At 42.9% G+C, this 103,377-nt stretch overlaps 1 protein-coding gene across 3 annotated transcripts; it reads left to right on the forward strand.

Annotated features, from left to right (window-relative positions):
• Positions 1-11,312: 11,312 nt before the first annotated feature.
• Positions 11,313-89,336, forward strand: adcy1a (adenylate cyclase 1a). Of its 3 annotated transcripts, XM_076875863.1 has the most exons (21): positions 11,313-12,108; positions 13,712-13,861; positions 19,047-19,165; positions 24,443-24,554; positions 35,214-35,341; positions 37,078-37,236; positions 40,928-41,069; positions 43,163-43,318; positions 46,003-46,197; positions 47,861-47,958; positions 48,106-48,190; positions 48,924-49,013; positions 50,640-50,914; positions 51,319-51,445; positions 51,545-51,688; positions 51,804-51,920; positions 79,513-79,659; positions 80,912-81,010; positions 81,365-81,479; positions 83,846-83,970; positions 86,691-89,336. In XM_076875863.1, exons 1-21 carry the CDS (start codon positions 11,494-11,496, stop codon positions 87,018-87,020), a joined length of 3,528 nt encoding a protein of 1,175 aa, XP_076731978.1. In that variant the 5' UTR covers positions 11,313-11,493; the 3' UTR covers positions 87,021-89,336. The 3 variants fall into 3 exon arrangements, with proteins under 3 accessions (XP_076731978.1, XP_004571801.1, XP_076731979.1); XM_004571744.3 differs by lacking the exon at positions 51,545-51,688; XM_076875864.1 differs by lacking the exons at positions 81,365-81,479; positions 83,846-83,970; positions 86,691-89,336 and having other exon boundaries at positions 51,804-51,973; positions 80,912-81,000.
• Positions 89,337-103,377: the final 14,041 nt, after the last annotated feature.

Here is a 103,377-nt window from a genome sequence, read left to right on the forward strand (position 1 = left end):
TTCTCGTGCACAAACAAACTGATTTATGGATTGCAAGGATTCGCTGTGCTAATCTGTCAGTTTTGTTCCCCACACACAGAAAAGCAGCGGTGATGTAAACCAGTTATGTCATTTAATATGATGGAGCAGCCTCGTCCTCTGTGCATTTTACACTCAGCTGAGGCACGCTTCCACTTGTGTTTCTTGCCCAGTGTCAATAACGTAATCAGATGTGGTGCTCGCAGCTGCTCTACCTGTGAGGTTGTAAGTGTGTGTGTGTCTGTTCAGAGAACAGGCAAAAGGACATGATGCAGTATTTGGGCATGGAAATGGCTCTGTTAGCTCCAGTGCGATAGACTTGAGTGAAGCTGCTTTTCTGTGAAGACGTTGTGCTCACATTAGCTAAACTGTTTGAGAACTGCAGAGGTGAGGATATAATTTTGTCTTTGCAAGAGGTTTTAAATTAAATATTTTTATGTAGCGTTTTGTAAAACAGAGCGAGAAAACATAAATACAGCCAGCATGAAAAGCTAAAATAGATCTGCAGTTCCTTTAGTAGCCACTTTAGTCGACACCGGCTGCCAAAGTGAGTGAGTCCTTGCAGACTCACATATTAAAATGAAGTGGAAAGTCGTTTCAGTTACACGTGAAAATTTGTTTGTTGCTTGACCTAAACTGGTTCTCATGAGCATGTTTGTTTTGTTGGAAAGTTTTTAATGTGTTTGTCTGAAGAACAATATCAGAATAAGAATCATCTTTATTTGGCCAAGTTTCTGTAAACAAACAAGGAATTTCACCTTGTGCATGCAAAAAAAAACCAATCCAAAAAAAAAAAAGAAAATAAATAAAAGTAAGAAAAAATAAGTTACAGAAAGTCTTAAGATACTATTCAAACTTTAAGTGCAAAACTGAGTAGTCAATGTACATATGGGCATTTGACCTGAATGATAACAGTGGGTTGTTTTCATTTTGGTAGATGTGTGTGTCTGTGTGTTGCACCATTATCAACAAGCTTGCTAGTCTTAGCTGGTGTCCCCACATTCTTGTCCATATATGGTCACGTCTGACTCTAAAAACCAACACAGCGCCAACCAAAATGCAAACATTAAGGCTCAAAATTGAGTTCCAGAAGCAGTGCATGACATCATGAGGTCCATGTCCATCTTTTAAATACAGTCTTTGTAGAAAAACAGATTTTAAATAAGTCATGGACTGGCTGACTTCTAAGCTAACTCTTGTGGTCTGATGACCACAAATGTACTAATACATTGTACATAAATTAAATCTGGTGGTTGCAAGCCTAAAATGTGTCAGCACAGGTTAAATGTATTAAAGGTTAAATGTCTCAGCACCTCTTTACAGCAGCAGTGTATCCGAGGCTCCACAGTTCTACTCAGCTGCCTGTGTAGCACGCACTCATTAGTTCCTCCTCTGCCAGCTGAGAGCTCTGATCTGCAATCATTGATTGGAATCAATAATTCACACCGCCGCTTTAATATTTGATGTATGGAGCTATAATCTGCTGGGGATAAGTGTCAGCGTTAAGTGTGAAACACATAGCTCCTGGTGATAATGAGTATTTGTGATTATGTCCCTCGCTCTCTCTCCTCCAGTGCGAGTGGTTTCAGAGTGGCACCGAGGCACTGCTGAATATTTGATGTGTCAGGCTGATTGTGAAGTTGACCCCAGATCACGGTCAACGCGAGTTTCTCCAGCTCCTGCATTGATCCGACTGTCCACCCGCCACTCCCTCAACCAAAAAGACAATTAAACTGTTGAACTGCACTCTCTGAACAGTAACAGCAAAAAATACTTTCAACTCATGTAAAGATCAGGACTGTAAAATTTGAACTACTATTGCAGTCATTACAGCTTTATTAATTCTGAGCAGTTTTGGGGGAGAACTTTTCCACGTGCACCTCTGGATGTCAGGGTTCCTGGGTCGTTGACCCAGTGTTTTCAGTTTTGTCATGTTCGGTTTATTTCCCACATTCATGTTTTTCACTTCTTGTTTTCTGTGCGAGCCTATCGTCTGTGTATTGTGTTCCAGTTATTTCCATGTATCCTTAGTCAGACTAAGTTCAGCTGTGTACTCACCGGTTTCTAATCACTCATCATCCAGTGTGTATTTAAGTCCTCAGTTTCCATCAGTTCATTGTCGTGTCATTGATGTTGATGTTGTCTTTTTCGCATGTGTGTTCAGTCATCCAGTCAGTCGTTTCAGTTCATGTTCAGTTCATCCAGCCTACAGTAAAACACCATTATCCTGCACCGTGAGTCCAGCGTTTGGGTCATCTCTTCCTCGCCCGCACACAACAGCCTGACACTGGACAGCTTCCAGAACTTGTGGAAGATCAGTTTAGACCACCACTGGACTTCACCCTGGATATCGAACTTTTTCTGGGAGAAAACATCAACTTTGATGCAAACTGACCACAGCTTCATGTTGGACATCTTCACTGCTGATGAGAGCTGGGTTTGAACATAACACATAACAGTTTGGGTCATTTAGGAAATAACCTCAACTGAGATGTGTGATGTTGTACACTAAAAGTACGCTGAAAATATGTTTTGTTTTGTTTCGTTTTGTGGTTTGTAGTTATAGAAATAAATAGAATATTTGCTTTAGCTCTGTGTGACTTTGTGTTCTTCTCTAAAATTTAATTCAAATCAAATTTCATAGGGTGGCCCTGAGGTCCCCTTCAAGACCTTCAAGGTCATGACATGGTAAATGGACTGGTTCTTATATACTGTAGCACTTTTCTACTCGAGCACTTTATACAACATGCCTTATACTCACCCAAGCACTTCTTTCTCTAAATGTTTTCTATCTAACATTCACATTCCAATGAATTCATTTTGAGCAACTTGGGGTTCAGCATTTGCCAAAGTTACTTTGACAGCTGGGGATCAAACCACCAACCTTGTTCTTAGTAGATGACCTGCTCTACCTGAGCCAAAGACACTGCATCTTGCCTTTTATTCCTTTTTAAGTATTAAACCCCCCCCAGCTGACTAAAAGATTGGACATAAGGACATAATATTTTCTGTTATTTCTACATGTTAAGATTTCCCCAAATTAATTTTAAAACCAGAGGCGACCACACTTTTGAGCTCCTAAATGTTGGAACAGCCTTCCACAGCTAGTCAGGCTGACTGAGCTTGTGATTTATTTTGAACGACTGCTGAAAAAATATTTCTATTGGAGGTTGGCTTTTCTATAATATTTCTTGCATAGTTTTTGTCTGCATGCTAGAACATGTATACTTACCTTCAGTGTGTAGTTTTTATTCAAACTGTGAAGCACTTTGTAACTGTGTATTGTAAGTGGTACTATACAAATAAAGCATTAGTTTAGTTTATATTAACATCCTTCAAGTTCTCCTTACACTGCAACAAAAGTAGTTGCTTAGGTTTCTGTTGTAAATCTGCAAATATTAAGTCATTAAGAGCCACTGGGACAAAGAGGATAATAATCTGAACGGCTGAAATCAGATTCCAGAAACATACTTCACCTTCCTCCGAGCGGTCTCTGTTTGTTGTTCTGTCTGTATACAGGAGATTCTGACCCATACAGCTCCTATAGTCCACAGAAAATGACAATTAACTTGTCTAATGTCTTACTGATACCACCATGGGTAAATTTGTGTCAGTTTGCCTCTTCGCATAGATTTTGCAATAATGCTGCATGAAAACTTTGCTTTGTATTTGGTGCGAAAACACTGTACAGTAATACAGCATGATTTATTAATCTGCTTCTTCTTTATGCTTCTGTTTTTGTTTGTATTAGGAGGAAGAAATCATTACTTGGTAACAGGCTAAACACTCAACGAGTCAACGTGTTTGAAAGGAGAGAACCTACAGCGAGCTCTTGGTGACATGCCTGCTTCAACTGTTGTTTCTGTTCGTATTTTCCCATGTCTCCTCTCTGGGATTCATCCTAAGCATTCAGCTCTGATACAGTGGGCTTCTGCATTAACAAACAGCAGAAAATGCCCTCATACATGGCGAGTATTGGGGATTTTATGCAGATTTTGGAATGCAGATACTGTGTTACAAGTCTGGATAGTCAAATAGAACAGGATGTCTTTCCTGCTAAGGGAGAGGGGGAGCCACATGAAGTGAGTATGCATCCTGCTGTGCTCTGTGTGATTGAGACAATTGTGCTGTTTCACAAGCTTCACTGAAAATAGGAGTGTGAGCAAAATCCATTTACCTTCTACTTGAGAGAAATCCTGCAGCGTATTCCACCAGGATGACCTTAATCCTACTTTGGAGTCCGCTGCGGTTTCACATGCACCTAAAAGCAATAGCATGGAAGAAAGTCATTAGGCCGCTGACGGCTACTCCACAGGGAATTATTATTGCCATCATCTGCCATATGGTGAAGCATTATTTAGTCACCGGGCCTCGGAGGTGTCAGGACAACTGAAAACCTTACTTGTCTTTCTAAACAGCAGTTGTTGATTTCTTTTTATGGGTGGCGAGGAACAGTTAGTCTGTTTAATCTTTTAACACCTTCAGTATCAGATTGAAGTGGGTTTGTGTGTGTGTGTGTGTGTGTGTGTGTGTGTGTGTGTGTGTAGCTTGACAGGGAGATTTTAGCATTCACTTGGATTCACGAGGAGATGTATCCATCCGGGATCACATTCATGTTTTAATCTTGTTCATGTAAAAATTCCCTCACAAGCACTTGGAGGGGAAATTCAGAAAAAACCCCACTGACACTCTGGCAGGCTTTTTTTAAACTTTCAAAAACGCAACTGGTGCCATATGAAAGACTTCTGAAACTGTATGTGTTTGCACTAGTGTGTGTGTGTGTGTGTGCGTGCGTGTGCAGGAGTGTGTGTATTTAAATGATAGTTGCATTGGAAATGTTTTTCTGCTTCCCTCCGACGTCTCTTGCTGAGGGAGATGAGAGGAGCTGACACACAGAATTAAAAATATCTCTCAATAACACTCCCACACACACACTGTAGCCCAAGAGACCACACACGCACACACACACACACTTTTACAATCGTACACACACACATACACTCTCTAACACACAGCCTACTGCTGAAGACTCTTTTTTGTGTCTCTCTCATCTATTTCATTTCCTCTCTTGTGCATATGGATGCATACGTACAATCTGCTGGCTTGAAAAAGACATTAAAGCAACAAGATTGAAGTGTCAATGAGATCTTTAGATGCTTTTTTATTACAATTTAAGTAGGTTCCTATTATGTAAAGATGGAAGAATAAAATCACTTAGGATTGCAGGGAGATTATGCGGATGATGGTGCTCACAAGGTCCTTCATTGGTTGTATAAATGCCAGCATTTATGTATGAGAGCAGGCTTCTGTGTTCGTCTATTTCTGTCTAGCACATGAGAAGCACGGAGTTAATTGTATTTGTATGAATGGCAGCTAGCAGGTTTTTATTCATGAATGCAAACAATGCTGAAGCAGCAGCAGCACCCACCTCAGCCCTGGTGAAGAGCTCCTATTCATGAATTTACTTAAGAGACGCTTTATCTGTCCCTGTGTCTCCCTGCCAACTGGCTCCAATCGCACACACACAGACAGACACCGGGGCCCCACGACCAGGAAGTCACCTGGCTGTGATTACCAGAGCAGCAGGCAGCAATCTCTGCCTCACCTGGTTTGAGGCGACGCTGGGTTTGCTCTGACATTTTCAAAGTTAATATCAAATTTATGGATTTACCTTTAGAAGCATAGCTTCCCCTGCATGCCTACATCTTCCAACACCACCTGTGTGCTTTTGTGTTTCCTTTTTCTTTTTTTTTGCGGCGGTCAGCCTCAAGTTTTGAGTAGTTCGGTCACTACCGAAGCTTCCTTCTCACCGCACGTACTTCATGTCACATCCTCAATTTCGAGAAATGTCAACAAGCACAATGAGCCAGCAGGGCAGGGCACTGTGGCACCCCTGTGCAGATGGATACGGACACAAACACATCGGCTGCACTCATCAGCTCAAACTGCCTGAAAGAACATCAGACAGGAAAAGAGGAGGGGGGGGGGGGGGGGGAGAGACAGCAACACACGGGAGGCAAAAGAATTGGGAGAGGGAGCCAGGGTGTCAGATTGGGAAACACCTCAGCAGCATATCAGTCACAACTGCTAGCCTCACTGCCTCTGTTGCCATGACAACAGAGGACTGTCAGGCATCCTGGAGGGAGGGATGGTCCAAAAAATCTGCAGCTGTCACTTACTTCAGGAGAGAGGAGAAATGGAGCCAGTGTATGTGCTGCCTGACTGCGGTATCACTTCATTTCAACGGAGGAGATGCTAAACAGGAAAGATGAGACACTTTCAATGAGCCAGTTGAGATGTGACGATAGAAAATAATTCTGCATTTTCTGCTCCAAAACAACTTAAAACAGATCCAAAGCTTGGACTGGTTAAATAATATAACACAACATAGAAAGGGGGTGTATCTCAGAGTGTTTTATTGCAGAGTAGGCTACATAAAGAATGAATGTGGCCACAGTGACATCACTTATTGCTTTTAGGGTCTGTCTTTAGAAGCGTTGGCTTTAGCATTGTAGTCGCTGCTATGTTGATTTCTTGGAGACAGAAGTCACCATAATGGCAGATGGTGGAGTGCTAAGCTAACAGCTAATGCTACCAAGCTTGGTTAGCTAGCTACAACCACAGGATGTACCAGCTAAGGGGGGGGGGACAAAATCACTTTTTGCACTTATCTGGAGTCATGTTGAACATTTTAACATGAGCTTCTATAGGGACTGACTTGCTTTTTGTTCTACTTCTGATTCTGTTCTGCATAGGCCTGAACCCCCTCAGCCAGACCATTAACAACACTGTCTATGATAACCAACTACAGAATGTAGCAAACATCAGAACTAAGGGGACTGCACTACAACAAGGTTGCAGACATTAAGGATCCCTACAAGTAACCTGGAATCCCACAGGCAAATGGAAACATGAAGAGGCTGGTAGGAGAGCCGCAACCACCAAATAGCTGCAGAGTGACAGGAATGTCCTGAGGAGTCAGCAGAACAAGATCCGGGCACGGCAGGGTCATCAGATACCCTGCTGGGATAATCAGTTGTCCAAAGGAGGAGACAGAAGCCACTGACATCAAGACAAGAGAAACAGGAAAGCTCCCGATAAACGGTTTCACCTCAAGTCCAAAACCCTGAGAACAGAAGGAAGGACGCAAAAGAGTAGAGGACTATGGCCATCGGGACTATGGCAGAGCCATTGCAGGGGGGGCGCGGTATGAAAAGAAAAAAAAAAGAATGCTTGGACACTGATAGCATAGTGGACAAGTTTTTGACGGGGCTCCCAGCAAAGCAGGAGATGAAGCATCGCCAAATATGTTTCCAAACCAACTTCCTTCCAAGCCAAAGACTAGAAAATTTGGTGACGCATATTTTCCCTTTGGCTTCACCTGCACAAATGCCAAGGTAGGTCTCCCCTGCAGAATTGGTTTTCCCTGCGTCGGGAGTATGTGCTGGGCTCTCCAAATCACAGGGAACATTTTTCTTGTAAAACAAAGAGGGGCCTAGCAAAAAAAAAGTTTGTGAACCACTGGTATACAGGAACATCTTTGCCGAGTATGGAAGCCCTGAGATCAAAATAGGATATGCCCCACGGGGTGGTTAAGAATGAACAAGATAAAGACTGCCAGCAGGACACGTTGGGAATTCTATTTCATGCAATGATGGCATAGGGAGGACAACATTGTTTTTATCAATAACTGGGAACTGTTTGCCCACCCCCAGTAATTTTCCCTTAGTTTTTATGATTAGGAATTCTGACTCTTACTGTCAATCACTTTGTGAATAAATAAACATGAATAAACAAACAAACAATACACTCAATAGAAAAGAATAAAGTGGGTTTCAGACACTTGAGCTGTGAGTAAAATAGCTTCGCTATCTGTAGGTTATCTGCAATATTTAGTGTCCCTGGTCAAGATCCACCTTTATACTGTTTTTCTAAAAGCACCTGTCATGACTGATTTCCCATATGTTGCAACTCATTCCCTCATCTTGAGGTTGTTGAGAGCAGAAAAGGACGTCAGCTATATTGCATCCTAGCAGGGACTGAAGAATCAAGAGCAGTGTGTTTTCACTCTGTTGGCTGGCCCACTAGACATAATCTTCCTATTCTCGCCTTAGAATACAGTCAGATTGTCACTATTGATCTCAACACCGCAGTCTATTGATTACAGGCATGCTGGACGATAGTGGATATTGACCATGTAGTAATTGACTGTGTGCATGTAGAGACTTTTTGTTAAGGGAGCCCAAAGTGCTTCACATTGACTTCTTCATTGATGAGCCAGTTGGCTGACTTCTCCAGAGATCTTAGCAATCTAAAGCACACGTTCAACAGCAAACAAGGTCATCAGTGAGGGCACCAAAACACCTGCATTTGTCCTCCGAAGATATGTATGTGCACTCAACAGCAGCTTTTTTTAGATTTTAAAAGCTTGTTATTTTTGGCTTTGTCTGATCTCACAGTTGCTGAGAAGATGCTTCACACTGCTGAGGAGGTTTATGTATTATTCCAGGGCAGCCACATACAGAGTTATGTTTCTTTTGCTTAGGCTATTTCTGAAGGACGAATGTAACCCTGATATGATATAGCCTCTAGCCCAGCTTTTACCAGTGTTTCATTTGGAAATGTATGCACATAAGATTAGTTAGAAGATTGTATGATAACAGCCTCAAGGCCTGATTCACTATTATACTAAAAGGAAGGTGCGAACCGAGAAAAAATTAAATGTGAGAATTGAAACTGTATATATATATATATAATTTTATTTTTTTTAATTATTTTTTGGGGGTTTTTATATATTTTGGGGGTTTTTGGGGTTGTTTTTTTTTATTCTTGCATGTGGTAAACCCCCATCTTTACTCACAACCGTAACATTAAAAGAAGGAATGGCGTGGAATGACATCACTGGTGCTGTCTTGTGGTGTCTGGCACTGGAACTTTGGTGGTGGATCATTTAGATCCTGTGGATTGTCAGGTGGAACCTTTATTGATCAAGCTTGTTCTGGCACATACATGAATGCTCAGTGGGAACGTGCTCCAAAAGGAATCATTAACTTTAACATTCTTCTGAAGATCAGGTCAGTGACTCAAATTAGTGGATGTGCAGCCTAGCAGAAGACTACAAGCCACATGTCAGTCAACAAGGTCATGAACCTATTCCGTCTTAACAGGATCCAGATGGCTCACCTGTTGTTTTAAAGTAAAAAATGTTTATGAGGGTCACTGCTCTTTCCAGACTTTCACATTGTCTCTGTTGTGCATGTGTATTAACGTGACACATATAATATACACATCACCAACACGCGCGCACATGTTTATGTTTCATAGCAAACCTTCGCCAAAGACTCCTGCTGAGCCATCTGCATATTTCACACCAAATTCAAATATTTCTCCCCTTTGATATGTAATTTCCAGCCCCTGCATGGCTTCATTTTTCCTGCTGTTAATCTTTGAGTTTTATATATTTACATATTCTTTTTTTAGCTGCATTACTTTCACTAATTCAGGCCATTATTTTTTTCAAAATGGATCTGACAGCATGGAAACTAACAACAAGAACAGCTCAAAGCATATAAAATCTTTATATTTGATCTCTGTTTGGATATATGGACATTTTTAGGTGTCATAGAGATCTGGGTTCTTATATTTTTATACATTTACATGTATTTTTTATATTTTTAAGCAAAATATGTCCTGTCAGAGTGTTTCCGATTCAGCAGATGCTGCCACTTTTCAGGCCTTTTAGCCTTTTACTCCATTTTATCATAAATTAATACACAGTTATTCCACAGTAAATGGCGTTTTACTTCAGAGCTGTGCCTTCTGACTTGGAGGGAAAGCCCCCTTACAAGCTGTCCTGTCTGTACAAGTCTTGAAAAAACATTTACTTAAGCACTAATTGCACATTCCACCCCATTACAACTTGGCAGGATACTTTATGACATAGTCCACCGCCTATTAGTGTGTAATGACAACGTAAGAAGTAGCGATTTTGATACTCTATAATACAGCCCACATTCTTATTAGTAATGTACAATTATATTGTCAGAAGAAGAGGTCAGGGAACTTTAAGAATACTGCGTAATTACATAGTAATTATACACGAAAGCCATCATTGCTTAACAAAATACTTACACTATGGCCTGTGTTTCTTTTCTTTTCAAATCCACGCTACTTCTTACTTCAAACAAACAAACAAACAAACAAACAAACAAACAAACAAACAAACAAACAAACAAACAAACAAACAAACAAACAAACAAAACAAACATAAAATACAGACGTTAGAATTTGTTTTTCCTTTCCTTTAAAACTGCCCATTACTCTCCTAGTTCTACTTTAACTTCATTCTAAGCATTAACATGAACCAGAAAGGTACATTTAGAATAATTCCGCGTTAAATGTTGGCGAGCTGTACAATAACTGTATTGAGTGATGAGTGTTATGAAGCGCTACCTGTTGTTTTTGCATTGTGTTTGTTTAGCGATAATGATACGCTTGTTGTACCACGATCCCACCTATTATTGTGGACAAGAGCTTCGAAACTTGAAGTGCAAACTCAGACTCAAATTAAATTACCTACAGCGCAATGCACTAAGATGCGAATAAATATTTACGTTTCTGCAAAAATGCGCCACATTTAGATTTTAATTCGGGCTATTATCACTCTGCGGAATTACCACCTTGTCTGCCTAAGCATCATTTTCTGTTAATTATCTGTGTAAAACTGGCGCTTGACTGCAATAAAACACACGAGGTGTGGAGCTGCGGGAAAGACCAAATTGTTGCTATATTGGAACATCCACGGGTGCAGCTGATCTATTTATAGCTGGGAACTACATCAGCTATGACTGCAGACACTGCGAGGGGAAATCACCAGCGCTGTTTCTGCCGCTGTCTTCTCACTCAGCCGCTGACATTTCACCGAAGTGAATGAAAAGCAGGAGAAGATCGCGGTGCAGAATGTAATGTTTACTCCGTGTCTCACATGGGGAAAGTGCACGCGGGGGAAAAGGATGATTAAATTGTTTTGTTTTGTTTTGTGCGTGTGTGCGTGCGTGTGTGTGTATTGAATGATGCCCACTGAACCTCGTGGTAATGTGTTTTGATTATCACCACGAGCGTGACCCAACCGCTGAGCCCCGCTGAAGCGCAGGATTGCTGGTTACCCTGTGTGAAACGAGGCAGGTGGTCTGAGAGAGAGAGAGCGCGACAGAGTGAGAGAGAGAGAGAGAGAGAGAGAGAGAGAGGGGGGGGGGGGGGGGGGGGGGGCGTGCGGCACACACTAGTCGGGCTACTCGGCAGATCAACAATCGTCAACCTGTGGATAGAGCGCACTGCGCCCTGCTGTATCCTCCACTGCCACCCTCTTCCTTGTGGCGCCGACCCCGAACCTCGGACATCCGGGACGCACGAACCGGGAGATGGTGCCGGTTCGATTCCCTAAAAGTTGAGCGGCTCGTGCGCCATCCCCGCTTCATGAATGGCCGGAACATGGAGGATATGCCATTCGAAAGAGTCAAGACGCGGCGGAGGAAGGGTCACTGTCCGGCCGGTGCACCCTTGGGTGCCATCGCCTGCGAGGACGAGTTCAACAGCCAGGAGCTGGAGGCTCTCTTCCAGAACTACAACCTGAAACTGGAGCAGACCGCCACCCTCAAAGCGCTGGCTGTGCTCATCGTGGCCGCGTCGTCGCTGTCCCTCGTAGAGCTGCTGTCCAGCCCGCGTCTCACCTTGTCCAAGGGCTCCAGCCCGGTGCACTGCGTGGTGTTCCTGTCGCTGTTCATCGTCACCAATGTCAAGTACCTGCAGGTGACGCAGCTGCAGCAGATAGCGAAGCTGGCCCTGCTGTTCAGCTTCACCTTCGCGCTGCTCTGTTGCCCGTTCCCGCTGGCTTTGGGCACGTCGGAGCTGGTGAATGCCGCTGCCCCTGAGCAAGGCGTGTGGCAGCTCATGCTAGTCACTCTCGTGGCTTACGTGCTGCTGCCGGTGCGGACCCTGCTGGCCGTGCTGTTCGGGGTGATGCTGGCGGCATCCCACTTCATCGTCATTGCCACGTCGGTGACGGGGAGGAAGCAGAGGCTATGGAGACCAGTAAGTGCTGCATCCGCACCCCGATCAGTCACCCATCCAAGTCGGTTGCTTAACAGTGTCTTCACTTAAGCAATGGCCGTATGCAGGTGGCGAGTTTGAGTTCCAACAACTTCTGTCCAAGTGTGCTTAAGCAGCTCGCTCCTGTGCTGCGTGGGAAGCTCCTAGTTGGACTGCGAAGTAACCGCATGAATGTAGACTGGTGCCGGGAGGCGGCATGCTTACTCAACATTCCCAGGAGGAGAAAAGGTTAAAAACATTGTCAGTGATCGATTTTAGCTGCGAGGCACTGTAGTTGTAAAGCTGGAAACGAGCACTTTCACTTTTGCGCACCAGCAGTAATGAAGTAGAGGGGGAGCTGTTCAACCGCCAATGCTGAAACACTGATCCTACAGGGTCCAACATACAGCTCAGCACTAGGACAAGGAATTAGATTGTAGATAAAAGTAAGAACAAACAAACAAACAAACAAACAAACAAACAAACAAACAAACAAACAAACAAACAAACAAACAAACCAAAAACACATCCTTAAGCCTTAAATATATATAAGGGTATTTATTAATATGGTTCCATGAAAAATTATCTTTTGTGAAGCTGTGTTTGCTGTTTGTCCAGTTCACAGCACAACAACACTGCTAAATCTTTGTGTGGAGGACGCAGTGTTCACCAAACAATAAGCGTGGAGTAGAACAAAGGTCCTGACCTATCAGAAGTAACACACTCAGGAAAAGAATGTTACTGCACCTTTAGATGTATAAACAGCTCATCACTGAGGAGGTACCCACTAAGATGACATACTTGTAGTCTTTGCGGGGTATTCTTGTGGTTTATACCACACCGGACACCGGGGACCAGTCTCTAACCACAACTTTTGAGTACTTTTCCCTGTATATTAATGCATCAGCATAACAACGAGATGAAGGTGCAGAATAAGTACAGGATTCCCCTTTATTTAAATAGGAAACCTGTTTGGAAAAATACATTTACCTTTATAGAAGTTTTTCCTAACCTTTCCAGCTCATGGCCTTTGCAATGTCTAATGAACTTGTTCATGACTTGTTCAACCAAAGAGCAATCTTTTTTTTTTCTGTTTTCATATTAGAGATCCGAGGGTGTAAAATCACCCGCTAATCTGGGAAAATTGAATTTCCTGTTAATCATTCCTCACACATCAAATTTAAAGCTGTTTGGTTATAACCGGACTAAAGCAGTTTTTGTTTAAGAGGTTGTAATTTGCTGGTCACAGAACAGAGAATGTATCACTCGTGCAGCTGTGCTGGGTTACACATGTCTGAGCTTTCACCTCTGACCCTATCGAGAATCAAAGACATGGACTGACTATAGGGTTCAATCTCCAAATTAGGTGTCGGATGGGATCGATAACCTCTATCAATAATGCACTTTGTCTGCCAGCCATTCCTCTGTAGAGCTTTTGATGCTTACCTGACATTAATTTTTTAATCCTGTGTTGACCTTCATGTCTGCCATTGAATCTGTCCCATGATCTAATCTAGCAGTATGCACAGCAGACACACACGTCGTCTTCAAAACAGCATCTGGATGCTGCCAGCTTTGTTTGGCATGTCTGTTCTTGTCTGTGCAGCTGGTGGCCAACGCCGTGCTCTTTACCAGTGTCAACTTGTCAGGGGTGTTTGTGAGGATTTTCACTGAACGCACCCAGAGGAAAGTTTTCCTGCAGGCCCGCGACTGCATCGAGGAGCGACTGAGGCTGGAGGATGAAAACGAGAAGCAGGTGAGGCGGCACACACGGACGCACCGGTGTTCAGAAAACAGCGGCCACACGTTTTAGCTCATCTTGCAGCGCGTATGTTCATAAAAACCTTTGCAGTCTTTGAAGAGTTTTTTGTTGTTGTTTTTTTTCCTTTCTTTTTTTTCATGAAGGTTTCAGGTGCCAATGTATTCTCACAGCCTGCCCACGGGCACGCAGTAACTATGACAGCAGCTATTTAAGGAAAGAACAATTACTGTGGCACATGCACCAGCGCCACCATCCACCCCCTCTGCATACACCTACATGGATTTAACTGTGGAACCATCAGGCAACTTTAACACACCAGAAACACTCTCTTTTGCACAGCACCCTCCCCACCCACCATGGGCACGAAACCCACTGATTTATAGAGTATTGATTGTCTCGTGTACAGTACAAAATATGCCCGAATATGAATCTCACCTTTGCTATAGCAAACATTTGCAAGTGCACGTGCACACTTAGCACCTGTGCTTTGTAGATTAGATGATGATATGCTGTGTTTTCCTCAGCAGTAACAGCCTCCCTTCTGACAGGTAATTACACAAGCAGATTGCTTTCATGGCCTTCCTACTCCAATAAAGGTCACATTTTATCTGACTGAGAGAAAGATGTGCAGAACCCTGATTTGGATCTATCAACAGACAGCAACCAGGCTTCTGCTGATGTGCTCATGAGCAAAACATCTCAGGCTTGAATATCTCCCATCACGTGGGTCAAATGAGCGTTTGCTTTCAGGTGGTTCTACGAGTTGCACTGACTCTTGAACATGTGTGGACTACACACTGCACTTCTTGTGCGGTGAATTGATTTCCCCGTTCAATAGTGAAGCTTCCTCTTCCTTCCCACAAGCCGGGAGAGGCAGAATATTTAATTTGCCAGTGACTGCAACAAAGCAGTCCTGACACAAGGTCCACTCGTGAGAATTGTCTGAAGCTTTCTGCTCTATCCCGCAGCCTTCATCAATCTTCATGAGTGGGCTCAGTTGTCAAGGAGATGGATCTGTTGTAGGAACCCAATATCTGTTATGGCTTCATCCATTGAGCACTGAAAAGCATTGGAGTTCATTTTTGACTTTGGAAATTGTCAGGTAATGACAGATTAGACCATCATCATTATTATTATATTTACTGTACACTCCATGATATCAGTGAAAGTGTGAGACATTGATGGGCCATGAAAAAACAAAACAAAAACAAAACAAGCAAACAAAAAAAAAAAGTAATTTGAGTTGGGATGAGCACCAACCTCGAGTGTGAGAAAGTGAGAAACTGCAGTTCCTGGCATGACCACTTGGGGCTGATTCTAAAAGGAGGTCAATCACAATAGATTCCCATTTTAAAACTGCTGGAAACTACAGAATTTAAAAGCATTCATAATAACTGTACAGAGGCTTTCTTTGTCCATCCGGATTCTGGTAAGAATTATTGGTGTGGCTGCTTTAATTGACAGGTAAACTGCAAACCATAGCTGTCTGTTAGGCTTCATCACTGCTAATCCACTCCGTGAAGTGGACCTCTGTGCTGTGTTTGTGATGCTCCTGCTTTTAGGAGCATTTTAAATCGAAGTGTCTGATAAATAATATTGACTTTCATGTCATACAGAAAATAGAAAAAGTGTTTGCTTCAGTTTTGAATGACATTTAAGGATTTTATGTTATTTAGCACTAATTAAAAGATATAGAATGTGTGTCTGAGCATTGCACGTCTACAGTCTATGAATGCAGCTTTCTAACAAGGCTTGCTAGCATGAGCTGATGGCTTACTGTAGCAAGTCATGTCAACATCAAGTCTTGAAACTGCAGAGTGACGAATGCCTATTAATGAACACCATCCCAATAGCTTTTTCTAATCTGAAGACTTTGAAATATTTGGTTCAGTGTTTTTGGTGTCAAAAATATTTTATTTTTTTAAACCCAGAAGTGATCCTAATACACAAGTGTCGAACTTCAGGCCTCGAGGGCCGGTGTCCTGCAGGATTTAGATGTGTCCTTGATCCAAAACAGCTGATTTAAATGTCTAAATTACCTCCTCAACATGTCTTGCAGTTCAACAGAGGCCTGGTAATGAACTAATCATTTGATTCAGGTGTGTTGACCCAGGGTGATATCAAAAACCTGCCCTCGAGGCCCGGAGTTCGACACCCCTGTCCTAATGTGATGATAAGGTAGATTTCTTGAATTATCAGGTAATGCTGAAAAAACTTGGTTAGATAGGTGGTGACATACTACACCTGTTAATTATTGTTAAGAAACACAAAAATATCACACTGTAAATTCACTCAAAACACAGCAAGCAGACCTTGATGTAGCTGAGATGGCACCCTGGCAGTCAGCAGCCAGCTTTCGATCAAAGCCATCTCACAACAAACAATATGAGGTTTTTAGCCTTAATTGAACTTGAATGGTTTTTAAAAATGTTTTAAAAAAGAAAAAAAGAAAACGCACAGTTGTCATGAAAGTAAAAATCAGATACAGACTACAAAAGTTTCTTGTACATTCTTTATTGATATTTTCACTTTCACCTTTTCTTTTTAAAGCTCTGGAAGTTTATGCATGCTAGATTCTGGTTTGAGAAAAAAAAGCCCAGAAAAGTTAACTTTGTTTTTGAGCAATGTAAAAGTAAAATTTGCATTGAAATATTTCTAATAAGCCAATAACGGTTGTACTTCTTTCTGGCATTTCAAGAGTCAACTCCATCATTGCATCCACTTTGGAATCTAACAGGTGTCTTCCAGATAAGTGGAAGACATTAATAAATTATTATTTATTTAATCAATCAAATCAATTATTGTCTTACACATAAGTCAAATACATTAACAAAGCACGGAACAAAAAACGATTCAGACTGTTGTCATCATGATTTGCGCACCTTGCACACATGTAGAACAGGAAAGATGCGTGCACACACAAACACAGTGACAGACTCACACTCAGACTCCATAATGGAGAATGATGGCTGTTTTAAAAGCTGCTCTCCAGTATCTCTTTGTGTTATTCTCAGGTGAGGAGCAGTGATGTGAATGGAAGTATTATGTGAAAAAGAGTTGGAGGGAGACACGGGAGAGCCCTGGCTGCTTTTATAACCCTGCCACTCAACAGCTATTCACCATAGCTGCCTGATGATTCATTGTGCATTTACAACCGCTTGACATCCTGCTAGAGTTTCAAGCATACTTCATGCCGCTGCAACTGAGACTATTCACACAAACAAAAACAAATCTACTTCTAGGTGTAAATGCCACTTTATGCCTGTGCTGAAAGGATGTTGTTGATGAAGTCATTAAATTAGCTTTCAAATGTTCTCTGGGCTGCATTCTAGACATACATGGGCATGCATATCTAGAAAGTATTGTACAATGGGAGAATTAGACAGAGAATTGGATGAAACTACCATACCATACTCAGATCTTTTTCAACCATGAATGAATTCATAGAAGAATGCTGGAAAAATAGTCATCCATAATAACCAAAAAATATTTCATTTGTGAAAGTCAGAAAATGAAACACGTAATAAGCAATGTTTGGGATTCTAACGGTATTGCAGCAAGCGCTGTTGCAAAGACACTACTTCACCAAACCAGGAAGGAAGGTTTTGTTACTTCCTTTGTTATGTTTATTACCAGTTGGGTGTCTGTTTTAAAGCCCCTTGAATCTCAAAGTGTTCTCTGCTGTGTAAATGCTTTTTCTATATTAAGACTTGCTTATTTTTTATTTTTTTTTCTGTTCAAGCCTTGCCATAATGGTCCATTTGATTCACCTTTTATTGTTTATTTTATTTTCACTTGCTGAATACGGGACAGACTTGACTGGGGAAAGAAGGGGAGAAAGAAAGAGGGAAAGAGAAACAGCTGAGAAGAGGGACGGGGGAGAAGGGCAAAAAACAAAAACCAACAGAATGGGCAGAAAAAAAGAAAAGAAAATGCATATATCAATCACCTGGATCACCTGTTGAGAAAGAAAAAAGAAAACAAGCAGAAGAGAACAAGAGTAATAGAATAAACAACATCACAATGATATATGGGAATATGACAGTAAATACTAAATATTAAACATTATTGTGCAGCACATAAGATCAACAGAACACAGTGTGCTTTGAGGTAGGAGCCAAAAAGGGTGTAGTTTGTGGGTGTGATCACCCGTGTGTACACCTGTGAGCATGGACGCGCTTGTTTTTTTAAAAAGGTTCCTTCATGTAATGATCTGCTAGAGGGTGTGTGTGTGTGTGTGGGGGGGGGGCATGAAGCAGGTATGGAGGAGATCAAAACTCCAGACATCCAGAGGCCCCCAGAACACAAGAGACCAAGGAAGACCAACAGAGGGGCAGCCGCGCCACTGTCCCAGAAAGAGCTGAGGAGAGTCCCAGATGAGGGCTCACTCAGCAGCCGCGGAGCAGAAGCCAGGGGGAGTTGCAGTGACGCGCCCGTGAGCTCCGCCGGCAGCCAGCCGTGCCTGAGAAACTGCTACTATCTGCCACGACAAACAACTACTTTAGCTTAGGTGGATAAGCTAGCCACTAGGCTAACATCTATGATTTTTAAACCCCTTAGCCTTAGCTGTGGGCTAATTAAGTGGCTAAGTGACTAGCTTACTAACCTACACTCAGCCACCATTCCAGGTTTGGCTGCACTGTAAAAGTAGCCTGTCAGCAAGGCTACTTTTTGGACATACATTAAATCTGATATGTGCATGGGAAAATTTGAGTCTGGTGAAATACTGGTGGCAGTACTCAAAGAAAGATTTATTAAGATTTTTCAGTCACATGACCACTAAACACGTGATGATAACTTGTCTGCCATTTTGCACATGTGACAATGTGGAGTCAAGTGAATTAGGCACACAGAAAAGTCTGTAACCACCTGGTAACTACTGGTAATGAGGGAAAAACCTTTAGCAAAAAAAAGTTTTTGCTAAAGGTTGATGGAAGCTGGTGTGTAACTGTTTGCTAAACTGCCATTCATGCAAGCCTAGAGATTGGTCGCTGATCCTTTGGCAGCTGCTGCATTCTTGGGATAATGTGTATTCCCTGATTGGTTGCCAAAAAGCCTCCTTGTGATTGTTTTTTTTGCTCGCAGATATCTGCAACTGCAATACAAAATGACTTATTATGCTTGAATACAAAAATACACTTTATATCCTTCTCTCCTCTTTTAACCCTTTCTTCTTCAGGAGCGTCTACTAATGAGCCTACTGCCCAGGAATGTTGCCATGGAGATGAAGGAGGACTTCCTGAAGCCGCCTGAGAGGATCTTTCATAAGATCTACATCCAACGTCATGACAATGTCAGGTATGGGGGTGTCATGACAACTGTGGACCACAGACGTGTGCGGAGCGACTGGAGTGTTTTGATCCAGGTGTCACTGGTTGTGACGTCAAGGTCAAGAATAGAAGCAGAGCAATTAATATTAGCCATTAACGCAGATGCAATCAGGCAGCATAAAGGTTACAGGGGGCAATGCAGAGTGCTGTTGCCACCATAAACAGATTAAAAATAATTGTCTTTCCTGCCTCACATACATATTGCAGATGCAAAAAATTTGCTTTAAAAACAGATATTTTCGATACTTTAAACATTAAGTGTAACAGATTAAAACCTGAGCTTTTTTTTATTAGAAGCCCTGGTGAGATCATTTTGATGAGGGCACATACTGGAACATCTTTATGACTCTAAATCAAAAGTTCCTTTAACAGTTAGACACAAGTTTATTTACAGTCATGTAAAAAAGGACGTTTTCACAGGATTTTTATACAGTCCTATAAAAAACTAAGCACACCCCATGTGCTTAGCTTGTACAACCATCTTTAGCAGCAATAAATTGAATGACTTGATCTTTTACTGTATGACTTCATCAATCTCTCACATTGTTTTGTAGGACTTTTGGCCCACTGTTCCTCACAACATTATTTCAGCTCACAGAGGTTTAGAGGCATTTGTTTATGCGCATCTCTTCTAATGTCCAGCTACAGAATTTCAGTCAGGTTGACGTCTGGACTTTGACTGAGCCATTGCAAAACCTTGATTATTTTCTTTTTCAGTCTTTTGTTGCATTAGTCAATTTTAGCCAGGCTTTAGCTGTCAGACAGATGGCTTGTCTTGGTCCTGTAGTTTCAAAAAAGGCCAAATCATCACCTCTCCTCACCACCATGTTTTAAAATTGGTACTTTGGTCTTATTTTGGCCTCTTGTTCTCCTACAACATTAAATATGCTAAATGAGCGTGTAGAGTCGGACATATAGTCCTTGCATTTTTTGCATTTTCTCTAAACTATGCAAAGTCTGATGATGAATTTGCTGGTATTTCCACTTCTGTTTGTGGCATTGTATTTATACCCACCTGAATGCTCCAGCAAATGAACAAACCCCCTGGTTTTATAGACGTGGCACACAACACTTGACTGCTACTTACCCTCTTAATTCCTGGCAGTAAAAATGCACTCAGTTTTTCACAGGTCTGGTTAGAATCCTGTGGAAATGTCCTTTTCACATGACTGTGGCTTGTTAAATTGCAATTTCAACACAGAAAAGTTTGAGAAAGCAGACTTGGTCAAACTTAACATTAAGTGATCAAACAGAGTATCTCCAGCTCCCATCGCATTTTTGTTGCTTATTTGTAGCTCATTTTCGAGCTGTTTAGTTTCACACTCACTGGTTTCATGGGATCATTTTCAGCATCAGCAAGCAGCTGTTTCATTTGTAAAGGAGCCCTAAAATCTACTGTTTCAATGGGAAAATACTGTTAGCAGCTATCTGTCGAACACAGCGGTCCCATCGAGCAACTAAAAGAGCTAGATGCTAGAGTGAGGTAATGATTAAGTTTGCACCCTATCGCACCAAAGGAGACAAAATGACAGATGAAATACTTCAGTTTCAAAACTCACTAACAAAAGGTGTTGCAATTAAGAGGCAGTAGATCTCCAGTGCAAGAATGTTTCTTATACAAACAGTGTTAAAACTCAAGCAAGATAATAACGGGCATGACTGTAAAATGGATAAAGAACAAAACAGACGAAGTTAAACATAATGGTGAGTGTGCATCAGTATAGAAGTTTTCTATTGAGTTATTTGTCGCTATGCAGTCATGTTGTAAATCCATTATATGAAAAGTACAACCAATAGCTGGACTCAAGTATAGTGAAATATGATCAACGATTTCTCTTGCCTATCTCCAAACCTTTTCATCTCTATAAAAGTGGAGTTGAAGCATACGATTGCGGGTCCCCTCGAATGCCATCAGTGAACTTGTCGTCCATTTCTAATTGTAAGTGGCATCTATCGGAGACTCCCATTTGACAGCCTTTTGCAAAGGACTGCAAGCTAACTGAAGTTCAAATATTTTTAACTTGTGTCAATGTGAATTTAACAGGAATGAATGTCCACAACATCATGACAAATCCCCAGCATCCTAGGCCTATTACAGCATGACTTAGGGCGTTTTCATACCTGCGGTGTTTAGTCCGTTGAAATCGAACTTTGATTCGTTTTCCTACTTAGTGTGGTTCACTTGTCCAGGTGTGAACACAGTAATCACACTTGGATTTGGACCAAAACAACTGCGTCGAGACCCTTTGGAAAAGGTGGTCCAGACAAACTCGAGAGCAGTTTATTTGTCTGACTAACAGGTGTACCTTGCAAGCTTGAGCTAAAAAACGTCCAGTAACCACGTATGCTTTGTGTTCTTAATGCAGGCAAGTACCATAGACATGGGCTAGCAACTAGCTGTGCCAGTTGTAATTGTCCATGTTCTACAAGTCCAGAACATAATACTTTCTTCCTGTATTTACTTTTGTTGCTTCTGCCCAATGAGCAGACTTAACACTCTCACGTGGTTTGTAGGGAATCATTTTCATTTGCTTGGAGTTCAGTTGGATTTTTCTCTGTGTGAAAACAAATAAACTGATCAATTGATCTGGATTAAAGCAATTGAAGTATAGGTGTGAAAATGCCCTGAGGAATGGTTCAGCTTCACCTGATCCAGTCCAAACTATAAGTTTCAAACATCTGGATTTTTTTTTTTTTAACTTTATCTGAGACATATAGTAAGTTAATTAAACATCTTTTGGGCTCATTGACTGTTGGCTGTGCAGAAAAAACAATAATCTGAGCAGAGTTTGATTTGAACATTTTATGATTTTTTTTACATTTTGTAATTTACATCATTAATAAGTAATCTACTCATCAAGCAGCTAATATTTACAGGTGAATTTTTAAAGCTATTGGATGGGCCAGCTCTAATGCGCTTGTAATGAAAAATGTGTGTGAGAACTTGGCTTGACTTTGAGCTGATTACATTCCAACGAGGCAGTAAAAACAATAGGAGAGCTGTATTAGTGCTGCTGAGGGTAGGAGTCGAGGACTAGGTAGCATATCAACAGCACTCCTGTCAAGAGACAATCCTCCCCACTCTCTTCTTGCTCATACTGTCTGCCTGTCTGTCTGCTCGGCTCCCACACTCACTCACATCTCAGGAACATCGCCGCCTGTTCACCAGCCTCTACTGGCACTCAGCCAAACATCATGGGGCTGTGCTCAGCGAGCATGCTCCCGCTCGTCTCTGGGGAGCTGCTGGAAACACATACACACATAAACACATGGCAGTAAAAAAAGAAAAAGAAAAAAAAAACACCTCCATGTTCCAGAGCAGAGACATACAGCCCCCCAGATTTGGTCCGCCTTTTGATGTGACCCTGAGAACGTTTGATCATACACCTATTTAGCTCCGGCACCACTGCCACCTTCTCCTCTCTACCCCACTGCCCCCAACACACATCAGCACGATCTGCAGCACAGCACCATTCAAAGATAAATGGCACAACGGAGCGCTTCTGTCGAGCGGCAGTCGTGATCCGAGCTTTGCATACATCAGACTCCTCAAGAACTATAGTGTACTGCCAAAAAAAGAGTGCAGCTACTCAGTCACGATGCAGAAAATAGGCCTTCCTCATGCTATCGAGCTTTCACTCATTTTAGTGACTGAGGGGAATGTGTGTGCGCCTGTGTAACAAAAAACATTTTGTCATCGTGTAATTGGTCTGGTGTGTAGTCTTATTTGTTCTGTGACTGTTTTTGTAGCCGTTTAACAACATTTGAGAAAACACAGAAACTAGAGCACTGGTCATTTGTTTATATAAAATGGATAATCTGTGGTCCATTTTATCCCTAGTGGTCAGGTTTGGTGTTCCTCTTCACTGAACCTCCCCTCCCTCATCCAGAACATTGCTTAGCAACTACAGTCTGTCAAGGTTTACCCACAGGTTGAACAGGAATGCCCAAGATTACTAACATGAATGGCCTGGTTCTTCCAGAGATCTCTTCCTGTTTAAACCGAGTTCTTTTTCCCTACTATTGCCAAGCGCCTGCTCATTAGGGTTTTCTCTCTAATATTGCATTTTTCACTGATGATGACATGGTTTACACTAAGATTATTGACTCTGCTTTATTTATTTCATCTGGGAAGGTTTGATTTCCAGCAAATCTAGCAAAAAGTAATGAGACAGATGCAATGATGTAGTGCTGAAAACAAATTAGTTCTGACTAGGAAAAACTGTGAAAATTGTCAACTTGAATTTGCTGTACCAGGGATTAGTGCTGTCACTGACATTATACAGAGCCAGGAGTGGAAACAGGGGACCTCGTTATTTGAAGTTTGACATGTTTCATATGACGATGCAGGAACAGTAAATGTATGATAGAAATTAAGACTAATCTTACAGGTCTCCTTAGAAATTAGTCAACAGAAGCATTTGAAAAAGAAAAAAACTATTTTAATCAACTCTTGCAGCTAAAATTAGCTCAGTCTGCTAAATGATATGCAAGCAGCTGTTGTTTGACTGTAAACTAGAAGCCTGATTATGCCTACCTCTGTCTTAAATCAAACTACAATCTGCCACTGTAAAAGGTATCACAAAAGAATAGAAGGCCTAACACATGTAGCATAATATCCTTATTACTACTTAAAAACCTCACAGGCTGGAGGTTATGGGGAAAACATGTGTCATTATTTCTCAAGCGGTATCTATAAAAGTAAACCTAGGCCATTATGATCAGCTCCACACAGCACAAGCCGGCTCTGATCCCTATACTCCACCGAGAGCAGTGATTTTCCACTGAGTCAATAAGATCCATAACACCTTGTTTTGCTGCCATCTGGCCTGCCTCTGAGCAAATGAATGAGGGGCTAAGTAGCTTTCAACACCTTCCTCCACCCCACTTCAGCAGCTAGCCAGAAGCAGGCAATTTAGCTCCGTAATTGATTTAGTGTTTGGCCTAAAAGATGCTTTCACTTATCAGAGATTGGATTATAGTATTTGCTGTTTGCTCACTATTAGTCAATTTGTCGCTCCTGTGTGATCTGTTGGTATTGTTTTGTTAAAGAAAAACATTGCTCTGTACAGTTAACATATCCCATCCTTGCTTGTTGAGTGTATTTTTTTTACTGAATTGAGAACCACAACATGTTTGGTTGATGGTGAACAGGAGGGAGAGCAGGAGGAATCAAAATCAGCTGTCATCGTGAACTGAGCGCTTCACTTTAGATTAAAATCTCTTTTTCATTCTGTCTCGACAGCATCCTGTTTGCAGACATTGTGGGTTTCACCAGCTTGGCTTCTCAGTGTACAGCTCAGGAACTGGTCAAGCTGCTCAATGAACTCTTTGGGAAGTTTGATGAACTGGCTACAGTAAGTCCTCTCCCTTTCCTCTCTGGCTACTATCTATACTTAATTAATAGCAAAGACCATGAAAATCACATTAAGCCTGTGTAAAGGATGGAATTGTGATTTAACACAGGTGTTATTCTAGAAGGGAAACACTCCTCAAAAATGGACGGAGCAGTGGAGCAGCCAAGGGAATGCACTGAATTAAAAACTGTGTCACTAAAATATAATTTATTATACAAAACAGTTAAAAATGCAAAAGCAATTAAAACAACCCTGGCCAGGGAAAACTCACAATAAAAATCAATAAAACAAAAACATTAAAAGTCCAGTGGCGTCCGCCACGGTGTAAAAGTCACTAAAAGTTAAAAATCCAGCCAATCGGAGAAGAAGGGAAAACCCGGCGGCGTCCTCGCCGTCCTATCAGTGTTTCCGCTCCGGGGTTTTGGAAGAGAGGGGCAGCGACAGTCACTATTCTTATTAATGGCTACGGTTATTGTAGTTGGATAAGTCGTGAGACTTACCCCAGATGGGCAGAGCTCTTAACTCTGCCCGCCGCTTTCCTGTAGCACGCCAACCGGCACCAGCCCATCTCGCCGTGGGAGTTAGGGCGCTGTCCCTCTGGCCACTGATTCCCCACCGTGATCTGGCCTCCAGTTATTCCAGCAGCAGAACAGCTCCCTCCGCTTCTCTGCTCGCTGGCGTCGTCTTGCTCTCCCACGTCCTGCACGCCAACCTTTACCAGCCCCGTCTGGGCTTGTTGCCGCCGCCGCCTGATACAGTTCACTCCACCATTTTTGCCTCCTCGTCTCCCATCCCTCTTATTGGGCTCCTCCAATGAATACCATAAAAACATGCAATAAAATCCATAAAAATAAAACACTGTACAATATTAAAATATTAAAAAAGTAAAACACAGCAAAACATGCACAATAAAAAACCCTAGGTAACTTGTCTCTTTCCACCCCGTGACACCTGTTCTCAGGATACAAGAGCAGTTGATTGAGATTAAATACCAATTGCTGGCTGTAAATTCTTCCATTCTCAGAATTCCACTTTGTCAGATTCAAATGTCCGAGTTTCACTAATATGGTAGCCACTTGTTGATATTGGTGTGTCACCGAAGATACATCATCAAATAGTCATCTATTTACACAGCTAGCAAAAGAGGTGCTAGAAATGCATTTGATCTTATTAACTGAAAACTGTAACTCAGTTACCCTGAGCACTTACACATTATGCAGTAAATTACAATTTACAATTGTCATTACAATACCTAGCAGTGAAAGCAACAGCAGTTTAACAAGCAGCAAGGAGCACAATTGGAAGGGATTTATGGATAACTATTTTATCCTTTCATGTGCACTCAGCATTATAGAAAACCCAACCCCTAAAAGCACCAAGATGAAAAATCCCCCACAAAAAATAAATTAAAGCTTTACTCAAAAAGCTAAAGGAAAAAATTGGGGGAAAAAACACATGCTGGATATCTAACCCATGTGGACTGCGTAATGTGTTAGGTTTAAAAGGATGGAAATAATAATTGAATAATTCATCATCTTGATTATCAATCTGCAGAGAGCTGAATTCAAAGACACCAGTGATGGACCAAAACATAATGTCCCAGAGATTGGTGCAGGTTTCATTGCCATGCACCATGAGGAACCCAGGACCCACTGCAGCAGTGTGGGGTCTGAAACCGGGTCCAAGTTATCATCCTGATACCTAATGGCAGTCAGGGTGCTGTTACCTAGCCTGTTTGAGGTCTGTTGTTAGTCTTCTCAGCCCATCACTGACCCACCACCATAGCGGTCATACTGAATGATGATACAGACAGCTTAATGTTTTCCATGGCTTCTCCAGACTCCTTCACATCTGTCCATATGTGCTCAGGGTGAACCGATCTTCCTGTCTTTAGCCCCAAACATTTGCAGTAGATGAGCCTGTTTCTGCTGGAGGGTCCCTTCTGTTAAAAGCAAGTTTTTCCTTCCCACAGTTGCCAAGTGGGTCGTCTGATTGTTGAGGTTTTCTCTCTGTTATTGTAGGGTCTTTACCTTACAATATTAAGCACCTTTAGGCGACTGTTGTTTTTATTTCGTGCTATGCAAATGTAAATTTGAATTGAATGGAACTGAATTGAACCCTTGAAAAGCACACGGCATAAATGCTAACTGTGCCGGGCTGTGAGCACAGGGCCCACTAGAGGATGTCAGGCCCTCAGGCCACCCTCAAAAGTCTATTTCTGATTGAAACCTTCACATTCAGGTAATAGCATGTATTGATGTGGTATCCTGGTGAAATTGGACTACCTGTCCAACAATAAATTAATACCAAAGCAGCCGAAACCGATTAACAACCTCTCTGCTACTTCACTGACCTGATCGATATCCCTGAGGTTTAACTGAATTGATGCTATACTCTGATTAAAGAGTGTCCGTTTGATATTTTTTGAGCAGTATATTAATGTATTTTTGAAGTTAGTGAAATTTACTAATTTTTGTGGCCTTTTTCTTTTTCAACATGGTTACAAGAATTGCTGTAGGTAGAAACCAACTACGGATTTTGTTGGGTGAGAACAGTCTGAAAGGTACTATAAACTGCTCCACAGTGGGACCAAATCTCAGGCCAGACTGTCTCCACAGCACAGAGAGTAAACTTATGTCAAGCTTCTGTTTAGCTTCCAGTGATAGGGAGCTAGCCAAGCCCATGTAACATGTATTACTGGAACTAGTAACAATAATTTATTAATGGATGTAAGCTTGGGAGGTAGTTGAAGAAGGAAACTCTAGTTGGACACACATACTATGCTCCAGTCTCCTCATGTCACTTAGAAAATACATCCTTCCACTTTTGGTGGCCTATTTAAGCTGTAGGATTCCCCATCTCTCCTTCTGACATGCAAACACTGCTGCACTCTTAAGTGCTGTTCGTCAACATCATCCACCTGCAGGCTCCGGGAGAGATATTTTACTCATTACTCCCTAATTTAATATATAGCATATTTGGAGGAGTGATGATCTCAGAGCCTGGAAGCAAAGTGCTGACTGTAATCTGCTGCTTTAATACTTTATTCATTTCGATCACGAGTTGTTTGCATTAACACACAGTTGGTGACAGTGATGAGACTTACAAATAAACTAAAAATAGACCAAAAATGATGATATGAAAGGCATTAGTGGTTTTATTATTTGTATATGTGGCAGAAACAGCATTCACATTCTCCCCACTTCAGATATTCATGTTGTTAGCCATTCATATCCTCGACAGCTTGCTGTCAAACTCTTCCACAAGAGTGCGTCATCTCCCATTTGGCTGTTTGCAGTCTTCAGTGCAGAGAGAGCCAGTTGGTTAATTGGTGAAAAAATAATTAGGTGAATGATTGGCCTGACTTCTTGCGCTGGCTCATTCAGTCAGTATATACAGGGTGATGCTGGGATGTGTAGGTAATGCTGTTTTCTTATTGGTTATTCAGCGACATCAGCAACTCATTAAGGAGGATAACAAAAAAAAAGAGAAAAAAAAGTTTTGAAGGCATTTTTTTAGTCCATCACACAACTAAATGACACTTTGTAGCTAAGTGAGAGTTTGAGCATTGCACAGCCATTCATTCAATTGTTCTGATATTCGAGTGTGCACTGACAATCAAGCTGAGCTGCACTCCTGGCAGCGATCTTGGTGGTTCACTGTATACAGGGCACACCTGTTAAATTGCTTTGATCTTCCCACAGTTGCTGTACATATTTTAATGCCGGATCCACTTCAACTGCTGTTGTATACAGGATGGGCCATTTATATGGCTACACCGTAATAACATGGGAATGGTTGGTGATATTAAAGTCCTTTTTGTGGCACATTAGTATATATGAGGGGGCAAACTCTTCCAGATGGGTGGTGACCATGGTGGCCATTTAGAAGTCGGCCATCTTGGATACAACTTTTGTTTTATCAGTAGGAAGAGTGCCATGTGACACATCAGACATATTGGTAATGTCACAAGAAAAACAATGGTGTGCTTGGTTTCAACGTAACTTTATTCTTTCATGAGTTATTTACAAGTTTGCCTTTGTTTACAGCCATTGACATGTTGAAGAGGTTAACACGTGAGGAGCAGATCGAAATTGTGTTGATATCTGGTATATACCATTCCTCCCACAGTCCAAAGACATATAATTAGTGGGATTAAGTTACCTGATGAGTCCAAATTAGCCATAGGTGTGAATGTAAGTGCGAATGGTTGTCTGTCTCTCTGTGTTAGCCTTGCCACAGACTGGGTGACCCTGGACAGGTCAGGCTCCAGCCTCCCCGTGACCCTGATAAGGATGAGCCGAAGAGGACGGATAGATGGATTTCTACTATAATCTGCTTATTTAATTTTTTTTTGGAAATAGTCGGAAAATGGGAAAGCGGTTTACAACTTTTGAGTAATGGAGACGTGAACATTACGTAGACTTTACTCCATGGAAAAGGACAAGAATGTACAAACTTCAGCCCAAACCAGCAACAGCTATCCACCGCTGGTAACATGACATCAGCTCTTTCCAAGCACCTGCAAAGAAAACATGTTAACAAAAATGCTGTTAGTATATACAGTCAGGCTTGTAGCCTTCATTTCTATCTGTGTATTTTTCTGCAGTGTTTTTTGTGTCAAGCGCTCTTTCACCAGCTTTGGTGTCATCTTATCGTTAACACTTAAGCACTGACAGCAGTCTTGGTCAAGTTCTTTGAAAATAGTAATTAGTTACTAATTACTGATTACTTCTCCAAGAAAGTAATCCTGTTACTTTATTGATTACTTATTTTCAAAAGTAATTAATTACTTTATTACTTAGCTACTTTTTAAAAACATGATACACAACCTGAATACGTAAAGCAATAGACCTTTGCCAATTCTATTTTTTCTGCATAGCCATCATATAAAATTGAATCAAATGAAAAAGTCTCTTTTAAAAACTTGTTTTATTAGTTTTAATCTTTTAACTTCATGCACATTGCATCAAGCAAAATTAAATTATATGCAACAGTCTTTGACTGGAAGAAATTTGTTTAACATTTAAACCTATTTTCTGTATATTCCAGCATATAAAATAAAATAATGTTTTGTGTTTACACTCACTCTTTCAAATAGATGCAAGTAAAACACAGAAAAAAAAAAATCAACGACTCAGCAGCACTGAGTCCTGTCGCTCTTAAATCTATTTTCACCTGTTTAGCAGGAGTAGGGCGGGTGGAGGTTTGCCTGGTGCCACAGTGATCATGTCAGTGGGGGCATCCGTGGGTTTCCCTGTGAATTTCACATTCCTGTGGCAGCGTGCTGGTGCTTGCTCAGATTTGAAGGTTAATGTTTCGCTGTAGAAAGAAGTTTTCTTCCCATGCAGAATGTACAGCGGATGATAATGTTTTTGTCACTTTTTATGGACTAAAACTTTGAGTAATTTAAGTACATCCAAGCTTTAAACGCTGCATGGTCGTACTCTCTGCTGCACTTCATATTATTCATTAATGATCTATACATGTCTGTTGCTGCCATGGACGTCGCACGTGCTTACATCATTGTCATGAGACACTGACAAACAAAATCACATTTTAGTAATGCAATAATGCAGCGTGCTTACAGGAAAGTAATAGTAATCTAATTACTTTTTGCAATAGTAATCCCTTACTTTACTCACTACTTAAAAAAAATTTAATGGATTACAGTAACACGTTACTTTTAACGTGTTACTGCCCATCTCTGACTGACAGAAAACTCTTGTGTACAATCATTAGGACAAGGACGTGTGTAGCCTAAACTTCATATTGTTAAGTAGTGTTAATTATCTTAGGCCATGTTCAATTCAATTCAATTCAATTTTATTTATACAGTCGCTTCAAGGCACTTTATATTGTAAGATGGACCCTACAATAATAGGGCCATGTAATAATGCACTTTCTACTTGAAGTAATTCAGTGATATAATGCTATAAATTTTTGTATTTTAAATAGTAAATAACAATGTGTAATAGGCAGTTTTTTAAACAATGACCTCAATGCTACAATTAATCAGTGTAAAAGCTTATGGCCACACCACCCTGATCACGCAGCCCTCACCTGATCTCGGAGCTGTGCGATTACAAATCAGGACCGCATAAATGATACTAGGTGTTGTGACCAGAGATGGGCAGTAACACGTTACAAGTAACGCGTTACTGCCCATCTCTACAAGTAACGCGTTACTGTAATCTGATTACTTTTTTCAGGTAACGAGTAAAGTAAGGGATTACTATTGCAAAAACGGTGATTAGATTACCGTTGCTTTCCCGTAGGAACGCTGCGTTACTGCGTTACTAAAACCGTGATTTTTTTGCGAGAATGTCTCATGACAGTGAAGTAAGCAAGTGCGACGTTCGTGACAACAGCTGTGTGCAGATCAACAGTGGATCACATATCGAGTGCGGGAGAGAGTATGAGCGTGCAGCGTTTAAAGCGTGGAAGTACTGACCTTATTTTGAGTTTGATTCCATAAAAAAGAGACAAAAACATTAGCGTCCGTTGTGCGTGGGAAGAAAACTTCTTTTTAAAGCGAAAAAAACCCCCTAAACTTCCAAGCGAGCACCGAGTGCGCTACGACGTAATGGGAAACTCACAGAGAAACTCGCGGATTCTTTCACTGAGCGCTGCGGCACACCTGCACCAGGGCAAACCTCTGCCTACGCCACTCCTGTTTTACAGGTGAAAATAGAGCAACAGGACCGCTGAGTCTTTGACTTTATTTATTTTCTGCTGTGTTTTACTTGCATCTATTTGAAAGACTGAGTGTAAACACACACAAAAAAAAATTATGTGCTGGAATGTGCAGAAAATAAGTTTAAATGTTAAACAAATTTCTTCCAGTCAGAGACTGTTGCATATAATTAAATTTTTGCTTCATGCATAAAGTTAAAAGGTTAAAACTAATAAAACAAGTTTTAAAAAGAGACTTTTCCATTTGATTACATTTTGTATGATGGATTATGCAGAAAAAGTAGAATTGGGCTGAAAGATCTATCGCTTTATCACCTCTTCAGGTTGTAAATGGTGTTTTTAAAAAGTAACTAAGTAACTAAGTAATTAATTACTTTTGAAAATAAGTAATCAGTAAAGTAACGGGATTACTCTTTTGGGAAGTAATCAGTAATTAGTTACTGATTACTTTTCAAGTAACTTGACCACTACTGGTTGTGACCGTAGTAGTCCATTTACCATATCTGTCGTCAGTGATGCCGTCTCACTGTACCATTAATTTTCTATATTACTAAAACTGAAATTGTAAAATATGTAAAACAATTTAATGGGAAACCTACAATTTCCTTATTAACTACGTCAGCTGTAACAAACTGAGGCCTCTCATATGAACAGTCCTTTTTTAGAATATTAATGCAGCATTACGTTTTACTTTGTCATAGAAAAACAGAAAATTCACTTCTTACAGCATGTGCAAAAGTTCATTCTGCAGAGGTGGATTTGTCTCTTTAAAAATCAATAAAATGAGGAATCTGCATACAAATGTTGTGTTTGTAAGTCTATGTGGTTTTAGTTGCAGTGAGGCAAGTATATGGGATGGTGAAACTTGCAAAACAAAGTAGCTTTAAAAAAAAGAAAGAAGTAATGTCACTGAGCCATCACACTCACAGCCTACAGTGAGGGAGGAAGGCTGGCTGCAGCGAGTCCAAACAGTTGGTGAGCTCCTTTTTTCAGCACGTTGTTCCGAAGAAGCCTCCAAGAAAACAAAATGTATTATTTAGTCCTGGAGCTCATTTATTATGCCAAGTCATGTATTGATCCAAAAAGTGAAAGTAAAGCTGGAGAGGTTAACTGACATGTAGGAGGAGGAGGAGGGAGTCAAGAAAGAGAAGGAATTGGGAGGCTGAGAGAGGAAGAGATGACAGTATCGATTTCTAGACAGAGGGGAGATGAGCAGGGCTGAGGAGGTGGAGTGTTAATGTGTGTGTGAGAAGAAGATTCCTTCCCAACAATGTGAGAAACTTATAAAGTCATGAAGTAAATGATTACTTCAAGTTACTGCCTCAAAACATGGTTCTACAAGCTACTCAATCAGAGGGTGTACTTAGCTTTTTCAGAGGACTGCACAGAATCCTGTAAGAACTTTCTTTGTCACATGATTGTATATAGTCATTATAAACATGCAGAGTTAACATTGTGAATGGATGTATTTGATCTATGATCTTTTCATTATACTAAACAAGGTGCTTTGGTCACTGCTCCTGTAACATTTGTTGCTAATATTCAGCACTTCTCTGGCCTCTGGTAGGTACAAAGAGGCTGTGGCCTTGAGAAAACAGACTGTACCATTAGAAGTCAGTCCTGTCCAAGATATTGCACTCACACTCAACTCTTTACCACATGCTTGACCTCTTCCATGAGGCCAAGAGACAGTTTACTCCTGCTTTCTACATGCAGACACGCACACAAGTCACATGATGGGCAGGATTATCCGTCATGAGCTCATTCTGTATCTCAGCAATCAGTCGTGGCTTAACATAGAGAGAGCGATAGACCGAGGGTGAAAAGAGCAAGATACGAGTTATGTGTCTTGCTAGTAGCGCTTTGAAACTCAGCAAGCCATTATATAGAAACCTTGTGATGAGGATATATTGGGTGCATGTGTGTGAGCATTTGTGGGTAGCTGCAGCTGCAACCTAATTGAGATTTATACCCCGTCGTGTTAGCCAGGGAGAAATTCTCTTTCAAACCAGCTCTGTCACAGCTGCTGAGCCTGTCTGGCTGCTGTATGCTACACAACACATTAGTTCCCTGCGGGCTCAACTTAAACTTAACCACAACAGACACATGCCTAACACTAACCTTCACCTAACCATAGCGAAGACAGCATCAAGCAAAACAGAGGCACAAAGTCTGCACTTGAATCAGGTAGCTTTATTCCTAAATGTGTCTCCCAAAGCAAACAGAGATACTTTTCTCTTGTGACATGGTTTGCTGTGAGCAGATTATTTCTGTTCACAGACATGGACGCACACACAGGCACATGCACACTTCTCTCTCTTCCGAGTGCCGGGATAATCATGCACGTTCTGAATTCTCATATCCTCCCACGCCAGAATCTTTCTGCTCCCGTGAGCAGAAAACCAGAGCACCCCATCTTCTCTCTTCTCATCTCTGCCTCTTACCCCGCAATTGTCATGAATCTTCTGTATATATGAATGTGTGTGTTTGTGTGTGTGCACATGTGTGCTTGTCAGTCAGAGGTTGCCTGCAGGCCAAGCTTTGTAGGGTCTTCCATTGCAATTTTCTGATGACTCTGTGTGATACAGTGCCAAAAGGAAACCCTGCGTGTGTCACTAAATCGTGTGCAGTACAGTATGTGTGCAAGTTACCATGCAGCTGTTTTTTTGCATTTTTTTTGCAGGTATGTGTCTGAGTGGGGATTTGTGTGTCTGTAAAGGTGTCTGTGTGCATTGGTGAGTGTGTGTGTGGCACCATTGCTGAGTTTGTGCACAATGTGCACTGTGACAAATAGCGGATCTGTCTGGAAATGTGGGGGCGGGATTCTACTTCAAGAGCATGTCGGAGCAATTAGAGTTGGCCTCAACTACAAATACACAAACAGTAGCACAAGCACACACATCTGATTAAAATGAATCGAAATGCAGCTGCAGCTTCCATACAGTTTCTGCAGAAGAAAGGGTTTAAAATAGCAATGGTTCCTGTCATAATTAGCTATTTATGGGGCGTTAAACTTTACAAAATCTGCGATCCAGATGGAAATAAAAGTTAGTCACACCAGCTCACGTCACAGAAAAATTTGACCATGCTATCTAAGAACAATTAGGAGTCATGCTCCGTGTAGAGTAATAATGATAGAGCCATCAAATAAGATGGCTACAGGTAAATGTATATCAGGGCAAGTACCAGTAGTTTACAAAATCAGGGACGTGCTAGGATTAAGCTGACCCCCCACAAGGGTTATCTACTGGTGGTTTTCAATTGAGTTAAATTAAGAATTTCATTAGCTTCTAGCTAATGTTAACTGCTTTGACATTTAAAAAGAGAAAAAATGAAAACACAAGTAAGTAAAACAGGATTAGAGAATAAGTTAAATAAAAGGAAAAGCTACTTTTAGCTACTCCTTTAGTAATCCCGGTATTATGAGTGAATAAAGGGATCACTCATTGTGGTGATCCCTTTATTCACAAGGGATCACCACAATGAGTAGCTCTGCATGTTTGATTGGGCAGCAGGATCTTTTGATAGTTAGGCAAATGTGTAAGCCACTACACTATGGAGGACCTGTTAGACAATAAGTTAAATATTTTGACTAACTAGTGCTTTACCAATTTAGACTACCTTGCTAACCTAGCAAGGTAGTCTAAACAGTTCAGTCCTATGTGTAAAACAATTGTTTTCTGTGCTCTTCTGCTGGTATTTTACTTTCTCCTCATGCTGGAAAAGGGTCAATAAACCCTCTGATACCTGTCTCTATCCCCCTCATATCTTTTCCAGTGTACAGAGCTGTAAAAACACAGCTACGTTAATCATTATGTGCCACCACACAATTAAAGATTCGTTTAATGACATTAAACCTGACAAAGATACATTTAAAGATATGTGTAGTATACACTCAAAATAACTAAATTTTTCTAATCTCACTGACATTGCTCATCTTTCTTTTTCTCTTTGTGTCTGTAGGAGAATCACTGCAGGCGCATAAAGATACTGGGGGACTGTTACTACTGCGTGTCAGGACTGACCCAACCCAAGGCGGACCATGCCCACTGCTGTGTAGAAATGGGCCTGGATATGATTGATACCATTGCGTATGTCACACACTGACATGCAGGCAAAAATGTCTTTGTTATGATTGTTTTGGGGAAGGACCAGAAGTCAACAGTTACTCTACAATGTGTGATCATCCGAATTGTTTCTTAAGAAGAAAACAATTTTATCCTTTTAAGTTGCTTTCGGTGCATTGCTTCTATGACAACAGTTTCTAGGAAATCCGAGAAAACTGAGGCACTTCTTACCTGCTTCAACAGTAATATACATCGATCAGGGATAACATTAGGACCACTTGTCTAGTATTGCGTCGGTCCCCCTTTTGCTGCCAAAACACCTGTCACAAAGGTAACCTAGAAAGCTGACCTTTGTAACATGTGATTGATATTGAGTGTGTATATATTCCAATCCAAACAATTTCTAACCACATAGATTTGGTTGACTTCCAAATCTATTCCCTTTACTTCTTTTTCGTTCATTTGGAACCTAAAAGACACTTGCTTGCACGTAGCCCTGGTTTCCGCCCCTCTCCCTAAAAGCATGTAGACACCACGTACACGGAGAACCTTTGCCTCACTTTCCTGTGTGAACCTGCGCCTGTCATGTTCTTTGCCCCACCGCTCTGTCTGGGAGGATGGATGCCGGAGTGGGAGCCCTTTATCTCAAAGGACAGGTGCTGCCATGCACACGCATTCCTCAGTATGCGTGTGAGTGTAAGATGTCCCTTCTTCAACCTTATGGGCAAACCACATTTTCTTTTCTGCCATCCTGTAAACAGACACACCCACCCCACACACACGCAAATACACACTTTGTGAACCCTTTGCCATTCTCAATTTCCTTCCTCATCTGTGACTGTCTCACATCTGAAGTGGGTGACCTCCCACAGGTTACTAGGTGATTTACCAGGGAGGAGAGGCTCTGGAAAAGTCCTGCTTTTTCGTCACTGCCCCACAGTACGACTCAGGGAAGGTGATCCACACATGCGCATTCATATTGTAAACACATACATGTGAACATAAACTTTTTTGAAGGCGCATTGAGTAGTTTGTGCTTTTTTTGGAACAAAGTTGAAATGTGTTGGAAGCGTATGATTACAGATGCGCCTCTCTACATCAAAGATTTTGTACTCGTGTAGCAACCCTGAATCAGTTTTGCTACACAATTCAGAACTTTAAGATTCAAGATTAATTCCATTATCATAATCTAACACGAGGCTGTAAAACAATATCCACAAAAATAGCAATTTTAAAAAAGGGCTCTTGTGCTCAAATGTGGTTGCGCTACAGCAGATGTTTCTGGTTGGCTTGCCACATGGCAGGAAGGTAAACAGGTTGTGGCAGGGGGTGGAATTGTCTTTTAATATATTTTGGGTTCTGCACCAACATTTAACCTCATTGTACAGCTATCACTGATGCTTGGTAGATGGTTGCCTGATTTCTTCCAACACATCCCATACCAGTTAGTGGTGTTTCCTGCTGGGAAACAGCTATACTTCTTTGCAGATGTTAATAAGACCTTGTTGTGAGAATTTATCCTCTTTAAGTTTGAGCTAAAGGTCACTGTAGTCTAACCTAGTGTTGTTAACACTCAGTAATCTGGAGAAATTTGCTGGGCATCTTTTACTACCCAGCATTATCATTGCTTCAGCCACACTGCTTCCTATATGGCAACAAAAAGAAAAGAAAACAACAACAATAAAAGAAAAATGCTTTAAATGTTAAATTGTCCTGGTTTTTGTTCAAGTAGTTCTAAATCATTCTTTCCCCCCCTGCAGGTCGGTGGTGGAGGCCACAGAGGTGGATCTGAACATGCGCGTAGGCCTGCACACAGGACGGGTGCTGTGTGGCGTGCTGGGCCTGAGGAAATGGCAGTATGATGTCTGGTCAAATGATGTCACACTGGCGAATGTGATGGAGGCTGGAGGGCTGCCAGGGTCAGTACTGACTGTTACACCCACTGAAAATCAGACGAACGCAGCACACACACTCATGCAAAGACACAGAATACAGTATGTCAGCTACAGTAATATGACACAGTGCTATGACAGACTTTTTGTATCTGTATGTACACTACTATGTTCATAGACTTCTCAAATGGTTATCATAATTCACAGGGTCATTTACATAGAAATGTAAAATTACCGTATTTTCGGACCATAAGGCGCACTGAATTATATGGCGCATTAAGTGAAACAAAACAGTCTGATAAGTCAGACTTAACTCATTCTTCTTGCTTCCTCCACTTCCGTACCATTAATTCATTAATGTTGAATTCTCTCACAGCTGCTCTATTCCCATGTTGTTTCAGTATATTAATGACTAAGCTGTTCTCCTGACTGAAGTTTGGTCCTTTTACCTGCCATGCAATTGCATTTGTCCATAACCATCAGGAACCCTCACGTTGCCATTTAGAGTGAAAAAAAGTTAGCGTTCATCTTCCAGTTTCACTGTGTTTATGTTATGCTAACATAGCTGTGTTGCTAGTGATCAGGTAGCACATCATTATATACCAGCTAGTCCAACTTCAGTAACCCTACAAATGTCACTGCTGTTTAGTTTTCTGTCTTCATTTATGTTGGAAGTGATAGCAGAGCTGTACATTTTAAGTTTTTCAGAAATCTCTCAGTCAGAATATGCTATATCATGTTTAGGTGGTAACTAGCAAGCTAACTTCCTGCTAACTTCTAACTCCGTTAAATTTAATAAATTCTGTTTTCATGGATGCCCGGATGTTAAACTTAATTGTTACACCTGGTAAAGCTGCAAAATGATCATTTTATTAAAGATGAAACAATTTGGACCATGTTTAACTCTCAGTAATGCCGCAGTGTTCGTTTGACTTTGGAACCTGAAGGGACAGAGTTTTGGACCCAGATTACTCCGTGAGGCTCCTGACTACGGTAGCCATAACGCTCCGACAATCCATCAAGCAGTGCGGTTTTGTAGCTTACGAAGTCGTACTAAAGCATTTTTTGACAGATTTCTGAGCCCGTGTACCACATAAAATCGGTTTGAGGTCAGTAAGCACAACCAGAATTCATACATAAGGCGCACCGAATTATAAGGCACACTGACGATTTTTGAGAAAATTTAAGGATTTTAAGTGCGCCTTATAGTGTGGAAAATATGGTACCTTTAAAAAAAACAAAAACAGACAAACAATGAATTTAGCAAGCTATTGCTTACCTAAGTATTTTTCAAAATGTATAAAAATTGTGAAAATGCACTTGATCAGTCACCCATTTTCCATCCATTAACTGAAGATCAGTGAAAAAGTGTATAAAATAGTGTTTGAGCATGAGCTGACATTGTTACCAGATATGAAAGAAAGCTTTCGCAAGACTCTAAGCAGTCCCATGGAAAACTGTATCATTAGCTTGTTGGACAAACTTTAAAAAGCTAGAAGCTGAAGTACTGATTTTCTGTAGGTCTCTATCAGTTTTTCACATTATTATGAAAGTTTGGCCCCTGTGTTTGAGGCAATTGTCCTGTTGCATGATTCAATTTTGGTCCAGCTTTACCATTTAGGCAGATGCCCTCACATTTGACTCTAGAAAATGTACAGGTCCTGTGCCTGAATCATCACCTCTCCAACACTGTGCTTGACAGCTGGTAGGATGTGTTTGTGCTGATATGCTGTCTTTGTTTTCTTCCAAACATGTTGCATCATGGCCAAACATCTTTACATTGATTTCACCTGTCCAAAGGACATCGGTCCATTCTCATGGATTCTTTAGCTACAGCTTTGCAAACCTAAGCCATGCTACCATGTTCATTTTAGAGAGAAGAGGCTTTCTCCTAGCAACCCTTCCAATCAAGCCATAGTTCTTCAGTCTTTTTCTAATAGTACTGTTCTGAGCTTACCATTTTACTTGCTAACTGAGGCCTGTAGAGTGCATGGTTTGCATGGTTTGACTTGGTGGGATGTCCACCCCTGAGAAGACTGTTGTGGTGTGTTAACACATACCTGGATTCTCCAGACTAGCAAACTGCAGTATTATAAAATATAAACAAGATATAAATTCACTAGCTGTGTCCATGTCCTCATTTTAGGCTTGACAGCGTTTTAGTAGATAATGCGCCCTGCCACAAAGCAAAAATGGTACAAGAATGGTTTGAGGAGCACAACACAGAGTTTGAGGTGTTGACTTTGCCTCTAAATTTGCCAGATCTCAATCCAGTCGAGCATCTTCGATCCATGGAGGCCCCACTTTGCAACTGGCAGGACTTAAAAGATCTGTTGCTAAAAGCTTGGTGCCAAATACCGCAGCACATGTTCATATTAAGCAGCGGGTCATAATGTTATACCTGATTGGTGTATACGTATATGCAGCCATCAGATTATGTTTTGGACAGCACCACATTTTTTGACATCAGAAGAGATCATATTGGAAAAGAAATACTAGAATTTCACTCACCGCACTCAAGCACAAATTTATTGGACTTTACTACATATAATTAGTGTAATAATCTCATACTATAACTTATACTAAGCTATGGTTTACAGTTTTTGTACTTTTTCCAATAAACAGAAAAGATATTACAGGTCCGATTGAATAAGCTGCTGCTTACAACTGTTGTAAGATACATCCTTAAACTTGTCATGTCGATCTGACCTAGAAAAAGCAAAACAAAATATCAAAGCAATGTAAACATAAAACAGCATCCCTGAGTAGGCACACCAACATCTGCTCAACAAGTAACTGAGAGATCACAACCTGTGTTAGTTTACAGAGTTGTACCAAAATAAACCACACGGTTCATCCTGATATTTTAAGTGTTTTTAACTGTTTCCATACAACATCTGGATTGACTTGGCTTACTGTAATCATTTGTGGAATCATTTCGTTGGTGTTCATGCTAATTGTTGATGAAATAGTAAATAAAATGATCTTTTAAGAGGTCAACTTTTCCCACATTCTGCCCTGAAAAACCATTGCAAGAAAATAATTCAGATTTAATGTAGTTGCACAAATGTGCTAACTAGGACATAAACAGCAGCTAAAAATAAAACTGACCACCATGATTAAATTAATGTCACTTCATTAAACTGGCTGCAGAAATGATCAGACCTACACAGTGTATACGGACGTGGCTGGGTTTCTTTATTTTGTTTACTAGTTCTTTTCAGGTTACGGCACAACTCGAGCCAGGAGTCAGCTCTTCTCGAGGCTTCCTCCACTGCACACTCTCCCCGTCAGTCTCCTCCGTTACTATATACAAGGAGAGAGTGATTAGTCTCTGCACAAACACCTGTCCCCTCTGCCACCCCGACGCCGCCCCAAGAGCTAGCTGCGCCACCCGTCCCACGGCAGCAGGCCAGAGACCACACCCCTGCCACATTGGCATACAGTAACAAGCAGATTTGCATTTTAAACAGCACTGAAATGAGATCGCCTGTTTGGCTAAATTTGGTTCTGTTTCAAGTGAGGTAATAAGATTTTAGGACTCGTTACCAGATTAGATGATTTACCAGGATGAAAATTTCTATGAAGTGACGAGTTTTGAGCAAGCCGAGGGGCTATTAAGCTGATAAAAATAATGAGGGGATAATGATTTGAGACCTTAGTGTTGGACTTTTTATCACCAACTGCTTTTTGTCCTCTGCTTTGCTTGTGCTCCCAGCAAGGTGCACATCACAAGGACCACCCTGGAGTGTTTGAACGGAGACTACGAGGTGGAACCGGGCTTTGGCCACGAGAGACATGCCTTCCTACAGAAGCATCACATAGAAACGTTTTTCATCGTGCCGTCACACAGACGGAAAGTACGACAGAATGATTTCTTTTCTGCAGATTCTCTTACAACCGTATAACTTGAGAGGTGACACAGCTGTCAGTGTTGTAACAGTTAATCCTCTGATGGAGGGAGAGGGAGGCAAGCCATGTGCTAAGCTGGCATACACATGACTAGTATCAATATCTCACACCAACTGCACATGTGCATCGGAGCTGGCTGTTCGTGTCAGAAAAAATGTTTTAAATCCCTCGTAAAGTGCACATGCACAACGCTGGCACCGGCATGCACACGCAGATAAACACTTGATCCAGGTTTTGTAATATCCCACATTCACAGTTTACTGTAAAAATCCCACTCAAGCCTACTTGATTTCCATGAATGAGACAATTCTCCACATTTAATTTCATGCCATGTCCTTTTAACCGCTTCATTAATGGAGAATATAAATTTTGAATTTGAACATTTTTGAATTAAAAGATTTTTATGGATAATTAAATGGAGGGAAGATGCAATCAGAAACACTGATGTTAAATTGTTTAAGTTGTGGAGGGTTCCAAAATAATAATAATAATTATGATGAATTGGCAAGAAATAATATTACTTGGTTGTACAAGTAATCAATGGTGCATTCGTCCCTAAAACAGAATATATGTTGCTTTTATTTCCACACATGACACTGAAGTAAATCTCTTTCGATTTTTAAATCAAATGAAATCAAGACCTGATGTCTTCTCTGTCCCATCTAGCCTAAAATGAAGCATAACAATAGTGAATTTAGGATTTTTACATTTGTTTGCTTTTTTAAATTTAGATGCATTTTACTACTTATTATGAGAGCTGTGCTATTTTTGGAGCTACATATTTGTTATTGTCATTTTACATTTACTCATATTTAGTCATATGACTAAATGTAAAAAGAGCGTGCCTGCTTGTATTGTGCTTGTTCAGATCTACTGCGCATTATCATAATACATTTTCTTTATTTGTAATATATGTAGAGTGATACGTCTGTCCTAAGGGCCAATGGCAATACATAGCTCTGATTAATGAGGACTTAAAGGCAGCCACTGGCGCAGTGTGGCATGACACACATTTTGTGTTGCTACTGTGTTGTTGATAACAGCTGGCTAGTGGCGACTTTTTATTGACCCTGTAGAATACAAAGAAATGAGCAGCACATTATTTTTGGTAATATATGAAACTGATTTAAAAAAACAAAACAAAACAAAAACATTTATTGTTTTTTCAGCCCGTATAAAAAAACCCTTAAAACCATAATAGCTTTAACAAATTTACAAACATAAGAAATTTAATAAGACTTACAATTTCCTTGATCTTAATGAAAGCTTTATAATGACCCACAACGGTCAGGGTGACTTGAACTAACTAGTCTTTAAGCACCCTTAAAACAATGAGAACAAAATAATCACATTCACATGTCCAACTATTTAGTTAAAAGATTAAGTACCTTTAAAATACATGGCCCAAATCAATAATTGTATTAATTATAAAAGCAATAGTAATGTAAATGTTCCAGCCTATTTAACCTTTTCTATCTCAACCATATTTAACGTAGTACAACAGCAACAGTAATACAAAAATCCTAACAATGTATGCCACAAAGCTAAATTTATAAGTCTGATACAGCACATGATAAATGGTAAAATTCTAATGTTATGGCAAATATCCATATTCAAATACGAGACTGCGTAATGCTAATGATAATTACTTTGACTTTGGCATGTTTCAGTTTCATATATTTCACATTTTCACTTCGCAAGCAAGAAAAAATAACATAAAAAATGAAAGACGGATTGAATTTATAGATGTATTAGTTGCGAGTTTTTGTGTTTACTGTTTGTACTGTCAATTATTCTATCAAAGCTGTGCTTAATTGTGCTATATACACTAGGCTAAATGTTAGCTTTTTCATCCTGAAAAATATTAACAAGATAAGAGACTTAATGCTTCACTTGATTTATGTGATGTTTTCTTTTTCTTCTTTTTTTTTTTTCAAAAAAGCCTATTATAGTATATCATATCAAGCCTTAAATGTGTTTAGTATGTTGAGTTCTTTATCAAATGTTCTATTTATTGTTTTATTTTTATCTTTATTTCCAGATCTTTCCTGGTATTATCCTATCAGACATCAAACCAGCCAAGAGGATGAAGTTCAAGACAGTGTGCTACTTGCTTGTGCAGCTCATGCACTGTAGGAAGATGTTCAAGGCCGAGATCCCCTTCTCCAATGTCATGACCTGTGAGGATGATGACAAGGTATGTGTAAAAAGCACTAATGAAAGCATCTCTTTGGTTTCAAATTACAAAAGTAATTTGCTATGCTTGCATATGAGTGCACAGAATATGAATTACTAGTTCACATAGTCAAATGAAAATCATTTTATTAGACTTGCCTATAGGTGTTTTTTGGGTGGATTGAAATCCTGCTTGGATCCATAATCTGCATGTCAAACAATCACACAAGAAAACATTAATATGTATTTAATGTTTGCTTGTATTGTATTAATGAATTAATATGTACATTTCACATCTTCAGAAGTACCACAGTACTCCTGCTTTATGACAGTCTCTTAAAAAGTAAGCCACTGGGACTGATACAACCACTGACATTGACTTTATATATGCCAGATTGCAATTTCATGTCCATATGAGCATCACCTTGTTCTTGTTGATGTGTTTCTTAGCTCTGTGTGTGACGAGGCAGTGAGTCAGTCATGGAGTCGTCGAGTGTTTGGGCGATTGGTGTTGTGTCACAGTGTCTGGCTGTCAGAAATAGCCTGCTAGCTCTAATCCGCCCAACTCTGTGAGCCGGTCCAGGCATTAGCACTTCATGATTTTGATGAGGTTGCATTACAACTGCTGGTAATCACCCACTGCCTGGTATCATCTCTCATAATAGCATTAGACACATTGTTATATGATTATCCAAGTAGCTAAAATCCTTCCTTTGTGACACATAGCAAATCTATAATAGAATTATGACTGGGAATTGTTTGGTGCTATTTACAAGATCTAATCTTGCTATACATGACAAATTAAAAATGGTGACTCTTGCTTCACTGTCACCTGTCAAGGGGCGGAATACATTAGGCAGCAAGTGAATATTCAGTTCTTGATACAGATGTGTTGGAAGTAGGAAAAATGGCCGAGCATCAGAATCAGAGAGACTTTGCTAAGCCAAACTTTGATGGCTAGGACACTGACTGTTCCAGGAGGAGTTTTCTAGTTAGTACATACTAAAAGTGGTCCAAAGAACCGTTTTGAATGACAACAAAGTTATCACCATGTTCATCTGGGAAAGTTTGTGTTTTGAAGCGTTACTTTGATGGGTTCGCAAACATAAAAATGTTCAAGCTTTAGACGTGATTTCAAATATCTCAGTGTGACTGAGCATCTGTGGAATATTCTAAAAAAACAAGTCAAACTGAGGGAGCCTTCACCTGGCAACTTTGCTGCTTACATCTTTTTGCTACAGGACATCGTCAGAAATCTTGTGGAGTCTCGATTCCCCAACAAGCAAAAGCTGATTTTATGACTAAAGGGGGTCTTTAAAGCATGTATGCAGGATGTGGCATGTACTGTGCTTTGAAACACATTATCTTGATTAGCTTGCACCCACTTTGGGGGCACTGTGGTCAACATTAGGAATAACTTTGATTGCTGCATGCTGTGAAAGGAGAAGGGGGGTATCCAGCTGGCAGCACAGAAAGCTGTGTGTGTCAACAGTTGTGGAGCTCGGTTTTGGTCAGTAACACATGTAAAGAGCTTGGATTTGTTATTCGTTCTTCCAAATAGGTCCATAAATCTGTTATACCTTCAGACATAATAAGGAACAGGAGTTGAAAAAGCAGATCTTAAAGAAAAATGTCTTCATCTAATATTATACTGTAGCCAATGAGCAGTAACTTCTGCAGTTAACATACCATTCTATAGTTTGTTATCATAATTTTCAAATTGGGCATTATTTTATTCATTATCGTATTTGACAACTGAGTTCCATCTCCCTGGATAATTCCACCCACAGGACCAATAAAAAACCGCCACACAGAAAAAGCAATTAAAACACACCAATGTGTACTTTGTCTACCTACTTATTTTCTGATTAACTGCTACCTGAAACTTCAGTGTGATGTGACATTAGTGCCTCGGTTGTATTACCAGCAGCAAATAAGTATTTATAACCTTATCATCAGATTGTATATTAGACCTTTTCCCTTTGCCACCATCAGATCAAAAGCACAATGTCAGTACAATGCCCATTTTAATGAGCTATACTTCATATCTATATATACTTTAATTTACATTATAAAATGTTATCACATCTTAATCTGCTACATGGAACTTGTAGTAAGTTGACATGTGAACAAGAAACAAAAGAACCCCCCCCCCCCCAAAAGGCTATTAATGGGTGGTGGAGCAAAGAAAAACTGCTTCTTGTCTTTTTTTTTTTACCAAGGTCTTTTAATGATAAGAGCCTTGTGCCGAAATTTGTGCCTGAGCTCTAACTTCACAGTGGTTAAACAATATTCAAGGCCCTGTGGTTTTGATCGATTAGATTTAAAGCCTTTTGCATGTTAATTTCTTAATCTGTTTAAAAAAAAAATTCAGTCACCTAACTTCTAATTTCAGCCTTCTCTGCATTTATGAATTTGTGCACGCATAACATGCGTGTGTGCATCTCTGTGAGCTGCTATTGGTAGTTTGATGGTAAGTAATGAGTATTATATCCTCAGATATTCAGACAAGCATGTCTGCAAACTTTTTTATCGTCTTTATAGAGTTATATCAAATTCTCCTGTGCTCAGGAGCTGTGTAAGTGCTGAGCTCACAAAACTCTTCATTTGTATGCCTCACCGCATCAGCTGACAAGCAGTCAGCCTTAACGCACGAGGCAGGTCTCTGCAGAGACTGATTGTGTTGTCTTTTTCGCTGTATGACAGCGGCGAGCTTTGCGGACTGCATCGGAGAAGCTGAGGAATCGGACGTCTTTCTCAGCCACTGCCGTGCAGCACTTGCCAGGAACGCGAGTCAACCGCTACATTGGGCGGCTCATCGAAGCGCGTCAGACCGAGTCTGAGACATCAGACCTCAACTACATCACCCTGTTCTACAGGAGCAGAGACAGGGAGCGCAGGGTGAGGACACACGAGACCTGAACATCTGATCGAGAAACACGTAACTTTTCAACAGATATACAAATGTATTGATATATACTTTGCTCAAGATACAACATGCTTCGTGACTGCCCCCCCTTCTGTCTTACACTCGCACATACACACCCTACACGAGCTCTAATTCTCTTTCTCCCTCTCTCCCACGCCTGTTGTCTATGTGTGTGTGCGTGCAAGAGGAATCCACCCACCCTCTCAAGAGGGGGTGCAGATAATGATTTGGGAACGTCTGAGCAGCACACGTGATATCTTTCTGCAATGTGTGCGTGGGTAGCCATAAAGAAGAAGCAGAACAGAGATGGGTTCATGCGTCGACGTGTGCGCGCGTGTCAGCGTCTGCATTTAAAGTTGTTTCAGAAGAAATAAAACCTGTGCAAAGTAAAAACATAATTAATTGCCTCTCATGTTTAACTTGTTTTAGCCTTGCTATCTTTTAGGAGAAGCGCAATAAATAAAGAAGACACAAATGAGCATAATGGGTTTTTAAAAATATATTCCTGCACTACACGATTTATTTCAAAACAAATTTACAAATTTAGACATCCCCTTTCCTTTCTTTTGCAAGAGATAAGTGAAGTTTTTTATTAGTACAAACATGAGCCAAAAAGCCTCTTTTCCAGTTAAATAAAAACAATTGTGGTATTCTGTATTCTGGGTAAAAACTATTTTTCTTGTTCGAGTAAAAACAGCTGTGATAAGTAAATGGCTTATGGCTGTCACTTTTTGTGGTCATAAACAAGTGAGGATCCAATTGGAAACACCGTAGGAGACGGAAAAATCAAATCCTGTATTTTCAAAGGGTAAACAGAAGGCTCTGCAGATATGAGGCAGGAAGTCTAAAATGTGTCCTAAAAGTCTAGGTAGGGTAGAAGGAAAACAAACTAGATTCAGGATCGGATTCAGGAATAACAGAGAGTTGTGATAATGACAAATACTGAGGTAGGACATGGAGAATAAATGAGCACAACAGGGAAAGGGATAATAAACCACATGTGAACTAAATCAGGACAGCAACCAGGGCAGACAAATGAACGAAAGGTGGACAGGAACTATTCTTCGAAATAAAGCAGAGAATATTAAAAGAAGTAAAAAGAATGAACTGTAAGATAAAGACAGGTGGAACAATGTAAAAAAGATGGGTGTACCTTCCAGGTCTGTGGCAGTGTCTTAAACCTGCATTCTTTCTAATGACCAGCAGGGAGAGAATCTGCTGGTTTCAAAAACACAGTCTGAATGTATAGAAGTCAGCCCTCTGCCTCTCTGATCCATTACCTCAGTAAAGACTTTTCTAGTGAAATTAAGTGCTCACTCACTAGTTTCAAGTCACACTGAAACTATCGAGATGTAAAAACCAACAATAGCACCTTTAAACTTCATTAGTATCATACCATGTTAACATTTGTAGCTGGTCAGTTTCTAATAAAACTGAAATGACCATGTAGTTGTCTTCAAACAATCTTATGTACTTATCTCTAGGATGATGTAAAAGCAATGCCAGGATTCCCCATGATAAAGGATTTCCAACACAGTGCTCTGAATCGACCTACACTGTTTTTGCAATGGATGGATGGATTCTTTGTGTTTCCTCTTCTATTTACATTTTAACTCTTGTTTCCTCTTTTCTTAGTATCATCAGGTATATGATGACCAGTTCATCAGTGCTGTGGTTCTTTCTCTGATCCTTGCTGCCCTGTTCGGCCTTATCTACCTACTAATGATCCCACAGTATGTAGACACACACATTCACGCACAAAATGTCCAATCATATTACGCAAAAAAGTTTGTGGGCCAGTTAGAAAAGGAGCTGTTTTTCACGGCATTTAGTGAAAACTGGGAAAGCCCTGCTCACGCTCTTGTCTCTTTGTCTCTCAGAGGGATGCTGGTGCTGCTGCTGTTGGTGCTGTGTGTGTGTTTCCACGTGGCCTGTGTCATGTACCTTCATCTCACCAGTGTTCAGGTAAGACTTCCAGACCTCTTCCAGCAGCCTCACACGTGTAAAGATCACACTCTTAATACACTCTTTGTCAGTGGTTTTAGTCACTTTGTTGTTGCTTTGGGCCTCTTAATGACTATTTTGTGTCTTTTTGTTGTCTAATTCTTTAGGAAGTTACTTCATATGGCTTTAAAATAATTTTGAGTCTCTGTAATTGCTTTGCTTATGTTGGGGGGTATTTTGTATTTCTTTAAGGTAATTTTATATATATGTTCATTGTGGGTTTTTTTTTATTTTAGAGTTGTTTTTTCATAATCTGACATTTCTTAGATAAATCAGTGTTTCACTATCACTACTATAACTTCATAGTTTTATTTATTTATTTTTATTTAGCCTCCTTTAGCATACACTTAGTGATCTCACAAACCTTTTAGCATTTTAGCAGTCTTTGATTAATTATATTTTTGTGTGTGAAAAAAAAGCCTTCATATCGGAGCACCATAATTATTTTTGCATAGTGAGCGCATAATCTCCATATGACACTGTGGCATCATGCTACATTGAACTATCATCATACCCTTTAAGTGTCTCCTCTAATAGACCTGAACATAATGAGCCACACCACAAAATGCACTCATTTTATTTCCAGTCCTGGTTAATGATTTGTCCAAAATGCATTTAAAGTAGATAAACTGGTGCTTCATTTACTCCTTCTATTTTCCGCCTCCCTGCCAACCTCCCTTTCCTCTGGCTTTAGTGCCAACCGGGCTGCCTCACCATCCAGATCCGAACAGTGCTGTGTGTCTTCCTCGTTTTGCTCACCTACTCTGTTACCCAGGCCTGTGTGGTAAGTGTATATGATTTATATAAATGATATCATGGTCTGTGTTCAAAATCAGTTACTATTCACTATATGTAGTTTGGCATATTACCTATTCATGGTTGATATACCACAGTTATGTTGAGTGAAAGGAGTTGTCAGAGTTTCATCATTTCAGTTCTGGTCTAAGGAGCTCGGAAAGAATGCGATTGGACTTCTTTAAATTTTGTCACCTCTCATTCGAGAAGCGTCTTCAGTTCAAGTAGGGATTGTCCCTTAATAGGGTCGTTGGTTACGGGTCAAACCACTGTGAGATCTTGCCTCACTCTACCTTGTGACCTCTATAGGTCACCTGACACAAGATGTGAGTAGGGGTTGAGGCCCCTGGGAGGGATATCAAAACTGCACTGGAGGTGGCCTCTTTCACTCCTCTTTCAAACCATCTGTCTTCTCTGTCCTAAATGTGAACATTGGCATCCTCGAAAGAGTGTCCTTTATCCTTAAGATGCAGATGTACAGCTCAGTCTTGTCCTGTCAAGGTGGCTCTTCTATGTTGTGCCATGCGTTTATGGAGTGGCTGTTTGGTTTATTCAATGAAGAAGTCAGAGCACTCCGTGCTGCGCTGCACAGCATATACTGTGCTGTTCTTCTTGTATTTGGGAGTTTTTTGTCTGAGGGTGTGGCTGGGTATGAGGTGCACTGGGGTGTCATGATTAGAGATAATTCTCCTGATTTTCTCTGACAAAACTTCATTGTTGGTCACGATTACAAATACCAAATCTGATTTGACTGCAACTTTATCAGAGAAGCGCTTGTGTCAGCACACCACTATTTTATTTGGATATTTTTTTCTTCTTTTGTTATTTTTCAAGGGAAATGCCCATATGATTTTTGTTTTAATAGTTAAAAAGTTGGCACCACTATAATCAGGATATAGGTAGCTTAGGATAGCAGAAGAAGAAAAAGTTACTTTAAGCTGATGTCACCCCAAAGGAATTTGCACCTTCTCCTGGGGATCTTTTTCCTGATAGTCAAATATATGAACTACTACATTATGAATGTACTAGTTTAGCAACGCAAAGAAACACAAATACTGGTAAAAACGGGCAGAACCCCTTTAACAACCTAATATGCAGACCAGTGTCTTAAGAAGACGGACGTCACATAGCCAGGCTTGCATTATTTCAGCTTGTCGTAGACCATTGAATTTGAACATTCAGCTTGATCAGTAAACAGTTTATGGCCTCTCCAGTCATCAAATTGCACATGGGTGTACTCTAAAGATAAATGCGTGCATGCAGAATCTGTCTGTCTCCTTCTGCAAGGCAAATACGACCTGAGTGCACCAGCAGGTTGGTCTTACTGTTTATATTACACGGGAAGATAAGGTTCGGAAACAGAATCCAAAGGCATGGATTATCACACTGTACTTACGCTTTATTCAAATGTTCGTGGTGCTCTGTACCCAGACGTGATGTAGCAAAATAATTAGTCGAGGATCTCTTGGAAAGGAACAAATCAGGCACATAGATTGTTAAATTGTCTATTCAGGTTTCTAACCTTAATGCCATTAGATCAATGAGAAATTTATTATTTGATATTAAATGTTTTAGGATTTTTTTAAGATAAATTATCAAAGTAATTGTCTTTCAGGTGGGTTGTGTTCCCTGGGGTAAAGTTGGGACAAACTCCAACCGCTCTGTGGAGAACATCCCCGCAGACACTCTCATGGTTAGATCTGCTAACACCACAGCAACGGACCGGGCTTGTCCCAACATGGCCTATGCCTTACTCTCCTGTGTGGCGGGGACCCTCACCGTGATCCCTTACATTCGTGTCTCCTCGCTCCCCAAGATCCTCCTCCTCTTTCTACTCTCCATCACATATGCAGTTGTCATGGAGACCAGTGGTTACCGTCAAGCTGTGGGGTAAGCTGTGCTGTTAAGATTTGTATATGTAATATATGTAAGGTTTATGGTTATAGTCAGGTTTGGCTAAGTGTGCTAAGTACAAAAAAGTTGCTGTTATCCACAAGAACACAAGAAAGTACAAGACAAAAGTTCAAAATCCTATCAAATTATTATCAAAATATTAAAACAGTAGGAGAGGAATTGCAGCAAAATCTGACATATTTCCCTCATCAAAATACTCAGTGTAAAGTTCTGCTTTACATTGTATTTGCATTTGAAGCATGTATTTCTATGCATATTTTCCCACTTTATTCTTCCACTCCAACACATTTCAGGGCATTGTTTTGTATTGTCATGAGTTCTTCCCTACATAACAAAAATAATAAACATTATAAAAATGTTTTTATGTCTCCATCTTCCAGTGGTGGCTTTCTGCACACACGGGGCTATGACCCTGTTTTGGCAGTGTTGCTTTTTTCTGGAGCCCTGGCTCTGCATTCAAGACAACTGGACCTTAAATTGCGACTTGACTATCTCTGGGCAACTCAGGTGTGTGGCTGCTGGTACATTCAACATCCTGTTCTTGCTTCTAGGGTTCAGTTTTAGTAAGGATTTGATCATTGTAATACAGATTTGTGTTTTCTTTAGTGCCTATGCTCAGTCTTGGGTTGTCTCAGTGGATCATCAAAGCCTGGATGTTTCTATTTTGGGAAGATGCTGCATGTTTGTCTTGTCTGCAAATCATTATCTCCCTCTAGTGATAAGGACGGGCAATTACATCTCCTCTTTGCTGTAAGCTAGAGTACGCCATCATAGTGCTTAAAACTTAAAATGTCAAGATCAGTGCCACTTTTTAAAGGATCTGCTATGTGTGTGTGTGTGTCGCGTGATTGCTGATGTCATGCAGGCGGAGGAGGAGAGAGACGACATGGAAAAAGTGAAGCTGGACAACAAGAGGATCCTGTTCAACCTGCTGCCAGCTCATGTGGCTCAACACTTCCTGATGTCAAATCCCAGGAACATGGTGAGCATCTGCGGGCATGTCCAGGCTCATCCAACAGGGATCGTCAGTCTAAAGTGCGTAAGCACCTTTGAAATCAGAAAGCACACCCTGACACAGTAGGTGCTTTAGGAAGCTCTGAGGTTTAGGTTTGCTGACTTACAGGTCAGAAGGTGTCTAGATTTTTAGGTGACAAGTCAAGATTCACACCTGTTTGGTTTTTTTTTCAACTATTTTGCCTTTTAATGTAAATGTCTCAGTACAGTGCATGTATGTGGGTTTTGAGAAGTTTAGTTTCTGGTTTTGCATTTTCAGGAGCTTATATCTGAGGAATTTGAAGGTCGAAGGTGGAGGGAAAAATCTAAAAAGCATACATTTCTAAATTTTGTTATATCTTATCAATAGTTTTGTTCTGTTACAGTAATTCCAGAATTGCTGTTACTCAATCTGTTCTTTGAATTAGGAAGTAATTTCAAATTCAGTTTTTCACATTTTGGTTATCATCTTATGTCTTAAGTATTATGTCTACAAGAGATATGGTTAAATAATAATCTTGTTAGATTAATGAATAATAAAAAGACATACCAGTAAATCATATCATCTGTATGGCCCTTACAGGTCATACAGATTTGTAGACCCTTTGCAGGGACCATAGACTCCCATTGTTGGGAAATTATCTCAGCTGTTTAGGACAATGACACTGCTATCCTAACCATTTGTTTTGAAGCACTTAATTTTAGCATTTCAGTGACAACATGATGTCGTGCTAAAATAATTTTCTGATCATTATATAAGAGATAAGATAAGATAAGATAAGACTTTATTGATCCCACAACGGGGAAATTTTTGCGTCACCTCAGCTCAGGTACAGATACCAGAAGGAAATACAAAAATACAATTAAGTACAATCAATGAAAAAAGTAAGATAATACACTATATACAGTGGGGCAAAAAAGTATTTAGTCAGCCACCGATTGTGCAAGTTCCCCCACCTAAAATGATGACAGAGGTCAGTAATTTGCACCAGAGGTACACTTCAACTGTGAGAGACAGAATGTGAAAAAAAAATCCATGAATCCACATGGTAGGATTTGTAAAGAATTTATTCGTAAATCAGGGTGGAAAATAAGTATTTGGTCAATAACAAAAATACAACTCAATACTTTGTAACATAACCTTTGTTGGCAATAACAGAGGTCAAACGTTTACTATAGGTCTTTACCAGGTTTGCACACACAGTAGCTGGTATTTTGGCCCATTCCTCCATGCAGATCTTCTCGAGAGCAGTGATGTTTTGGGGCTGTCGCCGAGCAACACGGACTTTCAACTCCCGCCACAGATTTTCTATGGGGTTGAGGTCTGGAGACTGGCTAGGCCACTCCAGGACTTTCAAATGCTTCTTACGGAGCCACTCCTTTGTTGCCCGGGCGGTGTGTTTTGGATCATTGTCATGTTGGAAGACCCAGCCTCGTTTCATCTTCAAAGTTCTCACTGATGGAAGGAGGTTTCGGCTCAAAATCTCACGATACATGGCCCCATTCATTCTGTCCTTAACACGGATCAGTCGTCCTGTCCCCTTGGCAGAAAAACAGCCCCATAGCATGATGTTTCCACCCCCATGCTTCACAGTAGGTATGGTGTTCTTGGGATGCAACTCAGTATTCGTCTTCCTCCAAACATGACGAGTTGAGTTTATACCAAAAAGTTCTACTTTGGTTTCATCTGACCACATGACATTCTCCCAATCCTCTGCTGTATCATCCATGTGCTCTCTGGCAAACTTCAGACGGACCTGGACATGCACTGGCTTCAGCAGCGGAACACGTCTGGCACTGCGGGATTTGATTCCCTGCCGTTGTAGTGTGTTACTGATGGTGACCTTTGTTACTTTGGTCCCAGCTCTCTGCAGGTCATTCACCAGGTCCCCCCGTGTGGTTCTGGGATCTTTGCTCACCGTTCTCATGATCATTTTGACCCCACGGGATGAGATCTTGCGTGGAGCCCCAGATCGAGAGAGATTATCAGTGGTCTTGTATGTCTTCCATTTTCTGATGATTGCTCCCACAGTTGATTTTTTCACACCAAGCTGCTTGCCTATTGTAGATTCACTCTTCCCAGTCTGGTGCAGGTCTACAATACTTTTCCTGGTGTCCTTCGAAAGCTCTTTGGTCTTGGCCATGGCGGAGTTTGGAGTCTGACTGTTTGAGGCTGTGGACAGGTGTCTTTTATACAGATGATGAGTTCAAACAGGTGCCATTCATACAGGTAACGAGTGGGGGACAGAAAAGCTTCTTACAGAAGACGTTACAGGTCTGTGAGAGCCAGAGATTTTCCTTGTTTGAGGTGACCAAATACTTATTTTCCACCCTAATTTACGAATAAATTCTTTACAAATCCTACCATGTGGATTCATGGATTTTTTTTTTCACATTCTGTCTCTCACAGTTGAAGTGTACCTCTGGTGCAAATTACTGACCTCTGTCATCATTTTAGGTGGGGGAACTTGCACAATCGGTGGCTGACTAAATACTTTTTTGCCCCACTGTACAATGGTAGCATACACAGTATGTGATTATGGATATAGTTGGAAATATGGAAGACATAAACTATATAGCTTGGAAGGTCATGGAAGGTCCATTATGCATGAAGTGGTGACCGTGGATGTTCACAGTGTCCAGTGACTTATGACATCGTGATTGAGGAGTTATAGAGTCTAACTGCTGTTGGGATGAATGATCTGCGAAAGCGCTCCTTCCTGCAGCGAGGGAAGGAGTATAATCCAGTAACTCAGAATAAGAAGGAGAAATGAATTTAAACTGCAACTTGACGTGTTTGCAGAGACACACAACTGTGGGGATATGTGTTATGCTCGTTCCCACTGTAATAAAGTAGCGTTGCTAGATTAAAATGTCCTCATTTATTTCATACTGGGCCTTGGTGCAACCCCTTAGTTCTCTCTCAATCCCAAACCTTGCTCTTTAGCCTCATTCCCCTCAAGCCAGCTTAATATCATTGGCTGTGTACCTCAGATGACTAAAATAAAGGTACCTGTTCTCGGTGACATCATGCAGAACCAAGTGCAGATAAATATGCATGAAAGTGCAAGCAGAGAAGCCTGAGCTTTAGGCTTTTACATATGGCTTCATCATTTCAAACTTTATGCATATGACGGTAAATGTGAAAGCATGTGATAGGTTCCCTTTCATCTTCAATACCATTTTGAACAATAGAGGAGTTTTATGGCTACTGTGAGAGTACTGGAGGCTGGAATTTGTTAATAATAATAAAAAGATAAAATAGTTCCTTCAACAATCGGTGGGGCTATACATGAGACGATGTAGGATGGTCTGAGGCTGAGACTCGTAAACACAGGGGGGAGGAAGTCAGGAAGTATGTTTCCAGCACATTGGTGACCCCACAGAGTTACGGTGTATAGAAAGGCTTCCTCTCTTTCCTCTGGGCTAAAGTTCACTCATATACTGTATTCATAACACAGCACAGTGGGACTCCACTGCCTGGAAGTTGTGCAGCTCCAGCATAATAATTTAACCAAAATTTTCCATGCACATGAAACTGCAGCTTTGACCTGCAGGCATGCTGATCTCATCTCATAAACGATCGTTGCATCATTTATGTAGCTCTAATGTATAGACGGTATTGTGATTCACGGCAGTTGATCTGCTTCACATTCGTCTTTATTTTCTAGCTCTATTACTTGTTTTAGTTTTGTCCCCTTTGCAATATGTCTTTCCTGAGGATTGTTGTATTGTTATTTCTTAAGGGGGCAGTTAAACCAAACGACACAAAACAATATGTTTTTAAATAGACTATAAAAATATTTTTAGTCATGTCACTGCAAGAATTCCCAGCACTTAGATACTCTCAGATTTAGTGAAAATCATTGCACAGATATCTGCTAAACAAGTCAAGATAAACTGATATTACTATTATTACTTCTTATTTTAACTTTAATGTATTAATGTAGCAAATATGCCCTTCACATTGTTTTAACATATGTAACAGTAATAGTACAAATCAGTGGTTGTTACCTTAACATTTGATCTGGGTCACTGGGATGAGCAAGTGACCGGTATGCTGAAAAGCTACTGCAGGGGTCCATGTTTAAGTCAACCCTGCACCATTTCCTGCTTGTTGTTCCCTCCTCTCTCTCCTGCCTACTTTGCTGTTGTTTCAACAATAAAGTCTAAAGGGACTAAAATCCCTGACTGCTCATTTTGGTTACAGCTTAGAGCGAACTTAGACAGCAAACTGTGTCAAAGGTCTTCCAAACTTGGGGCTTCTTAAGGACATTGGGGCTGTTTTTGCTTTCTTTTCATTTGAATTAAAAGGTCTGGATCTGTTCTTAAACTCTTCCACAGACTTTGCTGTATATGTTAAATTAACATATATTTATTAGGAAAGGGTGCTTTTGATGTGTATTAAAAATGCTTTGGTTCAATGTGTTTACACCTGCTGCATCTGATTGATTATGCATCAGTATTTTACAGATATAATGACATTAAGGTTGTCTTAAATCTTGTTTTCCTTGCAGTAAGAGAATATGCAAATATCAAAATCAGGATGTTCAACTGAAGAGCTCCCCTAAGCTTGACTTCAGCTGGTAGTTTCCAGTGAGTGCATATAGTACAGTTCTGTTAGGAGGATTGTATTTAAATCAGCATCCCATCAACTGTAGTATGTATTTGGTGATTTGGCTTTAGTCTGGGACGTTCCTGCCCTTCAGTGAGCATTCACAGAAAGCCAAAAGACAGTGAAACCATCTACAAGACCCAACACAGTTTAGAGCAGGCATCACTTACAGAGAACTAATAGTAATACTATTACATGGAGAATCCAAGGTGAAAGTACGTTACAAAGTGTTTGTCAGAGGGGAGCAGAAAATGAAGCGGCCAAAATAACTAACATGTCATTTACCAATCAGGCATCAGCTGATGTCTGCTGTCAGTGATATTAGTTGATCCACCAGGGTTGCTAGCTAAACTTATATGTAGTCATCTAAGTATGCTTTGAAAAAACTAATGCCCATAATAGAGGGAAAACAGGGACTTTTTTGTGAGTGAAGGAAAATGAAATGTAACTTCAGTGGTTAGTGGTACACAATGAGAAATTATAGTGACAATTTCAGGAGAAATGCCCCAGGGATAGTAGTATATTGCTAAGAGTATGAAAGCAGGGGGAAAAGAATCCTTCAACAGTTGTCTTTCAACTTGTCACACTCTCCCCCACTCAAAAAATGTCACCCCGACATTATACCAACAAATTGCTTTTCAGTCTATATTCTCTTGTAGTCAGGACATCAACAGTAGAGTGAACCAATGTAATAATGTGGGTTTAACACCTGGGTTTAACACCTGTTTCACCACAGTCCATCACTGGTGACTGCAGACAAAGTCTATAACCAGTCCATATGTGAGTCTTCACAAAGTCTATTGTCTATGGTTATAATCCACAGATGGGGAAAAGTTAATGTCTTTTTCTTGATGACAGTCTGTAAGTACAGTTCTCAAGTCATCAGTGAAAAAGTGTCAACTTACATTTGCTGGAGTCCATACAAACCAATGGGCTGGGTGCAGTATGACTGCACAGCTGGAAACCATGGAACAAGGCCCGGGTACACAGGAAGCAGTTGCGGTACTGGCTAAACACTGTAGCAAGATGGGGTGCCCAGTTGGTCATACGTCATCCGTCTTGGCGGGTGTCTCTCTCGCTGTGGCCACTGAGGCGTCTCCTCCTCAAGTCTCTCGAGTACAACAGGTGGAGGAGGGGCAGATATGTCACCTGCAGTGGGCTCTGCCTCCTCACAAGTTGTCTCCATGACAGCTGGGTAAGGCGCCTCCAGATGGTCTCCAGCAAGAGGCTCTGGTGTTGGTGCAAGAGCAGGGACCGAAGCTGCGGGCTGAGATGTTGCTGTGAGAAGTTCTTGTTCTGATGGCTGGGACACAGGTTGACGTGGTGCGTAATGACAGCGGTATTCATCAACATTGCCCTCACCATCAGAGTCTGGCACAACAGCGACGGGGGGCGATCGTGGCTCAAGAGTTGGGAGTTCGCCTTGTAATCGGAAGGTTGCCGGTTCGAGCCCCGGCTCGGACAGTCTCGGTCATTGTGTCCTTGGGCAAGACACTTCACCTACCGCCTACTGGTGTTGGCCAGAAGGGCCGATGGCGCGATATGGCAGCCTCGCTTCTGTCAGTCTGCTGTGGCTACAACTGTAGCTTGCCTCCACCAGTGGGTGGATGACTGGGTGTGTAAAGCGCCTTGGGGTCCCTAGGGGGGACTAGTAAAAGCGCTATACAAATACAGGCCATTTATCAGTCTTTTTCTGTTCATGTCTTGTACGATTATCTTTTTTCAAAAGGTAAGTGGTCACATGACATAAGCAAGTTTCTGTGAAGCACCTCTCTCCGGTCTTACCTCATAGATAGGGAGGTCAGGCCCCATTTGTCTGACTACTGTGTGAACAGTGTCCTCCCAATAGTCTCTCAGTTTCCCTGGGCCTCCTCTACGTGTCAGGTTTTTGACCAGAACTCTCTCACCAGGTTGTAACACAGAACTCCTTACTTTTGTGTCGTAGTGTCTTTTGCCCTTTTCAGCAGCTTTCTTTGAATTCTCATTTGCTATAGAGTATGCTTGTTCCATGCCCTTTCTCCATTTTTCAACATAGTCTCTGTGGTCACTAAAATCTGTTTCTGAGTATAGTCCAAAGTGTCATGGTCCTGCGACCATGACTCAGTGACTTTATGTTTATGTACTTATTGTTATTACTTTCATTATTATTCATGGCTGTTTTGGGATGGTTTGTGTTTGGGATTTTAGACACTGGGTTCTGGGTTTGTGCTCCCTCTGTTGGTCCCTGGTGTTAGTGTTCCCCTGTCTCGTCAGGTTAATCAGGTCCAGCTGTTTCCCCCATCTGTGTGTGATTTCCCAGTGTCTCTTTGTGTATTTATAGCGTGTGATTTCCTCTGCTCCTCGTCACGTCGTCTGTGTTCCTACCTGTGTTCATCCTCTGTGTTACCCTGCGTACTCTGCATCTACCCTGTGAATTCCTCTGCGTGCTCTCCCTGCTGTTCTCCCTTCGTGTTCAGGTTTGCCACTCCTTTGTGTAGTTTCACCCAGTTTAGTTCATCCGTAGTTCTGTTTTGCCATCTCCTCTTTATGTTTGTTATTATCAATAAATCACCCTCACACCTGAATAAGTGCTGCGCTTTGAGTCCTCCTTCCACTCTCCACACGGCCGCTGCCCCGGACCGTGACAGTACGACGCGACCACAAGATGGACCCAGCAGCGCTTAACCCGTCCAAGGAGCTACGGGAGAATCTAATCGATGCCACACAGGAGCTGATCGACCTGTGGCTGGAAAGCCCGGGTGGCACGTCCCAGCGCGCTATAGAGAGGCGGCTACAGCGTCTGGTGACCGGTCTCCCATGGCTTCTGGGCTCGCTTTGTTCGTGGGAGCGGGAGTTCCTCCTTTTGGACCTCGGACTTCACCCCCCGTCTGCTTTTACTTTCGAGCAGCCCGAGGCGGTGAGCGAGCGACATGTTCTGGCTTCCCCAGTTTCCGGGACTTTGTTTTCTGGGGCTATTCAGAGCGGGATGGGAGACTGTATGGATCGCTTACCCACCTTCGTGGTGACTGATCCTTCCCAAGTGGGCGTGTACAGACCCTCTGCAAGACTAACAGACTGTGTCTCTGCCACCCCTTCTGAGCCAGGACTTTATCGCCATTCTCCGGCTCAGTTCAGTGCTCGGCCACAAGCTCCCCAGTCAGTAGCTCAGCCGTTAGCCTCCCTGGGGGCGCAATTGCCTGTTCTGCCGCCGCTCCAGTTAGCCACTCAGCCACCACCATCACCGCTAGCATCGCTACAACCCACGGTTCCGGTAATAGCTGAATCACAGTTTTCACACTGTTTTTCCACCGCTGTTTCTAGGCAGGGAGATGAACTGTTACATTACGGACCTGTTCCTCAACAGCTGGCAACATTAGTGACTGTTACTCACTCCGGGGCTTCCCCAGAGGCGGGGTTACTACCCTCAGCTTACTCTGGACCCCTGGTGGCCAAGATGCCAGCTGTGAACTGCACCGGGCTGTCACTGCCTGAGCAGGGTCAGTGCTCTGCGCAGCTGCAGCCCTCCTTATGTGTGCCAGAGGCCCACGTGCCTACTGGTTTTGTTTCACATGTGCCAGAGGCCCACGTGCCTACTGGTTTTGTTTCAAATGTGCCAGAGGCCCACGTGCCTACTGGTTTTGTTTCACATGTGCCAGAGGCCCGCGTGCCTACTGGTTTTGTTTCATGTGTGCCGGAGGCCCGCGTGCCTACTGGTCTTGTTTCGTGTGTGCCGGGGGCTGCGGTGCCCACTGGTTCTGCGGCTGTTTTCGCTGGGGGGCCCGAGGAGCCTGTCCAGCCTCCTGCTTCACTAGCTGGGGGGCCCAAGGAGCCCGTCCAGCCTCCTGCTTCGCCTGCTGGGGGGCCCGAGGAGCTCGTCCAGCCTCCTGCTTCACTAGCTGGGGGGCCCAAGGAGCCCGTCCAGCCTCCTGCTTCGCCTGCTGGGGGGCCCGAGGAGCCCGTCCAGCCTCCTGCTTTGCCTGCTGGGGGGCCCGAGGAGCCCGTCCAGCCTCATGCCACACTGACTGCCACGTCGGCTGGGGGGCCCGAGGATCCCGTCCGGCCACCTGTGGCTGCTTCTCCACCTGCGGCTGCTTCTCCACCTGTGGCTGCAGCGCCGCCTCCTGCAGTACCATCACCTGCAGCGCTACCACCTGCTACTGCCACGCCTCAGCCTGAAGCTTCAGCCTCGCCTGGTTCTGGTCCAGCTTCATCCTCACCTGGCCCAGCTTCAGCTTCAGCGTCTGCTTCGCCTAGCCCAGCTTCAGCTACAGCTTCATCCACGCCTGGCCCGGCTTCATCCACGCCTGGTCCAGCTTCATCCACGCCTGGTCCAGTTTCATCCACGCCTGGCCCGGCTTCATCCTCGCCTGATTCTGGTCCAGCTTCATCCTCACCTGGCCCAGCTTCAGCTACAGCGTCAGCTTCGCCTGGCCCAGCTTCAGCTGCAGCTTCTTCATCGCCTGGCCCGTTTTCATCCACGCCTGGCCCGTTTTCATCCACGCCTGGCCCGGTTTCATCCTCGCCTGGCCCGGTTTCATCTTCGTCTTCGCCTGGCCCGGTTTCATCTTCGTCTGGTCCGGCTTCATCTTCATCTTCGTCTGGTCCGGCTTCAGCTTCATCTTCGTCTGGTCCAGCCTCCGTGTCTCCATCCTCGTCTGGTCCAGCCTTCGTGTCTGCATCCTCGTCTGGTCCAGCCTTCGTGTCTGCATCCTCGTCTGGTCCAGCCTTTGTGTCTGCATCATCATCTCCGCCTGCTGCGGTCCCGGCTTCCGTGCCCTCAGCCTCGCCTGGCCCAGCCTCGTTTGGGTCTGGAGCTAAACGGCCGTTTTCTGGACCGCTGGCTAGGCTACTGGCCGAGCGCCGTCACCTGACTGGCCGCCATTGCCTTCCGCACGGCTGGCCCCCGGACCGCCATCGCCTGAGTGGCCGCCGTTGCCTTCCGCACGGCCGGCCCCCGGACCGCCATCGCCTGTGTGGCCGCCGCTGCCTTCCGCACGGCCGGCCTCCTGAACTCTTTACGCGCCGCCGTTGCCGTCCGCACGGCTGGCCTCCTGAACTCTTTACGCGCCGCCGTTGCCTTCCGCACGGCCGGCCTCCTGAACTCTTTACGCGCCGCCGTTGCCTTCCGCACGGCCGGCCTCCTGAACTCTTTACGCGCCGCCGCTGCCTTCTTCGTGGACGGCCTCCTGAACTGTGCTTTGGACTCTGCTCCCCTGTGGGTTTTGTGTTCATCTTTGTTTTGGGACTCTGGGGCCTCCGTCCATGGTCGTGGTCCGGTCCCTCCGTCCTGGGCCCCCTGCCGCCCGCCCGGATCTGGTGGTGTGTTTCTGTGGCTGTCGGGGGCCAGCCCTTGAGGGGGGGGGTACTGTCATGGTCCTGCGACCATGACTCAGTGACTTTATGTTTATGTACTTATTGTTATTACTTTCATTATTATTCATGGCTGTTTTGGGATGGTTTGTGTTTGGGATTTTAGACACTGGGTTCTGGGTTTGTGCTCCCTCTGTTGGTCCCTGGTGTTAGTGTTCCCCTGTCTCGTCAGGTTAATCAGGTCCAGCTGTTTCCCCCATCTGTGTGTGATTTCCCAGTGTCTCTTTGTGTATTTATAGCGTGTGATTTCCTCTGCTCCTCGTCACGTCGTCTGTGTTCCTACCTGTGTTCATCCTCTGTGTTACCCTGCGTACTCTGCATCTACCCTGTGAATTCCTCTGCGTGCTCTCCCTGCTGTTCTCCCTTCGTGTTCAGGTTTGCCACTCCTTTGTGTAGTTTCACCCAGTTTAGTTCATCCGTAGTTCTGTTTTGCCATCTCCTCTTTATGTTTGTTATTATCAATAAATCACCCTCACACCTGAATAAGTGCTGCGCTTTGAGTCCTCCTTCCACTCTCCACACGGCCGCTGCCCCGGACCGTGACAGTACGACGCGACCACAAGATGGACCCAGCAGCGCTTAACCCGTCCAAGGAGCTACGGGAGAATCTAATCGATGCCACACAGGAGCTGATCGACCTGTGGCTGGAAAGCCCGGGTGGCACGTCCCAGCGCGCTATAGAGAGGCGGCTACAGCGTCTGGTGACCGGTCTCCCATGGCTTCTGGGCTCGCTTTGTTCGTGGGAGCGGGAGTTCCTCCTTTTGGACCTCGGACTTCACCCCCCGTCTGCTTTTACTTTCGAGCAGCCCGAGGCGGTGAGCGAGCGACATGTTCTGGCTTCCCCAGTTTCCGGGACTTTGTTTTCTGGGGCTATTCAGAGCGGGATGGGAGACTGTATGGATCGCTTACCCACCTTCGTGGTGACTGATCCTTCCCAAGTGGGCGTGTACAGACCCTCTGCAAGACTAACAGACTGTGTCTCTGCCACCCCTTCTGAGCCAGGACTTTATCGCCATTCTCCGGCTCAGTTCAGTGCTCGGCCACAAGCTCCCCAGTCAGTAGCTCAGCCGTTAGCCTCCCTGGGGGCGCAATTGCCTGTTCTGCCGCCGCTCCAGTTAGCCACTCAGCCACCACCATCACCGCTAGCATCGCTACAACCCACGGTTCCGGTAATAGCTGAATCACAGTTTTCACACTGTTTTTCCACCGCTGTTTCTAGGCAGGGAGATGAACTGTTACATTACGGACCTGTTCCTCAACAGCTGGCAACATTAGTGACTGTTACTCACTCCGGGGCTTCCCCAGAGGCGGGGTTACTACCCTCAGCTTACTCTGGACCCCTGGTGGCCAAGATGCCAGCTGTGAACTGCACCGGGCTGTCACTGCCTGAGCAGGGTCAGTGCTCTGCGCAGCTGCAGCCCTCCTTATGTGTGCCAGAGGCCCACGTGCCTACTGGTTTTGTTTCACATGTGCCAGAGGCCCACGTGCCTACTGGTTTTGTTTCAAATGTGCCAGAGGCCCACGTGCCTACTGGTTTTGTTTCACATGTGCCAGAGGCCCGCGTGCCTACTGGTTTTGTTTCATGTGTGCCGGAGGCCCGCGTGCCTACTGGTCTTGTTTCGTGTGTGCCGGGGGCTGCGGTGCCCACTGGTTCTGCGGCTGTTTTCGCTGGGGGGCCCGAGGAGCCTGTCCAGCCTCCTGCTTCACTAGCTGGGGGGCCCAAGGAGCCCGTCCAGCCTCCTGCTTCGCCTGCTGGGGGGCCCGAGGAGCTCGTCCAGCCTCCTGCTTCACTAGCTGGGGGGCCCAAGGAGCCCGTCCAGCCTCCTGCTTCGCCTGCTGGGGGGCCCGAGGAGCCCGTCCAGCCTCCTGCTTTGCCTGCTGGGGGGCCCGAGGAGCCCGTCCAGCCTCATGCCACACTGACTGCCACGTCGGCTGGGGGGCCCGAGGATCCCGTCCGGCCACCTGTGGCTGCTTCTCCACCTGCGGCTGCTTCTCCACCTGTGGCTGCAGCGCCGCCTCCTGCAGTACCATCACCTGCAGCGCTACCACCTGCTACTGCCACGCCTCAGCCTGAAGCTTCAGCCTCGCCTGGTTCTGGTCCAGCTTCATCCTCACCTGGCCCAGCTTCAGCTTCAGCGTCTGCTTCGCCTAGCCCAGCTTCAGCTACAGCTTCATCCACGCCTGGCCCGGCTTCATCCACGCCTGGTCCAGCTTCATCCACGCCTGGTCCAGTTTCATCCACGCCTGGCCCGGCTTCATCCTCGCCTGATTCTGGTCCAGCTTCATCCTCACCTGGCCCAGCTTCAGCTACAGCGTCAGCTTCGCCTGGCCCAGCTTCAGCTGCAGCTTCTTCATCGCCTGGCCCGTTTTCATCCACGCCTGGCCCGTTTTCATCCACGCCTGGCCCGGTTTCATCCTCGCCTGGCCCGGTTTCATCTTCGTCTTCGCCTGGCCCGGTTTCATCTTCGTCTGGTCCGGCTTCATCTTCATCTTCGTCTGGTCCGGCTTCAGCTTCATCTTCGTCTGGTCCAGCCTCCGTGTCTCCATCCTCGTCTGGTCCAGCCTTCGTGTCTGCATCCTCGTCTGGTCCAGCCTTTGTGTCTGCATCATCATCTCCGCCTGCTGCGGTCCCGGCTTCCGTGCCCTCAGCCTCGCCTGGCCCAGCCTCGTTTGGGTCTGGAGCTAAACGGCCGTTTTCTGGACCGCTGGCTAGGCTACTGGCCGAGCGCCGTCACCTGACTGGCCGCCATTGCCTTCCGCACGGCTGGCCCCCGGACCGCCATCGCCTGAGTGGCCGCCGTTGCCTTCCGCACGGCCGGCCCCCGGACCGCCATCGCCTGTGTGGCCGCCGCTGCCTTCCGCACGGCCGGCCTCCTGAACTCTTTACGCGCCGCCGTTGCCGTCCGCACGGCTGGCCTCCTGAACTCTTTACGCGCCGCCGTTGCCTTCCGCACGGCCGGCCTCCTGAACTCTTTACGCGCCGCCGTTGCCTTCCGCACGGCCGGCCTCCTGAACTCTTTACGCGCCGCCGCTGCCTTCTTCGTGGACGGCCTCCTGAACTGTGCTTTGGACTCTGCTCCCCTGTGGGTTTTGTGTTCATCTTTGTTTTGGGACTCTGGGGCCTCCGTCCATGGTCGTGGTCCGGTCCCTCCGTCCTGGGCCCCCTGCCGCCCGCCCGGATCTGGTGGTGTGTTTCTGTGGCTGTCGGGGGCCAGCCCTTGAGGGGGGGGGTACTGTCATGGTCCTGCGACCATGACTCAGTGACTTTATGTTTATGTACTTATTGTTATTACTTTCATTATTATTCATGGCTGTTTTGGGATGGTTTGTGTTTGGGATTTTAGACACTGGGTTCTGGGTTTGTGCTCCCTCTGTTGGTCCCTGGTGTTAGTGTTCCCCTGTCTCGTCAGGTTAATCAGGTCCAGCTGTTTCCCCCATCTGTGTGTGATTTCCCAGTGTCTCTTTGTGTATTTATAGCGTGTGATTTCCTCTGCTCCTCGTCACGTCGTCTGTGTTCCTACCTGTGTTCATCCTCTGTGTTACCCTGCGTACTCTGCATCTACCCTGTGAATTCCTCTGCGTGCTCTCCCTGCTGTTCTCCCTTCGTGTTCAGGTTTGCCACTCCTTTGTGTAGTTTCACCCAGTTTAGTTCATCCGTAGTTCTGTTTTGCCATCTCCTCTTTATGTTTGTTATTATCAATAAATCACCCTCACACCTGAATAAGTGCTGCGCTTTGAGTCCTCCTTCCACTCTCCACACGGCCGCTGCCCCGGACCGTGACAGTACGACGCGACCACAAGATGGACCCAGCAGCGCTTAACCCGTCCAAGGAGCTACGGGAGAATCTAATCGATGCCACACAGGAGCTGATCGACCTGTGGCTGGAAAGCCCGGGTGGCACGTCCCAGCGCGCTATAGAGAGGCGGCTACAGCGTCTGGTGACCGGTCTCCCATGGCTTCTGGGCTCGCTTTGTTCGTGGGAGCGGGAGTTCCTCCTTTTGGACCTCGGACTTCACCCCCCGTCTGCTTTTACTTTCGAGCAGCCCGAGGCGGTGAGCGAGCGACATGTTCTGGCTTCCCCAGTTTCCGGGACTTTGTTTTCTGGGGCTATTCAGAGCGGGATGGGAGACTGTATGGATCGCTTACCCACCTTCGTGGTGACTGATCCTTCCCAAGTGGGCGTGTACAGACCCTCTGCAAGACTAACAGACTGTGTCTCTGCCACCCCTTCTGAGCCAGGACTTTATCGCCATTCTCCGGCTCAGTTCAGTGCTCGGCCACAAGCTCCCCAGTCAGTAGCTCAGCCGTTAGCCTCCCTGGGGGCGCAATTGCCTGTTCTGCCGCCGCTCCAGTTAGCCACTCAGCCACCACCATCACCGCTAGCATCGCTACAACCCACGGTTCCGGTAATAGCTGAATCACAGTTTTCACACTGTTTTTCCACCGCTGTTTCTAGGCAGGGAGATGAACTGTTACATTACGGACCTGTTCCTCAACAGCTGGCAACATTAGTGACTGTTACTCACTCCGGGGCTTCCCCAGAGGCGGGGTTACTACCCTCAGCTTACTCTGGACCCCTGGTGGCCAAGATGCCAGCTGTGAACTGCACCGGGCTGTCACTGCCTGAGCAGGGTCAGTGCTCTGCGCAGCTGCAGCCCTCCTTATGTGTGCCAGAGGCCCACGTGCCTACTGGTTTTGTTTCACATGTGCCAGAGGCCCACGTGCCTACTGGTTTTGTTTCAAATGTGCCAGAGGCCCACGTGCCTACTGGTTTTGTTTCACATGTGCCAGAGGCCCGCGTGCCTACTGGTTTTGTTTCATGTGTGCCGGAGGCCCGCGTGCCTACTGGTCTTGTTTCGTGTGTGCCGGGGGCTGCGGTGCCCACTGGTTCTGCGGCTGTTTTCGCTGGGGGGCCCGAGGAGCCTGTCCAGCCTCCTGCTTCACTAGCTGGGGGGCCCAAGGAGCCCGTCCAGCCTCCTGCTTCGCCTGCTGGGGGGCCCGAGGAGCTCGTCCAGCCTCCTGCTTCACTAGCTGGGGGGCCCAAGGAGCCCGTCCAGCCTCCTGCTTCGCCTGCTGGGGGGCCCGAGGAGCCCGTCCAGCCTCCTGCTTTGCCTGCTGGGGGGCCCGAGGAGCCCGTCCAGCCTCATGCCACACTGACTGCCACGTCGGCTGGGGGGCCCGAGGATCCCGTCCGGCCACCTGTGGCTGCTTCTCCACCTGCGGCTGCTTCTCCACCTGTGGCTGCAGCGCCGCCTCCTGCAGTACCATCACCTGCAGCGCTACCACCTGCTACTGCCACGCCTCAGCCTGAAGCTTCAGCCTCGCCTGGTTCTGGTCCAGCTTCATCCTCACCTGGCCCAGCTTCAGCTTCAGCGTCTGCTTCGCCTAGCCCAGCTTCAGCTACAGCTTCATCCACGCCTGGCCCGGCTTCATCCACGCCTGGTCCAGCTTCATCCACGCCTGGTCCAGTTTCATCCACGCCTGGCCCGGCTTCATCCTCGCCTGATTCTGGTCCAGCTTCATCCTCACCTGGCCCAGCTTCAGCTACAGCGTCAGCTTCGCCTGGCCCAGCTTCAGCTGCAGCTTCTTCATCGCCTGGCCCGTTTTCATCCACGCCTGGCCCGTTTTCATCCACGCCTGGCCCGGTTTCATCCTCGCCTGGCCCGGTTTCATCTTCGTCTTCGCCTGGCCCGGTTTCATCTTCGTCTTCGCCTGGCCCGGTTTCATCTTCGTCTGGTCCGGCTTCATCTTCATCTTCGTCTGGTCCGGCTTCAGCTTCATCTTCGTCTGGTCCAGCCTCCGTGTCTCCATCCTCGTCTGGTCCAGCCTTCGTGTCTGCATCCTCGTCTGGTCCAGCCTTCGTGTCTGCATCCTCGTCTGGTCCAGCCTTTGTGTCTGCATCATCATCTCCGCCTGCTGCGGTCCCGGCTTCCGTGCCCTCAGCCTCGCCTGGCCCAGCCTCGTTTGGGTCTGGAGCTAAACGGCCGTTTTCTGGACCGCTGGCTAGGCTACTGGCCGAGCGCCGTCACCTGACTGGCCGCCATTGCCTTCCGCACGGCTGGCCCCCGGACCGCCATCGCCTGAGTGGCCGCCGTTGCCTTCCGCACGGCCGGCCCCCGGACCGCCATCGCCTGTGTGGCCGCCGCTGCCTTCCGCACGGCCGGCCTCCTGAACTCTTTACGCGCCGCCGTTGCCGTCCGCACGGCTGGCCTCCTGAACTCTTTACGCGCCGCCGTTGCCTTCCGCACGGCCGGCCTCCTGAACTCTTTACGCGCCGCCGTTGCCTTCCGCACGGCCGGCCTCCTGAACTCTTTACGCGCCGCCGCTGCCTTCTTCGTGGACGGCCTCCTGAACTGTGCTTTGGACTCTGCTCCCCTGTGGGTTTTGTGTTCATCTTTGTTTTGGGACTCTGGGGCCTCCGTCCATGGTCGTGGTCCGGTCCCTCCGTCCTGGGCCCCCTGCCGCCCGCCCGGATCTGGTGGTGTGTTTCTGTGGCTGTCGGGGGCCAGCCCTTGAGGGGGGGGGTACTGTCATGGTCCTGCGACCATGACTCAGTGACTTTATGTTTATGTACTTATTGTTATTACTTTCATTATTATTCATGGCTGTTTTGGGATGGTTTGTGTTTGGGATTTTAGACACTGGGTTCTGGGTTTGTGCTCCCTCTGTTGGTCCCTGGTGTTAGTGTTCCCCTGTCTCGTCAGGTTAATCAGGTCCAGCTGTTTCCCCCATCTGTGTGTGATTTCCCAGTGTCTCTTTGTGTATTTATAGCGTGTGATTTCCTCTGCTCCTCGTCGCGTCGTCTGTGTTCCTACCTGTGTTCATCCTCTGTGTTACCCTGCGTACTCTGCATCTACCCTGTGAATTCCTCTGCGTGCTCTCCCTGCTGTTCTCCCTTCGTGTTCAGGTTTGCCACTCCTTTGTGTAGTTTCACCCAGTTTAGTTCATCCGTAGTTCTGTTTTGCCATCTCCTCTTTATGTTTGTTATTATCAATAAATCACCCTCACACCTGAATAAGTGCTGCGCTTTGAGTCCTCCTTCCACTCTCCACACGGCCGCTGCCCCGGACCGTGACACAAAGAGCATATCTACTGGTAGCCTGGGTGACCGTCCAAACAGTAGGTAAAATGGGGAATAGCCAGTGACTTCACAACGTGTGCAATTATATGCGTACATTAACTTGTTGATAGATTCCTTCCAGTTTGACTTTTGTGTTTCAGTTAGCGTTCTAAGCATTTGCAACAATGTCCTGTTCACACTCTCATTACACATACATATAGGATCTTGGGGGTGGGCACAATCACGGAGTCCAAATCACCATCAGGGTGTATACCTCACCCCTGACGTCGTTGCCCACCTCTCAATTTTAAATACACTTAGTCATTGAGGGCTAGCAGGAGGGACCATGCGCTTACCTGCTGCTCCTTGGCAGGTAGCTCCATGCCCTCCTGGGTTTTAATTGCACCTTAGAACACATATGCATCAACACTACAATGAGCGGGTGGAGGGAGGTTTGGAGTCTTCTCCCACCCCCATTCTCTGCGGCCTGCTGGAGCGGGGGGGCTAGTAGGAGGAGTTGGCCGTCCGACTGCGGTCTGGGGTGTGGGGCCTCCCTGCTGCTGCGGAGTCGGGGTGGTCTGCCTCTCCCCACCGCAGGGAAAAGGGTAACACCACCTGGGTCTGGGTGCAATTCCCCCCTCCAGGGGCAAGGGTACCTAGACCCGGTTTGTAGAGTACGCTTGGGGAGTGTGATTGTGTGTACAGCGTCTCTTTATGTCTGTCTCCACGTTGGTTGAGTGTGGAGTGAGTGCATATGAGAGCATGAGGGTGGGAATGGATGTTTGTGTCTGTGTGTGCCTGTATGTCTGTGTCTATATGTCAGGTTGGGTATCAGACGCCACCTCTCTGGGGACACCTCAGGCCCTCCAAGGTTTGGAGGCCTATCTCCACCCACCACCACTTCCCCTGCCGGTGGCGGACTCCCTCAGGTGTCGGTGTGTTGGTGGTTCTTTGTGTCTGGGGGTGGGCGTCCGGGTACACACCGGCTCACTCCTTGGCGGCCGCTTGTCGGGGCCTGGGGCCTGGGGCTCGCTCGGGCCCCTTTGGAGGTGGGGTGCCCCCGGCCTCTCGGCCTAGGGCTCGGTCACTCAGGCGCAGCTGGGGGCCGGCGGAGCTCACGGGCGCGTCACTGCAACCCCCCCTGGCTTCTGCTCCGCGGCTGCTGAGTGAGCCCTCATCTGGGACTCTCCTCAGCTCTTACTGGAACAGTGGCGCGGCTGCCCCTCTGTTGGTCTTCCATGGTCTCTTGTGTTCTGGGGTCCTCTGGATGTCTGGAGTTTTGATCTCCTCCATACCCGCTTCACACCCTGGAGGACGGGGCTGTGGCCCCCCCACACTCCCTAGCAGATCATTACATGGAGAAACCTTTGGAATGCAAGCATGCTGATCCACACAGGTATGCACACATGGGTATTCACAGACGCGGACTAAAGCTTTCTTGGCTGCTGCCTCAAAGCACACTGTGCGCTGTCTATCTTGCGTGCTGCACAATATCGTTTATTACTTAGTAAATACTGATATCTATGACTAGCTAGTTTATTGTGATGGTGCTTTGTTTTCTCTATTATTATGTTGCTCTTTGTTGTTTGCTGTCTCCTCTGTTTGTTTGTTTGTTTGTTTTTTCTCCATACAGGTGACCCAGGAGTTTTTTTTTTTTTTTTGTCTCTCTTCCCCCCCCTTCTCACCGTCTCTTCTCCCCTTGGGTTTTCTTTCTTTCTCTCCCCCTCTCTCTCTCATTCATTCCCCCTGTCCTATTTATTAAAAAAAAAAAAAAAAAAAAAAAAATGACAAAGGATGAACTGAAGCTCTGCCATCACGTAATGTCGCATACTGCTGTTTCTGATGTCATTTAAAAAAAAAAAAAAAAAAAAAAAAAAAAAAAAAAAAAAAAAAAAAAACAAAACAAAAAAACAATGTCCTGTTCATACTTTCAACTTGACCGTTCCCCATTGGGTGATAGGGTGTTGTCCTAGAACCGGCCATGCCACACAGTTTCTTGAGCTGACTGAATAGCTGATTTTCAAATTCACCTCCTTGGTCATGGTGAATGCAACAGGGGAAGCCAAACTTTAGGGCATAGTCATTGAATATCAGGTTTGCAGCAGTTTTGCCTGACTTTGAGGTGGGTGGTGGCATAGGCTTGCGCAAAATGTGTGAAGTGGTCAGTTATCACTAGAATATATTCATAACCACTTTTGCATTTTTCAAGATGGAGAAAGTCTATACACACCAGCTCAAAGGGCTGCGTAGTTACAATGTTTGTTAAAGAAGCTCTTGTTTCATGGCTGGGCTTTTTCTGCTTTACACAGGAACAAACGTTGGTCACAAAATGCTCGATGTCTGCCTGCATGTGTGGCCAAAAGAAGCGTTCACGTATCAAAGACACTGTGCGATCAACACCTTGATGGCTAGGGATGGGTACTGATAAGATTTTCACGATTCCGATTCCATTTTCGATTCTGTTTAAGGATTCGATTCTTTATCGATTCTCTTATCAATTCTTTTTTTTAAAAAGGAGAACACTAAGGTCGATCAGCTTAGAACTTTGTTTTATATCTTCTCTTTGAACAAGATAGAAATTTAGGAGTAACATGGCTTTACAAACCCAACAGTGAGATCTTAAGAGATCCAGCCTATGGCTCTTCAATGGGGTGTCACAGGATCCCCAGGAAAAAAAATTGTAAATGTAAAATAATAAAATAAATATTCTTCTGTAGCAATAACAAAGTATAACATAAATTATTCTGTAGCAATTACACAAGAATATCCAGTAATGTCCCTGCCTACAATTAAACACATTCACTTACCAAAAATTGGGGGCATCTGCTGTGGCAAATGGGTGCAAGCCTTTTACCACAAACTTAGTCACTGCTCGGTGACATTCGTCTATCCTGGCCTGAAAGGAGACGCTACCGGTAGACTGCAGGGAGAACTGCCAGCATCTGAGCCAGCCAGACTCTGTCTGTCTCTCTCATCATGGTCACCTACATGCACAGTAATGGCAGGTTTTGTAATAAGGCAGATCGCGCTAACATAAATATGCACTCTTAGTTGATTATTCACCTGCCGCATTAACGGGAGAGGACGTGCAAACGTTACCGCTGCTGCTGGGTTGAAATTCACGAGTCCGGAGCGGAATTAAAAACACGACATTCATTTAAGGTTATCGTGTGTTTTGTGAGCAAATGCTTTTGCATATTCGTAGTGTTTCCTCCCTTAAATGAAATATCTACTTTGCAAGTATTGCAAGTTGCCCTGTTGTCTTCCGTTCTCGTAAAGTGTAATCAAACTTTTGAGCTTTTCAGCCACCATGTTTCCTGCCAGGTAAATGACGCTCCGCAACGTGGTGACGTGATTCGGGGCGACTGGAATCGATAAGGGAATTGTTTGCAAAAATGGGAAACAATTCCAAGGAATTGAAACAGTAGGAACCGGTTCTCAACAAGAACCGGTTTTCGATACCCATCCCTATTGACGGCCCATATTATTGTGCAGCTCTTCAATTACAGTCTTTTTGAACTGATCTGGCAGGACTAGCTGTTTCTGGGCAGAAGTGAGTCTGTACAAGATGCCATTGTTATCTAGTCTTAACTTGCCCCACTCTCTGAACAAGCATTTTGTCTTAGGGTCAAATGTTCTTAGCTCTTTGGGCAGTGGTTTTGAATCGGTCTGTTTACACTGTAATACAGGGCTTATAACAGGATCAGACTTTTGCGCTTCATTAACCCTTTAAAGCCGGTCAGAGCGGACACGCTCTGTTTTGCGTAACTATTTTTAAATCCCGGTAGCTCTGCAACCACGTAATCTAGCGCAATAATTTTTTTTGCATATGAAACCGGAGGAGTTGTACTTTCATCTTATGCCATCAGCTTGTCCTAGGTCACAGTTTCCTTCCACATATAGCTTTGCAAAAACTGCATAAAAAACACTTGCGGCAACAAAAACATAATATTCCAGAAACACGCTTTGCCGATCCGATCAGCTGTTTGTAACACTTCCTACGTCAATCAGCGTGAACTATCACAGCGTGAACATCGCATGACCTGCCCGAAACCGGAAGTGACGTCATTTTGCGGAAATGTAGTTTTTTACCATCGTGGCCTTATGAGCCTACACTTGTGTTTTTAAAAGTTGTATTTGACTTTATGACTTTCTGTGTCGTTTCTGGGATGCTTAGGACTCATATTGCACTGCTGGAAATATTTTATTTTGATGCATATGCTGTTATTTTGCAAATTTGCACTATAATATATTTTTTCGTTTTTCCTGCAGTATATGAAAATTGGTGTATCTCAAAAATAAAACTATGAAGACACTTAAAATAAATTTCCTTTGGTGGGAAACTATTTTGTGCAACTTTTTTGTATTTACAGTTTTGAGGGATAAGCCTCTTAAATTTCTCTAACTAGAAATATATGTTAAAAAATCAAAAACGATTTTAAATTTTTTTGTAGTTTATTGCACTTTTTTGCAATTTATGTAATTACTATGCGGTTAATGCAGACATATTATTAAAATGTGGGCTATAATGGTTGTATTGATGTATAGCAACTTGAAATGCTCCAAAAAATGGCTCCACAGCATGTAAAAATATACTATAAGCTCTGGCGGACTTGGTTCTATGGTAGGTCTTAAAGGGTTAAGCTGTTCTTTTGGTATGGGTGTGAATGTTGCTTCTGCTGGCTCACCTTCTGCTGTGACTGACATTGCTGCAGCTGAGAGTGTCCATGTGGCAGGTGTGTTTTTCTGTGCCTCAATGGCCTGGATAGCAGTTGTGATAGTGTCCGGTGGCACTTCCTCAGAGCAGTCTCTCATTAAGGTTTCTACATCAAGTGGCATTCTTGATAAAGCATCTGCGTCACCGTTTCCCTTCCTTAATGGTGAAGTGAAAATCAGCGAGCTCAGCGACCCATCTTGATGTGGTGGCATTCAGTTTGGCTGTTGACAAAATGTACGTTAGCGGGTTGTTATCGCTATAGACAGTAAATGTTGGGGCATAGTACAAATAGTCTCTGAATTTGTCAGTGATAGCTCACTTCAATGCTAAAAATTCTAGTTTTCCTGCATGGAAGTGGTAGTTTTTTTCAGCCGCTGTTAGAGTACGGGAGCCATAAGCAATAACTCGCAGCTTACCATCTTGTCTCTGGTACAAAACGGCGCCTAGCCCTTTGTGTGAGGCGTCTGTGTGTACGATGAACGGCTGTGTGAAATCTGGGAACCCCAGCACTGGTGGGTGGAGCAAACAGTCTATTAGTTCCTCAAGCGCACGTTGATGCTGGTCAGTCCACACGATTTGTTTTGAGGAGGGCACAACTTGACTGGCTCTCTTTGGTCTTGCCCTTGGCCCTTTTGTGGTGTCTGAGTTCTCTGGGGTTTTGACAGCTTTTAACAGTTCATACAAACGACCTGCTTTTCTGGAGAAGTCTTTTATGTATTGTCTGTAGTAGGAGAGAAGGCCTAACATTTTTCTGAGCTGACCAACATTTTGTGGTTTTATACCTTTGAGTGCTTTGACTGCTTCAAAGTCTGCAGGATCCACTTTACTGCCCTCTGCAGACACTATTCTGCCCAAATAGCGCACCTCAGACTTAAACATGTCACACTTACTTGGCTTAAGCTTTATACCAAAGCCTCTCAATCTCTGGAGCACTTTTCTCACATCCTCCAAGTGATCTTTGAACGTTTTGCTGTAAACTAATGTGTCATCCAGATAAGGGATGCAGATGTTGTCGCGCAGCCCATCCAGGCACTCTTCCATACAGCGCTGAAATGCTGCAGGGGCATTCATAAGTCCAAAGGGGATGCGAATCCACTTATATAATCCCCAGGGGGTCACAAAAGCAGTGAGTGGACGACTTTCTTCTGACATGAACCCCTGGTGGTACGCTTTCCCCTGACCTAAAAGCGAAAACCAGGAGTTTCCACCCAAACTGTCCATAATGTCCGATTCAGGTCTCTGTAGTCTATGCACAGTCTTAAAGTACCATCTTCTTTTCTAACACAAACGACTGGTGAGGAATATGACGAGTCTGACTTTCAGACCCAGCCTTGTGCTATTAAATCATGCAGGTAACTTTTCATCTCTTGGTAGAGCGGCCGTGGCACAGATAGGTATGTGCGTTTGACTGGTTCGTTGTCTTTGAGTGAGATGGTCATTTTCAGTTTTTCAATACAGCCTATATCAGCGGTCCCCAACCCCCGGGCCTCGGACCGGTACCGGTCCATGAGTCGTTTGGTACCGAGCCGCGAGAGTTGAGGCTCAGGTGTGAAATATATGATTTTCAGGGTTTTTATCAGTTTTCAGCGTTATTTTGTTATCGTTTTTATTGTTAACTCGGTTTTCCTTGGTCTTTTCATGTGTGTTGTGAATAAAACTTCTTTTTTTCGGTACCGCTACTAGTTTTATTTTGTTGTATTTATCCGCGACACCTTAAAGGCCGGTCCGTGAAAATATTGTCGGGTATAAACCAGTCAGTGGCGCAAAAAAGGTTGGGGACCGCTGGCCTGTATCATTGTCTGTTTTAGAGAAAGAATGGCATTCCTCTCTGAGCATCTGTTTCGCTAATACTCTCTGCTCTTCACCCAGGTGGCTAAGATCTACAGGTGGGTCCCACTCTTCAGTAGAGCTACACTGGGCTTGTATATTTGTCTGGTTAACAGTAGCTACAGATGCGGCTTTTTCATACACCTGGGCAGGTAAAACAGCTGTAATAGTCTGAACCGAGCCAACTAATGTACGGCCTGGAATGACAATTTCATGGTCAGTGGGGTTAGAGACACCTAGTGTTATGACAGGTAAAGTACCCTTCTTAACTTTAACCAAAGTGTCAAAAAACTCAAGATCGTCTGGCCACTGAGGATTTAAGTCTGGCTCAAATATCATGACCATGTCTTGTTTAAATGGTCCTGCTGCTATATGACCCTCAACATGCATGTGGCTTTGTTTAGGTACAGTAATACAGTCTTTCTTTGTCATCACTTTGTACTCGTCAACTGTATCTGCACTAACAGCCTGTATAAAAGCTTTCACCTTGTGTCTTTTGAGGCTGTGAAATGCTTTTCTCTGTGCTGTACAGTTTAGCTTGGTCAGTCTTATTCACAATGTATTCAATGATATTGTAACCTATAATAGGGCATCTGAGCTGAAAACCTTTCATTACCAACATGGGGATGGTCAATTTCTCACTTTGTTCAGTTCCGGAAACAAGTTGGAAGGTTGTCTCAACCCACCCAAGATATGGCATGTCGGTCCCATTTCCTGTGGTCGGGGTGAGTTCAGATGTGTCCATAATATCGGCTACATCTCTTAATTCTGTTTGTGGCAAATAGTCCTTTCTCCATTTCTCATCGATGATCGACACCTGTGAGCCTGAATCCCATAGAGCTTGAAGCCTGTGGCCGTCCAGGAGACACTCAACCAGACATTGCCTACCCACCAGAGATGTGACTTTGTGAGGGGTGTTTACATGAGCTGGCGGCAGTGGTACCTGAACAGTCTCATTGTCTTTGTTAGTCTTTAAGCCAGTGCATTGTCTCTTATGTTGTCTCCAGTGTTGCTTCTGGCATGCTTTTGAACAATAAAGTGCGTTTTTACATGCTGAACACTGTCTCATGCCTGACTTTTCTTGTTTACAGTTGGAGCAATGTTGGGACTTGTGGATGATGGGCATGGTTAACACTCGTCCCTCGGTGGTAACCATTGCTGGTTTAAATGTTTCTCTTTATATGGTCTCATACCTCTGCTTCTACATCCAGCCTGAAAGTGTTCTCTACTCCCATAGAGGTAGCAGTGTGTGCAGCATTCGTTTCTTGTTCTTCTTGTCTTTCCTTTCTGCCTCATTGGCACAAGCCATATTTAACCTCTCTAACAGGAGTTCATCAGGTGTCTTAGAGTCTAACAGGAGTGGCTGCATATCTATCCTGACACTGTCACTCTGGAAGCCCGTGAGTATGGTGTGCAAACACATACGCTGGACTAAAGCTGGGTCGTATTTGAGTCCTGACTCTGACTCTTGGGAAGCAAATAAGACTTTCTGCTTTAGATCTAAAACTCTCATCAGGAAGCTTTGAGCAGTCTCTTTTGGGGTCTGTACTTCAGAGGCAAGTTGTTTATAGAGTTCGGTGGCGTTCTTCTCTTGGAAATGGGAGCGCAGGATGCAGCGTAGAGTCGTAAGGGTGAGTTGAGCTTTTCCCTCCAAATAGCTGCGTAGTTGTAGACCTGGCAAGATAGCTCTGATGACAGCATCTACAATGTTAAGCTCTGAGTAGCCTCTGCTCAGTCCATTTTCGATCTGGTGAGCAAGACTGGAAAATGTCAGTTTATCTTTTTGACCTGGTTCACCAATCTGGCCTGATATTTTGAAATCTTTCTGCCAGTAAGGGCTTGGTCGTTGGGGGGCACTTGACACAGATGAGTTAGGGACAGAGTGATTAGCTTGGGAGTGAGAACTAACCGCTGTGTTAACTGCATTAGCTGTCTCTGTTACCAGTGAGATTGCAGTGTTTAGTTGCTCTCTGTGCCCTGAATAACCCCTTCCATTTGCATTTGGTTCAGTCTCAACAATTGTCTCTTTCATTACTTCAGCAATCTTATCATTAAGCAACAACAGTTCTGACATTCCATCATCCTCAAGTACTGTTATACCTTCTCTCTCCATGTGTATTTGAATGTGTGTTAGCAGTGACAGTTTTTCTGCTAACATCTATTTTCTCTGCAATGCCAAGGAACTCGCAGACTGACACCAGTTGATCTTTGGATAGAGTGTGCATTTCACGCACAACCTCTTCTTGCAGCTCTTCCACCGAAGACATTGTGGCAGTAGGCAGGAAGAATGTTGTTTTTGCAGCCCCTGATGATCTCTGGCTAGCCTCAGGAAACCACCAGTGCGCCTCGATAGCAAACTTTCCTCACTGCAGTCTGCCTGGGTTGTAGGGCTGGGCTATATCATACCGTTCACGGTAATACCGGTGTAATTTTGGGCAACAATAGGAAAATATAATATCGCGATAGAATATGGGTAAAACGCACATGCGCAGTGCCTTTGTTTACATACGCACATGGCGGCGACGGAGAATGAGAAGAGCGAAAGTGGATCGTTAAATGAAACGGATGAACCAGAATTGATTTGTAAAAATGCTGCAACTTCAGTGGTGTGGAACTGGTTTGGCTTTCGTCCGTCAGATACACAACAAAGCACTATTTTTGGTAGAGCATGCTAGCGGGCCGTCGTTATTACCATGTTGTTTGGAAAATACGGCACACTTAAAATCAATCCTTTGATTTTTCTGAAAATCGACAGTGCCCCTTATAATCCCGTGTGCCTTATGTATGAATTCTGGTTGTGTTTACTGACCTCGAAATGATTTTATGTCGTACACGGCGCTCGAAAATCTGTCAAATGTTTTAGTGCTACGAAGCCGCACCGCTTGATGGATTGTCGGAGCATTAGGGCTATATTAGGCAGGCGCCTCGTGGAGTGATACGTACTGTGCTTCAACATAATATTACCGTATTGTGTGTGTATAACCTCTTTTTAAGTTTTGTGGATATTATACATGGTTATGCTGAGGATATGTCGGCCAATTTCCACTGGAAATGCCTTTTGGTTAAACTGTCAGCAAGGAATTTGCACTGTTACATTTTTATATAACTTTAATGCACATAAAAAACAGCTGCTTGTTTAAGTGAAAATACATTGATGAGGTTTTTTGCACTAATAAAGTTGTGGAGTTGTAAAATATTTTGTCTAGTGTCAATTATATCGTCAGTTATATCATTATCGCAAATTTTCAAATGTATATCGTGATAAATATTTTTGGTCATATCGCCCTGCTCTACTGGGTTGTATGGGGGGATTTGGCTGGCTTGGACTACGATGTGCAGATGTGGACACCGGACATCTAAGCAGCTATCCCAGCGGTGCCTCCAAATGTTACACCCCTGAAAACAGGGGGGAAAAGAATCACGAGAGTGAATATGACTTGCGTCTCTCATGCAGTCGTTTATTGCAGTGCAAATAAACAGAAACGTTTCACGTTCTGTACTGCTTAATGTCACATGGTGGAAGAAAATCACTAAATAATAAACCAAAATACTAAAGTGCTTACTATATATGCCAGAACAGGTTTCCTGACAAAATGGCTGACAATAGCGGCGTTTTTAGCTCCTGCCGTTATCTTACTGGTCATTACACAGTACCTAACTGGGGCTCAAAACCGCCATGTATATGTGCACAAAACTGTAATATAATGCTTCTAACGCTTACAAAACAATGAAGGATTACCTCTTAAATATCTTAACAGTGTACACATTGGAAATATATCAACTTTTAAACACTTTTACCTGAAAACAGGGGGAAAAGAATCACTATGGACATCAGGATGAAGCATGTTTATTTGTTGGGGTTGTGATGGCACTGGGTCACTGCTATTTAATACTGACAACAGTCTTGCTCAAAGATTCAGTAAGCTAGCACAATCTTCCATATGCAAATATTTTTTCTTCTTTGGTAGTATGGGTTGTTGAATTGTTTTTATTGAATTGTTCTACCCTGCAGGATCTGTACTATCAGTCGTACGCTCAGGTCGGAGTGTTGTTCGCCTCTATCGCCAACTTTAATGATTTCTACATCGAGCTGGATGGAAACAACATGGGAGTTGAGTGTCTGAGGCTGCTCAATGAGATCATCGCTGACTTTGATGAGGTGACTGAAATAGTTTGTTCCATCAGATCATCCATAAATCTGCAGCATTTTATATGTTTTTCGTGTAGTGAATCTTCTGGCCAGCAGTGCAATTTTCAGAGATGATGTGGCTATGACCAAGGGAAAATACTGTTTATTTATGGAATATAAAAAGCAATGGTGGCAGCTGGGAAAATAAGGAATTACTTACAGATGATTTTTGGCTAACTTGAATCTATAATCAGCTGCACAAAGCATTCCTTTACTCAAACATGCCAAACAAGTCCATTTTAAATTGTATTCAGATTTGTTTGTCACTTTTAATATACACTCACACTCACCACTTTATTAGGTATACCTGTTTAGCTGCTTGTTAATGACTGATATCTAATCAATAAATCATATGGCAACAACGCAGTGCATTTAGGTGTGTAGAGATTGTCAAGACAACCTGTTGAACTTCTAACTGAGTATCAGAATGGGGAAGAAAGGTCTTTTAAGTCACTTAGAATATGTTGGTGTACTTAGACCAGTCTAAGTATTTTCAGAAACTGGGGTTTTCCCTCACAACCATCTGTAAGATTCACAGAGAATGGTTTGGAAAAAGAGAGAGTTTCCTTGAGGTTACAAGGCAGTTAGAACTGTCTTGTAGATGTCAGAGGAGAACCAGACTGCTTTGAACAGAAAAGAAGGCAACAATAATTCAAATAACCATTCACTGCAAGTAATACAGAAGAGCATCTCTGAACAGAGATAATGTGAAACCTCGACGCAGAAGACCGCACCAGGTGCCACTCCTGTCAGCTAATGAGAGCAACCTGAGGCTACTTTCACAGGGGCTCACTAAAATTGGACCACAGAAGACATCGTCTTCTCTGATGAATCTCAGTTTCTGCTGTGACGTTCATATGGTAGGGTCAGAAAATAACACTAAATCATGGATCCATCCTGCCTTGTAATGTATCTGGTTGGTTGTGGGGATGTAATGTAATGATGTGGGTGATATATTCCTGACATACTTTGGGCCCCCTTACTACCAACTAAGCATAATTTAAACACCACAGCCTACCTGAGTGGAAGCTCAGGTAGTGTAGCGTAGTGTTCAGATCATCTCAAATGGGTTTCTTGAACTTGAAAATGAGTCACTGCAATCAAATGGCTCTAAGAATGTGCAACCAACAAATCAGCAGAAAATTTGATTTGAATTTTCTTGTTGTGGTAATCTGTTTCTCCTGTTTTTGTCCAATTTTTCCTTCTTTTTCCCCACTTCCAGCTGATGGATAAAGAGTGCTACAGGGACATTGAGAAAATTAAGACCATTGGCAGTACATACATGGCTGCAGTTGGGCTGGTTCCTACAACTGCTTCAAAGGTAGACCTCTACTAATTATATTTATCTCCTGAATAAGGTTTTTGTACTTGTTTGCAGTGTATTTGCACATTTGAAAACTGTTCTGGGTGTCCAGGGTACTGTTGAGAGGCCTAGCCTTTCCAAGTTTGTGTTCTCTGAGTGCTGATCTTTTAAACACTGCCACATTTCACACCACAAAATCCTCTGTGGGGGATTACTGGTATCTGTGGTTTCAGCATATTCTGCTTTCATAAAGTGCATTTAAAGCCACATGTTACCACATCAGGGAAACAGAAATGGAGGGTAATATTGCTTCTTACTTCAGGTTTATTTCTGCATTAATATGTCACATATGTGTCTTCCTCTGATTTTCAGGTGAAAAAGTCCATCACCTCACATTTATGCACCGTGTCAGATTTTGCCATCGAGATGTTTGATGTCCTGGATGCTATCAACTACCAGTCTTACAATGACTTTGTCCTCAGAGTAGGTGAGTGAAGAGATACACATACACACTCTATGGCCTATAAATATGGATGTCAGAACTTCTGGCCTATTGCACTGGACACCGTGAACACTCGGTGCCGCTAAGCTTGGAAATGGAGGAAATGCATCACAGAAAGAACGTTCCCCACAGGAAGCTCGTCACAGCGAGACCTGAAGTTCTGGGTTCCATTGTGTTGGGTATCCTGTGGGGAGCCTGCAGCTAGAGCCCTTGTTTAATCCCAGTGAAACCTGGTGTACACAGTGCCATCCTGTCTGCAGCCTAGGTGGCTCCACATGTAGAAACTGCCTCTGTGTGCTTGGATGGACTTACTCTGCAGAAATGCAACTTTTGGTAATTTTTGCAATTCTGGATTTCCAAAAAGGAAAGAAACCAAAGTTAGAACTTCAATATGCGCCATGTTTCTGTCTATCACTGAAGTCCTTGGGAAATACTTACATAGATGATGCAATATACTGATGCAAAAAATGTCTTGCAAACATGTATTATCATAGTTTTAAAAATGATATTGATATAAATGATGTCAAATTCTTGCAGTCATTTTTTACTATCATAAGTATACTAAACACTTCATTAAAGTTGCATTTGCATAACATTAATATTATATGGAAATGACAGATAGACCAAGCCCATTGGTCCCTGTTGGATTAAACTATTGCTTTGCGTGTGAGTTTAAACATGTGAAATTACAAGAAGCCATGTCTGATAGATTTGTGCAGTACTTTATGGGGTATAAAATATGATGCTCTTTTAGAACAGTGCTAAAAATGTTTAGTGTATCAGAATGACAGTGTGTCTGTTAATGTGCATGTATGATTGTGTAATTTCCTAACAGCCTTGCACTACATGTTTTCTGTGACACTAAGAGTGTACACAAAGTTTTTCTGAGAACTGTCATCTATACTCAGTACTCTTTAGATGCTAATATTAAGTGCAGTGAGATTTAATTGCATGTATTGTGTTTTAATAATCACACAAATCAGTAAACTACAGTTACAATAAGAGAAGAAGTAGCATAAAAACATCTATCATTGCTATGGCATTTTTACTATTGCTTACTGTGTGCAATAGAATATTATGGTAACACACCAGAACTGGGAATCAGTGAACCTGTTATCACTCATTCCCATTCTTCATACCCTCCTTTGCAGTGTTACTGGGAAAAGAAACACTGTGTATGCCAAATGCATCCTCTGGAAATGTTATCTTTGGCTTGCAACAATGCTTTTCTTCTTACTGCAGCAGCAGCAGCAGCATGTTATACTGCTGGTAAAATGTTTCTCTTAGCACTAACATAAATAAACAGATCATTTGCCATAGTTTCCTAAAATATTTCCAATTGCTAATAATTAACCTGAAATGCTCTTTCTGAAGAGCACGAGTAAGACACTGATTTTTGTAGGAGTTTGAATATTGTTTTGAAAACTTTAAAGTGATTCAGGACATGAGTACAATCAGAGAAAAACTATTACATGCCACTTTTATTCTGACGTAAAGAAAATGGTCTCTTGGAAATTCAAATCAGTTTTACTTACAGAACACCAAATCGTCGTCATAGTCACATCAAGATGCTTTATGTTATAATGTGAAGATCCTACAATAATACAGAGAAACCCCAACAATCAGATGCTCCCCTACGAACAACCACTTGGCAATAATGGGAAGGAAAGACTGCCTCAATCTTCCTCCCGGGAGCTGGTTCCATAGTAGAGGAGCCTGAGAGCTGAAGGCTCTACCTCCCATGGTACTCCTACCATAAGTATCAGGCCACTGCTTATTTAACATAAGAAGTGGCCATATTATTCAACCCCTTGTATGTAAGAAGACATTAAGTTTCATTCTGGATTTAACAGGCAGCCAATGAAGAGAAGCCAGTATAGGATATATGCTCTTTCTTTTGCATTTTGGATCAACTGAAGGCTTTTTAGGGAGTTTTTACAACAGCCTAATAATAATGAATTACAAAATACTCCAGTTTAAAATTAATGACTGGTCCAGACAGGAATTAAATGAGGAATATGATCAAAACTTTTTCTTCACATCTGCTGTTCATAAAGGAAAAGTTAAAAGATATGCCACCAGCTGCTGAAAAACGCTGGGTAAGTCTAGCTGTTTGGTGTATGTTAGTGGAAAGAGAAATGAATCCTATCACTAACCAACACTCAGCAATTACTTTGTAATTCTCATTTCTTAGTGCTGCACTGCTTAAATTTGTAATTCCAGTAGAAGCTCGACATGTTTGTTATAATTATATGAAAGCACATGAAAACTATATTTGAAAATAAGTAGCACACATATGTAATATGCATGTGTGACCCAGACATTATATGTTTTGTTCATGTTAACACCAGGCATCAATGTGGGCCCAGTGGTGGCAGGAGTGATTGGAGCCCGGAGGCCACAGTATGACATCTGGGGAAACACAGTGAATGTAGCCAGCAGGATGGACAGCACTGGAGTACAAGGAAAGATACAGGTACAGCTCGTCAGTCCACATGTATGTCTTCTCTGTTACCTATCCTTCTTCTTTCTATTCCCAAATGTAACAATGTACAGATCTCACTAAGATTACAAGCTGCTGCTGTGTTATGAAAATACATGCAAATATTGCAGTCATAGAATAAAAAATAAAAAATAAAAACAGCATAAAGGTGTCCAGCTAAGATATTTAGAGTGCTATTTGAAATAAAAAGTTAGCGGGTTTGGGGTAACTTTTCCCTGAGTTGGGTGGTTTTTGCTGGACATATCTGAATATTAAGGATGTTCCTTGAAAGCACTTGCATAGACTCATAAAATAATCTCTCCCAGTCATCACCTAAGACCCTCCCGAAGTGTGTAGTGGTGTATTTACCTGTGGAGACTGTGGCCCCTGAGGGTTATTTTTATACATTTAAGGCTTTCCTGGGGTGCTTTCTTTGGGCAGTGAGTGTGCTGCCTGTAGCTAATAACAGCAGCTGGTGCCACTTTAAATGCAGTGACCAGTGACCAAGCACTGCTGTCTCTTTTGCGCTCTGTAAGTAAAGCACATGTTTCACTGATGGAGACTCAGTGAAGCACAGTAATACTACACCACACCACACATGTGGAGGTGTGGGCGTGTCTATGCTGTGCCGTAAAACATAACCATCGTGAAGCAATCAGAAAACAACTGTTTAATTCTCTGCTGTGCTCTCACTCACACCGCATAGGTAGATCAGTCATTCTCTGGCTCGCTGCTAGGCCGCTGCTTTCTTTCTCTCTCTCGCTCATTGAGTGGGGATAAATTAAGAAAGAGTAAGTAAGTTTGAATGTTTGCTTTACAAGCAGTTGCTGCATACTATAGCTTTTTATTATTGACATGACTAGTTCTTATTTGACAAAGGTAAACAGATTAGAGGGTGTTATTTGGAAATAATTAGAAAAGTTCAGATAAAGTTCATGTGTTTCATTATTTTCATATATTCAATTCAATTTTCTTTATATAGCATCAAATCACAACATCAGTTGCTACAGCTAAAACCTAACAATCAGAAACTCCCTATGAGCAGCACTTGGTCAAAGTGGGAAGGAAAAACTCCCTTTTAACAGGAAGAAACATCTGCCTAAGGACAATGTACTAAGGACAAAAGTAGTATCTGTTTAGCTTTGAAATCAGGTGTTTTCAGTCACAGCTATATAAAATAAGGCACCTAGCCATGCAGTCTGGCTGTACAAACACTGGTGAAAGAATGGGTCATTCTACACAGAGGAATATAGGCATGGTACTGTAATAAGATGGTACTTTTGCAACAAGTCAGTTTGTGAAATTCCCTCCCTTATAGATATTTCATGGTCAACTGTAAGTGGTATTATTGTAAATAAATGGTAAATGGCCTGTATTTATATAGCGCTTTACTAGTCCCTAAGGACCCCAAAGCGCTTCACATATCCAGTCATCCACCCATTCACACACACATTCACACACTGGTGATGGCAAGCTACATTGTAGCCACAGCCACCCTGACAGAGGTGAGGCTGCCGGACACTGGCGCCACCGGGCCCTCTGACCACCACCAGTAGGCAACGGGTGAAGTGTCTTGCCCAAGGACACAACGACAGAGACTGTCGGAGCCGGGGCTCGAACCGGCAACCTTCCGATTACAAGGCAAACTCCCAACTCTTGAATCACGAGCGCCCCATTATTGTGAAATGGAAGCATTTATGAACCACAACAACCCAGCCATGAAGTGGCAGACCACATAAAGTTACAGAGCAGGGTCACTGAGTGCTGTGGTGCACGGTGCCTAAAAGCCAACACTGTGCTGACTCATTAAACCTCCTCGGGCATTAACATTTGCACAAAATTGGGAGCTTCATGTCATGGGTTTCCATGATCAAGCAGTTCCTCTAGGTGTAATGTGTAGGTGTCCCAGTACTTGTGTCCATAGAGTGGAGGTTTAAAGCATGACCTCACTTGAAAATTGCAAAACAAATGGAGATGTGGTGATAATATGTTGTGCTCATAGTTCGCTCCCCTAGTATGTGATGATTTGACTGATGCTCTCCTGCGCCGAGAGAAAATGTCTCTCCTGTTTGTCTCCAGCTTTGTATCTGCAATCAAAGATATTGATGATATGCTCAGAGTGAACCTGCTCTGATCTGTGAAAAGCACAGAGTACCAGTGGTGGCAGTTCTGGTAGTCTGTTGCCACTAGGGCTTCAGAGTGTCAGGCAGTGGGCACAGAGCTCACTGGAGGGCATTGGGCCCTTAGGTCACCCTCATGAAGTCTGTTTCTGAGTGTTTGGTCAGAGACATTCACACCAGTGGCCGGCTGGAGGGCATTGTGCAGCTCTAACAGGCCTCGTGCTGTTCTTCCTTGCACAAGGGATGGGTTAAGGACCTTCTGTGTGATTCCTCGCTACCATACAAAATAAATATTTTTATTACATTTTCTAATATTAAAAAAAATATACTAGAATAAGAAGATTACCGATAGTTCCTCCTTCTGTAAGACCCACTTTTATCTTTTCTTTTTGTGTTCAGGTACAGATGTAATTCTTTGCCCACATAAAATTTTTATTTGTCTTTTTTAAAAAGCATATTATTGTTGCTTCATTGTTTGCAAACTCCTTATATATTTACTTGTGCAATCTCTTGTTCATTTTTGTCATGTCGTAGGTGTGTCATGGTAAAATATTTGGTCATAAAGCTCATCAAACGTCTGTGTGCCTCCACCAGGTAACAGAGGACGTCTATCGCCTCATCACCAATTACTACAATTTTGTGTGCCGTGGCCAGGTCAGTGTGAAGGGCAAAGGTCAGATGCTTACATACTTCCTGGAGGGACGCAGACAAGGCAGCAGGCCATCTCAAACCCAGCAACAGCCTGGCAACGGTGAACGCCGTGCCAGTGCATTCGCCCACGGCAGTGTGTGCACCAGGCTTAGCCCCGCCCCAACGGTGACCACCTACGCCGCTATGAGGACCCCAAGCCCAAGTGTGGCTAAACCAACCACATCCACCAGCACCACCAGGTACCTGCCCTCTGTTCCCACTGCAGTGGTGTGAAGGGCACTGTCTCCATCGTGACTACGAAAAAATAAGAATGTAAGAGTGGAGGTGGGTGAGTAACACAGATGGCTGTAGCAGAGAAAGGCTATTTAAAGAGGAAAGGTTGTTCTCCACTCTTCTTCTTCTGTCTGTGGAAGACAGGGAGGCGAGACACTGATCATCCAATGGGAAGCCTGGATTTGGGCCTAAAGCCTGGAACCTGAGGCGTCCTCGATCAGACTGTCCCTCCACATTCAAACCCTGTTTGTTGTTTCACACAGCGGGATGTCATGAACAGGATACAGGATGCCACGTTGCTCTGTCATCAATCAAAGGCCAAGGATGTCTCCAGGATTTCATAACTGCCAAAAAACTGGATCCACCACTACGATAAACTAAATAAGCATAAAAATAAAAACACATCGCAATGCACAATTGAAAGTGTAGCACACAAACCTGTCACAACAACTGTGTCCCGAAATCTAAGAACGTTAGCTGACTCTTTTCTCCCCGTCTAAAACCAAAACAGTGCTGTTGCCTTAGCGACCACTCTTCACAATGAGATTTTTGCCATTTTTTTTGTTGCCTTTTAGATTGATTTATCAGATTAATTCATTTTAGGGGCATCATTGTCCTAGAGACAACAGTGTTTAAAGCGGTTGAAGCCAATTGTGGAATTTTAGATGGCAGTTAATGACATGAACTTGCCAAAATACAACAAGGCGTTGCCTTTGACCATTTGTGGGTGGTTGATGCTGTATGCTTCATTTCTGCCCCTTCGCTGAACCCCTCGTACACGAGGCAAGCTCTTGATTCAGTGAGCCGAGCTGCTCAGCGTCTTTAAGTGCATGATGCCACTGCTGCATTTCAGTCATGTGTGCTGTCTGTTTCCCTGTGATGCTTGACTTCCAGATTCTTCCTTGTCAAAGTGTAGCAATAAAGCAGTTTGTCTCCTATCTCAGCCTATTCACTCCTTGCATGCTGTAGCCAGCTGGATCCTACTTTGACCTGATAGTGTTTGTAGCCAATAGAGTGTGCATAGCTAGCCACACCAGTCTGTATCTGTGGAGTTGAAGCATGAATTAGAAAACCTATTTTTAGTATTGTGCGAGTGTGATTCCTTCTTCCTCAATGAATTATATTTAAAAAAAAGAGAACTTTTTTCTGTGTGCTTGTTTACAAAGAAATATTTTCTAGTGTTGAAAAATATTCTGTTCTACTATTTTTATGAACTCGAAGCTGCTTTGGAAAGGGCGGAAAAAAAGAAACCTTCTGTTTATGAGGAGATTCCCACAAACCTCTGTGTCTGGATTCCTCATGCAAACCCAGATGATTTATTTTACGGTATAGCATGCTACTCACAGTATGGCTTACCACAGCCATTAACTTTCCTCTAATCTGTACGAGCATGCACTGCCTGGAAGCCTGCAGATCAAACATGCATGCTTTGATGAAGCACTAATGCAGGCGGAGCAGCGGACACACGTTGACTGTGTTTTATTATAGTCCTCATGCATGCGCTAAAGGTAGCGGTCCTCTTGAATGTAAGGTGCTTAATTGACCCGTGTCTTCTTCATGAGCTTGGTGTGCAAACCTTTTTGAGGACATATTCAGGATAGATAGACTTCAGGCCTGGGGGGAGAGGTTCCTCCTCCTCCTCCCTGCTCCTGCTGTAATCAACAGGTAGCTGATTTTCTAATGTGCCAACCTATTTTCATAAACATATCAGACTTTTTCGTGTTGAGCTGTAGCACAACTGAATGCATTGCTACGGTTATTGTGGATTTTCTTTTGTTGGATGCCTGTATTTTTACTGTTCGAGCTGATTGAGTTTTGTTACTCAAAACGATGGCAAGTGTCGATTTTGATCAGATTTATTTGGAACCTGACGGAAATTACGTTGGACTTATCATATTTAAAATAGATTTTAAATCTATATGGTAGCTTGAGTGCTTAATTTAAGTTTATAAAAGGTTTAAAATGAGGATTTTTTATACACTTGCTTTAAACAATTAATTGAAAGTTGATGAAAAGGAATTGTGTACAATATTTTTCCTGTAAATTGGATATTTTCATACTGTATGATACGGGTTTCAATTGTTATATGTAGGTATTACTAGCTATTATTGTACATTGTAGAGATATATTATGGATGATACAATATTTGTCAAGTTCTTTTGTTGAAGATGTATTTATTGAGATGTTTTATGTGAATGTAAATTTTGGTAAAGAAAATATTTTATACTAAAATATAAGTGTTTGCACTGCAATTATATTGACGTACCATGATTATGAAGAATAAAGCCAGTGGAGATGTGTCTCCTGGACTAAGAACTCTCATTCTGTGCTTATTTTGAACAAACACAGACAGAAATGCACATACAGAGTGCATATGGAGAGGACATGAAATTTAGTTAAACAGTTACGTAACGCTAGAAAAACAGAGTAGCTCATGTAAGAAGTTGGAGCAACATCGGGGTCAGTGGCAGTTTGACTCCTCTGGTGCTGCTCAGCATTGGCGACCTCGCGCTGATGACATAAACACGTCTGCTCTAGTAAAAACATGTCAAAGGAGTTAAGTGTGTGGGTGTGCGTACAATATGCCTTAAGTTTATTGCTCATAACAGTTTAAATGCAACAGATACACATAATAAGGGTCTATTTTTTGGTTTGTTTTGCAGAAACTACACTGCAGGGTTTTTTTTATGTTGTATCAAATCATAAGACATCTTAAGCAAACATCTAGAAACGAGTGTCACAACTCAACAATCTTCAAGCATTCACTAGACCAGGTATTTGCATATAAGGAAACACCAGTCAAATGTGATAAGGATCCACAAATCTACTAAACACAGTCCACAATCCACAATGTATATTTTGTCTTGTCCCCATCCCCTCACCCCTAACCGGTCGCAGCAGATGGCCGCCCCTCACTGAGCCTGGTTCTGCCAGAGGTTTCTTCCTGTTAAAAGGGAGTTTTTTTCTTCCCACTGTGGCCAAATGCTGGCTCTTAGGCCGTGAGATGACTGTTGTTGTAATTTGGTGCTGTATAAATAAAGTTCTATTTGAATTAAACACTGAAAGAGACCTAAAGCTAAAGAACGATGAAATACTTTTAGTTTTTTATACACTGAACAAAAATATAAACGCAACACTTTTGTTTTTGCTCCCATTCCCCATGGGATGGACGTAGAGACCTAAAATTCATTCCAGATACACAATATAACCATCCCTCCCAAACAGTGGTCACAAATCAGTCCAAATGTGTGGTAGTGGGCACATCTGCTATATTGAGATAATCCATCCCACCTCACAGGTGTGCCACATCAGGATGCTGATCTGACATCATGAGTAGTGCACAGGTGTACCTCAGACTGCCCACAACAAAAGGCCACCCTGGAATGTGCAGTTTTGTCTCACAGCAAAATGCCACAGATGCCACAAGCAATGAGGGAGCGTGCAATTGGCATGCTGACAGCAGGAATGTCAACCAGATCTGTCGCCCGTGCATTGAATGTTCATTTCTCAACCATAAGCCGTCTCCACAGGCGTTTCAGAGAATATGGCAGCACATCCAACCGGCCTCACAACCGCAGACCTCGTGTAACCACACCAGCCCAGGACCTCCACATCCAGCAGGTTCACCTCCAAGATCGTCTGAGACCAGCCACCCAGACAGCTGCTGGAACAATTGGTTTGCACAACCAAACAATTTCTGGACAAACTGTCAGAAACCGTCTCAGGGATGCTCAACTGCATGCCCGTCGTCCTCATCGGGGTCTTGACCTGACTCCAGCTCGTCGCCGTAACAGACTTGTGTGGGCAAATGCTCACATTCGATGGCGTCTGGCACGTTGGAGAGGTGTGCGCTTCACGGATGAATCATGGTTCACATTGTTCAGGGCAGATGGCAGCTGAGAATGTCCCAGTTCTTGCATGGCCAGCATACTCACCGGACATGTCACCCATTGAGCATGTTCGGGATGTGCTTGACCGGCGTATACGACAGCGTGTACCAGTTCCCACGAATATCCAACAACCTCGCATAGCCATTGAAGTGGAGTGGACCAACATTCCACAGGCCACAATTGACAATCTGATAGACTCCATGCGACGATGTGTTGCACTGCATGAGGCAAATGGTGGTCACACCAGATACTGACCGGTTCTGGGTCCCCAGACCCCCAATAACGCAAAAAACTGCACATTCCAGGGTGGCCTTTTGTTGTGGGCAGTCTGAGGTGCACCTGTGCACTACTCATGATGTCAGATCAGCATCCTGATGTGGCACACCTGTGAGGTGGGATGGATTATCTCAATATAGCAGATGTGCCCACTACCACACATTTGGACTGATTTGTGACCACTGTTTGGGAGGGATGGTTATATTGTGTATCTGGAATGAATTTTAGGTCTCTACGTCCATCCCATGGGGAATGGGAGCAAAAACAAAAGTGTTGCGTTTATATTTTTGTTCAGTGTACTTTGATGTACTTTTCTCCCATGCTGAAGCAGAAGCTTTGATGGTTTGTAGAACATAGAAAGCTGTGATGTTAAAACTAAAATGAACAATCAGCACACATACATGTTTGAGAGGACAATTTCAGTGGGTCAGATTAGGCTGAAACTACTTCTGTTTTTTTGTTTTTCTTTTTGGGCCAGGTTGTAAATATACTATAAAGTTGGATATTAGGATTACACGTGGGAGTCTAGTGGGATTAAGAGCAATCTTTTTAAATATTTTGCACTGCTTTCATTTTTTCATTCCCCAGAGGTTACCAATTCATGGAAACTCAAATTCTCCACCCACCCTTAGGCAGGACTTGGCAAATGTGGGGAGGAAGAAAGCTTTAACAGGAAACATTCACAGTGCTTAGGGCACTCCTCCTGCTTAGGGCAGTTAAAGTTTTTTGCTTATGAGAAAAAATGTAAGTTTCTCATGATTTTTACATATAAAAGGACCTCAGTGGGTATTCGTTTGTGTCTTTTCCCACCCTCACCCACCTCACCCCACCCCACCAAAGGCTTTGGTGAGAGAAAAGGAATGTTTCAACTCCTGTCACAGGAAGACCCGACCTCTAAACATTCATCAGTGCTGTGAAAATGTGTGTGTGTGTGTGTTTACCACTGGTGTGGAAATGCCATGGCATTGCGGAGCATCCTGCGTGACAGGTTGTCATGGCAACACGACAAGAATACACGCTGACATGTAACCAAGGTTGTGTTTTTCAGCGGGTAAATGATAAACCAGTAACCCCCACCCTCGTTCTTCTTCTATTAGCTTTGTGATCTGTGCTGATTGTGTGCAATCACCACAGAGGATGTCAATATTCCACTTGTTGATAACCGAAAAATTTACAACTCTGCGTGTGTGTGTGTGTGTTTACCACCTGATGGAATCTCCAATATGATCAAAGACGCCCGGTCAGGAGTGCCAAGGTAAACACTTACACACAGCGAGATAAGCGACGGAAATGGTCTTTTTTGGACCGCATTTACAGCTGTGGTGTAGTGGAACGGCCGTCTATCTGCAGCCTGAATCAGACACTGCAGAGCTGAGATGATGACGGCAATGAGGCTGACCGAGACACTTTGAAGGGTTATGGATAGTTTTACTACACTGCTTACTCAATGACTCTGTGTGTCATAGAATCACTTACTGTAAATGTTGCTGTCATTTCAACACTGGAGCGTAAGAGGAAAAACACAACCTGACTGCCAAAACAGCGTTTGTGTGTATTAACTGCATAGATGTATGCAACATTTTAACCCCTCTAAGGATGATCGGATAGTGTCATCACCCTGCTGGGGGTGGACTCTCAAGTTTGTGAGTGTGATAACTCAAGGATGAGGCGCTTTAGGATTTTCAAAATGATACCAGCTGCATCTACTAGAAGGCTGAGTGGCCGTCAGCATTGTTATACTAACTTGCAGACATATTTGTATTTGTCTACAAATGTCGGTAACTACAGTTTGTATGGGAGTCAGACCAAACAAAGTGATGAACTAGCAGCTCGGCATCAAACATGGATTGCATTGGCCACATCCACCCAAGAACCTAACTAGCCTAAGGCTGTTAAAGAGAAATTTAAGGTATAGTAGTGCTGTTAGATCAAAAATATAATACACTAAGACATATGAAATCATCATTAGAAGAAAAACAACACTGTAAACACACAACATTGTTGGAGAGGAGTTGCTCTATACAATGGTCCCTCGCTATAATGCGGTTCACCTTTGGCAGCCTTGCTGTTTGTTTGTTTTTTTACAGCACATTGTGTTCTGCGTCCTGATTGGCTCTAGACCACTGTCAATCAATCTCGTGCCGTGTCTCCTGTACAGTACATGATGCATTCAGCGTGTCAAATTTACATAAATCTACGATCGCTAGCAGTGTGTGACTCTGAGGTGCTGTACGTTTACGTACATGTATGTTTGTAAGTTTTCTCCCCAACAAACACAACAAAATGTTGATGAAACGTTTTGCACTGTCAAAAGCAACCGTGGGTGCCTTTGGTTTCATTCTATAATACTGGACTTAATTTTCTACAAAGGTTTGAAATTTGAGAGTGTTTAAACAAGAGAGAAAAGTGTGGAAATGCTCATGCCTGTCTGAGAAAAGTGTATAAAGTGTGTAGTGAGTGGCTTTACAGCCTTAAACATCTATAATAATTGTAAAAAATAAAGTTGGCTACTTTGCGGATTTCACCTATCGCGGGTTATTTTCGGAACGCAACTCCAGCGATTAACGAGGGACCACTGTATCTCAATCTTGATGTCTTATTCGTGACTTGGGTAAGAGCAACACTTACACTCTTGCTACTACTCTTCCATCACACAACACCCTGACACTCATCTCTATCCATTCCACCCGGCCTCCACTCTGTTCTCCACCTTATGTTTTATACACTCTCTTTTTTTTTCAATGGTTGACCCCAGGTATTTAAACTCATCTACCTTAACTATCTCTACTAGCTGCATCCTCACCTTTCCAACTGCCTTATTAACATTCACACACATGTATTCTGTTTTGTTTCTGCTGACTTGCATTCCTCTTCTCTCCAGTGCATACCTCCAACTTTTCCAGATTCTTTTCCATCTGCTCCCTATTCTCATTACAGATTGCACAATGTTCTCTGTGAACATCATAGTAGATGAAGACTCTGGCCTGACTTCATCCGTCAACCTGTCCATCACCATTGTACAAGATGGCTTGGATTCAAACCTTCCCACTCTCACCTTGGACCGATCTGTCACTCCTACCAAGCACCTCGCCACAATCTCTCTATCCTCATACGTGTCCTGCATCACTGTCACATACTTCTTTGACTTCCTTATGCAGTACCACAATGCTTGTGAACTTATATGCTTTCTCTAGATCCACAAGGACACAATGCTACTCTTTCTGATCATCTAACACTAAATCTATAGTGCTCTTTTTTTTTTTAGCATGATGCCACACTGCTGATCTTAGCTTGAACAAGTCATTCCCGTATCTTCATGCTATGGTTTATCAACATTATCCCATTGTAATTACTACATCTCTCTACATCTCTGGTACCAGAAAACTTTTTCTTCATTCAGACATCTGCCCAAACTCCAAGACTGTGTTAAATAATGTGCTTAAAAAGTCCACTGTCTCCCATTTACTCTCTAGTCCCTTAACCTCAGCACACCTCTTCACAGTTACCCTCACTTTCTACTAATCCTCTGTGCTTCCAGTACTGCTGTGTTATTACATCCATCCTCTCTCATTTTCATGATCAATGAGTTGATCAGTGTACTTATTCCATCTTCTCAACACATTGTCTTAATTTGTTAGCACATTTCCGTCTCTGCCCCTAAGCTGCCACACAACCTTTCCAGCTCAATGATTCTATCTATCCACTTGATATAAGTTATTTTCACCTTCCTTCGTGTACAGTTTCCTATAAGCTTTTTCCTTTGCCTTTGGCACCTCTCTCTTTGCTTTACTCCTATCCTCCCAGCTACTGTGGTCCCTTCGCTATAACGCAGTTCACCAGCAGTTCGCACCGAAATTCGCAGCCTCCCTGTTTTGAGGATTTCTTTTGTGCAATTTTGCATGGTTTTTTTGTGTTCTGCGTCCTGATTGGCGGTAGACCATTGTCAATCAATCTCGTACCGTGTCTCCTGTACAGTACAGAATGTGTTCAGCTGGTCAAATTTACATAAATCTTCGATTGCTAGCAGTGTGACTGAAGTGCTGTACTGTATGTTTGTAAGTTTTCTCCCCAACAAACACATGTTGAGGAGCCTTTGGGTGCCTTTGATTTCATTCTATAATACTGGACTTGTTTTTTAACGAAGGTTTGAACTTTGAGAGGGTTTAAACAAGAGAGAAAAATGTAAAAATGCCCATGCCTGTCTGAGAAAAGTGTTTAAAGTGTGTATTACAGATGTTTTACAAACATCTGTAATAATTGTAAAAAATAAAGTTGGCTACCTCGAGGATTTTTTTTAGAATGTAACTCCCGTGATAAACGAAGGACCACTGGCCACATGGCTAGGAGTACATCCTCCACCTTGCCTAGCCTCATTTTCCACCATTTAATCCACACCTCTGCTCTCTGCCTTCACTTCACTGCTTCTTGATTACCAAAGTCATCATGCAGGCTACCATCTGATGCTGCCTAGCCACATTCTCCCCTGACAGCACAGTGCAGTCTCCTATCACTTTGTTATTTTCAAAATGATCTCATTCTTTTGTGATATTTTCTCTACTGTGAAATCCTGAAGAGTTTTAAGACTCCAAGAAATCTGAACTCAAGGGTTCTAAAACTCTAGGTATCAGTGAGTGTCAAAGATCATACAGTAATGTTTTTAAGCTTTAAAGGGCTTCACATTATACAGTCAGGCACAAGACAAATTGTAGAGCTCAAGCACATGAGTCATCCTTAAGGTTTGTTGTTGTTTTTTCAGGTTTTATCAAACCCATATGAAGCCCTAAATCTTCAAATACTTTCAGTGGACAAAACATTACAATGAGTTTCCAAGAAAAGCGGTTTCACAACCAAGCTTCTGCAAGGTTGTGAAACCAAATGCTTCCTAAGGAGCCCAAAACACAAACTACTCTTTTCTGATTAGCTGAGGAAAAAAAACATCCTCCCACTAGATTGTTTCTCATCACAGATTTCCTCAATGCCTGAGTGTTATCTTCTGTCTTCTACAATATGTTTTTCCTACAAGCACATCAGCCCAGATACAGGCAGGGTCAGTGAACTCCATGTTGTGTAAGAACTGCAGTGACCCCTGCTAACCTACTCGTACCACTCCTTCGTGTTTGGTCTCTTCTGAACAACCATGAAGATGGAATGTGACGAGGTGCCAGAAAACAGCTTTAAACATGCAAGAAATGTTGTAATAACCTCTACAAACAGAGCAGATCAATGTGACCTGCTGTAGATTGATGAATCCTTTGAAAAACATAGCAGCATAACAATAGTTTGACCTAGAGACTTACATCTGTAAGCACACACAGAGAACCTCCCATCACAACTGTTACAAAACACATATTTCCCCCTTACCCTAGTCAAGCAGGTAGTGTGGAGTTTATTTGTCAAGACTGAAATATGTGAAGTTTCTGCCTCCACCCCAAAACAATAGAGGTGATATTTTGAGGGGATGCACAGAGGCAGATCTTTCAAAGAACCACATGTTGGTTTCTTAGGATAATCCACAGGCAAACTTGTCCTGTGGATTATCCTGCATATGGTTTCTGTAATGCAAGATGCAAGCTACTGGATTATAGGAATTTTCAATACTTTAAAGTCACAAATTAGTACTCAGCTATGCTGTTACTTTATAGTAAAAAACAAATCCTGGAATTTAAAGCAGAAATCATCTACACTATGTCTTGTGGTGAGAAAATAAGGCTTGTGTTTTTTGTTATTGGGGTGAAACAATCTGTCTCTATCTGTTATGGTTACTGATGAGACTGTTGACAGCCTGTTGAACTTCCCTTTTACAAAGGTTGTTTTTATTCCTCTGGTTAAAGAGATCTAACAAGCCACTTCCAAGAAACATGAAAGCAGTGCGCTGACCGTGGCTCAGGGGGTTGGGAAGCGTATCTGTAACTGGAAGGTCGCCGGTTCGATCCCCGGGCTCTCTGTCTTGGTTGTTGTGTCCTTGGGCAAGACACTTTACCCTACTGGTGTTGGCCAGAGGGGCCGATGGCACGATATGGCAGCCTCGCTTCTGTCACTCTGCCCCAGGGCAGCTGTGGCTACAACCGTAGCTTGCCTCCGCCAGTGTGTGAATGAATAGTGGCATTGTCAAGCGCTTTGGGTGCCTTGAAAAGCGCTATATAAATCCAATCCATTATTATTATTGAAATAACTTTAAACCTCCATGAGTTTGGATCTATGTTGGAAAAATGCCATAAAGCATCCAAACTATAATATATATATTTAATATATAATATATGTTGTAAGCAAAGTTAATTTGCTTTGTTTAATTTGATATCTACCCCTCAAAGAGCAGTAGTTACCTCTTTGAGCATAAAATGTGAAGTTATTTCCAAACGCTGACATTTTTTGACACAGGCTGTGGCTGTAACTTGTGAGGCATGTCACATGTTTACATTTCCCTGTCACAATGTAAGTACAGTTAATGTGAGAGGTGGACTGTCACACACTGAGATTAAAGGATCTTGCTTGAGAATAGAGATTATGGCTAATATTGGACTGTATATGAACGATGTTGAAAACTTAAGCAAAACCTGCATTCTTTATAAAGGTCAGCAGGGGGCGACGCCTTTTGTGTTTTTCTTTTTTTTTCTCCCCTTTTCCTGACAGGTTTCTGGTCTCAGTCATTAGTTTCATCATTTAATGAACAAAAATTATATCCATTTTATAAACAGCATAGTCAAATAGGAAGATAAAGCATGAAAAGCTATTGGGCAGGCTGTTGCATGTCAAGTGATCTGAGTCATCAGAGTAGAAAAACTAGTCTGTTTACCATGTACCTGCTGTAAAGTCCTAGCTTTCATATACTGTTTCATATTGTTTACTAATGAGTGGGTGGTGACACATTTAACGTTTGCAGTTGGATTTTTATTCTTTTATGATGTAATCACCATTGCAACCTGTGTAGCAACAAATTTTTGGCTTATTAACATATTGCCAGTAGTCGAGCAAAGCTCGAAACACTGGAAAATACAAAATCCACAAATATTGGTTTGTTTACAAAGTTTTATTTTGATCTAATTCTTCATGTATTATGTAATAGCTTCAGTGTATTTAGTATAAGGGGAAAAAAAACTTGAAACATTTTGACTCATATCCAATATGTACATTAATGTAACTGAAATACTTTTTATAAAAAAGATACAAAACTCTTTCCTCGTGCCCAGGACACCACTGCCTTAAAGGATCAATTGCATACAGTATCTAGACACATCAAAATCAACAGTAGGCTACTTAATTCAGAAGCAATATAACTGTAGTTGGTAGTGCAGCTGTATAGTTAATAAAACTGTACAATCTGTTGCTTTGACTTTGTGATGACTTCATGAGCAGAAGTTGGTTTTGGTTTGCATTACACTGTCTTGATATTGATGCAGAAATACAACACCTCAAATCAGAGAACATATTAATCACTTTTGGTTTGAATTCATTTCCTCTCTGTCTTGGTGTTGGAATAAAACAATTAACCTGGAAAATAAAACACAACATTGTCCTTTTAATGTAAATCAAATGTATCTTTCTTAAACCTCTGTATGATTGGACGAGTGTGTTATGTGAGTGTATTATTCACCCCATTTGGAGATAATAAAGTTAAAAGACAAAAGGAGTTAAGCTGAACCTTTGTCAGTATCACAAAGGGTGGTGAATGTGTTTATTCGCTGTTGCTCTTCCTAACTGTACATGAGCCTTCAGTCTCTATTTACTCAAGTGGGGATTCTTTGATGTGGATGTTTTGGACAGATCGTTCTATTGTGAATAAAGAAAGGATCTGCGGACATAGGTTGGATGGAATGTAGGGGAGGAGTGTATCTTAAGTAACCATGAGTCTGGATGGAAAACTCCATTCTGTTGCACAGGGAGATAATAACAGCTAATCCTACCAACACAACTCCCCTGACCCATTCATGAGACTGTTTCCAGTTAACTTTGCCAAGTGCAATCCTCTGGCTTGGGCTTCCTCCTACTTCTCATTAGAGCCGCAGCGAAGAGGGAAGCATTGCAGCTAAACACACAGAGTCACTCAGAAAGAGAGAGAGAGGAGGAAACTAAACACAATGGATGCTGGCGCATGGGAGACTGGATTTCCTGGGTTTCCCACACAAAAGTGTACGATCACAAGCTCACAAACATATACACTCATTTGGAAACACACTGTCCGACACACACACGTGAGCTATCATGTAGCATGCCAAGATGCTCGGGTCTAACGGATAAATCCGTTCCCCTATTCACAACCTTAAAGTGGTGAGAGCAGCCCCCGATGCCAAACCCCAATCTATGATCTGCACTGGCTGTTTAATAAGACATAAATGATCCGATTAAGGAAATCTTGTGAGAAGGGGAGGAGAAGAAAAAGAACAACTTTGCTGGGGATTAGCGTCGTTGTGCCCACTCACATCATATTCCTGACTGCTGATTCTGACCCCTGGTACTACTGTTCTGTGAACAACTAGAGAAAGGGAACACAGAGCACAGAGTTACAGAACAAAACTAACTAGAAATAAGGGCGAGAGACGACAAAAATGTAATAACATGCTGCCGTGGTATATAAATACATGGGGAGTGAAAACAGGTGTGTGGAGAAGAAGTATTCAGTGCCCTGCGTAAAGTCCTGCAGCCTATCATAACTAAGGGACGCTTCAGGATCACCTGATCCAGCTTTAACTATAAGCTTCATCAAAAAATAAATTATACGTTTTAAGCCTCCTACTTTTAGAAACTCTAGGAACTACAAGTAAGCCAGCTGTCTGACAGCAAAATGCTCTATTAGGATAATATGGTACTATAAGCTATGACGGGACCTGATTATTCAAAGCGTGTGTGTGAGAAGAAGGATTGCAGGGATTGGGAGCCAATGCGGAATAGGAGAAATATAATCTAGGTTTCTAATTTTTGAAATATTGTACAGATGTATTTAAGTATTGTTTTTGTATTTATGTATTTAAGACCAAGTAACAACTAATTAACTATTTTAATTGTTAATTAATTGTTTTGATCATTTGGCTTCATAGACAGATATAACTGGGTATCATCAGACATATTAATCCTTCTGTAACCAGGTTTCTGTAAGGCAAATAAACCAGTCTATTAATCAAATATTAAATCATTTACTAATGTGAAGTCGGAAGACAGTCCTCTAATGTTGAATAGTCCACATTTATGGTGATTGATTTTGGCTGGTGGATAAACAAACTGGAAGTCTAATTTTAAAAACCCAAGCAGGATCCAAAAACTGTCCTGGTTGAAAATCTTGTATTTGACACCGTCTCAGCCCAGCCCACTCCCACATGGACTTTGTTTCTCTATGTAATGCCTCACTTGACATCCTCAGGCCCTTTATAAAGCTTTCTGGAAACTTTTCTTCAAAAAGGAAATACACCCAACTTCTTTCAAAGATGCATAGAAAAAGTTCTGAAGAATGTGGGATGTGGGAAAATATTTAAAACAGATGGAGTCTTCGTCACAATATATATCAACACTGGAGAAACAGTTTTGCAGGTCCTACATTCAAAGTCTGGGCTTCCAAAGGACTTTATAAAATTCAAGATCTCTATCATCTAAACTGATGATTTTGAAGAATTGAAGCATAATGCTGCTTTAACGGGAAGCTTCTTTTTCACTCAAATAGCTACACCTAAGAAGTTTTGTAAAAGCAGGTGGACTCAACTCAGTAGACCCTCGACAAGCACCTGATGAAACACAGATCATGCAGGAATTTTTGTGAAAGTGCGTGAAATGTTCCATTCTGTCCATCAGAAAGTTAACATTACAACCTGAGAGCATGAAACAAAGACTTAGTCACTTAATCACTTTGTGCTGGAGCTCAGACTTTGATTATACACCTCTAGTTAATGTTAGCATATGTAAGTCCTGCGAAATTAAATGTCAGAAAGATTAAAACATTTTGAGCAAGAGGTCAAATTGACACATGGGGAGATTATTTCAAAACAAATCCCAGTAGACCCAAAGCTATTTTTACAGGTTTTGTATCCAAAAGGACACAATTATAATAAAAATGAACAGACACTAACGGACGTCAGACTTTGAAATGCCAAAAACACAATGGTATTGTATTAGAGGGAAGAAAATCCAAACTTTACACACATCAAATGATGCAAAACCTTCCTCTAGAAACACACTGTAAAGAATTTGGATCTGGCAGAGGGTAAATCAGGACAGCTGTTTGTTTTGGACCTCACCAAAACTTGTTGTAAGTTGGATGTCAGTTTGGTGTTGGTGTTTTTAGAATCTCTGCTGTTTTCTTTTTGTTTCTTTTTTATTTAGATAAAAATAATACTATAAAAAAGTAAATGAAACAAATGTGGCCATTAGATATAGATATATTAGATATAGGCTACATTAAAAAAAAGTAAGATAAAGACACGAACAGCTTTGCAAATTGCGTAAACATTATAGACAATATGTGTTTATAAGTGTGTTCCCCTTGCCTTACTGCAGGTACTTACTTACCTTTACCTTTCTGCAGGTATCTCAGGCTGCAGAGCTGCGTGTTCCTGCTCTGTGGTTAATGGCCTCACTATCCAGCCACGCTTCGATTGTTTGTTGCATTGAATGTTATTTGTTACCTCTACACTCTTTTGTTCTCTCACTGCTTTCTCCTCATCCTGTACCTGGTATTTCCAGAGGATTCTTCCTGATAAAAGGGAGTTTTAGTGCTGGCACAAAGAGGATTACTGGATAGTTGGAGGTTCCATTTGTAATTCTATAGAGCCTTTAAAATATAAAGTTCACTGTGATTACTATTATTGTGCATGAAGACAATAATAAGTACATAGAGGCAATTCAAGCAGTTTTTCAGGAGAAGTAGATAGAGAGTAGCATTATTCAATTCAATTCAATTTTATTTATATAGCGCCAAATCACAACAACAGTCGCCTTAAGGTGCTTTATGTTGCACAGTAGATCATACAATATTAGATTCAGAGAAAACCCAACAATCATTAACCACCATCCACAGCCATGTAAGAATCTGGTGATTGTTTTGCACCATAAGCTGTAAGTAATAATGTATAGTATGACTGTATAGACACAGATTTGCCCACATTGTTGTATCTTTATGCCTGTCATGAAAGGTTGTTCGTTTTTTATTATTGCTATCAAAACACTTCCTTTTTGTTCTTATGTAAAATGAAAAGATAAGACATAATTGAGGCTGATCAAACGATAAGACACTGAATGCATATTTTTTATAATATGTGATAACCGTGAAGTAAATAGTCTTCCAGTCACAGATACGGTAACTTATGGGTGTTAGATTGACCAGCTTCAACCAAACAAAATTCCTACTTGCAGAAGTGCTTGGTGGATTTTAGGAGGCTAACAGATGATGTCATCAAGACTGAATGGCTAATTATTAGTTGAGACCCACTGAAGGGAATTTCCATCTCATTCTCTAGTGTGGTTTTTGTCCCGTCTCCCTCCTCTCACACCGCACTGAGCCAGATGGGTAAACTTCCCTGAGCCTGGTTCTGCTGAAGGTTTCTTCCCGTTAAAAGGGAGTTTTTCTTTCCACTGTCACCGACTGTTTGCTCATAGCCAACCAGCTAATTTTTGGGGTTTTTGCTGTATTATTGTACAGTCTTTACCCTATGTTATAAAGCGCTTTGAGGGGACTGTTGATGTGATTTGGCGCTATGTAAATAAAAGTGAATAATTAAATTGAAATGAAATTCTCATCCCCAAGACATCAATCAAGATGTCAGTGTTATGACGGTAACAAGTGTGGATAATTATGTCACAAGATCTCTTTGTCATTTGTGCCATGGGTCACTGTGTCTGACTGAAACCCTTTAAATAACCTATTCCTCTGCAGACAAACTGTTAGCTGTTTGACAACTACTCATTCAAAAAGAATTTTTCATATGAAAAGAAAGTTGGAGATTGGTCTGCAACGATTGTTCTTATTTTCCTCAATCATTGATAAATAATAAGATGTTCTAGCTTTACAGGGGGCTTTCTTATAAAGCAACAAACTATTTCTCCAGGCTAAATGATGATCTTCTAAATTTGTGACACGCGATTTCCCCTCCGGCTTACGACTTGTCTGTTTTAGGCTACGTGTTTGAGAATTATACCAGGAAGTACTTCTGATTTGAGGCTCTATTTTTCACAGAAGCTACAGTATCCAGTGTCATACGTAGTGAGGCAGT

This window comes from Maylandia zebra, linkage group LG17 (assembly GCF_041146795.1).
Source record: "Maylandia zebra isolate NMK-2024a linkage group LG17, Mzebra_GT3a, whole genome shotgun sequence".
Taxonomy (NCBI): domain Eukaryota; kingdom Metazoa; phylum Chordata; class Actinopteri; order Cichliformes; family Cichlidae; genus Maylandia; species Maylandia zebra.

Excerpts from the sequence above, each read along its gene's own strand:
- adcy1a (XM_076875863.1), top strand. The coding sequence starts at position 11,494 with ATGAATGGCCGGAACATGGAGGATATGCCATTCGAAAGAGTCAAGACG. Across the intron at positions 35,342-37,077 it reads GATATGATTGATACCATTGC|GTCGGTGGTGGAGGCCACAG; the intron begins GTATGTCACACA and ends CCCCCCCTGCAG. Across the intron at positions 51,446-51,544 it reads ACTATCTCTGGGCAACTCAG|TGCCTATGCTCAGTCTTGGG; the intron begins GTGTGTGGCTGC and ends TGTTTTCTTTAG.